Raw genomic sequence first — 144,179 nt, 5'->3', positions numbered from 1 at the left:
TTGCCCCCTAGTGATGGGTCATGCTAAGCAATCATGACAATAGTTCCCCTGATTTCCCTGAAGCTAGAATGGTTGTGAGTTTTGGCTCTGGCCAAGGAGACTTTTTTTAAAAATCTGCTGAAGGAGTTCATTGGAAAGCTTTTCCTTTCATGATAGAAAGGGACATTTGTATCTAGTCATTTCTCTTTTCCTTTCAGTTACTGTCCTAAATTATTTTGTGTTTAAGAAGGAATTGCATCAGATTTCCCAAAGAACTACAAAGCCACTGGTTCTTACATCACTGAGTTCCTGAACCAACTTTGGCTACCATCTACTTCCAGGAGTCCATTTGTGAAAAACGTAAACTAGGCATTTACCAGTGTGTTGTACTACCTGCAGCCAAATGCCTTCCTATTTAATATTCCAACTGTTCAGAATCACATCTCACTCTAACCATTCTTATTGGCAAACCAGGCTCTCTTGCCTAGATTAGCCATCTGACCGGTCTTACAGCCTCCAGTTTAATCCATTTGCTATCAGATAATTGTTCTATAATTCAAAATTCATCCTATTCCCTTTAAGGCGCTTTAGTGGTTCCCCATTTCTGTTAGGCTAAAATTCAAAAGTCATCATAACCTGAATGACTGGCACATAATGGCCTCTCTGGTTTCCTTAATTCATTTATTAATTTTAAGGTTATTTATCAATTTATCATATACTTATTAAGGATAAAATAAATATTGGGCCAACACAATCTTATCTCTATGTAGCTTCCTTTTTATCACAATTTTCCATTCTTTGAGAATGGCCACAAGTATGAAATTTGCCATTGGATAATCTTTCTGTAAATTACCTGGATCCCATGTTAGAAGACGTAACCAACTGGTTGTTCAGGATCTAGTCTTAACTCATATGTGTAGAAAATAATGCAAAATGAATTCCCGGTCTTCTATGCCATGGACTTAAAAATAATTTCAAAAATAATTTTAAAAACATATTTTATAACAAGGATACTGAGATCTAATAAAAATTACGTGTGAGCCATAAACCTTCATTCTCAGGTGGTTTTTTTTTTTTACTTGATTTTTCATGTCCCTTTGAGAAACCATTAGCTTGTATGTAGAATTATTCAGTTGTTCACTTACTTAAATAGTTATAAACAGAAGTCACTAAACTGTGTCAGTAAATACGGCTGCTTTTAGAATTGACATGAGTAGAGCAGCAGGACAAAAGTTCAAACCAACAACACATTCCATTGAAAGGAACCAATTACAAATTCATTTTGCTATTAATTGAAGTGAAACTCTCATATAAATGCACATTGGTAATGCCCTGGCTAGTATCGAGCAGTCACAAAATGATATACCCATTTAAAACAAACCAGCTTGGAAGATAAAATAAAGTAGCCAAAACTGACATTAGCTTGCATGTTTTCAGCAATTTAAAACCGCTTTATCTACATTCTTGTACTTCAGACAATGTACAGTGATAACATTCCACATCCTACAACTTGAAGGTTATTTTTCTCTCATATAGAGAGAAATCTTTCTAAAATAGATGCTCAATGCAAGAAATAAGTGCATATCAGGTATACAAATAGAAACAATTTTAAACCTACGCTGCCTGGTAGAAACATGCAGATTATTAAGCTAGCGTGCACTAAAACTCATTTTGCACACAAAGGGGTAGAATCCACCTTTGTTCAGCAATGTTATTCATGAACAAATATGCACTGAGCATCCACCGCAAGACCTATAAAAATCACACCAGGTCTTAGATTGCATGATGTTTTGCAGCTGTGAAAGCTTTGTTTGCAACATGCTTTTTCATTTTATCCTTGCAGCAAATCTGTCAATAGAGATATATTTCTCCTTTTAGAATGTGTTCCCTAAACATTTTAACAGAGATTCCAAATGAACTGGAAAAATAGCACCCCCACACTGTGGACTTATGTCTTTGATGTTTTTATTTAGCACTATAATGTAAAATCAACCTTTGGAGTCAAGCAGGCCCCTGTTTGAATTCTGCTTATAAATGTTTTAGCTGCATGATGTCATCTAACTTGCTTAAGTAAAAAGGGGTTTGCCAAGGTTTGTAGACATGGCTGACAAGATTAAGTGGGTTGTCTATCACAAGGCGGGAAATATAGCAACACCTCTCTATGCTTCCCCACAATCCCTTTCATTTCGTCTCTCCTTCCCTTTCTCCCTTAAAGACATGTCCATTGGTTTAAGAGGAAGGAAGGTGCCTGGCCGGGCGTGGCTCAGCAGTTGAGGGTCTACCTTGGATCCAGGCGATTGGGGTTTGATTCCCAGTCAGGGAACATGGCCCAGTTGTGGGCTCGATCAATGACTCTCTCATCATTGATGTTTCTATCCCTTTCTCTCCTCCTTCCTTTCCTCTCTCTGAAATCAATAAAGATATATTAAAAAAAAAAAAAAAAAGAGGAAGGAAGGCTGAAAAAATAAGGTAACTATTTTCTACTTTGTGGAAAAATGACAAATCTCTGTAAGTTCTTCTAAATTCACTCAGAATAAATTTCAGTTATTGAAAATTTATTGTGTTTAACTCCTGTGCTAGTTTCTAAAACCAGAAAACAAAATTGAATAATTTACAGATGTCTTAGTTATTTATTACCCTGTAACAAAATACCCTCAAAATTAGCAGCTTAAGTTAACAAACATGTATTATTTTAAGAGAGTTTATGAGGGTCAGGGATTCAGGTGGTTCTGGCTCAGAGTTTCTCATGAGGATGCAGTTAAGTAAGCCAGGGTTGCAGTCCTCTGAAGGAGCTGAAAAGCCATGTCCAGGTTCCCTTGTGACTACTGATGGAGGCTTTAATTCTTCACCTCATGGGCCCTCCACAGAGCTGCTCACACACCGGATGACCTTTCCTATAGCAAGTGGTTCAAGAGAAAGAGAGGTCCCAAGACAGAAGCTACAGTCTTTGACACGTACTATTGGAAATGGCTTACCATCACTTCTGCCAAATGCTGCTGATCACACAGCCAACCTGGTACAATGTGGCAGGAACTGCAAGGAGGTGCGACTACAAAGAGGTGAAATCATTGGAGGCTGGCTATCAAAGAATTAATGCTATTATCTACTGAGTGGAACTGAGCCCTACTTGTTCCAGTGGCCCAGACAAGGTGTGCAGAAAAGGCTGCAAGTTTAGAGGCATAGGTTTTATTTTAATCTAAGGTTATAATGCAAAACCAGCAGAGATATCTGAAAACTTCGCTGTTGCAAAGTTGAAAGAGCAGAACAGCACAAAATGTCAGTTTAGCACCATGCCTCTCACATGTTACTAATTAAGTAAATATTTAAGCAGACTTTTTACACTGTCTCATGTCCACTTGAGTCTAGATACTCTTGGGGGCTCTCCAGTTTAATCATATTTATCCTCTAGAAGAAACATCCTTTCCCTCCCTGCCCTTTTATATTCTGAGCTACAGAATTCATCTCAGTTGTACAGAAAAATTGTCAACCCATGTAATTTTCATTTCAATGATATAACTTGATGGAACTCTAGTTAATATTTTCAATAATGCTGTTATTCTGGTTCAGATAATTGAGAGTAATGATTACACAGTGATTGGCACATAATAGGCATTCTATGTATTTATTGGTTAAGTAAATGCACTTTATTTCTACTCCATTTAATGTAAAATGACAAAATAAAACATGGTGATATGTTCAATATTTTTGTTAATAATGCAAAGGAAAGTGGACCTTCTAAAAAAAAACTAAAAAAAATCCATAAATGTGTAAATACATTTAAAAAGATGCGCATTCACAAGAAGCAAAATGTTGCTGCCAGGCTAGAAACTCATATTTCCAAATAACTATGTTTCAAAACAGAAATGATAGATGTTGTATGTTTTTAAAAGGTCAAATAGTATTTATAAAAATAACAAAAAAAAACCAAAAAACCCTCTTTCCTCTATTATAGTAGTATATGTATCTAGTTTCGGTGAAAATTATATCAGGACTCAAAAGCTGAAATTAGGGTAATTTAAAACTAATTCAAAGATGCTATGAGCCACCTCTTTTAGTCTTGTCTCATAGGTACGTCTATACTATAATTTATAATTCATGATTCTGGAAGGAAAATGAAAGACTGACTTTGAGAAATCATTTTAAAGGCAATTTTAAACTGACAACTTGTTCAAAGATATGATTGAGGAATTTAAATATTCATAAATTTTCTCTAGGCTTTATTATTTTAGGTTATAATAACCTACACTTTAATAATATCTGAACTATTCAAACACAATGAATCAAAGGTGGTTAACAGACTTTTCAATATATTAATTTGTTAATATTATTGCATTTAAAAAAAGGAGTATGGGAGGTTTAAAAATAAATGTTGCTAGGTAATTGTTAAACAATGCTCTTCAAACTGCTGGGCATTTATTTCAAAAGTAAAGCATTTTCCTTAGAAAATAAATGCTAGGAACAAATTAAATGACCAGAACAATTAAGTTTCTCAAATCTTATAACATTATAAACATAAGACCAAGGCTCAACTTCTCGAAGCTTATTCATTCATTTACTCTGTGCTTCCCTGAGTTAGTCACATTCATAGCAGTTGTCACGACCTAACCTCTTACATACTTATTGGTGTATCGTCCATATCCACCCCCCAGAATACAAACTCCAGAAGAGGTGGCCTCTCTGTGTAGTTTACACTATTTAATACCCAGATGTTAGAAGAGTCCCAGGCTCGTGTTAGTTGCTTTATAAATATTTACTGAGTGAATGAATGAATGGTTATTGTGCCATGTGCTTACTTAAGTGCCAAAGATACAATAATGAACAATTCAGACATGGCCCTATCATGAAAGAGCTTATATTTTACTGAAGGTACAGATAAGTAGGCAGTGACAAGAACCAATATCACAGATACTGTGAGAGAGGAGAACAGATTGAAATTGAAAGAAGGCTTTCTGAAATCAAAACTCAGACCTAAAAGATGTTTGGAGATTAGCCAAGTTTGGGGAAAGTGGGCAGAAAAAACTGTTCAACATGGGGGAACGTTATGTGTAATGACCCAGACATGAGAAAGAATGACCTTAGAGAAATTCTATACAATTCTATTATTGTTTAAAGTGAGGACGAAGGAGAGGTATCAGTTAAGTGTTTTTCAGCAGGTGCTTTCAGCGCTAAGTAGCATAAAAATCACCTCTAAATCCTGAGCTGGACACACATACAGTTAGAATAGGACCCAGTTTGTTCTTCCCCTTTCTCTGTTCCAATTCCTCACCACTGATTTCATTCTCGGCACCCCAATAGCTGCATTGATAGTCTCAAAGTGACTATCAGCAGTTCCCAGACCTACTTGCTTCCCCCTCACACCCAGCAAAGAAAATAAAAGAAGGTCCTGAGGTTCACTTTGGTTGGGTCAAATTAAGTCACATGAAAGTAGATACTGGAATGGGCTCACTGGTTTCACCCAGGTCTCCTGCTCAATCCCTGGGGCCCGGATGAAACCAATAACCCTGAAGCCACAGGGAACCAGTAGAAACCAGGGGCTCTTGGTAATGGGAAAAAGCAAATTGAATGCATGGGCCGCCAGCCTGTTGTATTTGCCATGTAACTTCCCATTGTATCATAAAAGCAATGAAGAGCCATTGAATTGAGCAAAGGATGAACCCACTCAGATTTCTGTGCTAGAAGTATCACTCTGCAATGTGAAGAACTGTGGACAGAATCTAGCTGAGAAGCAGAAGCTAGCTAAGAGATAGTCAACAGAATAGACACCTTGGAGAAGATTTGGATTAAAGAAATGAAGGACAGAACAGAGTCAAGGATGATTCCCATGTGCTATGATTGGTCAAGAGGATGCGTATGGTGGTTCCACAGTAGCCGACAAGAAATACAATTTGTGATGGGAGACGATGAATTGGTTTCTGGATATAAGTTTGACTCTACAGGTCATAACCTTGAGGTTGTTTCAGTTCTTGGGGTCTTGCCATTTCAGGAGATGTTTGAGATGTTATGTAACTCTATAATAGACGTAAAAATGTAAAATTAGGTACAATATTTACTAATTACTAGCAAAGGACCCAGTTCTTTTTTGTGCTTATTTTTTTTCCATAATTGCTAAATCCTGATGCTTTTTGCCAAATCTGAAGATTAGGAAGAAAAATGAAGACACCAGAAGCATATAATAAGTAATTTGTGCTTTCTTCTTACAAAAACATAAGTGCATATTAAATACCACCTGCTATGATGCTATGGAAATAGAATGAGAATTATAAATACCTTGTTCAGTAAACAGAAGAGCAAGCACTGGATGAGATAACATCAAGGTCAAGTAGAAACACATGCAAAGAGAAAGCAGAGCAAGATTTTTTTAACTATAAAGATGAAAAGTGATTATTATTGTAACATGGACACCCTAGATGCTCGGGAAAAGGCGAGCAGTTTTGTGTGGGACCGTATCTACCTGAAATACCACTTGGAAGAAGAGGCCTGGGCTGAGATTAGCAGCTGCCGTGTGGAACTGATTCAGCAGCAGATGTGAGGCAAAGCTCCTTGTTTCCAAATTTGCTGGAGGGAGAGATGTAACCTTATTAGGGAGGAAGCCGAATGTAGGTTACAGGATAGTGAAGTAGATAAACAGCATAGCTAAATTGTACTGCATAATAAATCAGTGAGGATTTCAGGGCACAGGAGAGCAGGGGAGAGAAGGTGCAGGAGGGGCGTGGGGGGAGGGTATGAGCAGAGTGCTGCAAAGGGGGGGGGGGGGGGGGGAGGGGGGGGAATGAGAGAAAAAACAACAAAGTAACAAGGGAGAACTTTCTATGGCTAAGCGGAATGTTTTAGAACAGAGTGTGCTTGGTATGCAATTCCAAGGAGTTTTCATTCAGATGACATTAAACCCCGCATTTTCAGGAAAGCCCGATACACTGACAGGTCCTCCTGTGGTGGCACTGAGAGTAAGAGGAAGACTATTACTAAGAAATGCGGTCGTCCCTACAGTCATCTCTTCTACCAATTTGTGGACAGGTGAGCACCAGCTTCTCAAGAGGAAAGACTGACAGGGCCCAGATTCCAGGTGTCCTGGCAGGATCTCTTGGCATTAGGTTTTATTCTAAATGAATTCAAAGTGATATTATGTTTCCATAACATTATTTATGCATGTATTCAATGGATGCAGCCAGAGCAAACTGAATAGCTGTGTGGCACGAGTGAGTGGGTTGCAGTGAAGCAGCTACAGGGTACAACGGACCAGCCAGTGAGTAACAGAGACACAAATAGTAGATGAACTAAATTACATTGACGGCAAGTGAATTTAAATGAGACAAGCTCGACATTTTTCTTACACGAGAATGAATCTGTACAAAATATACAAATTTTTAAAGGCCATTTTTCTCAACATACATCAATATTATATATTTTTAAGGACCTGGGACCAGGGATCTAATCCTAGCTCTGATGTTATATGTGTGATTTTGAGCAAAGCACGTGTTAAAGTGAGAGCTCAGCCCCTCTCCCTTAATTTAAGGGCTTTGATGGGGTGGTTGTTCAGGTTTTCTCAGCCCAAATAGCCTGTGGTTCTGATGCCAATTATAGTATTGCCTTTCCTAATGAGTGGCATGCATTTTTACGACATTTATTTTTCTTAAGGGATTTCTGCTGCCTTTTTTAAAAAAAATAAGAGAAAATTGAATATAACCTGTGCCAACATATTAAGGACCTTTTTTTTAAAAGCTATGAAACTTTTTTCCAGAAAAGAAAGTTCAAATAAGCTCTACTGAAAATAATGATCTTTGCAGTCAGTTTTTGCTAGCATTCTTTTTTTCATGGGATTTTTATACCTTCTCAAATATGACTTTTCAGTTAGAAAAGTGAAAAAATACATTTCTTTCCAATTGCCATGATAGGTTCCATTGTGGTAAAGCTTCATTATAAAATCACTTTCAAGAAATGTATTAATTTACTTATTCAAAAAAATGCATAATAGTATATAATTATCAGGAATAAGAGCTGGTTTTAGCATGGTAGAAAACATAAACACACTCTCCCTAAGAAGCTTACAAATAAGATCTGAACATCCAAAGGCATTTTACAAGAAAATAGCAGGAGAGTATAGAAAAAATGGCAGGGTCTCCTCTGATTTAATCATAACATCTCTGTAAAATGAGTAGAATAATAATATCTAACGTAGAGGGTTGACATGGAGTCAAATAAGATAACTTTTGCTGCATCCTGCCCACAGAAGCATATATTCCAATTTTACAGATGAGGAAACTGAGGCCAAATCATCAGGCTAGTAAATGGTATAGATGATATTCAGTCTCATGCATATGCTACCAGAGGTGGTAGGCTTAACTCGTGTATGATGACACCTTCCCAACTTACTACTACCTCACCCAAAATTTATTGCACATGGCAACAGAGTTTTATTGACAGCTAACTATTAGATGAGACATTGAGAGACAGTACAACCTTTGAAGACGTACATGGCTAAGTAACTGGAGTAAACTAATTTGATCACTCCAATGAACATAGTCATCGACTGGTTATTTGGGTTTATACACAGATAGCAAACATTTTTGCAGCAGATGATGAATTTCCAGGACTCATGCCTTATTGCAGGTGTGGGAAGTAGGCATTGAGATGCCCCGGTCAGGTGAGGAATCAGACATACTCAGGGGAGCACACTTGATGCCATACACAGGCTGGCATAGTATTCAAATAATAGGTTAGGTGGCAATTCAGAAAGGTGATATCTACATAAGAGGTAATAACAGATGTCACAGAGGCAAGTATAGAAACAGAAGCAGGAATCCCAGTGGCAGGAAAAATGAAATAGTAACAAGAGCTAAAATATAGCAAGTACTGTGAAACTCCACCATAATACCATATGTGAGATCCAAAAAACATAACCTGTACCTTGTGAAGTTACAATATGTGAAGTTAATGAAATGACTGGGGTAAGACTGCTGCAGAGGATGATTGCCAATCACATTGTATCCAAAACTGCACCACTGCAAGGTTCATCATCGCAGTGTTCCACCGGCCAACCACATGCCCAGCAAAACTCAAAATGCTTTACCTGCAGTAACTCATTTACATTAACAACAGTATTGTAGCTAGTTTATTCCCCCTCTGCACAGATGACTAAACTGAAGTACAATGAGGTCAATAACTTGCCCAAGGTCAAACAGCCAATAAAAGACAGAGGTAGGCCCGGCCAGCCTAGCTCGGTGGTTGAGCACCCACCTACGATCCAGGAGATCGGGGTTTGATTTCCAGTTGGGGCACATGCCTGGGTTTCGGGCTCAATTCCCAGTAGGGGGAGTGCAGAAGGCAGTGATCAATGACTCTCATCATTGATGTTTCTATCTCTTCCTCTCTCTTCCTCCCTCTGAAATCAATAAAATCATATTTTTAAAAAATGTATTTTAATTTTTAAAAAGTTGACACCTTTTCGTGGATAGCTAGGACTACAGTGGGAATGCTCACACTCCTAAATTTATATCAGAAGATGGAAATGACAGCTGTCATCCTAATGCAGACACAAGTAAGGTGAGAAAAATAAGTAGACGTTTTAAGATACTGGTGGTGTGCCTTTATATGCTAATGACATTTTAAATACAAAAAAAGAGAAAAAAATTGAAGAGCACACATTTTTGTTATTGCAACCCCAAATTCAAATAAGATTATTTTGACTTTCTTTTATTGTCCTCCAGAATATGCCAAACCTCTGCAGAAATATTACTAGCTTCTAGCTCCCAAGGAATTATACATTTTTCTCGAAGAGTCATTGTTATTGGAAGAGAAAACACGCCAGAGAGTGAGGCTTTTATGTATGTATAAAAGAATAATTTTAGCCCTTACAGATTTTCCAAGGAAAGCTACAATATGAATGTCTCAGCATATTTTTTTATTAATATGAATTAGAGAGTCTTACGGATGAGTTAAATATCCGACATGTTTCTGCTTATTATACAGTATGCACAACTTAAAAATAAAAGAAAAACTAGCATTTTTCTACTTGCTTTAAAATTTAACTGCTTTCTATAATCTTTGGGCCTTTGAGAGTATCATTTTTAGGTGAATGGAAATGACCACAAGGAAATTAACCCCTCTAAAATCACTTCTTAGCTCTTCTAGCGAAAAGTCTCTAAAACTAAACCTAAACCCGGATTTTTTTCTCAGAATTTTCTAAGGCCTCTACACACTTAGGTCAAATAAAAATTTTTTAAAACCACACACACAAAACAGTCCCTGTCAAGCTCTAAAGCCAGGGCATTACTAATATAATCAATTAGTTTTATTTCCATAAAATCAACTGAATTCTACAAAAATTTATTAAGCACCTACTGTGTGTAGACACTAAAGTAAATATTGGTACCTGGAAACCCAGAAGTTCCATTCTTTTGGGGGGCAAAAGAAGGAGACAAAATCTACATATTCTCCTGCTGCCAGCCAGGGTAAGTAAAGATAACATGCACCATTTCTGAACTTATTTTTTTAAGTCATGGTACAGCAAGAAATCATGAATGAAATAATGAATTAAATCTCTACAAGCTGAAAAACTAAAAATCTTGGGTTTTTTATTTATAGTTTAACTAATTTATTCATCCATTTGTTCAACAAATATGTATTAAGTATACCTCTGTGCCAGATACTCTGCTAAGCACTTTACATAACTTATTACAATAATATTTTTAAAATTTTATGAGAAAGGTATTACGATATATACTTTACATTTAAGAAACTGGGACTCCAAGTTAAAATTTTGTCATGAACTAACTTAATCTTTCCTCTGTGTGTGCATGTGTGTGTGGCTATTAAATTCCAATCCATTCATTCTTCAAGAATTTATTTAGTATTTGGTCCTGCCCTGTTGCAGCCCTATGTTCATAGTAGTGCAATTCATAATAGCTAAGTTTTAGAAACAGCCCAAGTGCCCATCAGTAGATGAGTGGGTAAAAAAGCTGGGGCACATTTATACCATGGAGTACTATGCTGCTGTGAAGAGGAAGGACCTTTTGGCCTTTGGCACAGCATGGAGGGAACTAGAAAGTATGATGCTAAGTGAAATGAGCCAGTCACAGAAGGACAAGTACCAAATGATCTCACTTATATGTGGAATATAATAAACAAAATAAACTGATGAACAAAGTGGATCCAGAGATAATAGAAGCTTGGAACAAACTGAGGGATCTCAGAGGGAAGGTGGGGAGAGATTAATCAGGGAACTTGTATGTTTATGGGCCTGGCCCATGGATGTGGACATTGGTGTGGGGAGGGCCTGGGGGTGGGATAGATGTGGGGTAGAGGGGATCAGTGGGGTTAAAAGGAGGACATCTGTAATAGTCTCAACAATAAAGATAAAGAAACATTAAAAAAAATTAAAATAAAAAATAAAAATAAAAGAGAGAGTGCCATTTTAGAACAGTTTTAGATTTTCAGAAAATTTTCAAAAATACAGAGTTCCCATATATTCCAAACCCAGTTTCTCCTAATATGAACACTAGTATGTTTTATTTGTTATAACTGTTGAACCAGTATTGTAACATTATTATTAACTAACGTCTATGCTTCATTTAGATTTCCTTAGTTATTTCCTAATGCCGGTTTTCTGCTCCAAAGTCCTACCCAGTATAGCACATTCCCTTTAGTAATCATGTCTCCTTAGGCTCCTCTTGACTGGGACAGTTTCTCAGACTCTCTTTGTCAGGTTTGATGACCTTGACAGGCTTGAAGATTGCTGATCAAGTATTTTGTAGAATGGCCCTCCATTGGGATTTGTCTGTATATTTTTTCTCATAATTAGACTGTATTTATGGTGTTATGAGAATAAGACCAAAGGAGTAAAGTGTTACTTTTCATCATATCAAGGGTAGATACTATCACCATGACTTATCCCTGTTGATATTGACCTTGGTCACCTGGCTAAGGTAGTATTTGTCAGGTTTCTCCACTGCAAAATTACTTTCCTTCTACCCTTTTCCATCCTATATTCTTCAGAATGAAGTCACTGTATACAGCTCACACTTAGGGACAAGGGAGTCATGCTCACTCTCCTAAGGGCAGGTTCTTGACATAAATTATTTAGAATTATTCTACATGGGATATTTGTTTCTTCTCCCCCATTTGTGAATTTATGAATTTATTCAACCATTTATTTATGTCAGTATGGACTCATGTATATTTATTTTATACTACTAAATTGTGTTGTTTAAATTCTTTCATCTTTGGCAATTTGGAAAATTTTCAATTGGTTCTTGTGCCCCTTTGACATACCTCCTTCAATGTGGTTGCCCTTTCTTACTTTTGTCACAATACGATGCTACAGATTCACCTTATATGTTTTCCTGTCCCAGTCCTAGAGTTAGCCATTTCTCCAAGGAGACCTTGTTTCTTTTTTTTCTTTTTTTTAAGAATGGCATTAGAAAATAAGATCTGGGTGTTATGTGCGCTCACTGCTACTGGGTGCCATTGCTTCTAGGCCACTTAGCTAACAAAACACACACACACACACACACATACACACACTTTAAATATGACCATATGTATCTATATTAAGTTAAACATGAGTTCATATTGATGTCTTCAACTCTAATCATTGCCAAATAGAACATTCTGTCCACTTCCCCACTCTCATCTGTAAACTCACACTCCAACAGTGAGAAACCTGGCTCTAGAGATGGTGCTTTCTATAATCTCTGTGAAGATAAATGACACAGCTTCAAGCTCTGCATTGTGCACTATACACTACACACTAGTCTCTATAATTTACACAACTCTAGGCCCTCAGCTCACTATTCTATAGAATTTGCTGTGATGCTAGCGCAGGGACTATGCAAATTACATTTCCCAGACTCTTCATCAGCTCACATGCTGAATGGTTCTGCCATGGAGGGCAATAAAAAAGGAATTAAAAAGTGTGTGGAGGGGAGAAGTCTTACATCACATTTTATTCAGTTTTCATCAGTATTGCTCCAGTAGTAGCAAATTGTTGGCTCTAGCTTGTACCTTCTTCTGATGCCCACTCAGAGGTTTAGGTATAAACCTAGACCTGTTCCTTTTATGCAACAAGACATAAAGCTACGCCTCCTTTCCTTGTCTTTTGGGCTGCATGCCCCTTAGACATCCCAATATCCAGTAGTATCCTTAGTGGTCTGAGAAGCTGCCAGGTTATAACACTTTCACAGAGATCTAACACCAGCTGAGCAGAGACTTCCCAAAAAGTCCAAGCTTCCACCGTCTAGGGCGCCTTCCCTAATCTCCTATTGATACTGTTGTAATGACCTGGTTATTAATTAACAGAAAAGGAATAATGGGAAGGCCAGATAATATAAGTATGTGATTTGTGCCAGGAAGCTGCAGTTTCACGTTCCCCAGGTCTATTCCCGCAAATCGATGAAGGGAGGGCCTGGACAATAGATGCATGCCCAGGAAGGCCTGGGTGGCATGGGAAGGCGTTTGCCTGTCAGTCACACCTGGGTGCAGGGCATTGGCCAGAGTCGGCATGTAAGCATGGCCACTGCGAGTGTGGGAATATTTGCTATTTAAACTCCTAAACAAAGGGAGTTCTCTCTCTCGGTCCACTTGCTCTGAGACGCTTGTTGCAGCGGGTGTTCCCTCGCACTCTGCACTTGCCCCCACGCCCATGGCCATGTGGGTCCCCCACACAATGGACTCATGGACTTTAAGTAGCCTGACACGACATCGGACCCCGCTCCACACTGAACTGGAACTCTGGGCACTGGCTCTGCCTTTAGCTCTGCTGAACCCTCAGCTGCACCTTTTCCAGGCCTGGCTTAAGGGAAATGGGACTTTTAAAACTGAGAGAGACAATTTCACACAAATAAACCTTTCTACCACACCTCATTCTCCCACACGAGTCTTAGAAAATTCTTTTTCTCGAGGTATTGTAAGTACCCAAGCCCCAGCTCCCAATGAGGAAAGGGAAACCCCCCCACTATCTCATCGGAGATATCCCACCCATGCAATTAGCAGCACTGTGACCTCACAATACCGCCCCTTCTCTTTTATCGCCCCCTAGTCCCAGGAGCGGTAGCTGCTACCCACCACTATTAATCTTTGGATGTTCTCAGAAACTCCTTTTTGCTCTCTTCATCATTATTAAATTTGCCTTTCATCATTATTTCATCTTATCCTCCATGTTAAATTTACTCTATCTGAAATACATACTAATTTTTGTCAATGGATTGTGACACTCTCCCTCACGTTGTTATCTGTAACCTGCAGATTTTAATCGTGCCTGCCCCAAAATGTTTTTGTAAAGATTAAGTTAATTATTGTATGTAAATCACTTAAGACAATGACTGACACTTAAGAAGTGCTCAGTCCGTATTGGCTATTATTTTTCTTATCAACTACTCCAGCGGCATGGGATTTAAAGGTGACCTCCAGCCCGGCTGGGCGTGGCTCAGGGGTTGAGCGTGGACCTAGGATCCAAGTGATCGGGGTTCGATTCCCGGTCAAGGCACATGCCCTGCTTGCGGGCTCGATCAATGACTCTCTCATCATTGATGTTTCTATCCCTCTCTCCCTCTCCTTTCCTCTCTCTGAAATCAATAAAAAAGATAGATATATTAAAAAAAAAAAAAGGTAACCTCCATAGCAGAAGACCAGTGTTCCAATACGGAATGTTGAGCCTGGCTACATTCATAATTAGGCACTAGTTTCTCTCAGCAGCACTTTTTTTTTTTTTTTTTTTTGGCATATGCCCAAGTCTATATCAAACTATATACATACTAAATGGTATTTGAATGCTTATGCATTAATTGGCAAATAGCCCCAGCACTGAGTCCTCTGAGCTTCTTCTCACTGTCCTAGCAATATTTTTTCCTTTCTGGGACCCCTTGGACTTCCGCACTGTGCAGCAATAAAAAGCCCAGTGCCTCCAGGATCCTGCTACAGCATGAGCGTCAGTATTTGTCCTAATTGGTATATGTGCAAATCAAGCATATAAATATTTTCTCTATCATCCTGTGTAGGTGTATGTGTATTGTCCCTCCCCCAAGTAAGAATATTGCTGAAGGTAACATTTTTTTGAGGCGCTTACTATGTGCCATGTAGAGGTATTGACTTTTATTGGTCTCCCTTTTGTTTTCTAGCTGAGAAAACTTGGACACATGGAGATTTTATAACTTGCCTGAGGTCGCACAGCTATTAAGAGGTGGAATCAGGATTCATTTCAGGCAATTTGATGCCAGATCCTGGATTCTTGTTTGAGAGTTTAATACCAATCTGGGAACATGAGGTAAATTTAGCTGGAGCAGAAAAAAAGAGGGACGTAAGAAATTAAAGTTTTACTTGGAAATGAATTCAGAAGAAGAGACCGTATAAGGGATAAAAATACATTCAAGTAGATGAAGGATTAAAACTGAGGATAAGAGCTTCTGAATAAATAAGAGTAATAGATTATTTAAAATAAACTTGTTCCATTCATTGAAAATACTTATCAAAGTTTCCTGAATGAACATGGCTTTTTCAAGGCCACCTGAGCCCTATGATTGTGCACTGCTCTCTCTCTCATCCTATAAACTTACAACAAAATAGAATGTGCTTTTAGCAAAAGGATGATCTTTGGAATCAGACCTGGTTTCAAACGTCAGTTCTGCCTTTTATTAACTATGTGACATTGGACCAATCTTAACCTCAAGGTCTCCATTTTCTAAAGAAAGAAAAAATTGACTACAACTCCCCCCTACAACTACCTGTAAGATTATATGATATCACTCATTTAAAATATATAACCTCTATGATGGACTCTAGGATTGTAAATTCTTCATTCTTTTTTAACTTTCATGTTTTTCTCCATGCTCTTCTTAGGTTTCATAATTTAGGTTTTTAATGATGTTCCTGCTCTCCAACTTTATATGTTCACTAGGTAGGTGTATTTATGGGCTGACAGCATCAGTTACCAAATATGACTTACTAAATAAGCCTAGTATTTGGGAACTGAGAGCTGTTAGCTTAAATGACACCAAAAATAATTTCCAAATCTTTCAAAATTATTAATTATCCCTTCCTTTAGTTTCTACCTATCTAAAGAGCAGGTCTTCTATAATCCATTTTGTGTAATGTAAACATGATCCCAGATAATATAAATTGATCCAATATGACCCTTTTCCAATAATTTGTAATGAACGAGATAGTGTGTATGAAAGAGAGATAGGTGGGCTGGGGTGTCATCTATGTAATTCTATGACTTTTCTATAGCTAATCTGTCTGGTTTTCAATGAACCAATGCTGTATTCTGTCACTAAACCCCACTTTCCTGCATAAACTTCTTACATTCACATCAAAAATATTACTAATATCCTGGTCCCCATGGCCAATGCACCAGAGCCTGGCAAGCCAGGGAAGGGGGAGCCCTTTAAGCTCCAAGGAATTGTAGATGTTGAAAATATCACCATTTTACAGGAGGTGGACATCACACTTCAAGAAATCTCTCCTTGGTCTGAAAGGTATAAATTTGACATCCCTGTCTTTCATCTGAATGGCAAGTTTCTGATGATGTATCAAGTGAACATCTCAAAACTTAAAAAACAGCTCTAGAAACTTGAGCAGCAAGGTATGAAAGCTGATGAAAGCCCTCATGATTTTCCAACCTCACTGTCCAGAAGGCATCTTCTTGAGGAGGTGGCCATGGCCTCCCACTCCTTTTGTCACTGTCACACAGTCCTAATGAGGCTCTGAACTTAGTAGTACCAAATAAATGTTGACATTTCTCTTCTGATTGATGGAAGTAAAAGTGTGGGAACTGTTTACCTTTTGGCACTTTATAAAATAAGTATATTGGCAGGGAGGGGATGATGGAGGGTGGGAGAGAAATCATTGGTTTTATTTCTTTTTCTCTTTTGTATTAATATGGAAACATTTCACATTCATTGGACAGTGCATGTATAAGAAGAGGCTCTACATCCCTGCTGCTGCCCTAAGGGCTTAACTTTTTAATGAAAGAATAAATGTTCTTCCTCTCAGTAGATAAAGTGAAATGTGAATTGTTAACAACTGTGCACAGTCAATAATGGGGTGTTTTGAAAAATTAAAAAGAGAGAGGAGAGAAAAAAGAGATAAGAAAAATAAAATATTCCATGTGCACAAGACTTGGTATTATATCATTTATTAGGTTCTGTCATGGTTGGCCTTGGGCATTTTTTTGTTAACTAGTAGGATGAGAAGGTCATGTGATGTTGAAATAAGATAATTTTATCTTGGTGATTTTTGGATGCTGGTTCCATTGTAGGTATAATTATGCAAAGTTAAGAATCCAGGAAAGAATTGCCAGAGAAGGAATTAGAAATAAAATTTTATATGAAAGTACCCACCTTAATCTGAAAGAAAACAAACCAAAGGCAACAGCAGCAATTGAACAGTCTTGAGCATAGAAACCCAAATACAACTCACTGAAGTCAGCGTGAACAAAGTTGAGATCAACTATGTAAAACATCGTATGTATCATTAGGAAAGCTTTCAATCAAGAACCCTAGTACACTGCTGGTGGGAATGCAGACTGGTGCAACCACTATGGAAAACAGTGTTGAGTTTCCTCAAAAAATTCAAAATGGAACTGCCATTTGACCCAGTGATCCCACATTTAGGAATATACCCTAAGAAGCCTGAAACACCAATCAGAAAGAATATGTGCACCTCTATGTTATTATTTACAGTAACTCTACTATTCACAATAGCTAAGAACTGGAAACAGCCCAAGTGCCCATCAGTAGATGAGTGGACAAAAAACAAACCTGTGGTACATTTATACCATGGAATACTATGCAGCTATAAAAAAGAAGGATCTCTTACCCTTTGAGACAGCATGGAGGGACCTATAGAGATGATTATGCTAAGTGAAATAACCCAGTAAGAAAAAAAAAAATATCACATGATCTCACTTATATGTTGAATCTAATGAATACAATAAACTCATGAATAAAATAGATCCAGAAGAATGGAAACATGAAAGAGACTGATGAATCTCAAAGGGAAGTGAGGAGGGGGTAGGCAGGAAGAGATTAACCAAAGAACTTACATGCATATATGCATTGCCCATGATCACAGACAATAGAGTGGTGAAGGCCTGGGGTGGGGCAGGAAGCAGGTGGTGGGGGGCAAGGGGGAGAAAAAAAGGAGGGACATCTGTAATACTATCAACAATAAAAATAATTTTAAAAATAAAGCTTTCAATCAAGTAAATAAAGTATGCATAAGTTGTAAATATATATACCTATTACTAAATTTCTGACAAATAAAAACTTGTCTAATCTGGAATCTTGATAGAAACAAAAACAAAAAGTCTTCCACTAATAATTCCCAGTCTTGCCATCAAAAAGTTTAAGATATAAGTTTTTACTTTTTGTATACATACTTCTATAGGTGCCTGACCCAAGCAAATATATTCAATTGAGGCTTCATAAGATTCCCACATAATATACAAATATAATTTTAATGAAAATATAAACATAATGGTCCTTTTACTATTTTTAACATTTTTGGATACTTCAGCTCATTTAAGGTGTTAGTCTTCCTGACACTATTATTAAAATTTAAGTATCTAAAAATGTTTATATATATATATATATATATATATATATATATATATATACTTCAAAAAAATTTTTTTTCTTATGTTTTTATTGATTTTAGAGAGAGGGGAAAGGAGAGAGATAGAGGGAGAGAAACATCTATGAGAGAGGTGTTTCAATTGGCTCCCTCCTGCATGCTCCCTTCTGGGGATCAAGCCCCAAACCCAGGCATGTGCCCTGACTGGGAACAAAATTGGTAACCTCTTGGTTCATGGGTTGATGCTCAACCACTGAGCCACACCGGTTGGACTATTCTTTAAAAATTTGACCTCAAGGGAAATTTCATCTGTACTTTTTCATGCCTTATTTTGATCCATTGTACAGCTCAAATCTTATCAAGAAAATTCTAACTGTAATGTGCAAAATTGTCCCCCCAAAATTTCCATGCATTAATCCCTTCCCTTTTCATAAAAGAGGGACTTGGCAGACATAATTAGTTACAGACCTCAAAAAAGGGCAATTACCCATGATGATCCATGTGTACCCAAAGTAATCATATGAGCCCCTAAAAGCAGAAAATTTTCTCCATATGGAGTCAGAGATGTCACACAAAGAGAAATCAGACAGATTCAAAACGTGAGGGCATTTCTGCTTTACTGAAAGGAGCCACATGAAAAGAATGAGAAGTAACAAAGGTAGCCTGTAGGAGCAAAGACTACTCCCATTTTAAGAGCCATAAAGGAAATAGGGACCTTAGTCCTATAACCTCAAGGAAATAAACTTGGTCAACAACCTGAATGAGCTGAGAAATGGAATTTTCCTCAGAGACTCCAGATAAGACACAGCCAAGACAGCACAGTAATTTTGGCCTTGTGAAGCCTTGAGCAGAGAATTCAGCTTAGCCACACTGAGTCCAGATTCCTGACCCACAATTCTGTGAGATAATAAATGTGTGGTTGCAAGTCATGAATTATGTATTAATTTGTTATAGCAGCAATAGAAAACTCATACACTCACAACTATCTCAGAGAACCCTGTTTCCTGGAAGTGAGCCAATCTTTCCCCTTATGCTTTTGAAATTGGCTTCCACAATACCTAGGTTAATAGGTCATTATAAACCCAGCCTTTGGTAAATGGCTACACTAACTTCTAACATGGCATTGTTCCTTTTCCCCAAGGCTTTCCATCTCTTCTACTCCATCAATTCTTTTGAGGAGAAGACCAAAATTAGGATAGCAGTTTCTGTTCTTGCCTTTTGGGAGATGAAGTCATCAGTAAGGCAAGTCGAGAACTTATTTTACTCTGATTTTAGCCAACTGAGACTTCCAGCAGATGTCCAGAAAGTCCTTCACTTTGCCTCTGTGCCAGTTCTGCAATTTGTGTCAGGGATGCATTATCCATCCCTCCATCTGTTAGTCTGTCACCTTCAAAGGCAAGAATTAAAAAGAAGCAACATTTATGTATTTAGCTCAGAGATGATGATGATATTTCAGCACTTCTTTCCTTTTACCTTCTCAAAAATGCTCCCTAGTTTGAAGTTACTTTAACACTAAGTCATAGAGACTTAGATTCTGCTAGCTTGTTAATCCCACAAACCTGGCTCTAAGACCTCAGTCTATCTTATTTCAAGTTATATTTACTGCTGTCATCCAAAGGGCTCAATTCTCAATCACACTTACAAAGAATAAGTCTTATCCAGCACCAAGCTGGAGCCACAGTCAATGCTAAATCAAATCTGGGATGCACTAACCCTATCAGAATCACCTTCCTAAAATTATTTCCACTCTGGAGTATATTTGGAGTGACCAGCAACTAGCAATGACTATTACACACTTTACAGGGAAGCTACTTAGTTTGTGGTTCTTCAGATTTTATCCCTTACTCGCCATGGAGCTGCAAAGATTATGTGACTGCTTCTATTCTCCAGGACAGCTGTGTCTCATAGATCTACAGATTGTAGGTTTATTTATAATAACCAGTTCTAACAAGCCAGAAATTATCTGCTAAAAAGATACCTGGTTATTATACACCAGCTCCTGGAAGACCTTCATTTATCTTCCACCTGGTAAATTGCATCAGAATATTCACAAGGACATCTGGTCCAGTCAAAATTGCTTGCCTGGAGGGAAATGGAGAAACTGAGTTACAGTCTCAATTTTCTTCCAGCTCCCAATTAAACTCAAAACTACTGCTCTCCTTTGAGGCTCAGAATTTGTCTTTCCTTTAAAGAATCTTTTCTCTGGAGCCAAAGCTTTCATTTCCCCTCCCATTTCATTATAATTTGACCTCTGATCTATTAGGAGAGTACATGCATGTCTCTGTTATCAGTTATAGCCCCAATGCATTCTAGGGCCCAACATATATTAGAATATATTCTTCCTGATGTTGGTTCCTGCTAGCCCTTCTCTCATGTCTTGTATGTGTACTTTTACTAATTCCAATTGCTTCTTTCCTTTGTGAATGCATTCCAACAACTCTTTAGAACATCAGTGAGGTTAAATTTTACCACTGTAGGGAAAGTGAAAACACTTAGGCTTTCTCCCCACCTTCTCACGGCAGAAGGCCACAGTTATGTAAACATGATATAGCATAGTCATAACAGATGCTGGGTTAGTTGACTAATGTATGACCCATAGTTGGCTGAGAGCCACTATTGTCTTGTGTCCTATAAGACTGGCCAGGACTTTCAGAGGTGCGGGTTTGTGGATTGTTTCGCTGGGGCGTGGTTTGTCCCACTGGCCAGGTTTGTCCCCTGGGATGTAGTGTGTCCCCCGTGTATGCCCAGATAGCTGCCACCGGGAGAGAGAGTGGGTTTGTCTATCTTGTACATTTGGCCTGCCCTAGCCAAATAAAGTAAATACTTTACGCTCCTTCAGCTCCAGTCTTCTTCGGACTGTCCAGATCTAGAGCGAACCTCCCTGGCCCTGAGTGGCCACTACAGTTGGCGTAGCCCTTGGCACGACACTTGGTGTAGTCTCTGGCATTACAACCACCTTGTGCAATCATCTCACATTTAGTTTATTACCCATATGCTGAAAATTGATACATGATAGACTTATGAGGTCATAGATTTTATTCCTTAGCCTCTCCTAAATAGTTTATGACTACTAATAGATAGTATTCCAGTTATATAGTTTTCAGGCAAAAAACAAACACATTCTTCTTGGTTCTTGTGAAGTGAGCTAATTTCTTAGTTAAGGGTTCAGGCTTTTGATGTTATGACTCAGACTCCAAGTGCCCTTTTGCAATACCACTTGCAATATTTGAATTCACTTGAAAATACTACCTTTCAGTACTTCAGTTTTCTGTTCAAAACCACTTTGCTCAGTTCTCTAAGATTTTGGGGACCCCTCTTCTGGAAATATTTGCCTCCTTATAAATTAGCAGCAACTAACACCAGTAGATTAGGCTGGGTAAGGACAGATTGTCTGTTACATCCCATATTCAATGAGCACGCCTCTCAGTGGATCACATTAGATCTACAACACTCAGTAGGGAGTCCACAACCAACCATCACTTCTTTCCAGGAACACTATTGGATTCCTAGAATCATTGGAACTCAGGGAATATTATTACACTGTTACATTGTTTTTCCCAGAAATCTAGATTTCCTGTAACAGAACATGCTTATTGATTTTAGAACTGAGTAGAGCAGTTTGTTCCTCTACTCTCCCACTTACATCACTTTTCTAAATTATCTATCTGTGGGGCTTACTTTTGATTTCCAAATATTTTTTATCTTTATTTCACAGAGCACATATTCACCCAAGTGTCAACCTTGAAGCAACAAGTCTCACGTGTATTAATTAGGAAGCTACAGAGTTGTTCTCTTCAAGCCTCAGTCATGAGTCTCCATTCTCCGGATCCTTGATATAGATTTTTATAAATTCAATTCCCTTAGATTCTCATACTATTTCTTCTTTCTCTGGTGGTTACTCCATTATATGAGAAGGGTCGTGTTTAGCAAAATGAGCGCTTACCCTAGTATCAAAACTACATGCACCTGATACTTTCTATAAATGTGACCCTGAGCAGGTCAAGACTATTTTGAGCATCTAGTTCCCCTCTAAAAATGGGAATAATTATTTCTATACCTTAGAGTAGTTGCGAGCTAAAATAAGACAATAGGTGTGATTTTTAAACTACAAATCACTATCAAAGTGCTTGGTAGTCATAATTTAGTAAACTTTCACTCATTCATTCATGCCTATATTCATGTTTTCAAAAACTATATTAAACCCTGTATAATTTCCTTTTCTCTCCAGTCCAAGCATATTCAGAACCTTGACATTTCCTCAGCCTAGAGATTTTGTGCACCAAACTCAAAACTATTGGAAGAAGGTGCTTTTTCCTATTTTAATTAACAAACCATTTTATTAAAAATGTTATGTTTTCATGAAAATAAAAGACATTTCCCAAAGATTAAAGTAGATTTGAATCACAGAGGATAAATTACATCCTTATGTACTTTAGGGCAGTAGATGGGAATGTTGGTAAAACTCTGAAGAAATGCTTGTGTTATGCTTCCAAAGAGTCAGCACCCATTGTGTACTCACCGACGAATACTGTGATGGTTAATTTCATGCGTCAACTTGACTAGCCTAAGAGATGCCCAGATACCTGGTAAAACATTATTTCTATGTATGTCTATGAGGTTGTTTCCAGAAGAGATTAGCATTTGATTCATTAATAAACTGAGTAAAAAGTCCATCTTTACCAATGTACATGCATTATCCAATGCATTGGAGGCCCAAATGGGAAAGAAGGCAAAGGAAAGGTGAATTTTCTCTCTTCCTGATCTGGGACATCTGTCTTTTCCTGCCCTTGAACGTGGGGCCTCCTGGTTCTCAGAGCTTTGGACTAGGTCTGAACTGTACTTCTCAATTTCCTGGTTCTCCAGCTCGCAAATGGCAGATGGTGGGACTGCTCAGCTTCTATAACCACTTGAGCCAATTCCTATAGGAAATCTCCTCTTATATATACTTCTCTAAAGGTCTTATTTGTTCTTCACTGGAGAACTCTGACTAATAAAAAGTACCAATGTTTAAGAGTAATTTTTAATCATCAGAAGAGCCCCTGTAGGGTGAATCAGTGAGCATTATACCTTAATTAGCATTTAAAGGTAGAAAATATCTGAGTTGTTGACAAATTAATATATATAGTAAAAACATAGCATAAGATCTATAACACTAGATTTGTTTCTTTGGCTGCCTAGGCCCTCATTAGGCTCTGGTTAGCAAATAAAATTATATTATCTGACTGCTTTTGAGAATCACTCTCCCTGGATTCTACAATAAATTTCAGAATCAATAGCTTGTTTGATGGACTTTTTTGCTCCTGATTATTTCTTAAAACAACATATTCCACAACCATATGATAGAACACTGTAGTGCCATGAGAAAATAATCCTTTTGAAAACTAGAGATGAGAAATGCTGAGGATAGATTTCTAAATAGAAAAAAAATGAAATTCAGAGCTGGGAAAACAAAATGATGCCAAACATTTGTTAATAGAAGTGGTGGTGGCGGTGGCATGTATGTACAGATCAGTATATGTATGTATACATAGATGATATTCAAAACAGAAATTTACTAAAATTATGCCAATGAGTTTCTCTGAATAGAAGGATTATGCTTAAATTCTCATTTTTTCTTTACATTTTCCATATATTTTAAACATTGTACTATGAGCATGTATCATTTTTTATAATCAACTAAAACAATAAATGTTATTTTTTGCAATTTCCTTCTGACACTTTCTTATATTACCTCCCACCAATTCTCAGGGAACAGTTAGTTGCCAAATACCAGGAAATTAACAGCAATTATCACCAACTGGCGGGCTGCTCGGAGTAGCCACTGGACTGTAATTCACCCAGCATGAGATAGAAAACTTGAGGGAATAACGTCGATGATTAATCAAACTTGAAAAATTAACTTCCTGGTATAGCATATATCAAGATGGCTTAGTCACTGGGCCATGAACATCATTCCAGAAAGTCCCATTCTAATGATTTCAGCAGTATCAGCCCTTAAAAAAGACTGCTGATGGTCCACTCTACAGAGCAGGTACTTTATATGTTTGAGATAATGTCTAAAATTCCTTATACCAACCCAGAATTGAACAGAGTTACTAGCCTTGCTAGAGGTGACCCCAGTGCTGCCCCCCCCCCCCAGGGGGCAGAAGCTGCCACTATGTAACTATTAGCAGAACAGAATGGGCAGATTTATACCACAACAGCGGGTCTCAAAGTGAGGTTCCTAGACCAGCAGCAGCAGCACTTTCTCTTTCCAAGGTCTCTAATAAAATAACTCGCTCCACATTCATGGGGAGAATTGAGAGAAGAGGCGTATCAGAGAGGCTAAGATGTTACACTACTAGAACCCTCCACATCGAAGCAAGGGTCCCACTGTTTCTGGGCTGCCTAGCAAGAATGTGCCTGCCATGTGTGTGCAGCTCTTTCTCAACTACCTGCAAATTGCCTTTTTCATTTGAAGTCTCAACCCCTGTCCTCTTGCACTTTTGTCCACAATGATGTATAAACCTCAACTGCCCAGTGCATTTTGGGGTCTCCTATCTTAAGACACCCCCAGCATGTACACCCACAATAAACTTTGGACATTTTCTCCTATTTAAAAAAAAAAAAGAGTAGGGATGAGGCATTTCCTTACTAATCTTCTTTAGCTATTGGTTCTCTTAACTCATTCATTTTCAACATTAAGCTTATGTTCTCTTTGATGGTGATTACAGGAGAAAGAGGACAACTTGGTTTCTTTTTTCATGAGGTCACTTCTTCCCTTACCAGCTTTTGCTTCTTTCAGTACCTTCCTGGGATCATTGGTGAATAGTGAAGATTTTGTTTCTTAAAGTTTCTAAAATGATTTAAAGTATTAATTAATTGGTTGAGAAAATTTTAAAATGACTGACTCCTCCAAAATGAAAAGTGTAAAGCTAGTACTAATCATTATGAAATACACAGGCCTACTTACAGACTACTTTTGATAACAAGGAAGGAAAAAATCTTCATTCTTAGCTCCAGGAATTTTTTAAACTTAACTCAGAAGATTTATCTAAAAGTCCTCCAATCAAACTTGCAAATCAAACTTGAAAAATCTACTTGAAAATTTTCATATAATGGTCTACTTGCCTCACAACTACTCTTTTTTATTTAATCAGAGAAATGATCTGTGGTACAAAAGAATTTTAACAGTCCAGTAATTCATGTGATAAGTAAAACTGTAAAATTTGGAATTATTTATATAACTGTATAAATCTGCACACCGTCCAAATGGAAGGCACAGGACCATCTCAAGTTGAACCTGATGATTTTTCCTTGTGTACAAACTAATAACCATGGAGGATTGATCATTTCCCATTCCACTAAAAATTGATTCCAAGTCCATTTTATACCTAAACCCAACAGTGCACTCTAAGCTCTATTTCCCATCTCAGATTATATCCACTCATATTATGCAACATAAATTCTCTAAGATTCTGTAAAAAGATCAAATGTCAAATTGGGATAGCCTAATAGTAATAGTCAGCAAAGATTTCAAAATCTGAAATGAATTTCCTCCTATTTTTATATTCCATGGAAGAAATTAAAATACAAGGATTAAATCCTACTGTATATTAAAGACATCAAAATCCAAATGAGTAAAGCCTCAAATTGTACCATCTTGTCCTTTTTAAATAAAAAGCCTAAAGAAGTGAAATTCTCCCCAAATGTCTTATCATGCTGGGTCTTAGTTGGAGAGGGTTGTTGATGCTCTTACAGAATCTGGGCTCTTTTACAGTCACAGATTCAAGGTCTTCCAAGGAAGTGGTGTAGCCCCCTTAGGACTCAAAACATAAATTTGTCTATCTAACCATTTTTAAATTACCAAAGAAATAACAGGAGGAAATTATGCAATATGGCAGATAGATATCTGAGAGGCTCTCTACTGAAAAGCAAACACTTCTAGAAAAAACATACTTTAATACATTGTTAAATTTATGGGAATTGAGAGGAATCCTCAAGTTGCTACCTCTTTGTACAAACAAAACCAAACCAAACCCATGAGTTAAAACCTGAATAGGGAGTGGTTAATGACAAGTGAAGGTGAAAGGTAGGGTTGCCGGTATAATTGCCCAAACACAATACTAAACTTTGGGTGTATGGTGAGATGAGGGAGCGAAAATTGAGACACCTGCATTCAATTTGGGATTCATTCCAGTAGAACAAATAAAATTTCCCTTTCCCTTAAGGAGAATAGTTTCAATGCTGGTATTTAGGATTCACACCTGTTAAAAGCAACCAGCTATGAGGTCATTACCAAAGATGAGCAAAACATAAAAAAATCAGCAGGCATAACAACAAATTTAGACCTACAAAGATATCAGGGTTTTGTTTGTTTTCAAATACAGATTTATTTTAATCATCAATTGTTGCATAACAAGCCACCCCAAATGCTTTGGGCTTAAAATAAATCATTTTATTTTTTTCACAACTTTTCTACATCAAGAATTTGAGGGTCTTAGCTGGTGGCTCATTTCTGGCCTACTTGTGATCTGTTGGAATGGCTAGGGCTGGAGGAACTACCTTCAAGATGTCTTCTTTACTTATATGTTTGGTGCCTCAGTGCTCCTTGGTTTCTCTTTCTCTCCACATGGCATCTCATCCTCCAAGGCCTGCTCTCTCAGTTTGGGCTTCCCAAGCATGGTTAGTTTCAAGTGAATTGCATTTCTGGTACATCTGTTAGCTTCCAAGTAGGGATACCATATTCAGCAAATACAAATAGAGGACACCTATTTAAATCTGAATTTCAAGTAAACAAATACTTTTTCTTTGGTATAAGATACTCAAAATATTGCCTGCGACACATTTATATTAAAACATTACTAAGAATCTTAATTCCAAGAAGTTGTAAGTGGAACTCTTCCAGGATATTCAAGGGCCTTGCTCAGAACTGAAAGAGTGTCATTTCCACCATAAAATATTGGCCAAAGCAGTCACAGCATCCATCCTGATTTAAGAGGTGGAGAGACACACTCATTTCTTGATGAGGTAGTGGCAAGGTCACATTGCATAAGGGCATGGGGGATGAGATACATTGTGGTGGCCATCTTTGGAAAACACAGTCTGCCAAAAGAAAAAGAAAAATATGTGAGAAAAGATTAGGAAATTAAATGTGCTAATGCTGGCCTCGTAAAACCAGTTTGAAAATGATCCCTCCTCTTTAGTTTTTTGCAAGAATTTGAAAGGGATTAGTATTAATTCTTCTTTAAAACCTTTGGTTCACCAGTGAAGCCTTCAGGTCCTAGAATTTTGTTCATTGGGAGGTTTTTGGTTATTGATTCAGTCTGCTTACTCATTATTGGTCCATTCAGACTTTCAGTTTCTTAATGATTCAGTCTTGGTAGGTTGTATATTTCTAAGAATTTACCCATTTCTTCTAAGTTATCCATTTTGTTGGTTTATAATTGTTTATAGCACTCTATCATCTTTATATTTCTGTGGTATCAGTTGTAATGTTTCAATTTTCACTTCTGATATTATCTACTTGAGTCTTCTCTTGTTTTCAATTTTCTTTTTTCTAAAAATCAAATCTTAGTTTCATTGATTTTTTTTCTGTTCTCTATTTCACTTATTTCTGCTCTGATCTTTGTTGCTTCCTTCCTTCTGCTGGCCTTGGGCTTAGTTTGTTCTTTTTCTAATTCTTGAGGTGTAAATTAAGGTTGTTTACTTGGGAATTTTCCTTTTCCTTATCACAACAAAATTCTCTTTAGAACTTTTGATGCATCCCATAAGTTTTGGTATCTGTGTTTTTATTTCTGTTTGTTTCAAGATATCTTTTGATTTCTCTTTTGATTTCTTCTTTATTTAGGGAATTTCCACAAAACTTAAAATTGGATCAAGACATCATTTTTAAAACTATATTACAATATCACTGAAACACATATGGGAGGAAATATGTTTACATATACATATATACGTATGTGCTCTTAGAAAAGACTAGAGATGATACAAGGAAATACAAAAATGTGGTAATATAGAAAACGAAAAGTAAAATTGTGAAAAGAAGTGCAAAATTATCAACAATCACAATAAAATTAAATGGACTAAACTTGCCAAAGATTCTCAGATTGGAGGAGGGCAGTAAATCTACCTATAGTCTCTGTATAAGATACACACCTAAAATATAATAAAATGTAAAGTTTGACATAAAAGGTTAATAGAAGATATACCAGGAAAATACTAATGAAAAGAAAGGTGAGGTGATTCTCTTACTAACAGACCAAATGACTTTAAGCCAATGAACTTGGTTTGTGGATAGCCTGAGCTGCAGGAACAAGTGAAACTCCAAACAAAGCTGCTCTGTGACATGATAGTCCAAAGGCAAGAGATCAGGCAGTCCCAGGAAGGGAGCAGCAATGGACCATTCTTAAGGTAATTAAGAGCTCATAGTTCCTCAACCTTGTTGATCTGCCACCACCTGCAAGGTTGTGTGTTTTTTTAATACATAAAGCTAAGTCATCAACATGTCCATGTCTCACCCAAAGGAACAGGGTAAAAGAGGGAAAGAAGGCAATTTTCTTTCTTCTAATGTAGATGATAAGAAGTTATTTCACTTTTGCTCCCATCCCATTAGTAAGAGCTCAGGTACATGGATAGAAGGCCAGGAAAGGAAGTCTTTAGGTGGGAGGCTATGTGCCATCTAATTCAAGTAAACAGGAAGACATAACAATTATAAAACTGAAAGCCCTTAATAAAATGGTTACAACACATTAAGGCAAATAAATTGACTATTATAATGAAATATCTCAATACGCTTTTCTCAATAATTGATGGGACATGCCTCCCAAAAGTTAATAAGGATATAGTAAGTTTGAAAAGCAAAACTGACAATCTATATTTAATGGGTAAAAATATAGCCCTGCACCCATTAATCGGAGGTACAAATTCTCTTCCAGCATGAATGGTTTATTTACACAATACACCACACACAAAGTTATGAAACCATTCAACACATTTCAAAAATCACTATCTACATTTTACATTTTGTGACTATATGCTATTAAATTAGATATTAATATAAAAAAAAAGATGTATTTAGGATATTAAAAACATGCTTTTCAAAACTACATGAATCAAAGAATTACAACAAAAATTTCTAGGTTAGTTCATTTGGGGCCTAAGGAAAACCGTACAAAAAGGATTAAAAAAATGCATGAAAATATCTTCTCAAAAGAGATTTTTGTTGCTATTACACTAGACCAATCTCACGCATGTAGAGGAGTCTGAAGAAATGAAATTTCCAAATAGAAAGTGGAAATTCAGATATATTTAGTATGCAATGGATTAGGAAAACCAGGCAATTGGATGACTTATTTAATAAATTTAAGCCTTGTAAGGAGGAGGTAGCAGTAGCTTGAATTGTTCCCAAATATGTATTCCCACTTCCTGTAAGCAAATTATGAACACCATAATTTTCCATAAGCCATGCAGTGCCTCCAGCCACGGTGTTTACATATGTCACATTGATAATGGCATTTGCTCTGACCAATGGCATATGAGCAGAAGTGATATTCACCAGGTCTTCACAACACCTTTAGTAGACCTGCTGTTTTTGGTCATCTCTCTTACTCTTTTCCTCTGCTATGAGAAAAGCATGTTCTAAATAAGCAAAGATCCTTCAGCCTGGATCTTGGAATAAAAACAAATGTTGAACAGACCCACAGGTGACCTAAAGCAGCTAGCATGTTAAAAAAAAAAAAGTAAATAAACTACTGAGATTATGTGAAAGCTTGTTATAGCAGCAGACTCAGTAAGACTTTGTGCCTGACATACCACTCATCATGCATAAACAGGAAGCCTGACTATAGTTTTTCTAGGTGTGGTAATGAATGGTATGATCCCCAAATCCACATTCTAATGCGGGAATTCCCCTTATTGTGTTCAAATCCAGTCATGAATTCTGAACCTTTGATATGAACTAACGAGGATCCTAATGAGACTAAACTTTGAAAGTAGACTCCTTCCCTATTCTACTCTCCTTCACTCAAATTACCAAGTTTTTTCTAATACCTTTTGGCAATATAATTTTCCCTGAAATAACTTTTGTTGAATGAGGAATGGTTAGTTTTCTAAATTCAATAAGCTTGGGAGCAGAGCTAAGCCTGTGTGTTCTACAAAGTATTTAAAAAGTCACTTAAACTCTTGGCATTCAATTAGTTAACTTCTGAATTCTTCTGTTGAAAATGTCCCGAATCACCCCAAAGATAACTCCCCCCCCCCTCCCAGCTGAGATGCAAAAGAGAAAGAGAGGATAAACTGTAGATTTTAATTTATTTAAAATTTAACAACCAGGGACAAGAACATTTCAAATTAAACTTCAATTTCCTTATGTTTTATGCTTGGTAATTTAACCTGCAAAAGAATTTAATTTCCTTGAATATCGATTTCTTTCCAATGATTGATAATGTGAGGGGGTTCATGTTGAAATTTGGGGCCTCTCTATACTGACCCTTTATTACTTTCATATCTTAATGCTGTCTTTTGTGTTATCATGAACTCCTGACAGGCTATGTTGGAAATAAACATGGAAATGAATTTTCAGTGCCTACATAAGTGTGACTTAAATGTTAAATTAATATTGAATTTTTTGTGTGCAATTCCTGAGATTTGTGGCAACAAAATTATATTGCTCATCAGTGGTCCCAGAAAAATACCCAAAGGAACACTGGTGTGTATAGAAGTGGCTTTATGAAGGTAGATGCAGGACTGTCTAAGTAAGCTGATTACATCTTTTCTCAAGGGAACAGCCACAATACTGGTAATGCACAAGCTTTTACCTCAACTCAGTGGACTACAAGAACAGCTAGAATGTTAGGGGAGCTGAACTCTTCCTCACATCTGTGATATTTAATTATATGGGGCAGGAGCTTCACTGTCATTGTATCTCTTCACTCACTCCACCCTCACAGAGGATCTATGAACTGTTAAAAACATGTTGGGCACGTTTAGTCCAGCAGCTTGCTGGTGAACACTATTAATAAACTTATTTGCCCATAAGACATAAGCCACATTTACCTCCATCAACTTTATCAGTAATGAAGCTTACATTTTTTTATCCCGTTTGCCCCACTTGTCTTATTTTTTAATTGCTTCAGAATTCAAGTAGGGTAGAGGTGTGATTTTTATTGCCATCCCTACTAGTCTCAACAATGAGCACTAAATGATTAGTAGAGATAATACAAGATCGCAGAACAAAGACAAATTACTGTAAATCAGACAAAGATTTGGAGGGTAGGTAGGACTTGATCTCAGATTTGAAAGATAAATGAGATTTAGAGTTTTAAATTAGAATTATAAACATTTTGGGTATCTCTCTAGTCCCCTATATACAATCAGCAGAAATTTTCTGAAACTATATCTTCTTAATGAAATAAAGGCAAAAGAGATATGGAAAAAAATCAATGAACTAATCCCGGGGAGAGTGATAGTCTTGAAATGTAGGTCCTGAAAGGAAAGATTCCTCGCTTCCTTATAATACAAAACCATTATATTTCTTGATGGTTTAACAAGGATGTGTTGAATATGTGCCAGATCCATGCAAACACAGACATATTCCATTGGACAACGTGGCAGTGGAGAGGCATTGAATGACATCCAATAAGCCATTACTTGCTAACAACATTTCAAGACACTCAACCTGATTCATTGTAAGTCTTCCTCTAAGTAATTTTCCTTGCAAGTTCACGAAGAAAACTTAACTTTGTCAGTTACTATGAATGTCATGTTCTGCATTTACTGTCATAATAGTCAACATCCTAGTAGATATTTCATAAAACTTGAAAAATGTCAAGATTTCTTCTCTGAAAACTGTTACCAGATAATAACCTCACTCCCTTTGGCTTGTGTGAGTACATAAGTATGCCAAGTATGTTCCAATCATAAGTTCAAGCCTATGAAATTCCAAACTTGGTAATTTTATTCTTGTAAACATTAACCTGAAGTTTATGAAGAAATAAATGATTTTTTCTTCAGTGATTGATTTTCATCTAAACAAGAAGCTATAACTTACTGAAATTTCATTAATGACATTAAACTTCAATATGTGTATTACACAAAAGAGTGAATTCCTTTACTAAATGTTTATCACACGATTGTCTTTATGATAAGGAGAAATAAGTTCAAGATGCAAGATAAATGTTGTTGTACAATCAAGCAATGCTTAGGGTGAATTTTGTCCTACAAATAATTTGTGTAAAGGTTAAATATATGCAATATGTGTCACTATTTCATAGGACTAACCCAATATTACATTTTTTTTAAAAAATCATCTCAGGGCTCAGTACTATGTCTATTCTCCATTTGACCCAATTCAAATACTTTAAAATTATTATTGTAACTTCTTCATTAGGAAAGACATACATGTTGGTCAAATGGTAAGTGATGAAAAACCAATTAAAACAATCATAAATAAAATAAAGGAAGAGAGGAAAAGGAAGGGAGGGAAAAAAGGAAGAGAGAAAGAAGGAGGAAGGAAGGAGGAAGGACTGGAGAGAAGGAAATTAAAGACCCACTAACTAAATGGCCTAGGAGTGGATCTTGTTCCCTCTAGGCATAAATACATTCAGGTGTTCACATAGCAGACCTCTCTCCCTCCACTTCCTCCCTCCTTGCTTTCCTCCCCCCTTGCCTTAATCTCCCTCTTTCCCTCTCCTCCATTTCTGTTCCTACCTAGCTATCTGTGTATCTCTCCTCAGAAGATGGACAGTGATGGTGCAACACCTAAATTAGCTTTACAGCTTGAATATCAGTTTAAAAAATAATTTTCAGAAATAAATCCACAGGAGACTCCAATTGGTCCATTTTAGATCATATTTCAAACAAACCTATTTCTGCAACAGGAGAGATGAAGCACTCTGATTCTCCAGGGTCAGCATCACAGATTATCAGATTTAAAGGAGAAGTGGAAGGAAAGAATACGTAGCTAATAAGCCAGTGGGCAGATGTTATAAATAGGTTGCTCTGAACTGAGTTGTGTAGCTCTAACCCCCAATGTGATGAATCTAGAGGCAAGGTCTTTAGGAAGTAATTAAAGTTGGTTAAATGATGTTATAAAGCTGGGGCCCTGATCCAGACAGGACTGTGGCCTTAAAGGTAGAGGAAGAGAGCCCTGGCATGTGTGGCTCAGCTGGTTGAATATTACCCTGTGTGCTGAAGGTCACTGATTCCATTCCCAGTCAGGGCACGTGCCCAGGTTACAGGTTTGCTCCCTGGTCGGAGTGTGTGAGGGAGGCAACCGATCAATATTTCTCACATTTCTCTCTCGCTCGCTCCCTCCCTCTCCCTTCCTCTTTCTCTAAAATCAATAAAAACATGCTTTTTTAAAAAAAGAGGGAAAGAGCTCCTTCTCTCTCTCTATCATGTGAGGGCATTGTGAGGAGACAGCCATCTACAAGAGAAGAAGAGAGTTTTCATCAGAAACCAAATAGCTGGCATCTTGATCTGGGACTTCCCAGCCTCTGAAACTGTAAGAATATTTCTATGTTTTAAACCACCCAGTCTACAGTATTTTGTTATGACAGTTTAAGCAGACTAAGATATATATGAATGCATAAATCATACTAACAGCAATGGTCAACATTTATTTAATGGTTACCAAATGCCCAAGTGCTATTTAAAGCTAGATATAGGCAGAGTTTTATATACTTCCACAACAACTTTGTTATGTATCATTATATCAGTGTCATATATTATGTAATTGTTTATATGCACATAGCTGATATATGGTAGAGCCAGGATTTGAACTCACACAAGACAGGTAGATAAGTTCAAGTTTAACTAACAATGGGGGGGGGGGAGGGGCACAGAAATAATGGCTGTAAATAAACTATTCACCATAAAAATACTTTTTAAACTCTGAAAGAAATGTGTTTCAGAAATAATTAAAACATAGAAAAAAGATATTTTATGTCTATTTTTAAAATCAGCCATAGATGTCACCTTGCAAATTAAAATATGGTAGTTAGATAAATTTTTAAAGGGTAGGATTTTGTTTCCTTTGGAAAACTATTTCACTAACTTCTTACCAACCTCCTTCAGTGCTTTACTTAGAGGCATCTCGCTGCTTTTTTAAGTGCCTCCCATTTCAGTACAAGTGCAAGTGTTGAATATTAAATCAATGGAAAATATTATTCTGCTAAATATCATGGCTTCTATTTTTAGCATATAAACAGATTTCTTATGTGTAATGTTCAACTGAGCACAACTTTCTTATCATTTGCTTTTCTTATTTAAAAAACATAATTTTAGATTATCTGAGTTCTGTTTTTTCATTGTATAAAATACTACATTCTTTATTTGAATAGCTCCTCTTCAGTGGATTTTTTCACTTCAAATATACACACTTCAAATACACACACTTCAAATACACAGACGCACACACACACCACTCTCAGAGAATTTATATTGACAATCTATTTAACATTTATATTGTAGAAAAGTAATAATAATAATATAATACAGTATATTACATGTAAAAATTTCCAAAACATTGATTAGTCAGTCCCCAAATAGTTACACTGATAGTGGAATACATGGTTTAGTTAATTAAATATGCTGAACAAATTTCATGAGGTTTAAAATCCTGGATCTTTTTAATTTTATAAAATATGCCTAAAATTTGAATTCATATCTACTGGTTATCAAATGAGATCTGAAAAGGTTAAGAAAAAATAAAAGAAATTCACATATAAGGAACGGACATATTAATTTAAAACTAAAAATTAAAGTATTTTTGTTACTACAAAAAAACATATCAGCAAGGATTAATTTTAGATGCTTATGATGTAAACTCAGAGAAAAAGTGGCCTTTGAAAAAATGCACAAAAAACAATCATTATAAAATTGATAAACTGGACACCCAAAAAGATTTTAAAACTACTGCTCATTAAAGGTCATCATTAAGAAAATAAACAGGTAAATCACAGACTGGCAGAAAATATTCATAACACATTTATCTGAACAATGAATATAGAGACAGAGAGCCTGTTTTTAAAATAGGCAAAAGATTTAAGCAGACACTTTATAAAAGAACATACAAATTGCCAATAAGCACATGAAAAGTGTTCAACATAATTAAACATCAGGGATATATACAAGTCAAACCACAAGATATCAGTATACTTACACTGTAGTTAAAATATATATTATATACAGAGCCAAATGTTGGAGAAGATGTGCGAACACCAGAACCTCTAACATTGCTGGTGGAAATAGAAAATAGTGCAACCACTTTGGCAAACTAGCAGTTTCTTTAAAAATAGAACATATGTTTACCCTACTGGCCAGCACTTTCCAATCCTACATATTTGTCCAATGGGATGAAAATGTATGTCTACGTAAATCTTGAGATAAAAGTACCCATAGTAATTTTACACATGAGAGCCCAAAACTGGAAACAATGTCCATTAATAGGAATATGGTTAACTGGCTGTGATTAGATGGAATGATAACTCAGCAATAACAAGAAGCCTGGCGTTGATATGGATAGATCTGGAAAGCATTCATCTGAGTGAAAAAAGTCAGATACAAAAGAATACATAGTGCATGGCTCTTTTTATATTAAGTTCTACAATCAGTAAAGCTGATATATAGTGATAGAAATAAAATCAGTAGTTGCTTCTGGTGGAGGTAGGGAAAATGATTGAGAAGTGGCAAAAGGCAACTTTCTTGGCTGATGGAAAGGTTGATGGAAGTGTGGGTTACATGAGTGTAGGAATTAATCAAAACTTATCAAACTATACACCTATGACGTCCACATATAAATTATATGTCAATAAAAATTACTTAATGAAAATTTTTTTGCCCTCTCTCTTTTATACAAGGGAATCCAGAAGACACAAAATGTAGCAGTTTGCTTCCTCCAAAAAGCAAACTCTGAAACAGAGTTGAGTGCATACAGGATATTTATTTGGAAGTACCTGTGTGATCTATACCTGTGGAAAGGAAAAAGAGGAAGCAGGCTTGAGCAGTGGGAGAATTTAAATATACTACAAGCCCAGCAGTGTCAGCTGACCACACTAGGAACTTTCAAGTTGGTGTCCTATCAGAGCTGTCCCTGTTGGGTGTAAGTGGCCAGACTTTTATATATCTGCTCCAATCAGTCATGGAATGTGGGACATCCCCAGAGGGGTGTGACCTCAGATGAGCTGATGCTCTGAATCTGAGGCAACCTCTGACAACAGCTGAAGGCATCTGCCAACAGCATTCCCAGCACCTGGGACAAGTCCTCTGAAGAGAGATCTGGGAGGCCCATCAAGCCATGCCCCATGTCCACCACAGGTAGGTTACCATTTTCAGCAAGTAAAAAAATGGACACCTAATAATATTTGGTATAATTATTGCATAGAATGTGCTCGGATATAATTAAACTTTAAAAAGTTTGTTGTTTATCTGAAATTCAAATTTAACTGGGTGGTCTATATATTATGTGGCAACCTTAATCACAGCCAGCTCTTGGGTTTCTCATATCAACTAATATCTGTTTGGGAGCAGCTCTTCCAGGATTCCAGGTGGGCTCTCTTCCTGAGGGGGTCATAGCGGAGGATGGCAGAGGGAAGAACTACCGTTGGACTGCAGCTGGCATCACACAGCAACTGATGCTCATTTCCCATCAGCACCCACTCTAGTTTCCCTTCACCCTCATCTACCACTTTTGCTGGTCTTATTGGTTTACATGGTATCAGACCTGACCCTGATCCTGAAAGCTTAGTCACCCGGTCTTCACAGGTTATGGATGTTGAACTTGGCCATTTCCCATCACCACAGACAAGAGAATAACGAGAAGCACCTGATGAGATCACCCAAGTGCCAAACATGCTCTCCCTCCCCCCACTGCATAATGGCAGCCCTAACTCTTTGTGATAACCAGGGCCAATGACCCCTGCAAGATGGTAATCCCTTTTCTTGCCTACTGGTACCTGGACATAAAAATCCTGAAGTTTTCAAGTGACAGCCATAACATAGAGTTCAATGCTTTTCCTGATATGACACCTGGTGCAAGTGTTCCCTACATGGAGACTAGGACCTGTAACCATGCAGATCTCATAGATGTTGATACCGGCAGCAAAAATTCCTGAAATGGACCATTAGGAGTTAAAGTAAGCATGGCTGGTGCCATATAAAGATCTGTAATTCATGGCATGCTCTGTGCCCTAGAAGATGGTATCGCATTCTTGTAAGATATCAACTCGGAGCCTGTGCTTCCAGTGTGCCTCCAGCAAGCCATTCCAACGGTCTGAGAGGTGCTAATTGTTCAGTAAGTGATGCAGCTAGTGGACCCCATGGTCATGATCCTCCTTTGCAATAAATAAAATGGGTTCCTTGTTCTGATGCAATGTTATGTGGGATCCTATGCCAGAAATCAAGTACTCCATGGACCCTCAGATAGTGGTAATGGTTGAAACTCTGTAAGTAAGAAAGGCAAATCATTCTCAGAAAACGTATTAATTCCTGCCCGAACAAATTGCTGGCCTTTAGAGGAAGAAGAGGCCTCATGTAGAATGCTACCATATTGGAGGCTCAAGGTTGGACTCCTCTGCTATAAATCTGCACATTCAGCAGTTGTATTAACTAATTCAGCTTTAAGTCAGACCTCATGTTGTTGGGCTCAAAGATAGTTTTTAATATTGGCCAAAGTGACTTTTTTATTCATGTACTCATTGTACAGCACTGGAGTTAGCCAGTAACAGAGGCGGGCTCTCACCAACTGGCCGAGTCATTTTGTCTACTTAGTTTGGTCTGCTTGCTCTAATTGTTTAGTGCCTCATCAATGGTAGATGCTCTCTTGCAGGAATAGCATGTCATACAAAAATCTTCACACTTTTTCCATGCCCACATATCCATGAATATGCATCTACCCGATACCCTCTTCATTCAGGCCCTGGACCACTGGCCAGGCCTTTTGTCACTGCACATGAGCCTACCAATCTTTTGATCTTGAGCACTGTGCAAAGCTCTGCCTATTGGAAGAATTTTCCCTTGCCATGGTATTTTAAGGTCATCCCCAAATGAGAGTATTTTACTGCTATCTATTTTTCACTTTCCTCCAGATACCCAACCAACCCCGCTCAGGAATTTTTCTTCTCTATAAGCTGTTTATAAGGGACCTCCCAAATGGCTGTAGGTGTGAGCTGACAATTGGGATCAGAGGACAGTGGTGGATGATGTGGGTGTCTGAGCTATTTGCCCATGCAGCTTGCTTGTGCCATCAGGACCTGCTCGTATTCAATCTAGATTTAGCGCTTCCACCTTCTGATAGATTGGTACTGGTCTTGCCTAATCTTATGACTTGGTAAGTCTCATATGTCTCATGATGACAGTTCTAGATGAATGGTTTACTTGATGTCTCATGATCAGACACTATCTTTGTCAGGGCTTACATGAGTTTCTCAAACTATCTTTCACAAGACATATAATTATCCACCGTATATGACACTTTTCAGAACTCCAGGACCTTTCTTTGTGATTCTCCAACTGGGCTTTCCCATAGGCACAACAGAATATCTTTTCCTAACACCATTCCCTTAATATCAGAGGACTTGACTGTTACAAGTGTTTTTTACTGTTTTATTTTTTCCACATTGTTTCTTCTTGTTTAGGTTCTTAGTGTCAGACATTGTATTTGAAAAATTGTTGGTGGAAAGAATTTGGATGCTAAAATTATGTTTAGCATAATTTCCTAGAGGCACGGACACACTGATAGCCCCTGAACCCAATTTCAGAGATTAAGATCATTCAGAGCCAAACTGCAGTTCCCTGCAAGGACCTCTCTGCTTCTACTTTATCCTCATATCTATAGTGAAGCCCTTAGAAGTTCCAGTGTGTATATAGGTGGGCCTGGGACTCTAAGGCCCTTCTCCATATCCCTGTATGGCTGTTAAAAGCTCTAGTAGGCTCCTCTAGTGCCTGACACAAAATATACACTTAATATATATTTGTTAAATGACTGAGTGTATGAATGACTGAATGATGGACACTTAAGTACCAATAGTCCTCATTGTGATTGACAAGCAACACTGACACAAAGATAACAACTAATTCAAAATGTGTTTGGGTGTGTTTGTGTAAATGCGTGCATATATGTATGTGAGTGAATTACAATAACTGCAGCAATTTTCTCTGGGAGTATTCATTTTCTAATAACTCCAGTTGAGCCCTTACTACCTCCAAAGACACAATCCTCTCCTATGAGACCTAAATAGTAAAAGAATAAAAATAATACTCATTGCAATATTTATATAATTATCTATCAATATTGATTTTATTCATTTTATATATTCATTAAAAATACAATACTTCAAAAAAATAAATGGGACATCATATTTGTACCTATTAAAAGTATCAGAAAAACTTGAGTGGAAACTTACTGTGCTTCTACAGAATGATATGAATTCTTTTAAATCTCATTGACTTTGAATTTAGTGATGAATCATGAGAGTTGTAATTTAACATGTGCAACAACTTAAGTAGAAATCAATAATCAAAATAATAAAATTATCAATCTTTAAAAGTCACTATTACAAGATAAATTCTACTTATCTATGACACCCTTTTGTTTATAAACTTTAAATAGATCTAAAATTGATCAGTGCTGCCCAATAAAATGTAAATATTAAATAATTTTTTTCATCATAGTTTTATCAAGTATTGAGGCTAATGCTATAAAATGTTTTCATATTCTTCTCATTAAAATAGTTTGAAAATCATATAATTTATTCTCAAAATAGTTTGAAAATCATATAAACTGTCACATATTTCATTTAAATTCTGTATGGTTGAGAGTTACATGAAGTTATCTAAGGAGATCGCACCACAGCATATTAGACAAAACATCAGGCTGCCCCTGCCTGCCAAACAGACATGCTGAAATTAATGGAGTCCCTTCATCTCTCAGGGTCTCAGTTTCCCCAACTTTACATGTTATTAAGTAGACTAAATGGTTCTCAAAGGCCTATATACATGCCTGTTGCTGACTAGTGGACATATTTTATTAAAAATTCACATTCAAAGACCTACCCTAGACATGCTGAATCAGGATCTCAAAGGCTATGGTTTACGAAATTCTCTGGTTGATTTCTGTTGGGAGTCAAGTTTGAAAATCACTGGACTCTTCTTCTTTACAGCTGCGTAGTATCCCATGGTGTAAATGTCCCACAGCTTTTCTATCCATTCATCTGCTAATGGTCACTTGGGCTGTTTCCAGATCTTAGCTATTGTAAATTGTGCTGCTATGAACATTGAGGTGCATATATTCTTTCTGATTAGTGTTTCAGGATTCTTAGGATACATTCCTAGGAGTGGAATCACTGAATCAAAAGGCATCTCCATTTTTAATTTTTTGAGGAAGCTCCATACTGTTTTCCATAGTGGTTGCACCAGTCTGCTTTCCCACCAGCAGTGGACTAGAGTTCCCCTCTCTCCACACCCTCGCCAGCACATGCCATTTGTTGATTTGTTGAGGGCAGCCATTCTGACAGGTGTGAAGTGACACCTCATTGTGGTTTTAATTTGCATCTCTCTGATGATTAGCAACATTGAGCATTTTTTCATGTGTCTCTTGGCCATCCGTATGTCCTCTTTGGAGAAATGTCTATTCAGGTGCTTTGCCCATTTCTTAATTGGGTTGTTTGTCTTCCTCTTGCTGAGTAATATGAGTGCTTTGTACACTTTGGAAATTAGCCCCTTATCAGATTCATCCTTGACAAATATGTTTTCCCAGACCGTGGGCTTCCTTTGTATTTTGAGGCTGTTTTCTTTTGCTGTGCAGAAGCTTTTTAGTTTGATGTAGTCCCATATGTTGACTTTTTCTTTTGTTTCTCTTGCCCTAGGAGATGTGTCAGTGAAAATTCCACTATGTGGGATGTCTGTGACTTTACTCCCTATGTTTTCTTCCAGGATTTTTATGGTTTCGTGACTTACATTTAAATCTTTTATCCATTTTGAATTTATTTTTGTGTATGGTGAAAGTTGGTGGTCTAGTTTCATTTTTTTGCATGAGATGAAGAATCTCTTACCCTTTCGGACAGTATGGATGGACCTGGAGAAAATTATACTATGTGAAATAAGCCAGGCAGAGAAAGACAAACATCACATGATCTCTCTTATACATGGAATCTAAAGAACTTAATAAACTGATGAACAGAATAGATTCAATGACATGGAAGCATGGAAGAACGTCAGAGGAATGGAGGAGGGTGGGTGCGTGGAGGGGGAGAGAGTAACCAAAGAATTTATATGCATATATGCACAACCAAGGACATGGACAATGGTGGGGAGAGGGACTTGGGAGGGGGATGGGATGGGGTGGAATGGGTCATTGGGGAGAAAAGGGGACATCTGTAATATTTTAAACAAAAATAAAATTTAAAAATTAAAAACAGAAATCACTGGACTGCATGAGCTTTAAGGCCTCTCCCACAGCTCTAAATATCAGTGATTCTGTAGTCTACCTTAACTAGAGAATATTATATCAAATCAGTGTTCGTGCTTTCTGCAAGATAAAATATTTGCTTTATCTCCACGTGTACAATATGGTGTGAGCAAGTTCAATTATGTTAGAAAAGATTGAATTCACACAAGCAATGAGTTTAGAGTTTCAAGGAAGGCAGTTTATATTATTGCTATTCTCTCTCTCTCCACCCTTCCCTTATTGACTTCACATCAGCACAGTAATCTAGTGATTTAATTATAGCTTTTCAGTAAATATTTTCTTGCTAGATATAATTAACCTCCAGGTAAATTCTATACTGAGTGCAAACACAGCTTTACATATGCATAACTCAAATATCTCATAACTTACAGAAAATCCATAAAAATGAAACTTGGTGGTACAATCAGCCTTCTAATGTCCTCAGAGCTTCTTCTAAGCACCCTTATCTTTCCAGTCTGCTTCAGCACACTTACAGGTGTAAAATAAAATGTAAAGACTAGAAGGAAGAACACAGGGTTCTAATCCCAAATCTGTCACCTATTTGTCATGCGACCTACAGTGAGCTATTTTTTTCTCTGGGACTCACTTTCCTCATCTATAAAATTAGACAAATAATATTTTGTTACAGAATTTGTATGATCAATAAATAAGATGATATGTTAAAATGTTCAGGATAATGCCTGGCACATATATAATACTCAAAACTAGCTGTCTTACTTTCTTTACTGATTTTAATGAGAATCAAATAAGGTTGTACATTAAAATTATTTTAATCTATGGATCAATACCATTAACTTGATAAGAAAACTACCTTTTTCAGGTTTTTCCGATGAGAAAATGTAAAAAATAGATAATATTTATAATGTCAACTTATCATTTTCATTTTTTCCATTAAAATATGAGATGTATGGGCATTGGCTACTTTAGGGTGCAATACATCAAGACATTCCTATTTTGGAGAATCCTAAAATAAAAGGAAGATCACATGACTTCCTATGATCAGAATGGCCAGTGGTGGCAATTGGAGAAGATATACCTATTGTTGGGCCATGGCTGTGCTTTTGATTCTAGTCATAAGTGTCAGTATATCCTAGGGGTAAGACCCTGATCCAGACTTCTTGAGCTGAAATCCAGGCTTTGCCACTTATTAGCTATACTAACTTGAGCCAGATACCTAAATTGTTGGAGTCTAAACATGAGAATATCCAAAACCTATGCCAATGGTGATATTGGTGGTTTGAATTCTTTTATTCCTTGAGAAGTCAAGCTCATTCTGTATTTTATGCAGAGTTGGGGGAAATTTCACTCTCCCTAACACACTGGTGTAGTTTTCACACAAGCTACAAAGTACCTTTGCTTGTGCCTAGGGTCCCATTAATTATCTTAAGAAATCAGTTACCTAACTTTTCTCTATATAGAATCAATATCAAAACCAATCTACTAGGCAATACAAAGGAACCAAGTATGATACATGCTATAATGTGGATAAATCTCAAAACCATTATGCTTTTTGAAAGAAACCAGATATAAAAGACCAAATAGTGTATGATTCCATTTACATGAAATGTCCAGAAAAGGCAAGTTAGTGGTTACTTAAGCCTTGGGGTTGTAATGAGGAGTGACTATAAATGGGCATAAAGTTTCTTTTTGAAGTGATGGATGTATTCTAAAACCATATTGTAATGACAGTTGTACAATTCTGAAAATATAAAGATATCATTGAATTGTACACTTAAAATGGTTGAATGTTATTGTATGTAAGCTATATCTCACTAAAGCTGTTAAAAATAATAGAAAATAATCCAGGGAGTTCATACTGTCACAAACCCCCATGGAAAAATACAACAGTGGCAATAGTAAGTAACCGCTAATTACCTTTATAAATAGAGTTCAAAGATAAAGGAAAGTCTGAGTTGCAGAAGAAAAAAGACCAATTTATGAGCAGATGGGACACCCAGAAATAATTTTAGGTGCACACTGATGGAGCTATATGTGCTGAGCAAGAATATAGATGCGAGAACAGGAAATTGCAGTGACTCCTAACTCTGTGAAATTCAGTGGTTTTTTCAGCCTGTCTTCTTCTCTAATATATACATTTAAGGCTATAAAATTCTTTCTAAGAAGTGCTTAACAGTATACCACAAATACCAATATGTTGTACCTTCATTATTATTTAGTTCCAAATATTTTTTTCATTGCCATGTTACTTTCCAACATCCCATTGGCCAAAGCAAGTCATATGGCCATGTCTAAGATCTTTTTAGTAGGGAAGTGGACTCTTCCCATAGGATTAAAAGGCATAACTGAATATTTCCTAAATAAAATCTAACTGACTACATTTCTGAATGGCAAATATAGATAAGATTCCAGGTGGAAAGAAAGGAGTGTGTGCCAAACTATGGTATTTTTGGACATTATAATCAGTTCGGAATGGCTGAAATACCTTTCACAAAGTCCAGGTTCTCTGGTTTATGATCAGTTTTCCCCACCATATCTGGAGGTGGCTGCCTATGGTCCAATAAGGGACATTTTTAAAGGTTATTTACCTACATTTCTCACCCAGATAATTAATATACAGTGGTAGAGTTGGAACCAGACAACAATATTGAAAGAAGTTTGGAAAATATCAGCATTCACTGATCCACATTAGTTATCAATTTCTGCTCTTTAAAAATCACAGACTCCACAGCTAGCTATGGAGTAATTCCTTGGATAGTTCATTTGCCCCTCCCACCCTGGTTCCACTCAGAATAATTTCCTAGTTACTGTCTTCCATGGTCACTGGCTTTGTATTCAGGAAGTTCTTCCTTGTTTATTTTCTTCCACAGTAACTTCCATAATAGACTTAGGGAAGTGTATTCATCAAGTTATTCAACAGAAAATGTGTAGACTTCGATGAATTAATTACTAAGAATAAAGTCTACAGTAGGGAAAGTCAATACTTATTTTTTATAATATAAATGCTTTATTTTTTCATTTTTATTGAATTTATTGGGGTGACATTGGTTCAAAAAATTATATAGGTTTCAGGTATACAGTTCCATCATCTGTATATTGTATTATGTGTTCAGCACCCAAGTCAAGTTTAAAATAAAGTATACAAAGATAATAAGAATTAAGGCAGAATTAAGGAAATAAAAACAAAAAAATGTAGAAAGCATAAATTAAAATTAAAATCCAGAGTTTCTTGTTTTTGTTTTAGAAAAGACCAATGAAATAGACAAATCAAGTGTTAAAAATTGAGAGAGCAAAAATAGACAACTTTAGGAATAAAAAAGGAAACACACAGATAAAAAAGAGATAAAATTGTAAGTAAATACTACATAAAATATATGGCAACAAATTTCAAATTCAAATAGATCATTTTCTTGTGAAAAATTATACATACATACATCTCTATGTATATGTGTATATATCTATATATCTATGTGTGTGTGTGTATACATATATAAGCTGCTACTCAAGATGACAGTGTCCTGTCTAAAACACCACTCAACTCTATGCTCTTTCCCTGCTTTATTTTCTTTCATTATACTTATCATTCCCAGATATTATATTATACATATATGTATGTTTATGTTTATCAATTATTTATTGTCTTCCCATACACACAAATTTAAACTTCCTGAAGGCTGTCTTACTCTCCAGTTCATCTGTCTTGCTCACTTCATCTGTCTTGCTCACCAGTTTTTCTAGTAACTAGACCAGTGTCTAACACGGAGTAAACATACAGTGAGTTACTTATTAAATCAATAAAAGGGTGTACTTTGTTTGTGTTTTCTCATGCATTTTTTAAAAATCTATGTTCTTTCCCACCAAATGGCACATTGTAGGAAATACTGCATGCATAATTTAAAAGCCTTGGTTTTGCAAAGTCCACCTCCAAAGAGACAAGAAAGAAAATTAAGCATAGATTTCTTCTGTTTCCAAAGAGAAGTTAAAATTGCATCTTACTTGAAATTTTCTTCCCATATATTTTTTCTTCAACACAGGCTAAAGCAAACTGCTACTCACCCCAGATTGGAAAACTGAACTTAAGAGGAAATCCATTAAATGAGAAAATAAATATTGTAAGGTTCATTTCTTTCCAGATAAAAATAGAACTACTATTAAAGTCTCACAGAAAGTATATTCCCAATAAGAATCTCACAAACACTGCATTCCAAAAAAATTCAAAGAATTTACTAGACATGGTCTTCACTATGAAATAGAATCATTAATGTCAACCATTCAGCATTCAAATTAGTTGTTTGTAATACCTTCTTTCAAAGAATTATAGCATGTAACTTTCCGAAAAGGACATTACTTGAAAATAGGAGTTTTTCCCTCCTCTGTTGCAATGTGTAAAATTTTGTTTCTCTCACAACATCTGAAAATAGGATAAAGTAGGTAGACAACTTAGTAGAGAATATTCACTATTTACACACACACACACTCACACACACACACACAAACTGAAAACAGTCACTGTACTTTCTAACTGAAAGATAAGGAATATGGCTGTTTCAGGCTTCATTCACCAACTAGAATATCTCTACCTCTCTCAAACCAAGCATGTTCTAGTACCTAGAGGAGATGAAAAAGGCCATGAGTGCTTGGGATTCTGAAGGAGAGAGATGGTATAAAGAGTCAAGGTAAGATCAGCATAGAATTGAGCTGAGAATCAGAATCAACTCTTGATTCCGAAGAGAACCTGGCTTACACTTAGTCATGGTAATTTGGCTTTTCCCTTGGAGAACAAGTTAATATCCCTTCAAAAGAACTGAGGAGAAGCCAGATGTCCAAGATGAGCTCTCAAAGTTATTGTCTCTGACAGAATACCAGCTTTTGAGAAGGTGAAGGAATAGATAGTGAACAAACGAATTGTTTGCTAATGAACCATGAACCCATGAAAATACTAAACTCTGTGCCTCTCACCATAACAGATCGGTGAAGTTAAGGCACTCTGGCTATTAGACAAAAGGCCCACACACTGAAAAGGAACCCTGTATCCAGAGAGCAACAAACAAACTGATCCTTAAATAAATCAAATTTCTGGGGTGTGAAAGCACTATCTTAATTCCCTCTTCCTCACTCCCCCATTCTTCCCCCCCCCATCCCACACACAGATACTTTTGGAATTTCAAATTTAGCTCACAAAAATTGTTTGAAAAACAAAGCATATACAATTTCTGTTCCACATTATACTAGCAGTCATACACAGTGCACCAAGATAAGTAAATATAAGGCATATAGAATAGAAAAAAATTTAAAAAGGAACTTGAAAAATTAAAAAAATAACAAAACTTTATTTGCACATAATAGTGTTTTAGAAAATTCGTAAGAATCTACAGAAAAGATTTTTAAATACCTAAGTAAATTTAGCAAGATTGCTGTACATAAGATCATTTTAAAAGAATTGTATTTCTATGTACCATCATGAAACATTACAAAATAATTTTTTAAAGTAATACCAGTTACATCAGCATCAAAAATCAAATGCATCCATAGAATGTACAACATTAAGAGTGAATCCTCATATAAACTATGGACTTTGGATGGTAATGATGTGTCAATGTAGATTCATCAATGGTAACAAATGTGCCATTCTGGTGGGGCATATTGATCATGGAAAAGGCTACGTATGTGTGGGGGGAGGGGATAGATGAGAACTATTTGTACTTTCTGCACAGTTTTGCTGTAAACTTAAAACTACTCCAAAAATAAATTCTATTTTTAAAAATCAAATACATAGAAGAGTGTTTGTCCAACCAAGTATTTATATAAAAGACAGTACTTTATATTTTCCTTACCTCTCAGATATACAAAAATTAATTCCAAGTGGAGTATACTTGTAAAAGCTCAAACATGAGAAAATATATTTTAAAATCTAGGTAGGAAAAGGCTTCTTAAATAGGGGGGGAGAGCATTAACCATGAAGGAAAAGACAAGTGTGCCTTATAAATGACAAAAGACTTGCATCTAAAATATATTTTTAAAAACTTTACAAATCAATATAAAGTAAGATAATCCAAATATGAAAATAAGTAAAGAACTTGAAATACAATATACAATAGGCAATAAATACAAAGAAATAGATTTCAGGGAAATTCAAATTAAAACCTAAATGAAATACAACTGCACAAATGCCAGTATGAGTAAAATTTTACAGATTGACAATATGAAGTATTGGCAAGTGTAAAGCAATAGGAACTTTCATATTCTACTGGTGGAAATATAAATTGATAAAAGCATGTTGGAAAAGTTTGGCATTATATACTAAAGTTGAACATAAGCATGCCCTTTGACTGGTATTCCACTACTAAATATATATCCAGAACAAATTCACACATATGTGCATCAAAAGACACATATAAGTACATTCATAACAGTATTATTTGTAAGAGCCAAAAACTGTAAACAATTCAAACATTGATCAACAGTAGAAGAGATAAATAAATTTTAGTAAATTTACCCAGTTGAATACTAGAGAGCAATAAAGGAATTTATTAACAAATTTTAAAAGAAGTTAAAACCAACAGAATATGTTACATTATATTATATAATTAAAATATTATCTAATTACTCAGACATATATTATGTATAACATCTATTATTAAACAATATTATATGCTTATAGTTATTAAAATTATATCATTTCAAAGAGAGTCATGAAAATTTATCACATGAGAGTCTAGAATAGTGCTTCCATTTTGAGATAAGAAGGGAGTTATTGAAAACAATAGATGGGCTCTGAGAATCTGGTAATGTTTCACTTCCTGACATAGATCATGAAAAATAGTGTTAATTTTGTGGTAATTCATCAAGCTATACACTTTTTATTTCTGCACCTTTCTGTATTGTGTTATGCTTCAAGAGAATGTTTATTTAACAAGTACCATTATAATGCAGGATTTCAAAATATCTTGAATCAGAGAGATCATGTAGACAAAATTTGATCATAGATTTGCTCATGATATAATTTTAACATTTTAATATTACCATATATTTTTATATTTAGCTTAATATATTTCTATATTATATTAATAGATATTTTTTATATAGAAAGAGAAAGAAAGTAAAAGAGACAGAAAGACAGAGACAGAAAGAATGGGAGAGAGAGAGAGAGAAATGAAATATACAGCATTCACTACCAAATTCTATGGGGCATAGCCAAAAACAATGTTCAAGCATAGATTTATACACTTAAGTGCATTTGCTATTTAGAAGGCCAAAGAACATAAATGCATATATGCATAGCCCATGGACACAGACAATAATGTGGTGAAGGCTGGGGCAGAGAGTGGGCGCAGGGCAGAAGGGGTCAGTGGGGAGAAAAGGGACATCTGTAATATTTTCAACAATAAAAATAAATTAAATATATATATAATATATTGATTAAAGAGTTAAATGTAAAAAGAATAAAAATATTAGAAGAGCCTTGGCCAGCTGGCTTGGTTGGTTGGAGTGTCAATATGTACACCCAAAGGTTGCAGGTTCAATTTCCGGTCAGGGCACATGCCCAGGTTGCAGGTTCAATCCCCAGTTGGGGCTCATACAGGAGGTGACCAATGGATGATTCTCTCTCACATCAATCTCTCTCTCTCTCTCTCCATCTCTTCTTTCCCCTCTCTAAAAAAAATAAAAATTTAAAAAATCAATAAAAACATGTCCTCAGGTGAAGATTAAAATATACACATATTAGAAGAAACTTGCGACTGTATTTAAAATATAATGTTTGAAATGACTTTTATCATCTAGACAGGAAATGGAACTTTTGCAACTTGATACTAAGAAAGCTGATCCATCACTCCCAGCCAGCTGTGTATCACTGTGATAAATCCCAGGCATAGGATTTCATCCAATCACAAAAAGAACGCCTTAGCTTCCTTGATCATGCTCAGCTGGCTCAGATGGAGGATCACAGTGCACAAGTATGTAGCATGAGAAAAGATGTAGAAAAATGTACATAATGTAATCTTGTTTTTGTATCAGAAAGAAAAAAAATATTACATGTGTTTTTATCCTTGTTTATATACTTTAAATATATACATAGAAACTATTGAATTCTTGGTTTTTTAAAACATAAAGCATAATATGAGAAATCAAGTTGACGTTTTGGGGGTTTTTTGAAGTTCAAGAAAATGTGGTGTGTTTTTTTAAGTTCAATTTTAAATAAGAAAATTGAGCAGAAGTTTGATGATAAAATACTACCTAGATTCTTTAATCAGTTTTTGCCACTGAACCACCACTTATATTTGGCTATAAATATGTTATGTCCTAAGGTATCCATAATGGTCCTAATTCCATTAAATTGTGTTCCTTTAAAACAAAGGATATTTAACTACTGGGCGTATAACCACATTTAAAGTTACTTTTATAAATTCACTACTTAGGGAAAATATATTCTTTATCAATTCATGATCCCTAATTTTGAATCAGAAACAATGATTGCCTGAGATTACCTTAAATATTTGTCAAAGTTCTACAGGCACTTACTAAAGCACTTACTAACATTACCTGTGAACAAAAGATGTTTTTAAATTGAATGATTGCTAACATTGCCAACATCTTTACCATGCCTATATGTTCTGATATTCTCAGATAATCTCCAATTTCCTGCTGATAGAGTGGGGATTAATAAAGGTTAAATAACTTTTCCAAGAACACATGCTTAATAAGTAGAGAGATTGCAATTTTAACCTAGTCCTGTCTCATTCTAATGTATAAGTAATTTTATTAAATTAAACCTCAGGGCAGCAAGCTAGATTCTGTGTACTCACCCAGTAGGGATGGAGCAAGACCCAATAAAAAGGAGAGTTCCAAAAAGAGAGTTCCCAGAATCCTCAAGAACCACTCACTGTAGTGAATATTATCAGACTAACTTCCCAGCATTCATTCCTTTATTCCACCTTCCCCAAAGCCACTAATTTTATATTAGTTACCAACTCTTGCATTTTAAAAATGACCACAGGAGAAGTTCTTCCAGAATGTCAGAGAATCTTCCAAAATCCACTTCTCTTTAAAAGCAATGAGAACAGTGTCAGAAATTGTCAGAATCTAATTTTTCAACCTCTGGAAATTAAACAAAGCCTTGCAATAATCCAAGGACTATGGAAAGAAAGAAAGAAAGAAAGAAAGAAAGAAAGAAAGAAAGAAAGAAAGAAAGAAAGAAAGAAAGAAAGAAAGAAAGAAGGAAGGAAGGAAGGAAGGAAGGAAGGAAGGAAGGAAGGAAGGAAGGAAGGAAGGAAGGAAGGAAGGAAGGAAGGAAGGAAGGAAGGAAGGAAGGAAGGAAGGAAGGAAGGAAGGAAGGAAAGAAAGAAAGAAAGAAAGAAAGAAAGAAAGAAAGAAAGAAAGAAAGAAAGAAAGAAAGAAAGAAAGAAAGAAAGAAAGAAAGAAAGAAAGAAAGAAGGAAAGAGAGAAAGAGAGAGAGAAAGAGAGAGAGAAAGAGAGAGAGAAAGAAAGAGAGAAAGAAAAAGAGAGAAAGAGAGAGAAAGAGAAAGAAAGAAAGAAAGAAAGAAAGAAAGAAAGAGAGAGAGAGAGAGAGAGAGAGAGAGAAAGAAAGAAAGAAAGAAAGAAAGAAAGAAAGAAAGAAAGAAAGAAAGAAAGAAAGAGAGAAAGAAAGAGAGAAAGAAAGAGAGAAGGAAAGAGAGAAGGAGAGAGAGAAAGAGAGAGAGAAAGAGAGAGAGAAAGAAAGAGAGAAAGAGAGAGAAAGAGAGAGAGAAGAGAGAGAGAAAGAGAGAGAAAGAGAGAGAAAGGAAAGAAAGAAAGAAAGAAAGAAAGAAAGAAAGAAAGAAAGAAAGAAAGAAAGAAAGAAAGAAAGAAAGAGAGAGAAAGAGAGAGAAAGAGAAAGAAAGAAAGAAAGAAAGAAAGAAAGAAAGAAAGAAAGAAAGAAAGAAAGAAAGAAAGAAAGAAAGAAAGAAAGAAAGAGAAGAGAGAGAGAGAGAGAGAGAGAGAGAGAGAGAGAGAGAGAAAGAAAGAAAGAAAGAAAGAAAGAAAGAAAGAAAGAAAGAAAGAAAGAAAGAAAGAAAGAAAGAAAGAAAGAAAGAAAGAAAGAAAGAAAGAAAGAAAAGGGATTGACTGTCAGTAAGAACAGTGAGTTTTGTCACCTCTTAACTTGACCTATTCCTATGACTCTTTCCTCAGCTCAACAATAGCCTTGAAAATCAGTAGATTCAAACCATAGTAGATATAAAAACCAATAGACTAGCAGAGACTGGAGGGGAAGCCCTGTCCCCAAGGAATTAGTCAAAAACCATGAAATGACAATGAAGAGTAACCCAAATCCACATAAAGAAAGAAAGAACACCAGTAAAGGGAACTACACAAATAAATATAAAACATAAAAATGTGTTTTTCTTTGGAAATAGTTTCTTCTATTATCTGACTTAAAAGGTAACTGTATAAAGCCATATTTATAAAATTGTGTTGATGGTCTTAAAAAGTATAAAGAATTTGTATGACAAGAATAGCACAAAGAAGTGAGTAAGATGCTATTGCGGAGCAAAGTTTTTGTATGCTATTAAAATTAAGTTGGCATTAATGTGAAATAGATTGCTGTAAATTAAGATGCTAATTGCAAGCCCTGGGCAACCACTAAGAAAATGTAAAATAGAACACTAAGAATTATCTACTTAACAGAAAAGAATGCAATAATTTCTTAGATATGTTCTCTTCTATGAGTTTCACAGTTTTACATTTATATTTATGATTCATTTTGAGTTAATTTTTGTACAAAGTGTGAGGTGTAGGTCAAGGTTAATTTTTTTTCCTATTGTTATCTGATTGTTAAAGCATCATTTGCTGAAAAAACTATTCTTCATTGAATGCCTTTGCTCCTTTGTTAAATATAAGTTGGGCACGCTGATGGTTGCCAGATAGGAGGGGTGTTGGATGGCTGGGTAAAAAAGGTGAAGGGATTAAGAAGTACAAATTGTAGTCACAAAATAGTCACGGGATGTAAAGTACAGCATAGGGAATAGAGTCAATAATATTATAATAACTGTGTACGGTGCCAGGTGGGTACTGGAAATAGCAGGTAGAACAATTGTAAAGTATATGATTGTCTAACCACTATGCTGAACACCTGAAACTAATACAAAGTAATAATGAATGCAAACTATAATTGAAAAAAACAAAAAATAAAATAAAATAGAAAGAGAATATTAAAAAAAGAATAAATGCAAAAAAAAAGAAAAAGGAAAGGAAATGAGGAAAACCAGTTAAAGACACCAGTTCTGACTCACTGTGTTACAACATACTACAGTGAGATAGTTTGGATTTGTTGTTGGAAACTGAACTCCACTTGCAGGAGGCACTGTCTCAGCATGGCCATTGCAGGAGAAATAATAACAGAAGCTTTGCATTCTAGTTTTACAATGTACTAAATGGAATGGGGCTCAAATAAATGACCAAAAATCTCCTCATTTCACTATAATATGATGTTTTGTAAATTCAAGAGCTTGTGTTTGGGAGTCAGCTATTGTAGAATATTTTGCCAGTCGCTTAATATTGGTAAAATTTCCCAAAGAAGATTAATTGCTGCCCAAATGTTTACAGTATGCCCTATATGATGGGTCCAACTTTTCACCAAATTATTTTTATTAACTTTATATCCTCTGAGTATGACCAGTTTTAAGAGGAAACTATTTAGCTATATCCACATAAAAAGCAGCTCCATTTCTATCCCACTGCAGTAGAGTGTTACACTAACCACCCCCAATGACTCACATTTTCCACTAATCATAAACTTGGGTGGTGCCACAATGACTCTGGGCTTGGCCACAGGATATCGGCCAAGGTGACACAAGCCGTGTATGTAAACACAAGTACTTCTGTGTGGAGCTTCACCTTTTGAAATGCTGTATTTACTGCGGAAGAGGGGACCAGCCTCCAGCCAGTCTTCACGGTGGGTGCACCTACTTGAGTGAGTCCACAAGAAACCAGCAGAACCACACAAAAAAGCCAAAGAATCGTGAAAAATAGTAAACTGTTACCTTAAGCCACCAAATTATGGAGTTATTTGTTTGCAGCAATGGATTACTGATGCAGATATTGGTTCTGGAAGTGGGTACGAAACTTGAACCGTGCCTCATTTTGACATGGGCCGGGGTAGAGGCCACAGAGGCGGCAGGGAGCTGTGGTAGCTGAATGAGCCAAGAGGAGCCAGTGCGAGAGGCTGACAGCCTGGCGACCTGCATTTTGCTGTGGCCGAACAATTGCAAATTGGTTGTCTACAGTAACCAAGATAGAAAGTGTTCCTAATGAGCTTGAGGATTTAGGCTGATAGATTTCCAAGCAGAATGTTGGAATTGTCCACTGGCTTCTTTTAGCTGCATATGATGAGGTAAGAGAGAGAAGCAGCTAAGAAAAAAATGCTCAGTGCACAAGCAGAATCTGATGCACCACTGCAACTGAATTTTAAGCAGGGGGTTAAATGAACGAATTTAATTCTGGACCCAGGTTCTCCTGAGGCCAGACTTATGGTTAGGAATTCTTATGGGGTACATCTTTATACCCCTCAAAACAAATGCAAAACAGGCAATGATCATCAATGCACTTTTATGTGGCTTATATTTCTGGTTTACCTAATGAAGGGATCATCTGTAGGGAACTTGGCTATAAAAAGGGCTTTTCCTGTCTGACTCCTGACCAAGGAATACCTGTGTTTCTCTCCCCACTAAGGCCACAGAGAATGGATAGATGTTTTCCAGGATGAATTTTGTTTCAGAGATACTTTACCTTTCTAGACTCATAGCTTATCCTTGTATATTATCTTTGAGACGTTTATTTCCTCATTCATTCATCTATTAATTGATACAGGGAGGGATCAATTTGTGGGACCAAAACATTATATAATTTGGGGGAGACTCATTAAGAAAAAGAATACAAGAGAATAATTACAAATTTGCTAGGGCCTTGGATGGAGCTTTGAAACTTATATTTTAATAAACTTCATGGTAATAAACTCCCAGTTATAAAATAAAGCATGGTGATATAATGTACAGCATTGGGAATATAATAAATAATATTGTAATAACTTTGCATGGTGGCAGATGGTGACTAGACTTATTGTGGTGATCACTTTGTAAGGTATATAAATGTTGAATCACTATCTATAAATGTTGAATACACCTGAAACTAATATATGTCAACTATAATTTTAATAATTAATTAATTACAATAAATAAATAAACGTCATGGTAAATCTCCCTCTGGTTTACATTTTTATAAATATTTTATTCATAGATTTTAGGTTATAGGTGAAGATTGTTTCTCTAGGCATTTGCAGTCTATTGTTGGAAATTAAACTATAGTTACTATTCAGTGTGTATATTTCCTGTTTGATTATAGATAGAATAGCATGGCACCTAGGGATATCTGGTTCACTATCATGTCCCTAATACTGGATACTTAGCAAATGTCTGATTAATGAATGAGTGAGTTGACAATGAGTTGAAATTATCTTATTGATACCTCTAGACAAAAAAATAAAGTGGAAAATAGGGGAGGAAATTTGTTAACCAGTATAGGATTATATGAGCAAAGATACAAATCAATCCATTCCAAAATGTGAAGATAAATTATAAAAGCCAGAAAGTTGGAAGATTTGGGTCCAGAGGCAACTCTTTTAAAAATTAGATTGTTCTAAATGGGCCACCCTAAAGTTCTTGGAACCATGAAGTCAGTCAATAGTATACTTCCTTAGTGCTGCCAGTCCAAGTTCTTTCTTCCATGTTATAAGATGGAGTTCTTGAGAGTCAATGAGAATATGCAAAGCTCTTTTGTAGAGGAAAATAAGGGCTCTGTAGACATGCCTCCTACCCATATTCAGGACAAAGTGAGTTGGCCCTTTGTTTGGGTAGGAATATAAATTAGGGTTTTAAAATTGTAGAAGAAAAACAACTTTGCTCCTTTATATCTGATGGTTAAAGTTGTCAAGAGCACTTGTTAAGGTCTACCTTAAAATATGGATATATGAGAATGACAGTTTTGTAAGATGGTAAGAATCTATTTATCTGGATTAGGTAAATCCTATCTCTGCAATAAATTAGACACAGGTCACATGAAATACCTGAACCGTAATAGGTCAGGGCCAGACAGAAATGCCTTGACTGAATTATTTGCTATAACCTCCTCTGATTTAATGATCTGCCCTCAATCTTTATAAGAGGTCAAATAAAAACTCTTTATTTGAGCAGTGTTTTTATTTCTTTGGTATAAAAAAAACGAAGATATTATCAACTGTGAAGACTGCCCTTTATACATAGCTCTCCATGATATAGGCCTCACTAAATTTATTCCCAAGAAATAATTCCCTTCTGCAGAGAAATTGTTATGCCCATTATATTAGACATGAATAATACTTATCTCTGTATGTTTCTTTTTTTGCCTTAGCTGCAAGGAAACTAAGCCAAATTGTGTGCCCAGCAGTAGTAATGAGGTCATCTGAGAAATCTGGTGACACAAACTCCTTATGCTTCCCAAAGCTTGCCTATCTTCTGTTTTTATTCTATTATTGAATTTAACATAATTTAAAACTATCTATTTCATGTCTAAATCATTTGAAAGTAGGTAAGGTTGAAATAAGAAAATAAATAATATAACATATTGAAAAACTATATGAGAAATAGTGTCTTTCCATAACAATAGCTGCAGATGGAATGTGATCTATCAGTTAAAAATTTCCTAATGTAATTCAATTACATATTTCATATATTTATATAAATATTATTTATCTATCCATTAAGTATCTTTCAAAACTATTTAATGAATACCTACAACATGCCTGTTTAAAGAAGACAGTGCTACATCCTATGGTAGGAAAATAGACTCTAAAGATACTATTCAGTTCCTTAAACTAAAAATCTAGTTGAAGAGATGGTAACCTAAACTGTCAGCCAAAGGTCCAAGGTATTCCAGGAAATGAGACCATTAATTCCCAGCTCTATATAAGGTCATTTTTATAGCCTAGCCCCCGTGGAGATGTATACCTACACTGGATTTGTCCTCTAATCAACAGACTATGGTTTCACTGGCTTGTGGCTTTATTTTTCAGTACATTTTAGAATTATTCTAATGGTAAAGCCCATTAGGCCTTGATCACTAGCCTTATTAACCCAAATTGAATTAAAAGCTTGTTTGAAAGAAAATAAGATATTAGTTGTAAAAAGCAAGACCACAGCAAAATAAATCAACCAAATGGAGGAGACCTTAGCAACATAAATAAAACTCAATGAGGGGCCGTACAGATAGCAGGGTGTTCACTCTACTATATAGCGCTTTGAGCAAGGTTATAACAATTCAGCCCAATACCAAACAGCATAGGATGCAATATGCCTACTTATTACAGCATGTGATAATATTTTATTATGTTTTATTAGCTTGCATCCCTGTCTCTCACCCCCAGAAAACATAAGGAGGGTAGAAGTTTCCCTAGTCTTGCTCATTTTAGTATCCTAGATGACTGAAAGACACATAGTTGATAAATGCTGTTTGTGGAAAGAATCATGTGCCAAATGGTTGGTACAGAGTAAATGATGCAGGCGTCTGGAAAGAGATGGAAGCCAATCAGGTATTTATTTGACTAGTGAATCTTATGTTAGTTTCCTCCAATGTAGATGAGGATTGGAAAGCACATAGTTTCTTTAGGAGATGATCACAAGAAGCACAGATAAGGGGGTAGAAAAATAAGACGGGAAAGAGAGGGAAACCTATAGGGCTGTTATCTGGCAAGTTCCCATAGCAGGTTGGCACTGTGAGCAACTAGGGAACTCTGAGAAAGGCTAGCCTATAACCCAAAATTATTCCCCCTGAAGGTGAGAAAGATGGTGGGTTTATTCTTCAAATGTCACCTACCACTGTCTAGAGGTGAGTGCTGGGAATTTTAGCCACCACCCCCTTTGGGGTCTCTTTCCTGCCTATTTGACTAAGGGGGAGGCGTCTGGCAGACAATTAAAAGTTGTTGAATTAGGATGTCCTAGGCGTGAGCTCAAATAATGAGTGCAAAGGAGATATGGATAGGGCATAGAGAGTGGCCACTAAAAATGTGAATGAAATAGACGATTTGAAAATTACAACTCAAATTAATTATCTGATGAGTCTAATTGAAAAATGAATATGCTTCACATAAAGAAAAGACGAGAAAAGCAAGAGACATAGTACAAGTAAGACACATTTAGAATACCAGGGAGAAAGCCCAACCTAATGGGATGGAGGATTGGTGAGAAAGGAGATTTAAAGATAGTTTGGTTCCAAATCATGGGGGTCTTAAAGATCACCAAGGTCTTTGGACTTTCTCCTGTAAACAGTGGGGACCCTGGAAGATTTTTTTAGTATAAAAATAATAGGAAGAAATAGTATAATGAAGATTAATTTGTCAGTGATAATAGAAAGAAATGGAATCTCTGATCTTAGAGTGCTGATCAAATGATATAACTCAGGCTTGAGGAGCCTGGACTAGAGTGGTGGAATTAGGGCAGGAAACAACAAAAAGGTCAATAGGGCACTGTGGATTATATAAACAAAGAAAAATTAATTAAATGCCAACACTGTCAAGCTCTTTGTTAAGCTGTAGGGTCACAAATATGAGTAATAAGTGCCCACGATGAACACATAGACTGGTAGGGGATAGCACATGTTCTGGTTATCTACTGTAACATGACAGTAGATACCCCCAAACTTACTGGCTCGAAACAATATTTATTTGACTCATGAACCTGCAGTTTGGGCAGGATTTTTCTAAGTTTGGCTGCATGTGATGTCATCTAGGCAGCTCAAAAATTAGAAGCTAGACTACCTGAAGGCTCCATTACTTAAATGACAGTGGTTAACATTCAGTGATGTAACATTAGTGGTTTGAAATTAGCTTTGGTGGGAGTTTGGAAAGCAGAAAACCCTACAAATTAGGGTTAGCTATTGATTACTTGATTGGTTGAATGATTGGTTGGAGAGCTTGTTGTTAAATATTTAAAAACATCACTGAATAATGGGAACCAACTATTTAGAAATCTCAATGAAAAATTCTCATATGCAAAACTATGAATGGCAAATGCACTACTGAATTTTTCAAATGTTATTTGGAATTGAGCAAGCCAAGATGTTCTGGCTTTCCAAAATGCTCTAAAAGAAACACCTGTTGTATGTCTCTGTCCTCTAATGTGTATGTTTGTACATTTCATATCTAAATATATGTACATGAAATATTTGTTCACATTTATACAAAGTACATATTATCATTCCCCCCCTTTTCCTAGGTGTGCCAAGAGGTAAAGCTAATAGCTTTTGTACATTTATTTCATCTACTTCGGGATCTCTAGAGACTGTCATTTGGCAATGGTTTTTGTTTTCAGTGTTATTGTAAATTTTTATTTTTTACTTCTATCTTTTTAAGTTTCTATGGAGAAGTGGAGAGAAGTTGCATTGGGTGCTTCTATCCAGATGCCATTTCAAATGTCATATACCCAGCAAGGTCTTTTGCATCTCTTTTAAATTTAAGAAAAATTTTTGAATAAAGCAAGCATATTAGATTTTAAGTCAGGTTCATATTTGTTATTACTGAGTTTATCTTGTGTGTAAAAAGAATAATTTGGTGCCAATCTACTGTATCATATAAATGAATATTATAGGGCACATAAATGATTATGTTGGTAAATCCCTTTACATGGTGAAGGTAAGTGATTAAATGATCCTACTGTACTACATTATTAAGTCATAGACTGTAGCTAGCAGCCCAAACTATAGCATTTAGGCAAGGTAATATTCTGCCTGCATGCAGGCTATAGAGCTGACACATGAATACCTATCCCTTGACTCTACTAAGTAGTTTTTCAGGTAGTATCAGAGAGCATGTCTCCTATGCTTCATATGTATTAGCACATTTTATCCTCAAAATAACCCTATCAGGAAGGTGCTATTATCCTCATTTTATAGATAAGAAAACTGAGACAAAGAAATGATAATAAGTTTGCCCATGGTCACACAAATAGAAAATGGCAGAATTTAAAAGTAAATTACAAGCAGCCTCTCTCCAGGGCCACACTCTCAACCCTTCTTCCTCTCTGTCTGACCAAATGAGATCTAACCCAGAGAATAGCATTGGGTGAAACTCATTTTGGATGTCTAACTATGGCTGACTCCTCCATCTATAATGGGAAGCATGATGAGATTTGTGGATTCCGTAAGACTGTTATTGAGAAAGAAGTAAATATTACAATTTTAATCCCTCTTTCTTATAAATAATTTTGAGCTTTGTCAGATTTACATTGTTTAAAAATTCCTGGAGTTCATTTCTTTTTCATCTTTCATCTTTGAGTCGTCTAAAATACAGTCACATATTTGACAAATTCAAGATTTAATTAGTCTGAGGGCGGGAGTCACCCCTGTAATTTCCTCTAGTTTATACATTTTGAAATCTCCATAAAAACGAACTGAGATCTTTTCCCATTCCCTGAGATCTACAGGGGTAAGATTGTTGAACCTGGCAGAGTGACAAAGGAGGAGATTCTTAAAGGCCATAGCAAGTAATTTTTAAATATAAAATCCATTTTCTTAATCACTTTTTCTCCTCTTTAAAGGTTAAGAAGTTGCTTTTGTTGGATTACCTTTTTAGTAGTTATAATAAGCTATGCATGTATTGATTTTCTTTCTAAAATGATATATTATGGAATACTTCCCAGAGTTTGTATCATTTAATTTACATTCATCTACTTTATAAATTTAAACTTTTTTTAAAAAAAGCAGTGGAAGTGAAACTAGAATAAAGTCACACTTATTACAAAATTACATATATCTATCACCATTGGCAAATCTTATTCTGCCTTTTACTTATTTACTTATTTTATATTTCTTTTCTTTTTTTAAAAAAAATATATATCTTTATTGATTTCAGAGAGAGAGACAGAGAGGTCAGTGATGAGAGAGAGTCATTGATCAGCTGCCTCCTGCACGCCCCCGACTGGGGATCAAGCCCGCAACCCAGGCATGTGCCCTGACTGGGAATTGAACCTCCATCTCCTGGATCCCAGGTCTATGCTCAACCGCTGAGCCACGCCCAGCCTGGCCATCTTTTACACTTCTTTGCAAAGTAAAACTTCATGTTACTCAGCAAACCATTCACTGACAAATACTATGTATCAGATACTGTGCTTAGGACAGAGATGAGAATATAAATAGGACCCATACTCTATATTCTCACAGAAGATATGGATGAATAAATATATGATTACAATACCCAACTGTGGTAGGCAGAAAAATGGCTTCCCAAGACATCCATGTCCTAATCCCCAAAAACTTTGAATGTATTAGGTCACAAGGCAAAGAGGAGTTATGGTTGCAAATGAATTAAGGTTGCTAATAAATTGACCATAAAATAGGGAGATTATCCTGGATTATCCAGATGGGCCCAATGTAATCACAAGGGCCTTTGAAAGTGGGAGAGGAGGGTCAATCAGGAGTGACTGCTAGTCTCAAACTGGACTACTCTAAACTGCCTCTCATTCCTTTGGATAAATTGATCTGGTTCCTTTTTTCTACAATGTGATGACTATGTGAGCAAAGGACACATAGGCCCAGAATAGGTCCTGCTTGACTCTGTTGGGGCACATGGAGAAAATTATGTATTTGTTGATCAATTGCATGGTCTTTGAAAAGGCTTTCCTGGAAGTGCCTAGCTCAAATATGGGCTGTAACAGATTAGGTTTGTCTTTGATTTGCTTTTGCCTAAAAAAGAATTAATGCATCTCAGCATGTTCCTGAGATGGAAGACAAATTTTTGTGACCTCTCCTTTGACCCTTTTACTTTCCAGTGAACAGATAGTGTGTTGGTCATAGCACTTGTGTAAGTCCAGCAACCCTTTGTCGAATGGCTTGCCTTTTGTACTAGGGCTAGTCTATGGCTATGGGATAGAAGGGAATCTCGGTGAGCCTGGGCTATGTGGGCTTCTGGCTTCTGAAGAAAACTCTCTACCAGAGAGTTGAGCTGCTGAATATGCAAGAAAAAGTGATGTCAAATTGCTCAAAATAGGTGTCCCTCTTGCTTTATATGTGATGTGGGCCTCAATAGCAGTAGTCTGAAATATATATATATATATGAAATATGACAAAAGAGGAGACAATATAAAAAAACAGAAGATAATTTAACAAACAAGACCCAATATTCCCAGAGAGATCATAGAAAATAGTACACCCTTTAAGAGAGACCAAGATATTATGATGAAGAAATAAAGTCCAGAAAAAAATTCTATTAAATAAATAATTCTGTGTATTTATCTGAGATTTTTAAAATCAAAACAATACTAAGAATCATACTAAGAATATTTCCCCAAAAGCAAAGTTAAGGAAAACAGAAGAGTAAAGATTAGAAAATTAAAGAATCATAGTGGTTCAATATCTGAAAGAAGCAGCACCAGATCACAGAATGCTATGCGAAAATGCATCACTATAATGTTTCAGAACATCAGGGATTCAAAAAAATTCTAAAAACTCTTTAAAAGTTAAAACAGCTCAAGAAGACATAAAATAAATTTTTCATTAAACTTTCATGAACTGGAAAGATATTGTAGCAATGCCCTACAAATACTTCTTTTTTCAACTACAGTTGGCATTCAATATTATTTTATATTAGTTTAAAGCATACAACTTAGTGGTCAGACAATTATATAACTTACAAAGTGATCTCCTCTGATGATTCTAGTACCCACCTGGCACCATATGTGGTTATTACAATATTATCGATTATATTACCTATGCTGTACTATACATTTCCATGACTATTTTGTAACACCAATTTGTACTTCTTAATCCTTTCAGCTTTTTCATCCAGCCCCCCAACCTCCCTCCTATTAGGCAACCTCAGTTTGATTTCTGTATCTATGAGTATGTTTCTGTTTGTACATTTTGTTCTTTAGATTCCACATATAAATGAAATCATATGGTGTTCGTCTTTCTCTTACTTACTTATTTCACTTAGCATAGTACCCTCTAGGTCCATTCATGTTGTTACAAATGGTAAGATTTTATTCTTTTTATGGCTGAGTAATATTTCATTGTATATATGTACCACCGCTTTTCACCCTCTGATCTACTGATGGGTACTTGGGATGCTTCCCTATCTTGGCTATTGTAAATAACTGTGCAATGAACATAGGGGTACATATATCTTTTTGAATTAGTGCTTTGGATTTCTTCAAATATATACCCAGAAATGGAATTGCTGAGTCACAAGTTACTTCTATTTTATTTATTTTTTAAATATATCTTTATTGATTTCAGAGAGAGGAATGGAGAGGGAGAGAGAGAGACAGAAACATCGATGGCTGTTCATATTGCATTCTCTTTTAATACTGAAGCAGTTTGCTCTAAGCTGTCTTTTTTGCTTTCATTTTCAGGCATTTCAGTAGTTTGGGTGTGTTTTTCTTGTTTCTTCCTTATTGTTTCCACATATTTCCTCACATATGAAACTGCCATCTCTAGAGGCCTAATCGAACTGGTTAGTGTGGTCATGAAAATCCCTTTATATTCTTCCTTTATGAATCAGTCTGCTTCTCTCTAATGCTATTTTTAATGGCCCAGATTCAGTTCACCATGCACTAATAGAGAGATTGTTTACCTAATGGACTGAAACATAATAAAAAATTTTCTTCTCAAGTAAGCTTTCATTTTCAACTTCCACTTACACGTATTGCTTTTTTGAAACCTTGCTTGTAATAATACAAACCCGGCTATGACTAGCTGGTGTGTCAAACCCTATTAAAATAAACTATTGCAGCTCATATCATATGCTTTTAGATAATTAACCAGTAGGAAACATTTACCAAATGTCATGTAACATTGCTCAATAAAATAGTGTTTGAATGATAAAAAAATATATAACCCAGTTAGGGGTGGGGAACATTACTAAAAACTATGTTCAATTAAGAACCAAGTGTCATTTAAAATGTAATAAATGTATTTTGACAATTCACTGATGCATATTTTCTGAGAGATACATGCAACATCATATAAAAATGTAACATTCCTGAAAAGGCTGAGTGAGATGGTATAAAATGAGCGTGGCAGCCTCTATTGTTATCCGTGTGGAGCAGCTGTGTGATCAAAACCCACCTGCCTTTTGGGAATAAATCCAGCTCGGCCCGGGCACACCAGGTGATAATCTAACAGATGCAGCACGATTCCAACCTACTCAGTGCACCGAAACACAGCATCGCCTAACCCCAAATGAAATGGCAGCCTACGTGAGGAGAAAAGCATTCAATAAGCAAAATAGGAGTGGTCATCAGGTACCTTTTAGGAAGAGAGTCTTCCATAGCCTACCAAGTAAAGAGAAATATCAAACATTTTTTCTTTTTGGTTTCATTGAAGTAGCTGCTTCCCTTCTATTCCATTAGTAACTCAATCAGATGTGTATTAAGCAACTGATGTGCATAATGCCACAAGCAGATGACATTTGCTTTCCTATGTTAGATTTTATTTGAGAGGAAATGAAAGGGTTTGAGGAAAGGGAAATACAAATAACATGAACAGTGAAATCTAAGATAGACTACTAAAAACCTCAAATAGGCAAGCTAAGTTTGTGACTACCTCATTCTCAGGAGCCAGAATCCAAAGTTTTGTTGGTTTTTTTCCTGCTCAGACATTGACTCTCAAAATGGCCCATCACATGTAGTAACCTTTCTACTTTAGTATCCTTATGCACAAAATTGGGATCACATATTTTATTACTTTGAGTTCATCACTAAAGTAGTGAGAAGAGTACCTAATTTATTCATTCATATTAAAGACATTTTGTAAAAGTCCTTTTGAAATTCTGCCAAGAACCAGCCTCCTTATCTTTGATAATCAGTTTTCAAATGGTTGTAGAATATTTTTTAATTTCTTTTTTTTTCCCCATTGGTAAACAGAACTTCTGTAGGAAGATCTTGAATGCAACTTGATGAAATCGGTGCTAATTTCTACAAACAACAAATTTACTTAAATGCCTATTTTTATTTTTACTACAATATTATGTAAATTTTGGCAACTGCAAGTCAAGTATTCTGGAAATTAGGTCTGATAGATTCATTACATTAACGGGTTTAATGCATTGTTCAGCATATTTCTACAGAAGGCTAATCTTTTCCTGGTCTCCCACACAGTCACACAGCTAATGCTAAAATAAATGTGCAATTTTCTCAGGCTTTCCCACTGGGGCAATGCGTATCATATAGCAACATCTGCCACAGAGAAAACTACACAGCCAGCTTCAGTTTTTCCCTCTTATAAAGATGACTTCATTCAATTTCAGAAAATGTATGCAACATCAATACCATTTTAAACATACTTTACTGTGCAAGTCTGTGGCTATTTTATTGGGTTCAATAACCATTATCACACCTTAAATTTTGCATTTCCAAAGAATTTTCACACTCATTTAATAACCTGATAGGGGCAGGTATGATTATCCCCGTTTTACATATGGAGAAGCTGGTATTTAAAGGAGGTGGGTGTCTTCCTCAATGTCTTCAGGCTGGCCTTATACAGAACCAGGATCAGATTCCCTACTCAGTTCTCTTTTTATGCTACCTGACCATAGCTCATATGCAGTGAACAAAAATAAAGAATAATATAAGTGCACCACTGTGCAGTAACATGCTATTTTATAATCTGCTGGGTAGTATGTATTGGGGAGGGAAGCACTATGTCTATTGATTGCTCTAATTTCTATGGAATCATAGTGTAATTTGGGTTTTTGTCTTATAAATGATGGTGGTTTGGAATTGCTGCAAATTGCTAATGTTCCTGGATTCATTTGGCAGCAGCCTGAGGCAAGCAAACCCACAACAAGCAAATTAAATCCTTACAGTAGTTTATCTCTAAGAGCTTGGAGTATGAATAACAAAGGGATTATGGACCCCAAGCAATTTAAATAGAAATATGTTATTATATATATATTTACATGAAGGAACCACACACTTTAGAGAATATAGTACAAAGGACAGTAATCAGAAGAGCCCACTTCTTGCTATAGTTGAAACACATGAGGTTTGAAGTAAAACACAAACAACAACCACAAAAACACACCTAAATTTGAAGTATTTTAAATGTTATTTGATATGAAGGCAAAAAATGCTTGATAATCCAGCCAGAAGGGTGTTCCAGACAGAGAGCATGGTGTGGGAGACCAAACAGAGGCAGATGGAGGATTAATGGATCAAGGAATTTTGTTAACTCAAGAGCTGTACCCCTTGTGTTAAAAGAAATATACACGCTGGCAAATAGAAGATACCACTCTTCTCTAATGGGCAGTGCTGGAGCAGTTAGCGGCTTTGTACTTCACTTTCCCCTCATTCTTCTCGGTCTGTGTCATGCCTAGCCCCTACTCAAGGCCAGCTTTACCTACACATTTGGCAATTTATAACTCATGGATTTAAGCTATTGGTGATGAGCTGTGCATAAGGTAGGTCACTGGGGAAATAGCACAAAAAGAAATATATAAACTGTTAAAGAAAAATTACTCATGAAGCTTGTTAAAGATAGTAAGGCAGACTTTATTCAGGGGGCCTATCATGATAGGTATATGGACAATGACATAGAGTTATGCAGCAGAGAAAAGTACTGTGCTCAACTCTGAATGGGACAGAACAAAACAAAACGGGGATTTGTAGCAGAAAAACAGAGGGGGTGGTGTCAGTGGGTAGAAAATTACTAAGAGGAAACATCAGAAATTGTGGGTGATTCTGGCTAGACCAACCTAACAGGACTCTTGCTGAAGGCAAGCCAGGGTGGTCAGGCATCACCTGGGGGATGGTGGAGGATGGTGAACCCAGTTAGATATCCAGGTTGGGAGATTCTGGCTAAACTGACTTAGCTAGATTCTTGTTAAAATTGGACAATGCAGCGATGAATACAGAAGCCCAAAAGTTAGGGTCTAGTTGAGAAGAGAGTTCAGAGGAACCTGATAGAGTTTGGTGAGAAAAAGAATCTATGTCAATACACACACACACTCACACACTCACACCAGGCCTCTGTTCATTCAGTTCACAGAAACTTTCTGATGTCATCAAGTGCCAAGGCCTCTATCTTGTCACATCCACTGTCACCATCCCACCCCTACGCCTGCATGCACCTTTGCCTGCTTTCATATTGTTCTAGGGAGCTTTCTCTGGCCCTCCCAGACTAGATGACAATGCCCTGCTTAATGCTTTCATCATGCCCATATTTGTCTCTCACAGCATTCTATAATTGTGCAGTTGTAGACAGTAATTATATGCCAATGCAATTCTTTAATAAGTATCTGCAAACAGTTCAATAAAATTCCTGAGTTTTCATAGTCTATACGCTCCATGAGAGACAATGAACGGTATTTTTTTTTGCCCAACACTGAGTTCCTTGCACAGAATGAATCAATAAATAGTTGTTGAATAATTGAGCCCTTTTCAAGATGATTCTCAAATTGAGATAGGAGTGGGGGTATGCAGAGGGAGTAGGAGCAATTAAAACAAATAAACTAAAAAACCAGATTCGTGCACCCGTTCATATATGTAAAACTCTCAATACAATGGCTAGTATACTGTTTTCAAATCTAGAAAACTTTAATAATGAACCCTTTTTACCTCTTTTGCCATGTATTTAAGTTTATTTACATGGCTTGGAGCTATTCCCCTACTTGCTTGATTACAAACATTTACGGTTGCTGTATCATAATGGTTTTACTTGTTATATATGTTGTTTAGCCCTTGTTCAGACATGAAACCCACATTATGACCTTGCTTCTCTGGAAAATGTGACCTGAGATCTTCACAACTGTAACCCATATGAAAATGTGGTCCCCGAGTATTCTCCATGAAGAACATCAAGGACTCAGCTATAGGTAAGAATGAAGTTTATCAACATGAAGTACGAAGCCCTTCAGAAGCCTAAACAAAAGGACAACCAAGGGAAAGAGGTAGAGAAGATAACTCAGGAAATTTTAAGGGAGAGGTAACTTGGGTAACATAGCTCAGAAATGTGGGTTGAGAAAGTTGTACAATGAGTTTAAGCTCAAAAACATTAGGATAATAAAAGTATAAGTAAGAACTAACCCAAAGTATTAGGCTATTTTATATGCCTGCTCAATTGGAACCTTCCTAACCTAAAATGTTAGTGCATATTTGTTTAATACATGTAAGGCTTTTCCTCTGAAGAGGATCCAAATATTCTTCCTCCAAATATACCACTTTGGCATAACAATTATTTTGAGCTGAAGGCAATCAAGAAACAGCAGATATAAGAGGAACTCTCTGCCCTCTTACTTTAGTGACTGTGATCTCCTTTCCCCTCCCATACCAAGAAGAGGAGAATGACTCTTTAACACTGAAGACTATTCACTCGTATCACTAACGAGGGCACCCACTTGAGTCTGCCTAACAAACCTTACTAAACAAACTTTATCTTCCATTAACTTTCTTCTATATTTGTCTCTCCACAACTTACTGCGCCTATAAGTCCAAACCCCTTTTCCTTTGTCTTCCCACCTCTCCACAATTTGTTGCCCTTTGTTAAAACAGTATATAAGCTTTCAAAGAGCCTAACCACTTCTATGGATTACCAGCCCTTTTCCGTGAGACCCTGAGTATATGCATAATAAACTTTTCTCCTGTTAATCTATCTTCTATTTTAATGATCACATCCCAGCTGCTCAACCTATGAGAGTAGGGGAAAAATTTTTTTCCAGCCCTGTACCTCTCATCTCTAGTTTTCACCAAAAGAAATAAGTACCTTGTAAATTGCCATCAAGCAGGGGGGACCCTTAAATTTAAGACAATGTTGTTTAGAAAGCATTCTGATAAGTGTATGTCATTCGATCTCTAATTTATGCATTGAAAACATTTATTATGTACCCACTATATACTTAATGTTTAGATATAAAGGTTTGACTAAGATAGACACAGTAATTGTCTTTATAGATCTTATACTCTATCAGGGAGAGATCTTATATTCTAGCAGGGAGAGGCAGAAATTAAGCAAAGAATTACACAATTAATCATTTTATAATATAGCATTAATGTTATGGAAGATAAGTAGAGAGTATTATGAAAATATATTGCAAAGAAACTTGACCTGGATGAGCAGGAGGGGGTGATCCTTAGAAAGAGACACCTTTAGAAAGTTATAATTTAGCTGAATGCTGACGAATGAGTAGGATTTAACATTATTTGGCTAGACAGCAGCTAAAAAACCCTTTTCTTTATTTGATAAATTCACCATTTAATGAGTTTTGGTAGGGAAAGTGTCTATCCCAGTGTAAAGAAGTTAAAAATAACACATACTCATTTGCCCAGCATCCCTTGCAGTTAAAATAAGGCCACATTTGTGTAGGCTCTACCTTAAAAAAAGACTGAATTAGGAACAAGTGCTTCAAAATGAACAGGGAATGGAGGAGATGTTTTCTGTAGGTGTCAGCTGATGCAGCAATAATGAGTTGCTTGGGCAACAGGCTTGGCAGGATAAATAGCCGCATATGGGGCTTGGCATTGAGGACCATGATGTCTGCATTGGAGTGACTTGGGACATGGTTCCTGGCTTTATGGCCACATGTTTTGCTCTCTAGAGCCCTCCCAATAATTCTGTGAGCATCCTAACATCTTTTAATATTTTTTTCTCCTTAAATTAGTTCAAGTTGTGGTTTGTCACTTACAACCAAGCAAAGGATTGGAAGAGAGTGAACAGAGATCCCTGGTGGAGGTGCGAGTGAATGTGAGTTGCTGAGAGGAATAATGTGACAGATAAAGGCTAGCGAGGCGAACAGGGATTGCAGAGAGAGGCCATGGAGGCCATGAAAAGGATTCTCTACTTTATCCTAACAGCAATGAGAAGTCAGTAAAGAGTTTGAAGCAGGCAGGAGACATGATAAAATTTGCATTTTTAAAGGTCACTCAGTGATTGGAAACTTTATGTCAGAAATTACTGTAGCTAAAGAGTAGGGCTGTAGAAATGCACAGGAAATGCTGGCTTTTTGAAAAGTTGTGAAGTAAAATAAATGGGTTTTGGCAAGAGGTCATATTAGAGCATTTTACTTACACAAGTTGTTACTTGTTCAACAAAAGTGGATGACAGACGGAGTAATTTTAATATCCATGCATTCCCTGGCAGGTCTGATTTGCCTGTGTTTTACTATACCAGATACAGTGAGTAGAAGCACATGGTTAGCACACAAAGCTAGTATTTCCCCTTTTCTCTTAACCTAAATGATTAAGTTATTCTGCCCTTCACATAGTTGTTCTTCAGTAGTTTATAACGTCATGTCACCTCTTCAGTATCAATTTAATCTTCTTTTCATGTATTTTGAAAGGAAATGAAAGCATAAATTTGTTCTAGAAATGTACAAAAGAAATTCCAAAGCTAGAAAAACTGAAGGATTGGGAATTAGTTTGGTTGATACTTGATGTGTCTCTAAACAATAAAATCCAACTATTACTAATAAAAGAAGACAGAAATTATTTATTTCTGCTATTAAGTAAAAATAAGCAAAAATTCTAATAGTTGAAAGTTCTTTCATTGTCTTCTATTTATAAAGCTTCAGAACTCATCGTTTCTTGGTTCCCTGGGTATTTGTGACTGTCAGTGGAATCCAATGCTTCATTATCCTGTCACTGAGACTGATTAAGAAAAAAAAAATTTTTTAATTGAACTATGTATCCTCCTCTTTGTTTCCACAGAACCCTGAGCACAACTCTAACATACACTTGCATAGGGCATGGTGTTGTTGGCTTAATTCCTTGAGTGCAAGAATTATGAATCCTTTAAAATGAGATGTACCTTTTCCCACACTCATGAGTTCAACAGCCTTAATCATTGCAATGAGTGACTCAGGTCTGTTCACTTGGCCCACACACTATTCTGATGGGAATGTAAATTGGTAGAGCCACTAGGGAAAACAGTATGGAGATTTCTCAAAAAATTAAGAATAGGGCTGCTATATGACTGGGTATCTATCTGAAAAAATTGAAAACATTTATTTGGAAAGATACATGTAATCTCTATGTTCATTGCAGCATTATTATTATTATTATTATTATTATTATTATTATTATTTTGCATTCAACAAATATTTATTTAGGAATTGCTATATGCAAGTCACAATAACCCATGGAGATTATAAACACAACTAGGCTAACCAAACTCACCAATCTTATGACTGAATGAGTTACTTTTCCCAGAGAGAGACAGGGGACTATAGGATAAAGTCTCTTAAACAATCTGAAATACTAATGAGGTAGATACTCTATAGTGAAGCATTTCAGCAATGTTTACAAGAAAGTAGAAACCAATTCGTTTTTAACATGGAAACAAGTCAGAGTAGTAACTTATCTCCAGTTTTTGCCCCTTTGTGGTGACTGACCCTTCACATGTATTTTCTCAAGTAGCTCAAGTGGCAGTTTCTTACCTAATGTGTCATACCTGCACATTACAATACTGATGTTCACACTTTTTAGTTCACTCTTTTTTTTTTTAATATATCTTTATTGATTTCAGAGAGAGGAGAGAGAGATGGAAACATCAATGATGAGAGAGTCATTATTGATCGGCTGCCTCCTGCCCACCCCCAACTGGGGATCGAGCCTGCAACCCGGGCATGTGCTCTGACCAGGAATCGAACCGTGATCTCCTGGATCCTAGGTCAATACTCAACTGCTGAGCCACGCCCGGCCAGGCTAGATCATTCATTTTATCACAGCATTTTTCCTTAAGGACCCACTCATGGATGGCAGCCCACAGTGACAGGTAAGTGTAATTCAACTACATCTATTATTGCAGCATTATTCACAGTGGTCAAGACATGGAAACAACCAAAGTGTCCTTCAATAAATGATTGGATAAAGATGTGTTACATATATACAATGGAACACTACTCAGCCATAAGAAAAGATGAAATACTGTCATTTGCAACAACATGGATGGATTTTGAGAATATCATGCAAAGCAAAATAAGACGAAAAAATTAAAGAATCATATGATGTCGCTCACATGTGGGATATAAAACTGAAAGCAACAAATGAACAAACAAGACAGACAAAAACTCATAGACACAGACAACAGCATGGTGGTTACCAGAGGGAAGGGGGTGGGAGGGCAGCAAGGGGTAAAGGGGTCAAATATATGGCGATGGAAGATTTGATTTTGGGAGGTAAACACAATGCAATACACAGATGCTATATTATAGAATTGTACTCTTGAAATCTATATAATTGTGTTAACCAATGTCACCCCAATAAATTTAACTTTAAAAATATTTTTAATTTAAAAAAGAAACATTTTGAATAATTGCAGAATGTTCATGGTTTAAGCTAGTTAGTTTTATCATAATCACCGGTGAATACATCACATAGATCTCAAGTTTCATGACAGCAGCACTTTGGGATTTCCTAAATTTATATCAAATGTATTTGCTAAATACATACAAATAAAAGTATAAAATCCAAATATAGTTGGAAGCTGTTTATCATTGAAGTTAATTGCCAGCTTGGGGTAGGTACAGAGATGAAATCCAAAATACAAATGACTTCCATTTACTGTGGCAAGCAGTGTCATGAGGCATGTGTGTATATTATTTCTAATATTCATGACAGCTCAGCAAGGTAGGCATTATTATCTCCATTTTAGAGATGATGATACGATGCTCAAGGAGGTAAAGTGATCTGCCTAAGAACATAACCACTAAACTAGGCTTCAGAAAAAATGATTTGTCTGATACCACAATACTGTGCTACGCACATAGTGTCCTAATTAAGACCATTCGTCTAATACTCCAACTACCTAGATATTCATAAAAATGTTTGCTAAGTTGAAGTGAGGGAGGATAGATCCTCGATTCTATGAGGCAAGTCAGCAAAAGCAGCTGCTTGCCTCTGTTTCAAACTTTCCCCTATGGCAGGGATACTCTACGAGTATCAAGCTGTGACCAATTTTGTTTTGATTTTGTATTAAATTTGTCTGTTTGTTTTGGTAAGAAATATAAAAACTTACTAGATCTTCAGAACCCATACCATAAAGGCTCCTGCATTTGCCAACTTCTTAACCCAGACATTCTGCCTAATATGGATAGTTCTGCAACCCAGCGCAGAATTATGATTTTCCAGGCCCAATCCCTTTAGACAATTAGGCAACTTCCTCATGGGTTTTTTCCCCCCTCACATTACATGCTGCCATATGGCAACAAGAATCTACCCAGCAGAGCATAAGGAAAACTTGCCGTGCATGGGAAAACATTAAAGAAAAAATATGGAAACAAGAGATGCTGCCATTGCTCATACCACTGCATAAGAAAGTTAGTTGCCACTCGTGCCAAAACTTAAGTAGTTGAACATATCTCTAATGTGTGATTTCTATTTTACATTTAAGTCTGGCTTATCAAGCAATATTCCGCCAGTGTTAGGCCCTGTTTCAGTGCCAGTTGGATAAAAATGGTTTATTCTCTCTAAGCAGTGGTCTAGCGTGGCTAATTCAGAATGTTCTCTGCCTCCCACCTTGAAAAGCCTCTTCTGTTCTTAATTTTCATTTACATCACCATTGAACTAGCTTGTCAGAGTAAATACTTCCTAACCCTTCTCAATTACCCCTCCTCCCCCACCTCCCATATCCAACTACGCACAAATTCCCATGAATTTACTTAAGAAATACCTCAGAATCTGGTTTCTCTTTTCCATCCTCACTGCTCTTACATTCAAGAATTTATCTCTTGCCCAGCTGGGTATGGCTCAGTGGTTGAGTGTCGACCTAGGATCCACGCAATCGGGGTTCGATTCCCAGTCAGGCCACCTGCAGGGTGTGGGCTCGGTCCCCAGTGGGGGGCTTGCAGGCGGCAGCCGATCAATGACTCTCTCATCATTGATGTTTCTCTCTCTCTCTCTCTCTCTCTCTCTCTCGTCTCCCTTCCCTTCTCTGAAATCAATAAAGATATTTTAAAAAAAGAAAAAAACTTATCTCTTTCTTGTAAAACTGCAACAGCTATCTCTGTTTTCTCCCAACTAAACCTAGACTTTCCTCCCACCAATCTAACTTCCAACTGCTGCTGACGTTAACATTCTAGAATACAATTCAGATTGAGTTCTGTAGTTCAAAACACCAGTTGGTTTGACAGATAGGAAAGAATGAGACCCAAACTTCCTAGCTTTACATCTCAGAGGCTTCAGAATCGGACGCCAAGGCGTCTCATCTTCGTGAATGCTATGCTCCGACCACACCATATTTCTCTCCCTTTTCCTCAAATACATCAAGGCTTTTCTATCTCCATGTCTCTTTAAATTAATCATCTTTACCCCCCATCTTTACCTCTCAAACTCCAACCCAAATGCCAAGTGTCCCCCAGGAAGGGTTAGCTGCTTCCCTGCTTCCAGAGCTCTCAGGATGTTCTATTATCTGTTTCTAAGTTTGAGTGTCCCTCTCTGTGAACAAGTCGAGGGCACGGGCAAGTTTTATAATGCCTGACATTTAACAGATTCTTAATAAGTGATTGCTGATTAATAAGTGAGTGAATCATTCTGTGTACTCTTTTAGGGTGATCCAATTTTCAACATACAGAGTTCTTAAAAGAAGACTTTGGAAACTCTAAGAGAAACTAGTTTGGGAAGAAAAACACATCAGAGATATAGAGGAAAGTTTTATATATGCAATATTACATAATAATTTGTCATAAACTTAATTTATTAAAAGGATTCCCAAAATTGTTTAATATCAAACCATTCTCAGAAGACCTAGGTCTAGGTAGTTGTGACTGGAAACAAATTCTCTTTCTTTCTTTTTTTTTAAAACAGGTTTTTATTGATTTCAGATAGAGGAAGGGAGAGGGAGAGAGAGAAACATCAATGATGAGAGAATCACTGACTAGCTGCCTTCTGTGTTCCCCCTGTTGGAGATCGAACCTGCCACCTGGACATGTGCCCTGACCGGGAATCGAACCGTGACCTCCTGGTTCACGGGTTGACGCTCAACCATTGAGCCACACTGGCTGGGCCAAATTCTCTTTCAAATTCTCTTTCTAGAACCTCTAATACTATCATGTATTTTCTCATTGTCCTTTTATTTAATACAACAGTAGTCCTTGCAAGTTGGCTGCTACAGATTGCTAGAATCCCTCTCAATTTCAGATTCAACTTCAAAATTATGTGTTGAAAGCTTACTATGTATCCTACACTGTGCTTACTACCTTTACACATACATTTATCTTTAAGGGGCTAATTTTTTCATTTCTAGTCCTTACTACTAAAACTTTTTCTTTTTTTTCTCTCTTATTTTGTTGCTTTTGATACCATTGTGATTAACACTATTATTAATTAATAACAGGAAAATATCAAAGGGAAGCTGCAATTTAGATGCATGCCTAGTAAAGTTTAACTGACATATAGACAGTGCTTGCCTGTCAGTCATACCTGGGAACAGGGCATTGGCCAGAGTAGGCGTATAGGCCTGGCCACTGCAAGCGCAGGAAGACTTGATAATTAAACTCCTAAACAAAGGGAGTTCTCTCTCTTGGCTCTCATGCTTGTGAGCTTGCTGCTTGTGCCTGACTCCTGGCCTGCCAGGCTTTCAAGCTCTGCACTTGCCCACATGGCTCCCTGCCACGTGGACCCCACACAATGGACTAATGGACTGTGACTGGCCTGATGCGTTGCTGGACCCAGCTCCACCATGGAACGGAAACTCTGGACACTGGCATTGCTTTTAGCTCTGCTGAATCCCCAGCTGCTCTGCTGAATCCCCAGCTGCACCTTTTCCAGAACTGGTTTAAGGGAAACAAAACTTTTGAAACTGAGGATATAATTCCATGCAAATAAAACTTTCTATCGCATCTCATCCTCCCGTGGGGGTCTCCGGAAATTCTTATTCCAGTGGTGCCCCAAGAACCCCACTCCCACTAACAATCGAGAAATTGCACCTGTGCAATTCTCTCATAATACTTCTACTGTGTTGCTCCTGCAATACTGCCTTGTTTTCCCGACTCACACTCATGTGTGACACTACCTTATACTGAAAATAGTTTCCCTCAAACTCCCACCTTTCTGTTTTTCTCCACAAGAACTTTCAAGGCTAAATCTTTTTGGGGGGGGCCACGCCCCACCCCCCAATATTAGTCTTAACCCTCTGAATCTTCTAGAAACTCAGGCATGGCCACATCCCCACATGGCTCATGATTATTTCACTTTCCTATCTTGCTAACAACTCTGGTTACACTGGCTCAACTTGTTCCTCACCAGTAGTCTAGCTCACATTACTTATGCCCCAAGCCTACCATCTGCTCTGAGAGCAGCCCCCTCTCAAACATCAAAGCCTTACTAAAATTATTAAAGCCCTGAAGCCCTTTTTAAATCCTTTAAATTCCTCCTTAATTTATACTAATCTTCTTTAATACATAAATTGCACATGTATCTACCAAGTTTCTAATTTTCTTAGCCCATTTTCAGATAATCAACATTATTATCAGTTTTCAATAATTGATGAAAGTAATTGTCCTAAAGGAAGAAATTATAAACACTTCCTACATGTATTATTCATTTTTTATAGTTCTGTGTGAGTCTCAAGAAAGAGAAATATATTGAGTCGTACATAGAGGAAAGAGAGAAAAACACCAGCGCTACATCAACCTTGAGGCGGCTAAAACAGTTATCACAATAAATAAATGTCATTGTCTTCTTTATCTACTCAATACAAGTCTCTGGCAGAGCTGAAAAGAGATGCTCATGGTTTAGATTTAGACATCCTACTACTGTTGAAGGTATATTTTTTATTCTGAGCAAAATACCATACGAGTAAGTTTTATCAAAACCCAACATTTTTTGACAAATAAATTCAGCCCACCACTTGTGAATATAAATATTTTCCTAAAGTTTGCTTATAACATGATTATTCGGAACTTCATCTCCCTAGAGAATTAATGTTGTAAATTTGTCTCCACCTGACAAAAGTCAATTTCACTACAATGGGTCTAAAACTAATACTAGTAGCTTTGGTTCGACACCATAAAGCCCTCATTCATTTTTTTTTTTTTTTTTTTTTATGGCAGCATATATTTCATGTTAAGATCCAGGTGACAGAAATATATCTCCCCCTACTAAAGTACTAGCAGGAGTTAATGTGAGGGAAGACAGGCAGCAAATAGGTGGTCCTGGGCTCCACAACATATGATCTCTCAGCATATGCAGAACAGAAAGGAACCCTATAGATTAAGCACCCCCAGGAGTTATAAATTAAACAACAAATGCTTGGAGGCAAAGGCTTTCCTGATATTGCCATCACTCTACCAAAGATGGATCACACACTCATATGTGTAAGGAGAGATAAGAGAAGCTTGCCTATTTGTCATTTCAAACCAGTATATTTTTTAAATATTTATAAAATCAAACTGAAGCTCCTAATCCATGCAATCCAATTTTGGAAATTAGATAGATTAAGTAGATAGACAGATGATGTTGGATAGATTAGATGGATAGATGATAGATAGATATAAATATAGATAGATAGAGATATAGATAGATAGATGATGATGATGATAGATAGATATAGATAGATAGATGATAGATAGATATAGATAGATGATAGATTAAATAGATAGATGATGATAGATGATAGGTGATAGATAGATGATAGATAGGTGATACATAGATAATAATAGATGATTGATACAGCAATAGATAAGAAAAAGAGAACCACAAATCAAGTAAATGTCTTCTGTCTTTATGCTTTTTAGGCTTCTAGGTCTTAACTTGATTTTCAAAGCTCAACTCAACTGCTATCTCTCAACAAATTGTAAGGGAAATAATTCTATCTGTCTATGTGATATTTGCTTATGTGCTCGACATATGGCCCTCATGTATAATTTTTTTGAAGACAGGGTTTATGTACGATTAACTTTCACACCAATCAATCAATAAATATTTGTGAAAAGAATAAACATCTGGAAAATATGAGCAAATCAACTTTTATTTTGTTTTTAAACACTGGTGCATAACAAAAACATGGTAATAAGGATTTTCCATCCCTGTAGGACTCCTTTCAGAATACAGACAAATCACTGTTACAGTTGAAGTTTTAAAAAATAAAATTCTACTCTCTAAGGAAAAATAAGTTCTCAGGTAGCAATTTAAATCTCCAAAGATATTTTGATAAATAGCTTGTTAAGATTTCTCTAAGAACTATAGAGTTTATGTTTGCTTTTACTTTGCAATTATAAAAATGACACCTTTGGGGATGATAATAAATCTCCAACAATTTTAAAGAGAATTGGAAAAAGTTAAATAAGAATTTTTCTCAACCAGTATGTGTGGAAACTGAATTTATTACTTATTTGCTATGTCTAGCATTAAATGTAAAATCAGAAATACAGGAGGTAATAACTCAATGTTAAGCCCCCAACTCATAGAGAAACCAGACTGTAACTATTGGAACCATAACAGAACATGAGACATGAGCTTAGTAGCAAAATGCAATATAAAGTCACAATTCTATTTGTTGTTTGATAAAATAAAAACATCAGGGATATTTCACCCCCGGAAAAACGAAAGAGCAAAGAAATTCTATAAGCATTAGGCCATTATGAGTTGTAGCATTACCAAATTAAACACTAACCACCTCACTTAGACACACGCGCGTGCACACACACACACACACCAAGCTGGTGAGCACAAAATGTGTAATACAAAGAACAGAGTTCATGATGAGAAAATATATTAATAAAATAAAATTTGAATGTCTTTTTGGTGTAGAAAATGTGCTTGACTTGTTCTCAACCCAGGCCATTCAGAAATTGATCACCCAATTTGGGAATTATCCAGACAGCTTCCTCCTTATTTGCTTTGGCACCTCTATCGGAAACCAGAAAAGGGAAGGAGTGACAATGGGTAGAGGAAGTAATCCCACTTAGTTTCTTTGCAGCAAATTTGTTAAATACTGTTGGGAGGGGAAATTGAAATTTGTAATTAAATTAGTGTTTTTGATTGCCAGTGGATTTCATTTTTTCTGACTCTGAACTCAATTATCGTGGGTAATTGAGATCCATCTTCACGGCATTAAGAAAAATGCTTCTCATCAGCCAGAGTCAATTTGGAGGAGGAAAGAAAACTGAGGAAATTGGAAGTCAGACAATCTATCTGAAGTCCTCCCACTCCCACTTGGGGCCCATGCCCATCGTCTTTACTCTTAGGGGGCTGCATGGAGCTTCCTCCTGTACGCGAAGTGAGAGAAGGAGCCTGACGAATATCATCCATACAGTGCAGAATTGTGAGTTACCATAGAAGCAAAGCACTTCAGGTGTGTCGATGTAATGTGCTTGGAATTGGAATTAACCTAATGCTGTTTCTTTCAGATAAAAAAAAAAAAAAAAAGAAAGAAAGAAAAAAAGCTTGCAAGCTTGCCAATAAATATATAGCTGTGGGGCTTAGGTTAAAATGAAAGTTTTTAGATTGTCTGCCATGAAAATAATTGACAGGAAAACCTATGCACTTATAACACCCCCACTAAAAGATCTAGGAGCATTACGTTAGTTGAAGAAAATCTAAAACTGTCAAGAAAGCAACTTTATGGCCATAATCCCTGTCTTGCTGAGAAATCCTGTAATGCTTTCATCAAGGACATCGTTTCCTCAGATGTTCTGTGAACCATCCCACTCTGGTAATTATCTGCTGCTGAGTAAGTTCTTTGCATTTTATTCAAGGATATCCCCATAAAACCCAACCAAGATGACTAAAACAAATTACTTCTCATCAGTATGTTTTGAAAGTAATACACAACAAATTCCATTTACCCCCTAAATTTTTTTTCTAAGAAGAGTATACCTAAATCTAGAAGTTACTGTGGCATCTCCAAGGTCAAATGACATTTTGTAGAATAAGAAGTTAATTTTCCAAAAAAAGGATACAGCAGGTTTTGGTTTCGCTGGCACTTATTTTTAAAAGTTTCTCTAGTTGGTGACATTACCCTGAAAGATATTTATTATAATAATGTGACTCACTTTAAGAATTTCAAAGTTGTCTTTATTGTAAAACAATTGAAATTATTTTAAAGATCATTTTATTCTAGTGCTTAAAATTAAAAGGATTATGTGGTTTATAACATAACCAGAATAATTGACTAGCCAATGCATTTAATTTCTAACCATGCTAGATAATACACTGAAATTGATTGTAATTACCCTTCTGGAGTAGTCATTGGTGAGTTGATTAATAGCTAAATTTGTAACCATATGCTTCAGATCTCTGAAAATTTATGAAATGCCTTTAATATGTCTGCTCTAATATAGTAGGCAGCTAACTTTTATGTACTGGATATTATGTTGGGTTGTCTACTGGATAAGTTAGAGTTCTGTTAAGGATATATTCTTTTCTTCTATTTTTCCTTCTTCCCTTCCTTTGTCCCTCCCTCCTTTACTTCCTTCCTGTCTTTCTTTATTCTGCCTTTCATTCACATGTTCAAATTTTAAAATTTGGTGAAAAATCTATTGGCCCAGCTCTGGTAAAGTTAGAATACAAAAAAACAAACAAAAAATCAAAGAAGAAATCTGCCCTTAGAGGTGCAATGCCCTTATCCTCGGGACCTTAGGGCTCAGGGATCCTTCCAGACCTACTAAATCAAAAAATCTGGGATGGAACTTGCAATTCGTGTTTTAACAAGCCCTCCTGCTCTGAAGTATGTTAAAGTTTAATAATCACTGCTCCAATACCTCCCCCATTCCTACTCCTTGAGGACACCTCAAGTAGATCCCTTAGGTTTCTCGTATCATTCAACTTCACTCTTTTTAGATATTAAAGCATCTCATGGAGTTTAAAATAGGAAAGTTGATTTCACAATCAATTCAAGGCCTAAACCATGAATTAGGTAGTGGGGAAGGAGAAGACTGTCTATTCTATCACTCTGTTGCTTTTGGATCTCTCTTTCTTCTCCAAAATCCTAAGACCTGGGAGTAGAGTTGAAAAAAAAGGAGAAACCATTTCTTAAATGATTAGTTCATTGTAATCCAGTCATTAGGGTCTCTAGAGAGGCAGGCACTCACATCTGTGACTACGTCAAAATTGCTTAGACCCTCAGTAACTGTTTCTTCATCTCAAAAAATTGAGGATAATAACACCATTTCCTTCATAGGGTTGTTTGAATGAGAAAACAAGTTAATAACTGCAAAGGCCATAGAAAATGTGTGGCATGTAGAAACTAGTGCTCTCTAACATTCCTTACTAGTAATCTAATAGAAGATGGAGCCGATTGTGAAAATCTCAGAATGAAATTATAAAAATTATTTGTACTGAGGAATGCTATGGAACTAACTGGAGAAAAAAGAGAAGAGGTTAGTGATCTAGACATCAGTGACAAGGACAGTAAGAAGCAAAAGAAGCGATCATTGGAAACATGAAATTGTAGTTTCCGTAGCTCAAATATTGATCATTTCTTATGGATCTACTATGTAGAAAAAAATATGCAGATAAGGAGGCAACAGCTGAGTGAGAAGGATTATTCAGAGAAAGAATAAATTAAAAGAATTTTTAGACACCTTAAATCCAATACACCCAATGGGAAAAAAGAGGGAATGTTGAATTGAACTCAGGTCTTAATATTATATTTTATTAAGTATATGGAAGTTCTTTGCGAGACTGCAATGCAAATCACATAAGATTAAAATTATCTTCACTGGGAAGATGTTGGCAGTTCAACACTGTGATAAACTAGAACTTGTAATGCACAATAAGCTTTCAGGGAAAGCTCTCTTTACTAAAATTATATGATTGCTACAACCAATTAAAACTTGGAAGAGATCATGATAATCACTATTATTTTCATGTTCAAAATAAATTCTTGGTGTGGAATGAATATTCAAGGTGTACAGTAAATGCAATTTTAGCTCAATTTCCTGTACCTTATATATTTAAGAGAAATAACCTTTTCCTAGTCTCTATTGTAGAATCCAAACTCCTGATCTTCACCTGCATTCAATGTCCTTCATAGCTTGACTCCTACGTCCCTCTTTAGCTTTATTTCCTACCACTTCCCTTTTATTCACTCCATTAGTAGGAGAGACCCACTACTGTCCAAAATGAAATAACTCTAAGAGTGAATAAAGGTCTCTAAAATAATTAAACTAATATAAATTTTTGAAATATTATTTGCTTGCTGAAAATTTGGTTTTAATATCCTGGTAAAAATTATATTTAAAAACTATATTTAAAATTAAAATTCTACTTAGTAAAGATAACATACACAAGAGTACAATAACAGGGGGAACTACTGTATTTTGATTATGAGAATATTTTAAAACAATATAAACTGCATAAATATTACAGGCACATTATGCAAATACTTTTAATCAGTTTCTTAGTTGTATCAGCCCCAACACATTACCACTGGTATTCTACTAAAGCATGTATTTTTAATTGTCTTATTATTTAATATTTTCATAAAATTATCTGCAATCTTCTTAAAAACTAAATAGAACATTAATAAATTTGAAATTGCTATCTACAATAGAATCTTTTCTGTAATCATAATACTTTTCACTAAGAAAATATTCTCCCTACAGAACTCAGGTAACTGATTAGCTCAAAGCAAATTCTGTCAATAAAAGACACTCTCAATTCTAATATTTTGTATTTAAACAAGTAAATATTTCATCATAAATATTTTTGTAAGTACATCTTTTTACTTGCAGTCAGTAAATTTATCTTTGATAAATATTTTTACATGAAAAACTTATCAAGTAAGTCATCCTTATTTAAAATTGTTTTAGATAGTCCACCAAATTTAGGTCTTATAAAATTATAGGCCTTCTCAGCATCATTTCATTCTTATACAGAATCTAAATTAGCCAATGCAAAACGGAAGCTCCATCAAAATCAACTTATTTTGAATGCCATTCTAGAATTTCAAACTAAACCTTAAAAATTGTTTGAACTCCCAACATTTAACTTGTTCACATTGTACTTTATTTTTGTATGGATGAATTTTCAAGCCTTTCTGTCTGTAAGTTTCGCCTTCAATAATTACAGTGCTCTAAAGCTTCATAAGATGGAGGCTCTTTCCAAAACATAAGAGGTATATGATTAATAAACTATATTTCACAGAAAATATGTATCTATAGGTATTGGAATAATAGGACAATCCAAAGCAGTAATAAGGGAAAGTGAATTTTTAAAAATTTCAAACTCAGAAAAATAAGGTAATGAAACAACATCATGTAAAACTAGGTATATATTGCAGTTAAGAATGATGATAATTGATAGCTGAGACAGATGAGACCATGACTAGGTACACAGTGAAATACGTACATTAATGAGCCTTGCCTTTTTCCTGTTCCTATTTATAAATAAAATTGAAAGACTAAACGACCAATTCATTCAAAATGAAGGGGAGAAAACCATGGAGACTCTTGTTATTCCATTGGTTGAATATTTGGTTAAGGATTTCTCAGTGATTTTCAGTGAAGTACAACCAAAATTTAGAGAAGTCACTTATTTAAAAGTTCAGTATCAGGTAAGACACTTAAGTTGAATTACAGGTAGTTCTTCAAAAGCTCAAACATTTCTAAACTCTGAATGACTCTCAGTAGCAAAGAGAAAAGTACTCACTGCCATGCTGGAAGTATTTAGTTATACTAAACATTAATTTTGTCATGAACATTTAGTTGTTCAGTTATTCTGTGTACACATAAAAATATTCATAAATTTTGACATTTGTGTGTACCATAACAAATCCCAAGTACATTTTCACTTTGTATGTTTCTTAATTTAGTTAAATAACAATCTTTTTATAGCAACACTGTACTAAAAAATTTTTAGTTGCATAATCACCTCAACAACAATTTTAAATTTAGTTCTGAACTTTTAAATAAATTTACAATAACAAGCTAATATATCACCTTTTCCAGAATTAGCTTCCAAAAGGTTTACTTTGATTCCATGAGGTTTTTTTTTCAAAGGAAGCCATTATATAAATTGATTTAACTCTTTTTCTATTTTAAGCATCTAATGACCTTTATGTGAAACTGGCATAATTTAACTGTTTGCTAAGTTATTCTGCTGCTAATAGAGCCAATTCTTTAATACCTAACATTTCACTTTTGTACATGAAAAATAAAATTTAGAATTAAGAAGGAACAAAATTAACTTGAAGAGCAATCATTCAATCCAAATTTGCTTTTTAAAGCCTCAATTATCTAATAAATTTTGAAGCAGATAATGATTGCTTTTCTTAGCAGATTTAGGTTTTCTGGTTTCTGGTCAGATTTATCATTATGGCCTCCATAGTGGATAATAAATGTTGGCCAACATGGTTCAAAGATTGACAGAAGAGCCAGACAATATGAATAAGAAGTTCATGAGTCTGGAAATATGATGATTTCAAACAAAACAGCCTTAGATACAATATTGGTTTCTTGATATTGTAGATATGTCATTTTAGGGGGGAAATTGTACTTTCATCCCTACATACTTTTATGAGGCCTTGAATATTACTCAGAAGATCTGACAAACCAATGAAGAAATATGTAATTAACTGATTTGGCTAATATCCCTATATCTGGTTCTGCAGGCTGTGCAGATTGGGGATGGGATTTAGTCTCTCAGTTTAACTTAGGTACCCTAGGATGGAAGTCTAGAAGCTCTGATTATAATTATTCTTTTAGTATTTGTTTCAGTGGCATGGTTGAAATATGTGATCACCAGCATCTTCAATGCTGATGTACAGTATCTGTCTCCTACCAAGTGATCCAAAAAAGTTGATCATCTTACAAACAGAACAAGAAAACCTGATAGACGTAGTAGTCGAAATAACTGCCATAAGCACCTTGCAATGCAATCGTGACTTTCCAAGAGGTGATAAAGATCTGGACTGACTGGTTCCCCAGATGATAATGCTCTATCCTCCAGCCTGGGCTGGAGAATAGCAAGTAGGGGGTGAAATTTGAGGACGTCTGTGTCACTATGACTTAGAAAAGAGTGTAGATCACCTATGTCAACGTGACTTGTTTGTCTGGTCAAGAAATGTTGCCCCCCCAAAAAATTAAGCTGTAAACCAATAAATAGCTTTGTTTGCTTCTGGAAATTCCTACAGATCAATTTATTAGAGGCTATTCATTGCCTATCTGAGAAAACAGCTTCCTTATCAACCATAGTTCATCTATTAAGACTTCACTGCCTGACCCGTGTCTCTCTATGTCTGCCTGTCCTAAACCATTATATCCCTAACTTTGTTCAAACCTAATTAGCTCTCCATCTTTAAAGACCCACCTTAAGCAACTTGAGCTTACACAACAAAGAATTCTGTTTCACTTCTGACCTTTCCTTTCTGCAGCATTGCCAGGCCTCTGTCAAGGTGGTATACTCCCTCACTGGAGAAAGTTCTAGTAAACTTACCCTTTCTCTGTCAATAAGTTGTCTGATGATGTTTTATAGAATTCAACATATCCTACTTTATTTCCTTGGCTATCAATCTCCCATCTCCAATGTTATTGATCTCCTCAGTCCTAAAACTTCCAATACTTCCCTACCTATCCTCTTTTTTCCTAAAGATGACCTTCTTATTTTACTTTTTAAAAAACTATAATCAATTAAAATATAACTTCCACAGTCTCCTACCACCAAATCTATCAGCTTACTTGAATCTACCTGAACCCCAATTTGTTTGTCTTTCTCAGCTTTCTACTTATTAAGCAGACATTCTCCACACTCTTCCTAGGCCTCTATCACCCATTTGACTTAGGGAGTTGAGTTCATGGCTCTTACAACAGTGAGGAGAGACATTAGTCTGAACTTAACTCCCTGAAACAAAGGGTGGTCGAGTTTTGAAAAGCTGAGGTAAGGCCCTCCGGTTTGCTAACTGGCCTTATCCAAAGGAAAAGTCAACTTATCTTCATAACAGGAGGTAATTTTACAACTCAGAGGAGGAAGCCCATTGGAGTTAAGTCCCACTCTCCCATAGAAACAGGAAGGTAGGGGCACTATCTTTCTTGATTACAGTTCAAAAGGATATCTGCCAAGGCCTTGAGAAAGATATTCCTGGGTTGTAAAAATGGCCAAAGACTTTTATACAGATTTACATCTCAATGAGGCAGAGAGAGTTTACAGTCACATGTTTTCTAAAGTAAATGCTCTATGAAAAGAGAGGCAAGGGGCCTAGACTCAGGAAGAAGTCTAAATTTAGTCAAGCTGGGGGGAACATTATAACCATCTTGGTCATAAGGCAAGATATTTTGCATTATTAAAAACTCTTTCTAAAATCTTTATTATGCTCCTGTGTCTCCAGCTACTTTAGAGAGAAATTCCTCCTGCCTATATTCAGTGTCTCCACATTTTCTTTTCTCATTTGCTCTTTAATATCTTCCCTTTTGAAATATTTCAAACATATAGAATAATGTATAATATATATATATGAATATATAAAGAGCAATAAAACCCTTTGTACACACCATGAATTTTAAGAAATAGAACACTGCAAAAGGGGTGGGACACTCCCTTTGAAGTGTCCCACCCCACCATGTCTCACCTCCTACCTTAATTGGGGTACCCATTACAATGAATCAGGTTTTTCACAATTTCCTTGTTTTGCCACAAGTGTGTACATCACTAAATAATACATTGTACATTTTTATAGTTTTTTTAAACTTTATTAACATATCAGCCATATATTTTTCCTATGCCTTGTTTGTTTAGATTCATAATTATTACTTTCATATTCACCCATGAAGATGTATGCATAACAGTCACTAACACTAATTTTTGCTATCGATTTAGAGACATATCTATTAGTGAGCATTGGAGTTATTTAGAGTTTTTATTGTTGTTATTGCAATGAACATTCTTATACTTTGGAACTTGTGCAACATTTTTCTCTAAAATGGACTTGCTGGTTCCCAGAGAATCATCATTTTTAATAATATTAAATAGTGCCAGATTATTTTGACAAAGTGTCATCAGCCTCAAGATTGTTATTCTCACAGATTAAATTATTCCACACCCTTGCCATCAGTTGCTATTACTTAATTAAAAATTTTTTGCAGACCTATGAATAAAACTGCAATTAGATCCTACTTTTAATTTGCATCCATAGTTATTAATGAGGTTGAGGACCTCTTCCAGTATATGTTGGATGTTTGTGTCTCCTTGGCAATGCCTGTTCATGCCATTTGTCCATTCCTCTACCAAAATGCTTATGTTCTCATCTTCATTTTCAGGTCATATTTATAGAGTTTGGAATCTAATGTTTGACAGATTCGTGTGTTACAAAAATCTCACACTTTGTGACTTATCTTCTCACAAATTTAGGGTGTCCGTGGTGAATTTTTCTTAGGGCCATTTAGCTAGTAAGTGGCAGAGCCAAGATTTTAACACAGGGTGAAACTGAAAGTCCAGAGGCTTCCCATGATTTCATGCTCTACCACTTTTTGAGCACATTTTCTTACAACTGTCTCACTCATTGCCCCAGTTTCTCCTCAAACACACCAACAAGCTTCTGCCTTAGGGTTTTATTCTTCCTTTTGCCTCAGCCTAGAACCTTCTTCCTCATAATGATGAGAACTTGCTTTCTCCCATTTTTAACTTGTTTGCTCAGATGTTACTTTACCACAGAGATCCTTTCTGACTATTCTATTTTAAAAATGGCACTTCTGCCCTCACCAGGTGGCACAGTTGGTTGGCATGTCATCCCGTACACCAACAGGTGGCTGGTTTGATCCCCGGTTGGGGTGCATATGGGAGGCAACTGATGAATGTTTCTCTCTTATATCGACTTTTTTCTCTCTCTCTTCCTTCCTCTCTTTCTAAAAAAAATCAATGGAAACATGTTCCAGGCTGAGGATTTTTTTTTAAAAATGGCACTTTCCTGCTGTCATTCTATATATACTGAACATGTTTTATTTTTATTCATAGCATTAATCACCACTGGACATTTTGTACACTTATTTTTCTTATTGTTATCTTTCTCCTTCCTTGAAAATATGGCTCCATAAGAGCAAAGATTTTGTCTATTAGTTACTTCTGTAACCCTTGTGTCTAGAACTGTGCTTGGCACATAAAAGATGAACAGTAAACGAGTAGATGAATCGTGCCTTTTAGCCATATTTTTCATGATAATTCTCACTTCCGTTATGTATTTTTATGGACAATATCTCTGATCATTCATTTTAAAAGTATCAGAGCAGAAAAAAATTGTTACAATTATAATAATAATTTTTCCCATTCATTTCATAATAGTTCCATTACTTTTTCAAAAACAATCCATTCTCTGAAAAAATGCATTATAACAAAGAATATATTTATTAAACTTTGAAAAAACAGTTTTCATCTGACTAATAATATTTATCTAAATAAAATTATGTCCTATCCACAATGATCATTATATAATGAATTACCAACCATTCATTTACTAACAGAGATACAGAATTATTTTCTGTTTTCTATCTATCTCAGAAAAGGAAGATAGAGAGAAATGATGTTTTAATTATCTTATAAAGAGTCTGAGATTTTAACTGTTACTGGCCTGAGATTTATCCTACTTGCAAACTAACAAGTTTGACTGCCAGTTTCATAGATGCTGACAGAAGGCACAAGACTCCTGATCAGTGACAAAGAACTTCATTACTCACAGAAATGGCAATAGTGAGAGTAATAGCACTTGAGCTCATTCTCTGAGCCTGGGCTCCCAAAGGGGTATGTGAACACAGCCACATGATGCCTACCCATCTAGTGGAAGGCAGTACAGAAGAGAGACCCTGAGTTTAGGAGCCTCAAATTTTTTTATAATGAGCAGTAAGTCAGCCTGACTTTTGTTCAGAGTGAGACATTACCGCACTGAACAATGAACAAACCTGTCCTTTTCTCCAGAAGAAGGCACTGTCTCCACCTAGCAAAGCTCTTAGCTGTATATACATCCTTGAAAAGAGAGTTTGGGAAAATAGCAGTCAGTGCATTTGCTCACAAGATGTACAGAGAGCGTTGTGAGAGACCCATGGCGACTTACCTCTCCACCGGAACAATTTGACATTAATTCCAAATCATGTGGAAATAAAGTTTTAATGCACCCTGAAAGTTCTTTGCCGAAGTCCTTCCCTTTTCCAAAACTCTTCCACCAACACCATTTGCTTTTCTTCTAATTAGAAATCAGATTATAAATTTCCACCTCTAAGAAACCTCCCATGATCCACTGAGGTTGAAATTGGTGCCCCCAGCTTCCACAGAATCCTGAACATCCCCAACTACCATATCACACATCAGTCTGTATGTTAATGGCCCACTGAATTGTGGTTTTCCCCTTAACTCATAAGTCTCTTGAGGTCAGGCACTGTGGTGAATTAATCAATGAGCTTCTGAAAATTTAAAACAGGAGTTGACTCATTGTTAATTCTCAGTAAATATTTGATCCTGAGAGTTTGGAATATTTAAAAGAGTTTTATTTATTTTTACTTTTTTTCTTAGCAATATAATATTTTTTTAATTTTATTTTTGTTTAAAATATTACAGATGTCCCTTTTTCTCCCCAATGACCCATTCCACTCCATCCCCTCCCCCTCCCCAGTCCTCCTCCCCACCATTGTCCCTGTCTTTGGGTTGTGCATATATGCATATAAATTCTTTGGTTACTCTCTCCCCCTCCATCCACCCGCCCTCCTCCATCCCTCTGACATTCATCAGTTTGATCTATGTTACAGGATATTTTCTGAGATACATCTTTATGAATCAACATTTTAGTTAATTCAGTAAGAAAAGGTAAAATTTCCAATTGAAAAGTATGGAAGAACCCTGATAAAAACTTGATGCCACTAAAATTAATTCTTCAGGTAAGCTTAAGAAAATACTTCTTTAATAGTCTGTCACAGTGTCCCATTCATTATCTAGGAATTCTGGACAAGCAGATACAGGTATTGAGCAAACCCTACCTTCAAGACTGGAAAAAAATTGGTGACTATTATTGAACTAAAGAATGATCTGCTCTGGAATCAATAGTCTAGGGCAGTCTTACATTTTCTGGGAAATATAAGGAGAGAAAAAAAACATTTTGTCTCATATGCTCTGATATTTTTAGTTAAATCTAGACAAATCTTTTATTCTGGTTTCTTGTCTGCAAATAGTAATCTCATGGGAGTGTTCTCTAGAAATACAGAATTAAGTCTATTTTATTAAAAACAGGTACATTGCATCCTAAGCATGGTGGAAATCAAAATTTTCATAATAAAAGTAAACTTAAAACTTACAACACATCCTATTATCTCTATTTTTAAAACTTGGGTTACCATGACAACAAGGCCTGATAAATCCAATAGTTTATTATTTCAATTAGGTTTATTTTATTCCCAAAGGAAACAAAAAAATGTTGTCCTCCTTCAACAATTTATAATGTACTGGCCAAAATCTGCTATAAAATAATTAAAATGGATATCTTCAAGTAAAACATGCATCTATAGGAATAACATCTGCTAGAATTTTAGAATCTTACTGAGTCTTGAAATTGTTCATTCCTCTACTTAATCCCCAAGCATCCTGAATTTCAATACTTTTAAACAATTTCTCTGACAATGCCAAGTAGAACTAAGGGAGAAATGGCAACAATTAGCTATGAGTTGGTATTATGTAGAACAATGTGAAAGCTCAACATTAGTTGGGATTCAGCCAAAAGATTATAGAATAGAGAAGTGATATATTTTTCTTATTAATTAGGTAATTCTAATAATACACTACTTTAAAAATCAAAATAATTATTGTTATTACAATGTTGCAGACTCTGGTTTCCAAAGAGTTTCCCCAACAATATTGTTTCAATGGCAAGATCATTCTAAAATACCACAGTGCTAAAAATTACATTAAAATACTTTAAAATATAATATATTTTAGTCCACTCATTTGTATTCTCACCACCAAAGAGAATGTGGTCATTCAATCATGACAACTAAGAGAATTTTAAGAAAAATAATATTTTAGACATTTGTATAACTCTCATTTATTTGGCCAAATATACTAAGGTTTACATAATTTTAGCTAAATAAACTTGGTATATGCCCAGGATTTTTCTAATTGGTTCCCTTCATAATCTTTTTGGAAATTATATATATATATATATATATATATATATATTTTTTTTTTTTTTTTTTAAAGATCAATAATTATAACCCCAGTAGGAAAAATTTAAAATGAGCCCAATTTACTACCATTCCACACCTAATTAGAATTAAGAGTTTCTTACCAAATTAATAGTTATCAGTGTAATAAAGAAGCCATTAGGATATAAACAAAAAATAAAATAGACAATTCTAATAATTTTGTTTGTTTTTAAATATAAATATGAAATTTTATGTAGATAGATAAATATTCACTGACCATATCTGAGAGAATATTATGAAGACAGCAACTGTTAAAACATAATTAAATATTAACTATTAATAGTTAAATCAGCCTGACCTGTGTGTCTCAGTTGGTTGAGGGTGTCCCATAAACCAGGAGGTCACTGGTTGTGTTCCCAGTCAGGGCACATGCCCAGGTTTCGGGCCAGATCCCCAGTAGGGGGCGTGCAGGGGGCAGCAGATCAATGTTTCTCCATCATGGATGTTTCTATCTCTCTCTCCCTCTCTCTTTCTCTCTCTGAAATCAGTAAAAACATATTTAAAAATCGTTAAATCAATCCCTGTTTTTACATAGATGTGATTTTAAATCTGATGGCTAAGCAGAAATAGGTAATGTGCAGGCAGCATTAAAGTTACCCTTCTGACTGTGCAGAACACATTGTTGTTCTGAGTTTCTGTCCCAAAGTAGAGCTTATGCAAAGTTGTTACTTGAAAGTAGTCATCGGGTAGCAGTCAATGGTACACAATGTGCCAGGCACTGTCCTATTAGCATTTTATAGACATAACTATAGTTAATCCTCACAAAAATACTAAAAGGAATTATTATCATCTCCATTTTACATGATAATAAAGTGAAATCTCTCGAAGAGACAGGGGCATGACTAGGGATACACAGATAGTGGAATTCTGAGCAGGGATTCTGATTCAGGTCTGACCGGCTCCAGGGCCTGGGCTCTAAGCCATGTATTATAACACAATGCCTTAGTCTTCTCTCTGAAATTTTTCCTCAGTTAGCATTTTAACTGTATGTCAATCTAGGTTGAAAACGGACCTTATGGTCATAGCTTGACATTAGCAGATCTGGGGTGTCCTAGGATACATAAGTTATCAGATCTGACGCAGCACTGGTAGAATGACAAAAAAGAGACAGGTTGTTGACACTCTATCAGATTTAGCAAATAAGAAGACAGAACCAGTTTCATTTGAATTTCAAATATTGCCTAGAACATATTTACACTAAAAAAGTATTTGTTATTTGAAATTCAAATTTAACTTGGTGTCCTGTATTTTACATGACAACTTACTCCCATTCACCCTACACATGGCTGTGAATAGTAAGTATTGCTCAAACTCCAAATGAGATTTTTGAAAATACATTAGCATTAATTTTTTAAAGCCATAATAGAAGATTTCATAATTGAGGAACCCAAGGCTTATGGAGAAAAATATTAAAAGGAAAAAGACTGTGAGTAAACTTATAAAAGACATGAACTCATATTATGTGTTTAGAACAAAAGTGTACAAAAATATTTAAGAAAATATCAATGGAATATTGAATGTTTTCACTTTGTAATAATGCATATTGGAAATTTGCTATCCATTCATCTTTGACCTTGAGATTTCATGAGAGAGAAAAAATATTATTATAATAGTTTTTATAAGAGAGTAGACTTGTATCAGTTAGATTTGAAAAGTTCATTTTAATGTTTGTGGCTTTATCAGTCTTCTAAATATTGAATTTTTTAAGTTAATATACAATGGTCCAAGTTATTCAGGAAACATATCCCTACATTCCACTCTTTCATCTATATTGCTTTATCTTTGAGAAAACATGAAATTTGAGTTAAGTATCTTTTCCATTGCAAAGCTATAGCAAGATAGTCAAGCCACTTTTGTGTGTTTGCTGTTGAAATGTGATTGCACATATGCTGAAGATAAAAACTTTTTGTACTAAATCTTTTTTTAATTGATTTCAAAAACAGGCCTTGCTTCCCTTTTTATGGTCTCCAAAACCATATGTGGCTTCTTTTGTAAAGCTGCAGCCCACTGATTCTTTAATCTGAAATACTCTATGTCTGTATTTTGGGGCGGGGGGAGAGCTGAATTCCACCTGTCATTACCAGCATTGTGCATACTTTAGCAATGGTAGGGAGGGTTTTTTTTAATATTTTACCATAATGAGTCACATCCTACTTGGTATCCAAGAAAATATTATCTGAACCTGTGATACTTCCTTTCTAACACCATTAACCTCCTGTAGTAACAGTTCATTTATATTACTAATTATTCATTTAATGTCCAACAGCACATGGACCACATAGACACTAATTATTCATCAGGACCTTTAATTTAATCCATTCACTCTTCAATTCCATTATCTATTACCTCTTTCTCTCTTTCTTTTATTCCTTACTAAGCTTATATTCCATGGCCATGATTACAATCCCTCCTTGAAGACACCCTCTCCTACTCATCCTTCCTTCCCACTGATACACACATCTAGCAAAACTCCAAGGTTGACTGAACCCAGATACCTGCCTTCCCCAAATCTGCGCTCAAGAAGCTGATTGTTGCTTGAGAATGGCACAGGCCTGAGCTGACTAGTTTCAGTTTAAATTCACAATCCTAACCTCAAGTAAACAGTCAACTCTGCCCAGTCACCCCACTCTTTCTTCCTAGTAAGTTTGCTTCCTTACTCTAGAAACAGCAGTTGTACACTTAACCTTCTCCTCAGATCTCCTACATCCTTTCATTATTACCCCACTTCCAGGCAACAAACACACTTCATGCTTCTTTCAGAAAATAGCCTTCAGCCAAGAACTACCTCTTCCCTCTATGCGATCTACAGAGGTCTCTCCTTTTATCAAAGGGCAGTGCTTCGCCCTCGGCTTTTTGATACATAGCCTTTATCTGTCTCAAGATTTTGCCCCCTGGGTTATCTCCCCTTCCTCTCCTGTAACGCCAATTTCTCTTTCCACGAGTCATCGCCTTCAGTATATATGCTGTACTATCTCCTATCTTCATCCCTTGACATATTTCCACCTCCAGCTATCACCTCACTTTTTAGGACCACTGTCACAAGAAATGTCTGAAAATATATTCACCTTCATTTTTCCCACTTCTTCACCCTCTGTTCACCCTTAAACCTCTTTCGGCCAAGTCGAAATTGCAAGGTCACAACAAACCTCCACGTTGAAAACAGAATGAACACCCTCTTACACAATTTCATAATCAATTTAATGAACCATTTCTCTTTCTCAAATTTTTTTTTGTTCCTGTGTTAGTCTGCTTTGCCTAAATTATACTACATAAAATATTGCACAGTCATATTGACCTCAGAAAACTAATAGCTATTTCTGATTCTAGTTACATATCAGCTTCTGTGCTTTGCCTGCCATGGCTCTGCTTCAAGTTATACCCTGGGATCATACCTCCAATTCGTGTCCTCTCAATCTGACACCCAAGTCAGAGGAGCAGCTTCTCCCTGGGATGTACCCTTCTCCTGGCAGAGGGCTCAAGAAAAAAAGGCCTGGCAGAAACTTGCAAATGCTTTCAAATCTTCTGCGGGAACATCGAGTCTGCTCATATTCCGTTTGCTAATGCAAGTCACATGGCAGAGCCCAGTGTCACTATAGTACAAAATTATCCTTCTCTAAGACTTATATGGCAACAGGCAGGGATGAATAACCCTTTTATAAGACAGGGAATGGTAACTATACAATCTACCACAGTTTCTCAGTTACCACACCCTTCTGATCTTGCTCCCATTTCATTAACTCTTCCTTCTTGGTCTTTTTCTTTCTTTCTTTCTTTCTTTCTTTCTTTCTTTCTTTCTTTCTTTCTTTCTTTCTTTCTTTCTTTCTTTCTTTCTTTCTTTCTTTCTTTCTTTCTTTCTTTCTCTTCTCTCTCTCTCTCTCTCTCTCTCTCTCTCTCTCTCTCTCTCTCTCTCTCTCTCTCTCTCTCTCTCTCTTTCTTTTTCTTTCTTCTTTCTTAATATTGAAGAATGCCTAAGATTATTTCTGGGAAAACTTTTCTTCTTTATGTATATTCTCTTCTACTTTATTTTTACTATTCTAAACACATTTAAATATTAACTGTAATTTAATGACTCTCAAATGAGCATGTCATCCCTGATTAACTGCTCCCTTAATATCTATAAAACAGAGCTGTTGATTCACACACACACACAGACACACACACACACACACATACACACAGAGTACCCCGTATGCTGATGAGGGATATACCCATATACAGTATCCCACATCTCACTAAGTAGTTCCAGTTGTCCAAGACAGAAGCACAGGATTTACCTTGATGATCTATTTTTCTCATCTGTTGCATCTATATCAAATCCATCAGCAATTTCCAAAAATTTGCCTTTAACATGTATTTGAAATTCTTTACTTATCTTCATTTTTTTCTATTACCACTACCCCATTTTATCTCCAAGGACAGAAATCATAGTAGGCTTGGGGGCTATATTTAAGAAAAAAAAAAAGGAAGATATAACTTCATTTCTCAGAGTGCTCTCAATTTAGTGACATGGACCAACATATACATTTTTAAAACTGTAAGGTTACATGTACCTGCTAAATTTAAGAAATGTACTTTAGTGTTAAGAAACATAGATAAGAAATAAATTAATTCTGTTTTGGGTAGTAAGAAAACTTAACCATAAGAAACATATCCCTTAGCCTTTTCTTTCAGGATTAGTAGAATTTTACCAGGTATACTCTGATAATGGGCATATATGTGTTAGTAGAGAAGATTTAGGGGGAGGTTTTCCCAGAAATGATCTTAGGAATTCTTCAACACTAAAAAGGAGGAGGAAGGGGGACCCAAAATAATGCCTAAGAAGGAGGAGTTAATGAAAGAAAAGAAAAATATAAGAAACTGCGTAACCAGTTAGAAAGCAGGTGAGCAATTTTGACGGGCAGAACTTCGGCATTGAATGAGATTGAGATGAAGATAAAAATTCTATAGATAGGAATTTAATTCTTTCACATAAGTCAGTTTTAATAGTGGGAGGAGCTAGATGCCTTTACACCAAGACATAACAAAAGAGAGATCCCTCAAGATATTTATAAATCTTGGTAGCTTCCTCTATACAGTGTATTTCAATATGTTATTAGCTAGGTCTATAACACCAAAAAAAAAGGTGGGAAAATGAAAATCAGAATTAAAAAATTAAGCATAAATAGAATTATTACTATTCTATAGTTATTGTTCCCTGGGCACACATTTAGAATGCATCAAAAATTTCAGAAAATGGAAAGATATCACTAGGTATCACAACTATTTACTGACATAAGCATTACCTTCATCTTTAAAACTCTTAGGTTTGTTTCAAGTTGAAAACCATTGAAAACATTATGGATTAACATCTAAATATGAAATGTTGTATTTTTATCCAAGCTATAAATTCAGAACTCAGATTATGACTGCCCTATTAGCCCAACACAAAAGGCTGTTGAAGGAATCTGAAAATAATATCTAAGATAGAGTAGCATCAGGATGTGACTTATTTATGTTTTTATATTTTTACTGTCAGTAGTGAAGCTGAAATTTTTACTATTTTATGTTGGATTTATCTTGAATGGATACATTCAAATGAAATAAAATAAAGCATCAAGAATGAAGTGACAGATCCCATTAGTTATTTCAAGACTTTAATCTATAATATGCCCTGTGAGGTTCCACATATGTTCATAGTAATGAACAGTAATAAAGACAATAATGTGTTCTCATAAATATATATAACACATGATTTCCTATTGTCTTCTGCCAGTCCACTAAACAGATGCATCCCTGTTCTCAAGGGGCACCTGTGAGGTGGCATATTTATGTATGCCTAGAATCCCTGCTTACCAATCCATCCTCAATACCTCCTAAGCCCAGGATAAGCCAAGCAAGTGGAATGAATAAAACTGTGCTAAGATAAAAGTAAATATAAATAAATCCCATAAAAATTCTGATTAAATCCAGTTTCTTTTCCTATATCTCCATTGCATTCCTGAAACTTTGCTTAAATGCTACCCATTCTAAGAACAGAGGCCAAGGGTTTTTCTCTGATCTCTATAATGAATAATTATAGAGCCCTTACCATATGCTAAGCACTGTGCTAAGTGGTTTACATGGATTATCCCTTTTAATTTAACACTTCCAAACACTGATGAAATTAACACTGTTATTATCCCCATTTTGCTTATAAAGAAATTGAGATTTAAAAAGCTAAGTAACTTACAGAAGATTATAAAACTATAATACAGGTTCTTTGGTCAAGACTGCTTTTTCCAGAATAATTTTTAAATCACAAGGTTCATTGAAGCATATATTAAGGCATTCCTTTTCTTCCAAAGCTTCCAAAATTTGAGATTTATTTATTTTCCAAGAAAATGAGATGGGTGAAAAGGGTATGTGGGAATTTTATTTTTTTTAATTTGAGCATAAGGTTGTTGCTGTATTTTCCTTTTTTAAAAATTTTATTTTTTAATTTTATTTTTTTAATTTTTGTTTAAAATATTACAGATGTCCCTTTATCTCCCCAATGGCCCATTCCACCCTGCCTCACCACCTCCCCAGTCGCTCTCCCCACCATTATCCATGTCCTTAGGTTGTGCGTATATATATATAAATTCTTTGGTTACTCTCTCCCACTCCACCCACCCACCCTCCTCCATCCCTCTGACATTTGTCAGTCTGATCTATGCTTCCATGTCATTGAATCTATTCCGTTCATCAGTTTATTAAGTTGTTTAGATTCTACATATAAGCAAGATCGTGTGATGTTTGCCTTTCTCTGCCTGGATTATTTCGCATAGCATAATTTTCTCCAGGACTATCCATACTGTCCCAAAGAACCTTCTTCTTTACAGCTGCATAGTATTCCATGGTGTAAATGTCTCACAGCTTTTTTATCCACTCATCTACTGATGGGCACTTGGGCTGTTTCCAGTTCTTAGCTATTGTAAATTGTGCTGCTATGAACGTAGCGGTGCATGAGTTCTTTCTAACTGCTGTTTCTGGTTTCTTAGGATATATTCCTAGAAGTGGGATCACTGGGTCAAATGGCAGTTCAATATTTAATTTTTTGAGGAAACTCCATACTGCTTTCCATAGTGGCTGCTCCAGTCTTGCATTCCCACCAGCAGTGTACTAGGGTGTCCTTTCCTCCACACCCTAGCCAGCAATTGTCGTTCATCGATTTGTTGATGGAGCCATTCTGACAGGTGTGAAGTGACACCTCATTGTGGTTTTAATTTTCATTTCTCTGATGATTAGCGACGTTGAGCATTTTCTCATGTGTCTCTTGGCCATCCGTATGTCCTCTTTGGAGAAGTGTCTATTCAAGTCCTTTGCCCATTTCTTAATTGGATTGTTTGTCTCCCTCTTGCTGAGTAATGTGAGTTCTTTGTACACTTTGGAAATTAGCCCCTTATCAGATTCATCCTTGGCAAATATGTTTTCCCAGACTGTGGGGTTCCTTTGTATTTTGAGGCTGTTTTCTTTTGCTGTGCAGAAGCTTTTTAGTTTGATGTAGTCCCATATGTTTATTTTTTCTTTTGTTTCTCTTGCCCTGGGAGATGTATCAGTGAAAATTCCACTCTGTGGGATGTCTGTGACTTTACTGCCTATGTTTTCTTCCAGGGTTTTTATGGTTTTGTGACTTACATTTAAGTCTTTTATCCATTTTGAGTTTATTTTTGTGTATGGTGAAAGTTGGTGGTCTAGTTTCATTCTTTTGCATGTATCTGTCCGATTTTCCCAGCAACACTTATTGAAGAGACTGTCTTTACTTCATTGGATGCTCTTGCCTCCTTTGCCAAATATTAACTGACCATAGTGTCGTGGGTCTATTTCTGGGGTCTCTGTTCTGTTCCATTGATCTATAAGCCTGTTGTACCAATACCAGGCCGTTTTGATTACAGTGGCTTTGTAATACAGTGTGAAGTCTGGTAATGTGATCCCTCCCACTCTGTTCTTTTTTCTCAAGATGGCTGCAGCTATTCTGGGTCTTTTTTGGTTCCATATAAATTTTTGAAATCTTTGTTCTAGGTCTGTGAAATGTGCTGTTGGTATTTTAATAGGAATTGCATTGAATTTATAAATTGCTCTGGGTAGTGTGGACATTCTAATGATATTAATTCTTCTAATCCATGAGCATGGTATATTCTTCCACTTGTTTATATCTTCCTTTATTTATTTATTTTTTTAGTGTCCCATAGTTTTCCAAGTACAGGTCGTTTACATCCTTGGTTAAGTTTATATCGAGGTATCTTATTTTTTTAGTTGCAATGGTAAATGGTATTGTTTTTTTAGCTTCTCTCTCTGAAAGTTCATTGTTGGTGTATAAGAATGCCATTGATTTCTGGATGTTGATTTTGTATCCAGCTACCTTGCCAAATTCATTTATCAAATCTAGTAGTACTTTGATGGAGTCTTTAGGGTTTTCTATGTACAATATCATGTCATCTGCAAATAATGACAGTTTTACTTCCTTCTTTCAAATTTGGATACCTTTCATGTTTTCTTCCTGTCTGAGGGCTATGGGGAGGACTTCCAGTACTATGCTGAATAAGAGTGGTGAAAGTGGACATCCCTGTCTTGTTCCTGTTTTTAAGGGAAATGGTTTTAGTTTTTGCTCATTGTGTATGATGTTCGCTGAAGGTTTGTCATATATGGCCTTTATTATGTTGAGGTATGATCCTTCTATTCCCACTTTGCTGAGAGTTTTTATCATAAATGGGTGCTGGATTTTGTCGAATGCTTTTTCTGCATCTATTGATATGATCATATGATTTTTGTCCTTCATTTTGTTTATGTGATGTATCACATTTATTGATTTGCAGATGTTGTACCAGCCTTGCATCCCCAGAATAAATCTCACTTGGTCGTGGTGTATGATCTTTTGAATGTATTGCTGGATCCAGTTTGCTAGTATTTTAGTGAGGATTTTAGCATCTATGTTCATCAGGGATATTGGCCTGTAATTTTCTTTCTTTGTAGTATCTTTATCTGGTTTGGGGATTAGGATGATCTGGCCTCATAAAAAGAGTTTGGGAGTTTTCCTTCCTCTTGAGTTTTCTGGAATAGAGTGAATAAAATAGGTGTTAATTCCTCTTTGAATGTTTGGTAAAACTTGCCTATAAATCCATCTGGTCCAGGACTTTTGTTTGCTGGGAGTTTTTTGATTACTGCTTCAATTTCATTAGTTGTTATTGGCCTATTCAGGTTTTCTGCCTCTTCTTGATTCAACTTTCGAACACTGTATGCTTCTAGGAATTTGCCCATTTCATCCATGTTGTCCCGTTTGTTGGCATATAATTGCTCATAGTATTTTCTTATAATCCTTTGTATTTCTGTTGGGTCAATTGTTATATCACCTCTCTCATTTCTGATTTTATTTATTTGGGTCCTCTTTCTTTGTTTCTTAGTGAGTCTGGCTAAAGGTGCATCAATCTTATTTATCTTTTCAAAGAACCAGTTCTTGGTTTCATTGATTTTTTTGTATTTTTTTTTAGTTTCTATGTCATTAATTTCTGCTCTGATCTTTATTATTTCCTTCCTTCTACTTCCTCGGGGCTTTTCTTACTGTTCTTGTTTTAGTTCTTAGTTGTTGTGTTAGATGGTTCATTAGATCTTTTTCTTGTTTCTTGAGATAGGCCTGTAATGTTATAAATTTTTCTCTCAAGACGACTTTCGCCGTGTCCCATAAATTTTGGGTTGTTGTCCGGTCATTTTTGTTTTTTTCCATGAAGTGTTTGATTTCTTCCTTGATCTCCTTGGTAACCGACTCATTGTTTAATAGCATGCTATTTAGCTTCCATGTGTTTGAATATTTTTGAGTTTTTTTATAGTGGTTGACTTCTAGTTTCACAGGATTGTGATCCAAGAAGATGCCTGATATGGTTTCAGTCTTCTTGTATTTGTAGAGACTTGCCTTGTGCCTTAACATGTGATCTATTTTTGAGAATGTTCCATGTGCACCTGAGAAGAATGTGTATTCTGCTGCTTTGGGGTGAATTGTTCTGTAAATGTCAATTAAATCCATTAGGTCTACTGAGTCATTTAAGGTCTGCGTTTCCCTTTTGATTTTTTGTCTTGATGATCTGCCCAATGCTGACAGTGGGGTGTTAAAGTCCCCCACTATGATTGTGTGCTGTCAATCTCCCCCTTAAAGTCCATCAAGAATTTTTTTATAGGTTTAGGTGCTGCTATATTGGGTGCATAAATGTTTATAAAGTTTATTTCCTCCTGTTGGATTGATCCATTTAGTATTACGTAGTGACCATCTTTGTCTCTTGTTATCGTCTTTATTTTGAAGTCTATTTTGTCAGAAATAAGAATTGCTACTCCAGCTTTCTTTTCCTTTCCATTTGCATGAAATATTTTATTCCATCCCTTCACTTTTGCTCTCAGGTGGGTCCCTTGTAGACAGCATATATTTGGGCCCTGTTTTCTTATTCATTCAGCTACTCTTTGTCTCTTGATTGAACATTTTATTCTGTTTACATTTAAGGTTACTATTGATATCAACTTATTTAATGCCATTTTTCCCCTTTATGCTGATGTACCTTTCTCTCACTATTCCTTCTTTTTCTTAAAGCAGTCCCTTTAGCATTTCTTGCAATGCTGGTTTGGTGGTACTGAATTCCTTTATCCTTTTTTTTTTTTTTTTTTTGTCTGGGAAGCTCTTTATTTCACCTTTAATTTTAAATGATAGCCTTGCTGGATAAAGCAATCTTGGTTGCATGTTTTGCTTTTCATTACTTGAAGAACTTCATGCCACTCCCTTCTGGCCTGAAGAGTTTCTGCTGAGAAGTTAGCTGTCAGCCTTATGGGGGTTCCCTTGTAGGCCACTGATTGTTTCTCTCTTGCAGCCCTTAATATTCTCTCTTTGTCCTTGACATTTGCCATTTTAATTATGATGTGTCTTTGAGTGGGTCTCTTTGGGTCCCTCTTGTTTGGAACCCTCTGTACTCCCTGAACTTGTGTGGCTTTCTCCCTCGCCAGCATAGGGAAGTTTTCTGTCATCATTTCCTTCACCAAGTTCTCTATCCCTTGCTCTCTTTCCTCCCCCTCTGGCACTCCTATAATACGAATGTTTCATTTCATGTTGTCCCAAAGCTCCCTTAGACTGTCCTCATGCTTTTTAAGTGTTTTTTCTTTTTGCTGCTCTCATTGAGTGATTTTTTTCTACCTTGTCTTCTAAGTCACTTATTCTATCCTTGCTTCATTGAGCCTGCTTTTAATTCCTTCCAGTTCATTCTTGATATCAGATACTGCATTCTTTATTTCTGTCTGAGTTTTGTTTATGTTATGTATCTTTTTTTCATATTTTCACTAAGGTCCTCGATCTTATCATCTAGTGTCTTCTTAAGTTCCTTGAACACCTTCATAATCAATATTCTGAACTCTGTTTCTGATAACTTGCTTAACTCCATCTCATCAAAGTCTTTTTCTGGCAATTTTTCCTTTTCTTTAATTTGGGAGTTGTTTCTTTATCTCTCCATTTTGGCAGGTCTTAGTGTTTGTATCCATATATTAGGTATATTTGTTGTCTCCCAGTCTTGTGGGGAGGGATTTTGTATTGTGAAAGCAGTGGAGCCCAGAGGTGTATTTTCCTTATACTTCTGAGCTCCTTGCTCTAGGTGTGTCCCTTTTGTGGGTGTACCTTTTGTGGGTTCTTTGGGCTCTCCTGTTGTGATTGGGTCTAGAGTGTTGTTGACCAGTCCTTGGGAGGACTTTCCTCTCAGATTGTCTAACTGTGTGTCTTAGCCCCAACCTTGTTGTGTAAGCTGTTGTACGGGTGCTGGCAAGGCAGGACAATACCCAAGTAAACTTCCAGGAAACAATGGGTATCTTACAAAATATCTTGACAGTGACAATGAAGACAACCCAAGTGAAAATAGAACTGGGAGTGTGAAGTGAGAACACAAGTTCTAGAGAAGAAAAAAATTGCTTAAAAAAGGAAAGAGAAAGAAAGGTAAAGCTTAGAGAGATAGAGGTATATTGTTGTTAATAGTGACTAAAATTTAGAAATTAATAATAAACTAAAATGTAAAAAATAGAGAAGCGACTGGGAGATAATAGAGGCAGAGAAAAGATTCTGAAAGAAGGGCCAGCAAACAATTAAGGGAGAGAATAGGAATAGGATAATAGTTGAAAATGAAAAATTAAAATTACATTAAAGAGAATAAGAGAAATTAACAATCTAACAAAAAGACAGGAAGACAGAAGGGAGGAAAACAAAAGAAAGAAAGAAAAGAAGAAAGAAAAAAAAAAGTTATGCCAGTGGGTCAAGAGGAGAAAGAGAGATAAAACCCAGGCAGGGAGGGAGTCCAATAAGAGATTTGGGGGAAACTATAGAGAAAAGCAGTAAACTTGTTGGTTATAATGATAAAGTCCCAGCCATTAAGCAGGAATATCAAGAAAGTTTTGATATTAGAAGCAGAGATAAAACAAAACAAAGCAAAGAAACAAAACAAAATAGAGGAAAAAAACAAAAGCAAGCTAAGCTTTTTCGTATTATGAAAAATTAATTAAAAATCTAAAAAAAAATTTTTTTTAATTATTATAAAATTTTAAAAGAATAAAAAAAAAATGATTTTTCCCCATTCTTTTCTTCCTAAGGGAAAAAGAGAAGGGGAGAAAAAGAAAAGAAAAAATAACAGTCAATCAGGTGGGTTCCTTCTGGGCAGCTTGTGTTGTCTGCGGGTCACTGTTCTGTGTGCTGATTTCAGTTCTCCTGGGAGGTACTTGTGTATCACCCAATGTGAGGAACCGTCTAGGTTTGGCTCTGGTGTCCTTAGGTAGATCATTGGTCTCAGGGTCTCCGTGGACCACCTCCTCTTGTCAGCTATTTTGCAACTTTGTAGTTGCCTGGTCTTACTCCAGAGCCTACTGTAGAGTCTTCAGGATGCAAGGTGGTCTGTGTAGCTCAGGGTATCACTTCTTTTAGAGGTGTTGCTGTCAGGTGCTCACTCTGAGGAAGTTAGTCTCTGCTCCACAGCCAGCTCCTCAGTCCCTACCCTGTCCTCTGATTCTAGCTCCCCAGGCTCTGGCCTGCTGCAGCTTCAGATTGATTTCAGCCTGTTGCCTTTTCTGTATGGGCCGTTTCAGCAGCTTGGGCTCAGAGGGTTCAATTAAAGAACATTCCAGTGAGCTCTTTGCCAGCCCAGCCTCCTGCAGGGGTTTCAGCATTTCCTCCAGTTCCCAAACCACAGTCCCTAAGAGTCTTATTCTTGTAAAGTCCTCCTGTGAGCTGCTCTCCCTTCCCCCTCAGGACTGTGCCCTGAGGGTGTGTCTGGGGCCTCAGTGAGCGGGACCCGCCCCTTTCCTGTTGGGGGCTGTGCTCCCAGCTGCAGGAGAGGCCGGCGGGCCCCGCCCCTCCCTGCTCAGCTCTGGTTGGCTGGTCGCACCAGGCCCGCCCCTCAGAGCGTCTACTGCGCAGACCCTAATCCCAGCCTTGGCTGGTCTGTCCGTGCAGTGCACACTGGGAAGGTGGGAGCCAGTTACGGGATCAGACTCACAAACGCACAAAGCAACACACAGGCAGAGAGTCCGCCCTGCAAGGTCCCGCTGCCCGCGGGGCCAAGGCACCCAGCGGGAGGGGACCCAAAGTCAGCTCCACGCATCTCCCTGCACCGCTGGTCTCAGCAAAGCTGGGGCCGCTTCACACACCACCACGGCGCCCCTCAGGGCTGGTCACAGATCCCAGCCTCTCGGCACCGGGAGCTCAGGGCGGGAGGGCTCCTCCCCTCCCCCGCACCACACAGATTTAGCGCTTTCTGGGGCTCCCCACAGGGAGGCAGAGGGTCCCTGTGTGTGGCTGCTCAGTCCCAACATCTGGTCCCTTACCACCCGGGTGGCACAACACACTTTGGGACAGCCCTTCCTATGGTCAGTGCCCCGAGCATTAGATGCCTGGTTGTGTCCACCACTAGAAGCTTTGTTCCCTAGGAAGGCGCCATCCACCATTAGAGGCTTTGTTCCCTAGGAAGGCGCCATCCACCATTAGAGGCTTTGTTCCCTAGGAAGGCTCCGTCCCCCCTCAGGGACTCACCGCTTCCCTGGGTCCCTCTGGCCTCCGTGCGGGGCGCTCCTTCCCCTCTCATTGCTCCGGGTGTGGGATCCCCGCTTTTGGATGGGGGTCGCACTCCCGAGGGGAGGGAGCTTTGCAGCCTCCAAGCCTCGGGCTTGGCGCCCAGCACAGGCTTCAGGGGGACCCCCCCCTTCCTACGCCCCCTCTCTTACCGGACTCCGTGATGTGTCTTCAGTGCTCCCCACTCGCACTCCGTCCACTCAGGTATGTTTCTCTGGGTTTTCCAAGCTGGTTACATAGGATTTTAGGAGGAAATTGAGTCTGTGGCTGGGAGCGGGGGCCTCTGCTGCTTCTCACAGCGCCGCCATCTTCCCTCTGTATTTCCCTTTTATAGAAATAAAACACAATCCTCTAAAATTGATGCATTTCTGAAATATAATTGACAATGAAGCAGAATACAGAACCTAGAAATAAACCATGATATATGGCCAATTAATTTACCACGAAGGAGCCAAGAATATACAATGAGGAAAGACAGTCCCTTCAATAAATGGTTTTGGGGAAATGAGACAGTTATATGCAAAAGAAGGAAACTAGACTACTATTTTACATCACACACAAAAAATAACTCAACAATGAATAAATATTTGAATGTGAGAACTAAAACCATAAAATTCCAAAAGTAGACATGGGTGGTAAGCTCCTTGACTACAGTCTTGTTCATGATTTTTTGGATCTAACTCCCAAAGCAAAGGCAACAAAAGCAAAAATGAACAAGTGGGACTACATCAAAGTAAAAAGCTTCTGCACAGCAAAAGAAATAATCAACAAAATTAAAATATTGCAAATCGTATCTGTGAAGAGTTAATATCAAAAATATATAAAGAACGCATACAACTTAGTAGCAAAAATTTTTATTTATAAATGGGCAAAGGGCCTGAATAGACATTTTTCCAATTAATACATAGATAAATACAGATAGCCAACAGTTACACAAAAATGCTCAACATCACTAATCATCCTGGGTATGCAAATCAAACTTGCAATCAGCCCAGGCCCATGTGGCTCAGTGGTTAAAGTGTCAGGCCATGCACTGAAGGATCTCTGGTTCTATTCCCAGTCAAGGGCCGTACCTGGGCTGCAGGTTCAATCCTGCCCTGGTTGGGGCACATGAGGGAGGCAACCAATCGATTTCTCTCTCACACATCAACATTTCTCTCTCTCTCCCTCCTCTCTTTCTCTCTCCTCCCTCTACTCCCCATCCCTCCCTTCCACTCTCTCTAAAAATCAATGGAAAAAATATCCTTGGGTGAAGGTTAACAACAACAACAATGACACAATCAGATATCACCTCACACTTGTTAGGATGGCTCTTGCCAAAGACAAGAACTAAAATGGCCTGGCGAGAATGTGGAGAAAAGGGAGCCCTTGTGCACTCTTTGTGAGAATGTAAATTGGTGCAGCCACTATGAAAAGCAGTACGATGTTTCCTCAAAAAATTAAACTACCGTATGACCCAGGAATTCCACTTCTGGTTATTTATCCAAGGAAAATGAAAACACTAGTTCAAAAAGATATCTGCACCCCCATATTCACTGCAACATTATTTACAATAGCCGAGATACGGAAACCACCCAAATGTCTATCAATGAATGAATGGATAAAGAATATGTCAGCCCTGGCCAGTGTTGCTCAGTGGTTAGAGTGTTGGCCTGTGCACCAGGATCATGGGTTCGATTCCCAGTCAAGGACATGTACCTGGGTTGCAGGTTTACTCCTCAGACCCAGCAGGGGTGAGTGCAGGAGGCAACCAATTGATATGTCTCTCTCACATTGATGTTTCTCTCTCTCTCACCGCCTTCCACTCTCCATGGAAAAAATATCCTTGGGTGAAGATTAACAACAACAACAAAAATAATATGTCATGCACACACACACACACACACAATGGAATACTATTCAGCCATAAATTAATGGGGTTTTGCCGTTTGTGACAACATGGATGGACCTTGAGGGTATTATGGTAAGTGAAATAAGTCAGACCGAGAAAAACATACCATATGATCTCACTTATATATGGAATCTAAAACACAAAACAACCAACCAAACAAAACAAAACAACCTCATAGATAGAGATTTGTGGTATCGCATAGATACATAAATAAAGAGATTGGTGGTTGCCAAAAGGGAGAGGGCTTGGAGGATGGGCAAAATGGGTGAAGGGGGTCAAAAAGAACAAACTTCCAGTTCTAAAATAAGTAAGTCATGGGAATGTAATGTAGAGCATGGTAACTATAGTTAACAATACTGTATTGCATATTTGAAATTTGTTAAGAGAATCTTAAAAGTCCTCATCACAAGAAAAAAAAAAGATTTTTATAAGTATGTATGGATGACATGGTAACTACACTTACTGTGGCGATCATTTCATAATATACATAATATATACAAATATGTACACCCTAAACTCAAACAATGTTAGATGTCAGTTATACCTCAATAAAAATAAAATTGATTCACAATGTAAATTAACAAATACTGTATAGTAATTTCATACTCTATTTACTATTGTATTTATGTATTTTGGACCTATCTTTTCCCACATAGAGATGAAGTATTCATACAATATTAATTATGAAATCAAACTAGGTCCCTCCTCATATAACCAAGGACTTTTAAGATTCAAAGATACCTGGAAGACTATCTATGTCAACTACACCTAAACTATTTCTTTTCTTTTTTTGTCATTAAAATTGTGTGCTGCTTTTTTTTATGGTTCAAAATATCACCTAAATTATTTCAATCTTCTATTATATCCTATTTAGGTTTAAACATCTGGAGTGAGGAGAAACTCAGCATGGTTAGAGGCAGACATTTCAGTTAGCTAGCAATTCACCCATATATTAAGCCAAATTCTGTCTTCCTATACCTTTTATTTATTTATCCTAATTTTATCTCTTTGGGCCATTCTTTGTTTTAACAACTATATTGAGAGTCATATAACATATGATTCACCCATTTAAAATGTACAACTCAACCGTTTCAAGTATATTCACAGAGTTGTGTGACCAATACCACAATTCATTTAAGAATATATTAATCATCACACACACACACACACACACACACACACACACACAGAAAACAAACAAAAAAACAAAACAAAAACACCTGTACCCTTTAGTAATCACTCCCCATCTCTTCAATTCCATCTCCTGAGTCCAGGCACCCAACAATCTCTTTTCTCCTACCTGGACATTTCATGAATATGGAATCATACAATCAGTGTTTTGTTTTTTTGTAAACTGGCTTCTTTTCCTTAGCACAGTGCTTTCAAGATTTATACACTTATAGCAATATTAGTCCTTCATTCCTTTTTATTGCTAAATATGATCTGTTGTATGAATATACCACCTTTTATTTATCCATTCATCAGTTAATTGATATTTTGGTTGTTTTTACTTTTTAGCTATTTTGAGTAATACAACTATAAATATTTTTGTGCAAGTTATTTTTGTAGGCATGTGTTTTCATTTCTCTTGGGTATATTGCTAGTAGTGAAATTTCTGGGTAATAAGCTAACTCTACATTTAACATTTTGAGGAATTGCCTGTTTTCTAAAGTGGCTCCCTCATTTTAGGTTCCCGCCAGCAGTTGGCATGATTCCAAATTTTCTGCACTTTCATCAGCACTAGTGATTATCTGTTCTTCTTGCTGTAGTCATTTTTGTGGGTGTGAAGTACTGTCTCATTGTGGTTTTTATTTGTATTTCCCTTATGGCTGATCATGTTGACTTTTTCTTGTGCTCTGGTCATTTGCATATCTTCCTTGGAGAAATGTCTATTCAAATTTTTGCCTGCTTTTAAAAATTAGGTTTCTTATCTTTTGATTATCAACTTACAAGAGTTCTGTATATAATCTAGGTACAAATCTTTTATTACATATATGATTTGAAAATAGTTTTTTTAGTTTCGTGGGTTGTCTTTTCACTTTCTTGCTGGTATCATTTGCAGTACAAGAGATTTTAATTTTGATGAAGTCCAATTTATCTATTTGTTTTCTTTGTGCTTTTGATATCCTTAGGCCAATATTGATAGGGTTAATTATTACTCCCCATAAAGGCCCTTCAGATATTTGAAAACAGCTCTTATGTCTATGTTAAATCTGCACTGCTCTTGATCCATATTTCTTCATCAAATATTCTAATGAAAACACCTTTCAATACACTCATTACTTTACTTGAACATAGCCATTTTTAAATATGAACAGGATAATTCAGGTATTATCTAGCTAGTTCAGGGAAGATTAGGAATTCTAACTCCTTTGTATTAATTTTTATAGCAATAGGAAAAATTTCTAAGTTTTGCTGCTTTCTATATTTGTGCACAAAGGTCCATGATGAGCATTATTTATAAGGTATAATTCTCGATTTTACATTTTGTGTGCATGTATATAGAATTTCATCTTAGTATTTTTATAAATAAAACTACATCCTCTAAATGTAAAAAATATCATTTAAGGGATTAAAATACATTTTAAATATATTGTTCATTGAAATATTCAGGTTAAATATATATGTCATTTAATGAATTTTATACACACACACATAAGCACACACACAAGACTGGTAAGATATATATCAATAAACTAACAGTGGTTCTGTATAAATGGATATGTTAAAAATCACTTTGAATTTGTTCCTTTTCTAAACATAGTACTTTGGGATATATTTTTTATTTAAAATTTTATAAAATATACGTTTAAGGCATGCTTATAAAACAGATGCCTAATTTAAGCAGGTGAAGAAATAGGTCATTGGCCACATCCTGGGAAGCCTGGAATTATGCCTTCCTTTATCACAACCTTTTCCCTCCTGCCTGGAAATACCCAATATTCTTATTTTAATAAAAATTGTTATTTGTTTATAATAATGTAGTTTTCTTGTTTTTGAAGTTTTACTAATATTTTACATATTATTAAATTCTCATATATTTGTCATATTAATTCATTTACTATTAAATCTAAATAGACTGAATTTCAACTACCACAATTTTTAATTCATTTTCTTGTTGATGAACATTATTGTTGCTCTCAATCTGGAGTTATTTTAAAAACCTGAGAGCATAAAATTTTTTATAGCTATCTCCTGGTACACACATGTAGGGAATTCTCTAGAGAATATATTAGGAAAAGAATAACTATTTTGCATATTTTCTACTTACTAGATAATGCTATACTGTTTTCCAAAATATTTACCAAAAAACCCCTCCACTCCTCATTCTTACCACACAATATTTTTTTAATTTCATCTTCTCTGGGAAGGGGTGGTATTGAGCTATGACTGTAATTTGCATTTCTTTAATACTAAATGAAATAAATCACCTTCTAATTTGTCCATTGACCACTTAGATTGCTATTGTGTGAAGTCTCTGCACAAGCTTTTCACTCACTTTTCTATTGATATGTCTGATTTTTCTCATTAATTTATAAGAACCTACATATTATGCATATGATCATTTTATTGCTTATATGTGCCACAACTTTTACTCTATATCTTTATTTTAATGTAAAGAAATGTTTAATTTTAATGTAATAGAACTGATCAGTCTTTTCCTTTATGGTTATAGGTTTTCATTTCTTAATGAAAAAAACATTTTTATATATCAAGTACATAAATACATTCTCTTATTGGATATTTTAATATCTTAACTTTGAGTCACCTGTATTTGACTTTTGTGCATAGTATGAAAAACCATTTACAATGTCTGTTCATTTCTTGATAAATACTCAGTTTCCTCAGGACCATAAATTGAAAAGTCTACATATTGTTACCTAACTGTTATTTTAAACTGTTATATATGCCTGGATCTGGTTTAGGACTCTGCTCTATTCCTTTGGTCTATTTGCCCAAACCAACTTCAATCCAATACTTTACATTATAGCTTTGTAAGGAGTCTTAGTATCTGTTAGAACAAGTTCACCAACAATCATGCTCTTTTCCTTTAAGAAAGTCTTGGTTCTTTGCATTGTCATAAAAATTTTAGAATCAACTCCTCAAATTAATCCAAGAATTTATAAGCATATATGCACAGCCCATGGACACAGACAATAAACAGGTGAAGGCCTGGGGTGGGAGATGGGTGGAGGAGGGAAAAGGAGAGAAAATAGGGGCCATCTGTAATACTCTCAACAATAAAATAAATTTTAAAAAATCAATAGCAGTAGTAATAACAAATCTATAGTGATCTTAGTGAGAATCACATCAAATCTATAGTGCAATTTGCAGAGAACTGACATCATTATATTATTGTTTTTAAATCTATGTTCACAATATATCTGTTTATTTACATATTTAATGCACTTCAAAAATGTCATAATTTTATCTAGAGATTGTGCACTCTTTTGTTAAACTTGTTCCTAAGTGCTTGATATTTTTGTTGCTATTGTGAACGTTATATTCTAAAACTACATGTTTTGTTTGTGCTGATGTAGCATTGTATATTAATTTATTGTTGGGTATTAATTTTGTATACAGAAATTTTGCTCATATTCTAAAATTAATTTGCATCATTTGTGTGTATAATAGAAATTGAATTAGTATTATTGGGCACCCAGTTTCCAGATCTCAAGAGAAAGATTTGATATCTCGTGAAAAACTGGTATATTTTGGTTATAAAATATCATGAGTTTATCAAGTGAACTAGAATGTTTCCTCCTAATCTATCCTCTGGAGAGGTCTGCATAAGACAAGAATTAATTCTTGTTGATCATTTGGTAAAAGTCACTAGAAAAGCGATCTGGGTCTACAGCTTTTGTTGTTAAGAGATCTTTGGTTACTCAATTCACTTTATTTATATCGAACTATTCCTATTTTCTACTTTACCTTGACTCATTTGGGGAAAGTTGTATTTTTCCTAAGAATTTTTTCATATTTTCCAATTTATTGACATAATCATAATACCATCTATTTGTTTACTGTTCTCATTACCTATTGTTCTGTTCCCTTTTGCATTCTTTATATAGATTATTTATATCTTTTCCCCTTTTATTTGTGATTAAGCTCTCCAGGAGTTAGTCAATTTTATTGATCTTTATCATCCAAAACAGCCAATTTCTGTCTTTGTTGATACTTTTTCTTATATATTTGTTTTCTAGATCATTAACCTGTTCTCTTATTTATTATATTACTTCTTATATAACTTTGAATTTATTTTGCTGTACTTTTCTCACTTTTACAAAGATATGATTGACAATGATTTTTAGCCTTATTTTCTAAAATGAACATATAAGGCTACACATTTCTAATATTGAATTAGCTATATTCACTTGATAGTCTATTTAATACTATTATTATTGAGTTAAATGTCCTCTAATTTTCTCTAATTTCTAATCATAATTATCATTCATAATTTTTTCTTTGAACCATGAATTATAGATTATAAAGCTGTGTTTTTTAATTTCCTATTATATGAAGATTTTATTAACTTTTTTTTTTTTTGCTTTCTATAGTTAAATGCACTTTGGTAACAGGACATGTTGTGCATCATTTCAGTCCTTTTAAATTTTTTGAAATTTTCTTTATGGAACACAGTCAATTTTTTTTATATATTTTTTATTTTTTTAATTCTCACCTGAGAATATCTTTTCCATTGCTTTTCAGAGACAGTGGAAGGAGGGGGAGAGAGAGAGAGAAACATCAATGTGAAAGAGACACATGGACTGGTTGCCTCCCACAGGTGCCCTACCGAGGCCAGGGATCGAACCTGCGACATGGGTACATGACCTTGGCCAAAATTGAACCCAGGACCCTTCAGTCCCTGGGCTGACACTCTAATCACTAAGCCAAACCAGTTGAGATGGAACACAGTCAATTTTTTTAAAAAATTTTCCATTTATGCTTTAAAAGCATATGTATTCTTGAGTTTGGGAGTCTAATAGGTCAAGAATGCTACTGTTTATATCATGCTTATTCTTTGGTCTGCTAAAATCTACCACTGTGACTGGAGATTTATTTATTGCAATAGTCCTAAAAATTTTTCTTTTGTATATTTTGAGACTATGCTGTCTGATATCCATATATAATTTCTGTATCTTCCTTGAGCATTGAATTTTTATCTCTGTGAAGTGACTGGCTCTATCTCTAGCAATTCTTTTATACACTAAAGTCAATTTTGTCTGCTAGCAATGGAACTGCAACTGTTTTCTTTTGACTAGTATTTGCATGGTAAACTATTTATGGCTGGAAGATTATTTTGTTGTTGTTTTTATTCTCCAAGCAATAAAGACTTAATTCAAAATCCCCACACATGGGGGGATTTTCTAAAGGACTTTATTTCTTTTCTCTTGCTTTGCTAAGTTGCAGAGAAACTTTTCTTGTAAGATGCTGGGAATGAGAGAGTGGGTAGAGGCAGGTTTAACTTCTAGTTCTCAGTTACCTTGAAGTTGTAGTCCTTCGGGGTGACAGAATCCCTGAGTTAACCTCCCCCCCCCCCATTTTTTATTAAATCCTAAGCTTTGACTTCACACATAGTTCCTCACATAGTCATCAGATCTCAAACTCAAGATTGCCTAGTTCAGCAAAATGCCCTCAGGACAAAATCTGCTTCAACAGCCTATTTTTCACAGTTCTTAGGATCTGAATTTGCCATTCAACACATTTCTAGCCTTCTAAAAACTTTATAATTATTCTTTCATATCTTAACTGGAAAGACTGTGTGCTGTAATAGCTAAAGTCAAGCCTGCTTAAGCATATATCTCAACTCTGCAGTTTACTAGCAGTAAGATTTGTGAAAATCACTTCACCTTTCTGAGCCTCAGTTTACTTCTCTGTGAATTGAAGATACATAGTGTCATTGAGACGAGTCAATGGGATTGTGGGCTTAAGACATGTAGCACAGCACAAGAATCATTCATTCAAATGTTTTATGTCGCAAGGTACAGATAAGATAAACCCTGTCTCAGCTGTCACAGTAGGTAAGTTTTACTTCACATGTGTGTCTGAAGGTTAGTTTATTCCGTGGTTCAAGGTCATTATCAATGACTGGGGTCTTTCTATCTTTCTCCCACGCTATACTTAGGCATGTTGGCTTTTTACCTCCACGGCCTCTACATGACATTAGCATCTTCGGCCATTTTTTCTTTGTGATAAGGTCCAAAGGCCTTAAAAAACATTACCTTTCTCTTGTTTCTTAGAATCTTTCCCAGCCAACATTCTTTACAGGTCAAAATGTTCTCTCGCGCCCATTTCCAAACCAATCATTGACAAAATGTTATAGGGGCACAATGATTGTTAAATCAGTCATGATTCTGGGATGTGGATGCTCTTTCCCCTAATGCACATGACTGCTATAAAAACAGTTAATAGCGAAAGAAAATTGGACTTTTATTAGACAGAAAAAGAAGAGGTTGACTGTAGGTAAAAATAAAGTTCTCTAATGTTTTTATTAATATTCATTATTATTGATATTATTATTATTATTCAATACATTAATAAAATGCATTCCACAGGGGACAGCCAAGGCCAGGGCCTGATACAAACTGTTAAAAATGTTCTGTTATGTTTACATTAATTCATTAATCTGGACCTTTGGCCAGAGTTATAAGATTAATTATTATTCTAATTAACTCTTCAAGCATCTGTCTTTTTTCCTATCTTGTCACAAGATGAAAGAGCTTGTCTACTTATTAAAGTTCAGAAGCACTATCAAATACCTAGTGATATTTGGAGGGTGAGATTATCAGTCTACTATTTCTCTAATAAGGAATTTGTTTATAGTGACATGATTGTTCAAAATGAATCTGTTTTGGCTCCTGGTGGTCACTTTCTTTTCTAGCTACTCACAACAAACCACTAATTTAAATAATTTATCTTTTTTTCTTTTTTTGGTCAAAAATAAGCATCAAGTACTAAGGTCTCAAGACTATAGCTATGGATTCTATCTTCTTCATCTCTTTGAATATTATTATAATTTTCTTAAGACTTCCACATCTACATAATTCTTCACAGATTATAAATATCATAATTTATAAATATCATAAATATTAATAGTGGTAGCAGTAGTAGCAGGGCAGATAACACCACACCTCAGAGCAATTTGCTATATGCTTGGTTGGTTCTAAGATCTATAAATATATTGCCATCTAATCTCTCTTGCAACCCTGTAAATGTGATACTAAGCATAGAGAAGACAAGTTACTTGCCCCAGAAAAAAGCATCGTGAATCTGAATCCCATACTGTGGGCTACTGTACAATGATATAATAATATAGCAGCTGGGCTGTTCAGTTATATGCAAGTCCCATAGACAATGATTCAAAATAGTTATTTTTTAAAAATATATCTTTATTGATTTCAGAGCGAGGAAAGGAGAGGAAGAGAGAGAGATAGAACATCAATGATGAGAGAGTCATTGATTGAGCCCACAACCAGGGCATGTGCCTTGGCCAGGAATCTAACCCCGATCACCTGGATCCTAGGTCAACACTCAACCCATGAGCCATGCCCTGCTGGGCCAAAATAGTTATTTTAGTCTCAGTTCTAATCAAGAGTATACCAGGTTTCCACCATATGAAATCTAATTACATTGATCACCTTTTTTTTTTTTTTTTACCTGCCTAACATCTCAATCTTATTTAGATTGGTAAATAAATTCTTAGTAAATATCATAATTTTTTATATTGATGTCATAATTTTATGTTTGAGATCTCCTGAGAGCTATAACTTATACTACCCCCATTTCTTTCTACTCCTAAACCAGTGTTGGACCTTGTTTTCAAAAAAAATTCATAAATATTCATATATAAAATACTGTCAAATGTCAACAAAATATGTCTGAAGACTTACAATAACTACACTGTAAAGAGCCAAAAATGTTATAGCAACTGAAGTGAACATTTTCAGCCTTATTTTTAGGATATGTTTGTATGCAAAACAGGAAATATTTAATTACCTTTCCCTAATTAATATCTGGATGTTTGTTGGCTTTAAGAGAAAAAAATTTTAATAAAAACAAATAAAATTTTCTGTTAAATTTACACATATTTTATAGACAGAACAATTTTGTAGAAATCACAAGTATAGCTCTAGACAATCAATTGAAATTATCCAATGACTTTTTTCTAAATTTTAAAACATCTTCTATGTACAATGTGTTGTACCACTGTAGTCAATTTTCAGTACAGCTGTGGTTTTCATCACAAATTAGTAGTCAGTAAGCTACATCACATGTCCAATTTCATTTGTATTCTGTCTCTAGCTATTTCTAAACACAGAGCATTTTTCTATTCCCACCTGGATGTCAGTACACAATTGTACTTACTCCTTATTTTCTCAGTTTATATAACTGTTTCTTGGTTCATCATAATAAAATATACTGTATCAATATTCAAATATAACAACATGAGCAAATCCAGACTGAATCTCAGATTTCACAGACAATCATGCAAATTCCTTTAGAAGATGAATAACATACTACACAGGACTCTTGGGTTGTCTGTCTTTCCAATTATTCTCTTTCTTTATCTTTCTCCTCTTTTACTGAATTTTCTTCATTTTGTAACCCTGACTATTTAGATAAGGTCATGTCTGGTTCTTAAGATGGTACTGAGTGTATAAGCTATGTACCATTTCAGTAAAAATAATGCCCACGTGTGTATATGTACACACACAGAGGAAACCTAAATGAAACAAATCACCTATGTTCTTGATATTGTGCATGCACAAGTATTCTTTTCTTACCTGTTATTGATAAATTTGAATTAGATGATCTTCAGTCTGGTAAGCTATGGGGGGGAAAATTTCTTATTACGTAAGTTTCCCACACTTGGAGGTATGAAGCCTGGTAATCATCTCTCATCTCTCCTTTATCAAAGACTTTGAGGAAATTGATAAAGAAAATAAGTATTTACATCTGAGGGAATAATAATGGATGCCAATGATAATTAAACCATTAACACTTAATTTTCCTAATTCTCACTATTTTCCCCGATAAAAGCACAACGAGCCTCTCATGGGTGTCATTTTGGTTTCAGATGGTGTCCTTATTACTAAACCAAGAAAAAAATATATTAATTATGGAGAAGTATTTCCTACTTATACACCTATATACAGTAAATTCAGTGTGAAAGTCAATGTCACATGCACAGTCCAAAATGTGGCTTGCAAGCTTTCAAATGCTCTGGTTTTCTTAGTTTGGAGCGGGATCTTCTACTACATTCATTTTCTTTTCTTCTGATGAGTTGAACTAAGACAGTTCATGAAAATCTACAGCCCTTTGCATGTATTGCTACCAAGTTCCTTTCAAATGCCACCTCACTTTTCTTGGTTATGGGATATTTCTGAGGTATATCTCAAATCTCTGGCTTTATGTAGAAGGGGAGGAACTGGTGTGGCTATAATCTGACAGTACTATGGGAATCTCAGAAGTCAGTATCAAAAAATAAGCAGGATTAGTGAAGGGGTAAGAAATGGAATTGAGTCAGAGGGAAAATATTAGAGCTTTGACTACAATATTAGCCAAGATCCAATACAGTTCCTGCCCCCATATAGCTTGCAGTCATGATTGGTAAACACATTAATCAAATAATCATACGACAAAGGAAATGTATAGGGTGCCTTAAGAGTTTGTAACTGGGGAGGTGAACTGGCCTGAGAGGCCAGAGAAGGCTTCCCTGAGGAAATGACACTTAAAATCTGATGGATGAGTGGGAGTTAAGTGGGCAAGAGAACCAGAGTCTTCTGTTTCCAAACAGCAGGAAGGGATTGTAGCTGGAAGAGACATAGCTCCTTTTTGTCAAATAAAATAATTTCAGTGTTACTGTAACAGAGAGGGAGAGAGCAATTGAGATAGAGCCTGAAAAAGAAGGTGGGGTAAGATCAGGATAAACATTTTGGTCCTGTCTGAAAAGAATATGAAGAGATAAAGAGTTTTATTCCAAGTAGTGACATCAACAGATTTATATTTTCAAAGATAATTCTGGTTGCAGTTTGGAGTTCTACTCTGCTGACTTGTGGTCAGTATGCTCTTTCTGGAGCCCAGAATTGTCTATGCAAAGTATAAAAGCAAATTACTCTTCTATCAAACTAAATACATCAGAGTACATGGTGATTTGTTTTCACATCTGTTTTGGATTTAAGTTACTTATTTCCACCACTCATGCCCAAAGCTGTTTAAATTATCATGGAGATGATTTGTCTATAGTCACACCATCAGAGTAACTAGTCTCAACTGGGAAGCTACTCTAGGTGGTACTTGCCTCTAGAATTTGTTAAATAAAATTTACATTTTCATTCCACAAATTAATGCAAACACATGCCTTAAAAGTTGGGGTGCCTGATGCCACATTCAAACCATTTTACTCCTTGGGGAAAAGTTCTGAGTTTTCAATTCCCTCCTGGTTGTGGGTTGCAGCAAGGAGGGTGGGTGAGGTTTATGGCAAGATTGTGCCCCATCTTCTCTTACCCACTTCTAGGTGGGGTTTTTTTCTCATTTTCCCTGTGTGTAGTCATTACTCAGTCAGTCTTCAGGGTTTTTAAAGAGGAAATTGTTCCTTATGTAGTTCTAGACTCATTGTGTCTCTGAGAGGAGTTGAGTTTAGGATATTTCTGTGTCACCATTTTGAACTGCAACCCCTGAAGTGGTCAATATTTTTTCTGATGCAATTTCAAACTTCTCTTTTATCTTCTGCAAGTTTTGGAGCTGTTCAACATAGTCAGAACATTTGACCTCTAATTTCTGTATCAGTTCATTCCTTCTCAAAAGCTAGGATAAAAGATCTCTGAAGACGCTTCCATCAGAAGAAAATTATCTCCTGAGTCAGCTCCTTCTGAGGCAAGTGATTCCTTGCTCACTGACTATGGGATTCTAGTAGCCACTCCTCTCCTCTGAGTGACAGCAGTTTCCTTTGAAGTTTTCTTTACTTTTGTAATGTTGTTTTGTCTTGTTTTGTTTTTTCTATATGGCTATCCTACAGATATCTAGCTTTTGAACCAGCACAGGAGTCCTTAGGCAATCAGGAATTCAGATACAAGTGTCTACAAAGTTCCAAGCCAGTATCTCCCAGAAAAGTTCACCTCCCTGGAACTCTGATTATTAAGGCTACCATCCAGTGGACACCTACGGATCACCTGCCTCCGGTAGCCAGTGGAGCTTACACTTGTGGTCCCACATGACAGTATATATTGCATACTTTTAAAGGCTGCTGCCTGAGGGTTTGGCTTGCAGTCAGCCTAAATCTAAGTGATGAAATCCTCCCCTTTGGAACACTGACAGATCTTGGCACATCCTAAACTACTAGGAGCTATTAAAAATTTAATAGGCTGCTTGAACAACCACAAAGTGTTGAGAGACAACCAAGGGTAGGACAGGATTAAATAACAAGGTTCATCCCCTACACTCCTTAAGACTAGGGAGAGGTGGTTGTTTCATCTACTATATAGAAACCAACACAGAGAATCAAGCAAAATGAAGAAACAAAGAAATATATCCCAAATAAAAGAACAAGATAAACTTTGGGGGAAAACTTTAATGAAACATAAATAAGTAATTTATTTGATTAAGAGATTGAAGTAATGGTCATAAAAATGCTAATCAAACTGGGAAGGATGGATGAACAAAGTGAGAACTTCTACAAAGAGATGGAAAACATAAGGAAGTAGCAAATAGAAGTGAGAGAGCCAAAGAATAGAATAACTGAAATGAAAAATACACTACAGGAGTTCAACAGTAGGCTAGATGAAGCAGAATAAAAAATTAGTCAACTCAAAGACAGAGCATCAATGGATATATCATCCAGACAGAAAATGAATAAGCAAACATTGGCCTTAAACAACATGTTAGATCAAGTAAAGATAACAGATATATATAGAACATTCCATTCAGAAACAACAGACTATGCATTATTTTCAAGTGCACATAGAACATTTTCCAAGATCATATGTTAGGCCACAAAACAAGAATTAATAAATTTAAGAGGACTGAAATCGTACCAAGCATATTTACATCTAGCTTGAAACTAGAAATTAATTATATGAAGAAAAGTGGAAAATTTATGAATACGTGGAGATTATACAACATACTACTGAACAAACAATGAGTGAAAGAAGAAATCAAAAGTGAAATCAAAAGTACCTTGAGACAAAAATCAAAATGTAATACACAAAAATTTATGGAATTCAGCAAAAGCAGTTCTAAGATGGAAGTTCATAACAATAAATGTCTACCCCAAGAAATAAGGAAAATCTCAAATAAAAGATCTAATATTACACCTCAAATAACTATAAAAAGAACAAACAAATCTCAAAGTTAGTAGAAGGAATAAAATAACAAAGATTAGAGCAGAAATAGATAAAATAGAGACAAAAAAATAGAAAAGATTAATGAAACTAAACTCTGGATCCTAAAAAGGTAAAAAAACTTGACAAACCTTTGGCTAGACTCACCAAAGACAAAAAGAAAAAAAGGGAGACATAACTCAAATAAATCATAAATGACAGAGGCGTTACAACTGGCACCCTAGGAATACAAAGGATCATAAGAGACTACGACGAACAACTATATGCCAACAAACTGGACAACCCATATGTTTATTCTCACACCTTCCTGATTATTCCATAATTGCAGTTCAACTCTCTCTGCCAAGATCAAAGAGGACCTGGCATCCTATGGCTTCACCAAGTTCACAATTAAAAATGTCCACAACACTTCCATGGGCCTGATTGAGCAAATGGAGAAACAGACTTCAGTCTCCAACTTGCTGGCCTCCTTCACTGACTAGAGCACCTGGGACTACCTGGTTGTCTACCTGCAGCTGCTCACCTCAGACTAACTGCTGCATGACAGTGCGTTCTTCAAAAACTTCCTCAAGGGTGGATTGACTGTCAGGAGTTCTGCCATTAGGAAGTGGAGCCCACGTACAAGGAGAGTGATCATATCCACATTGTCATGCTGGCCCAGGCCTTCAGCATCTCCGTCCAGATGGAGAACAGAGGCCATGGCAAGGGGGCACCACCAACCCACACATCTTCTCTGAAGGCTCTGAGCCCAAGGTCTTGCCTCTCTACAAGCTTGAGCACTACAACATCCTCTACAAATAGGCTGACACCAGCGTGTCACTACCTTGTCTGCCTTCCCCTCTGCCACGCTCTAGACATGTACAGAGATGTTTTGTGATTTTAAATGGTCATAATTTACTCCCGACCCCCTTTCCTTGTCACAGAACTTTCCACATTTTATTAAAGGGGATGTTGGTGGTAGGAAAAAAATTATGCAAAGGTCACAGTCAGTAGACAGACATTTATATATATATATATAATACTTTTAAAGATTATTGCTATGACATTTGCACTGTTTTTGGAAATGCACCTTAATACATGAAAATAAGAAATAACTAAATATTATTCCATGCTCAGCAACACACAAGATTTTTTCTGAAATAAATGTGATTGTCTGCTAAAGGCACCAATTCAAAGCCATGTATCATACTTTTAATAAGAGCATTACCCAGTTTCTAACTACTCTGAGCTACCTTATTTCATTAATCCATTATCACTTTTTCACAAATCTTGAGAAAGAAAAAGCTAAAATTATATAATTTATGTGATTAAGAAATTAAGAAATAAGCTAAAGAAATATGTCATTAAAGCAGTTAATTCTAAAGCACTTCCTCCACTGGTCCTCTTCTTATAAGTTGAACATATTTAAAATAAAGTTTCAACTGTCCTGTCTGGACATGTCTTGCCAATCTGTCACATATCTACATGCCATTTGTCATTCCTCCTCTCAATTTGTAGAAATTCTAAAAATACAAAGGAAAAAAAAATGTTTTCTAAGAATAGTAGCATTAATATCTTGAAACAGCAACATTATTTTTGTGTTGTTTTCTATTGCTCTTTCCTGCTAAAACTAACTCCATACTTCCACCCAGCGGGATTTTTTCACACAAAAATTAAAGACAAAAGAGGAGAGAGGAGAGAGAAAGAGAAAAACAACAGGACAAGGGGTGGGGGGAGAGTACAAGAGGGTGGAGGAGGTTGAGGAAGACACGGAGGAATGTGAAGAAGAAAAGGAAAATGTGCTTTTGGCTGGAAAACCTGGGGGTCTAACTTTACCTTTGACCCAAAGGCTATTTTCCCAGGGAGAGCCACTGCTGAGCTATGCTCAAAAGTGCCTGGCCTCTATTTAACCAAATGCAGCCTCTCTGTGGTCATGAAGCATAGGATAGTAATACAAATGTACGATTAACACTGCTAATCTATTGCATGTGACAATATTTCATTCTGTTTCAGCAATCTAGAAAAACATACTTTTGAACCTCCAATTTAGTGCTGCTTGAAAATACATTCAAAATGAGGCCATTTTAATGCCTTTATATTTTAAAATTCCTTTCAGAGGCATTCATTATTTTAAATGAATACAGTATTTTATGCAGGAAGATATGTAAAGAAAATTTGTATCATTTTCCCCATTGGAAGCACCTTAAATGAATTTCCAGAATTGGTAAATCTTTAAATACACTGAATCATTTATTCAACAAATATTTATTGAGCCTCTTCCAGGTGTTGGGAGCTGGGATTTATAAAGATGATTAAGACACTGTCTTGCCCTCACAGACTTTTCTTTCTTGTGAGGAGAATCTGTAACACACAAATAAACATAGACTATAACATCAAATAGTAACCAACAGTTAAATAAATCAAAGCTTAGTTAAATTAAATTATGTTAAGGGACTATAAATAATTTAGCCATGAAATGTCTGTCTGAGGAAGTGATATTTGAGCAAGAAACAAAATGACATAAGGAAAAGACAATGACGAAGAATATTTCAGAATGAGGGACACAGTGCAAAGGGTTGAGTGTGAGGTGGGCATGTATTCAAATAACATCACAACAGAAAGTTGAACTTTTTTCAGGTAAGCATATAAGACCTGAAAATGATTAAATATTTTTAAGGCAGTCATTGATTTCTTATAAAACACAGCTGGCTCAATTTAACCAAAGACTTTGATAACCATCTATAGTCTCCTGGTAAAAGTAAAGAGCAACTTAGTTTTATTTCAATTACTTTGAAGTGGTTGTAAATTTTCAAGATTAGGTCCCTGGATACGTAAATTAAATTTTTGTTTCTCTATCACTCATCTTTATCTCCATTTTGAATCAGCATTTTACCTGATGGAAAAAATACAATATAAAATTCCAAGTCACATATGTTATTTCAGACCATCCCCTCCCCCCCAATGACATAAACTCAAGTAGGCTTACACAGCACCATGGCATGGGGGTAGGAGGGTGGAGGTAGAGGTAGGATATGCAATCTGTTTTATTTTTTCATCTATTATAGTTTAAAATCCTTCCAGGTCTTTGATATGTTTTGTTGGTTTTTTCACTACGTTGGCAACTGCTGAGGGACTTTTGCCTTCTCTCTGTCAGTGATTTTCAACCTTTTTTTATCTCACAGCATACATAAACTAATTACTAAAATTCTGTGGCACACCAAAATATATACTTTTTGCCAATCTGACAAAAAAATAGATATAATTTTGATTCGTTCACACTGTATAGCTATTGTTGTGTTAACTGCTGTCATTTTTTATTTGACAATCTAAGGGAAAAGAAGTCAGTGCCCCTGACTAAATAGTCAGGTATTACACGTTTTAGAAATCCTGGCAGCACACCAGTGTGCCTCTTGTGGCACACCAGTTGAAAATAGCTGCTCTAAGTCAGCAACCACATAGCCCATGGTTTCCCGCTCTGTACCACTGTCATCACCACAAGATCCTTTAGGTCCTCATCATTCTCGGCAACAAAAGAAAACAGTGGCTGCTTCTCATATCCCATGATAGCATTTGTACACCAAGATGCGTTCTAAATCTCCTTTCAAAAAAGGGCTTGGGGCCCAGATGTAGGGAGTGTGGTCAGGAGACAGTCTCTACCTGTCAGCGTCAGCCCCTTCTTAGTCTACCTCAGGTGCAGTGAGCTGTCTTGACTGGGGTCACACACAATGCTGGGTGGTCCAAACCCAATGACAGAACATAGTAGAGGGATAAAGACGCAGTCATTTGGCCAACACAGGATACTCTAAATAGCAATTGTTATTCAAAACTTCCCATGATGTTGGCCAAAGCTGTATCACAGTTAAGCTTCTTCTGTCCTGTCCTGTTTCTCCCTATCTTTCAAAGATATTAAACCCCTCACAAACACCTTGCACTCCAAACTCTGTCTTGGCATCTGCTTCTGAAGGTCCTCACTTGTAAAGGGCCTTACATCAATTTAATAAGCTTATTGCACACTCTTCTGCTCAGGTATCTGATGCAATTGTTCCAGTTCCATTCCCCTACACCATGGTTATCAGAGCAATATTTAATTCTGCTACCAGGCAACCAGGTGGAAGGTAAATCACAAGTGCACTCTAATTTCACACCCCCAAACTCAGAGCGTTTTAATTTTTTTTTTACCACCCACCTTGGAACTAACCCTAGAATAGGAGTCATGAGGGTCCTTCTCAGTGGTCTATAATTCTACTGTATTATTTTCTTTACCAATTCTTCTCTCACCTCTGAATTGCAACTATAAAAACTGATTTAGCAAATTTCTCTCACACATGTAGTCTGACCATGGCTTTTGTCTAAGTTTAAAAGTAAAATGTCATACCTTTTTTTCTGTTCAAGGGACAACTTACCCCACCTACTGACCCATAGATGGATGAATCATGTTTAGCAGCCTGGAGTAAAAGGAAGGGGGAAGATTGCAGCATAAAAGTAAGTTCAAAATAAGAGAAAACATATGTTTCAAATGAAATCTGCCCCCCATTTCTTTGAGGCAGGCATATGACTCACACCTGTCCAATTCAAGCCCTTCCCTGGGATTTTTAATAACTGGAACAGAAAGTGGGGCAAAGAGTTTTTACTACCTAATAACTAAGTTGCAAGAAATCTGGAAACTGCTAGGTGTCATCTACACTCCTCTTGGTCCCTCTACAAGGAAAGCTTATCTGCACGCAAAATGCAGAGAAAGGCCAAGATAATAGATTTAGAAGATCAAACAAAACCATTCTGATGGCATTCGAGCCACTGAATCAGTAACTGTGGACCCCAGAATTGTTCTTATTCCCACCTTCCTGAAGCTGATGTTTTGCTCTTTTTTGAATTCTGAAAACTATTCCAGAATCCCTGCAATGTTTATTTTTCCATAAGTTGGTATAACTTGGGGTTCATTATATGCAAGCAAAATAGTACATCTTACAAAAATACCTTGGAACACTTGAATGCGTATCGATCTTTTATCTATAAATACCACTCGCAATTTTCCAAGGGTTGTCCCTACTCCACCACACACATACATTCACATACACACAGGCTTTTAGACCAAGAAATTATCTTGTCTCTGAATAACTTAATCAACTTAATATACTCACATATTCCCAACTCAAAAAAAAATTTCAGCTTCTCTACCCTGAGACATTTGTGTCATATCATTTGTATATATAATTTGAGCAAGATGTGCTCTAATGTCATAGTGTTGAGTGTCATATCTACTCCCTGAAGGAAGTCCAAACATTCCTGAGAAAAATGAGTGATATAGTAATCTCTGGTTCTTATTGGTCCTATTTCCTAATCCTTGACATCACCCAGTCCTTTTCATACATCTTCTAAAAAAGAATCCATCATTTCATAGCATAATATATTCTCCAGAGTCTGTAATTCAAATTTCACTTTGGAAACTTTCTCAGCTGCTTGTGATTGAAATCAATGGACCTAAATGATTATGGCTACAATGGAGGCCCAGAAGAACTCTAAATTTTTACTCTCCTTCCTCTATGTGTAATTCTTAAAGGAGCTCAGTTCAACAGAACACAATCTATACACTCTGTGTGGATAATGAAACCATAAGAACCACATTTAAAGTGGGATGTCTTTACTACAAGGGTGGAGATATGTCACAATGTAATACATGCAACCAACTGCCACAGCTTAAAACAACTCTGTATAATTATGTGGTTAAGTGGTGACAGAGGTGGTTTTGGCTGTTCTTTGTGTATCTCAACTCCAAGATTATAAACAAGCCTACAAATCTAACCTAAAAACTAGATATCTAAGACAGGTATCTATCCTAAAAGCAAAAATATTTTACTGTGCTGAAAATGTTAATCCCTAAAAATAGTCTCCACCTTATTTTTAAATAAGAAATTCAACATAACTCAGCCTATTTTAAGCCTCATTTCTCTTATCTGGAAGCAACACAGACAGGTCTAGTTACCCGCTGATTTGCTGATATTCATATTAACTCCTATTTGTACCCATAAGCATGTTCCATTAGTATTCTTCTGTATGTGTAGTTCTGCCTATATGTCCTTTCCACAAAGGCACATGGACACCTACTCTGGTTTTGCCACAGCCTTACTTGGAACCATCACACGCTGGATAATATTTGTCTAGACTTTCTCACCTTTATTTACCATCTGGTAATTCAATGGGTCCTAAGTGTGATGTCCATGCCTAGAGAAAACACTACCCTGAAAACCTCCAAGGCTTTTCCTACTCTTTATGCCAACATACATGGCACACCATAAGGGAACATATTAGTAACCTTAATAGTCTTTGTGCCAGACTCATCATCATAGGCTCTTTCAACAAAATGGTCCATTTGATATCCTGCTTGAAAGTAGCCACGATAGTCAAATGTTCTCTATTTGCTATGCTAGATCTGAATACACAGCTTCACAGAATAGATAGTTATGGTTACAGGACATTTTCTATTTGTGAAACACTCTTATAAATAATCTCAAAGTAAAGTTTCCCTATAACACAAAAATCCCTATAAATTCTACCCAGTATCATGTACATAAATGATAATAACTGTTGGAAATGATAATAACAATAGCAAATATAGTTTGAAATATTTAGCAAATATTTACTAATTGCCTACAAGGATATCAAGCAAGAATATAAAGAATGAATAGTGAGGGGTTAATTTGGGTGTCTATTACCATGGAATTTAGAGACTAGCAAAAATGACCAATAAATTATCAAGTACCAATAAATGTGATTTTAGTGACAGAACAGAGTAAACAGAAAGTACAGAATGCTGTAGGAGTATGCGATGGGAATACATGGGAGTTGGGGAGTTGGAGGATGATTAAGAGAAACTCCCTGAAAGGACTGATGCTTAAACCGAATCTTAAAGAATGGGACAATTATCAAAGGAGCTGGAGTGAAGCGGTAAGATGGAAAAGAATTTGTGTTCCAGGCAGAGAGATCAGAATAGTAAAAAGGCTGGAGTTGGTTAACAAAATGACAAACTTAGAGAACTTAAGGAAATTCATTCTAGCTGCACACACAAAAAACAACAACACATAAGAAGAAAGGGAAAACTAAACAGGCATGTAGGGGTAAGTAAAAATAATTCAAAGAAATTTTTTTGGGGTGTGAGTGAAGAGTAATTCAAACATGAAGAGAAAACTGGAATCCAGAACTATGAACACCAAGTTGGTGGTATGCATGGTGGAATGTACAGCTGCTCTTACCAAGAACCTTATACACTATTTGCACTAATTATGAACTACTTGCCTTAAGCCCTTGCCCCTCCCCATAAAACTAGGACCCTCAAAGAGAGCACCTTCACGTGAAATGGTATGCTATAAAAAACACAGCCCATCTCCCACCAGAGGAAAATGGAAAATTAGCATAGCTCATGATGAAGAGGAAAGAGATATCTCTACCAAGAATTCATAACCAAAGATCTGACCTCACTCAAGTTTGGTGTTCTAATTCCCACCAGTTTCTGGATCCAAATTTCCAAAGCCTAGAAATTAATATAAAATGTGACCAGAAGCTGGTAAGTCTTTAAGACTCTTAGTAGAAAAAAATGCCAAAAAAAAATTACTCTTAAAAGATACACCTTAAATCCAGGCAACAGGAGACTGCCTACTAAGGATGAGAAATCTAAAATTAAAAAGCACATAAGGAAACCATCCACTGAGAGCAAGAACAGGCAGATACTATAAACAGCAGGTAATACCCCTAAGACTTCAGATAATAGAATAATCTTATGCAAAATACTAAGTATATTTAAATGATTTCGTTATAAAGAAGGAAGTGGAAACTCTGAGTAAAAAATGTATATACAATCAGAAAAATCCAGGCAGATTTGAAAAAGAATCAAATGAATTCCTATAAGTTGAAATTTTAATAGAGAGTAAAAACAGAAAATTAAATGAGCTAAAAACATAATTAGTAAATTGTTAAATGGTGCTGCAAAAGTTACCAAGAAAGCAATGACTGTAAACAAGAATGATGATTAAGTTAAGGGATATAAAATCAAGGAGGAACTAAGAACATTTGATTACAATGCTGGGAGTTATTAAAGAGAAAACATTCTAAGTCAGTTATGTTTTTTAGAGAGAAAGCAAAAATTCTGAATTCTTTAAACTTTGCTAAATATATATGTTAAAAATTTAAAGGTAACACCTAAAGAAAAATAGATAATTTCCTTTAAGCAGAAATACATAATTTCCCAATGAATAGAAAGATTAAAAACATAAAGTAAATTTTATAATTCAATATAATACATAAGAAGGAAAATGTAAGCATAGGAAAAAATAGCATAAAATAAAATGGTGACAATAAATAAAAATTAACAGTAATTATAATAAACATAAATATAATTTTAAGTACCTAATATATATGGACACCAAACAATTGCATGTGAAAGAAGGGGGAAAAACGCAGCAAGTACTATCAAATACTAATAGCAAATATTAATCAAAAGAAAGCTGGTAGGCCTGGCCAGTGTGGCTCAATAGTTAGAGCGTTGGCCTTTGCACAGAAAGGTAGTGGGTTTGTTTCTCTTCAAGTGCACATACCTGGGTTGCAGGGTCAATTCCAGGCCCCACAGTCAGGGCAAGTGCAGAAGACAACCAATTTACGTGTCTCTCATATCAATATTTCTCTCTCTCTGTCTCACCCCTCCCTACCTTTCACTCTTTCTAAAAAATTAATGGGGAAAAAATACCCTCAGATGAGCATTAAAAAAAAAAAAAAAAAGAAAGCTGGCAGAAGCAAAATAAGACGTTATGAATGAAAAAATATATATATGTATGAGTATTATTAGGCATAGTCTTCAGTTCATTATTCACGATGTTCTTTCTATATTTTAGTTGTAATTCCAGTTTGGTACTGGGAGAGTGTCATTGTAGCTTCCACTCAATCCATTGCCATCTTGGAAAATGTCAATTCTATATTTTCATGACCTTTCAATTTTTGAGTGACTGTGGTATGAAGGGGCATGTCCCAACTCTTTCATGTACTAAATGTGTGATTACAACAAAATTACCTTTTGGGTCCAAGTTTTTCTATTTGTAAAATGTACATAATAACAGTACCTAATTTATAAGTTTGTTGTGACAATTAGAATGGTTTACAGTTTTGTTATTATGTACACATTAGTTTATCACTATAATGTTCCTGAGAACATTCTCATAACCAAGGATGAAAAGTGGAGACCGCATAGAAACTGCAGTTTTGCCTAAGGGGGAAGCAATAACCCCACCCTGCTGGAAAACCTCTTGCCCCATGCTGTGGAGTTTCTACGGCTTGAAGTTCATTAAGAGACTGAGTAACAGCCTCTGGGTACTTTGAGTCTTTGCCTGATTTGCTTCTGGACCCAGGGTTTAGAAAAGGAGAGCTTGGTGTGTATCTTGGTTCTGTCCAAACACACCCAACCTCAGCAGAGGGAGTCAGAACCTGTGGAGTACAGAAAACTTTAAACAGGGTACTCAAGGCCAGTCACAAGCAGCACCTGACATTGGCCTGCATCAGAGACCATCCAAAAAACTGGGAGTCTTAGCAGATCTGCCTAATACATAGAAACAAATCCAAACAGGCAGTCAAAATGGGGAGACAAAAGAAATAAGCCCCAAATGAAAGAACAAAAGAAGGCTCCAGAAAAAGAGATAAATGAAATGGAGATAAGCAATCTATCAAATATAGAGCTCAGAATACCAATCATAAGGATGCTCAACAGCATGAGAAAAGAAATGGAAACTATGAAGTAAATTAAGAATGATATAGTAAAATTTAAAAAACATTATAAGGAATAAACAGCACATTAGGGGAAGCTAAGAATCACATCAGCAAATTAGAAGACAGGGTAGAAAAAAATCACAATCACAGAACCAAAAAGAAAAAAACAATTAAAAAACAGGAGGACAGTCTAAGGTAGCTGTGGGTCAGCATGAAACATAACAATATTCTCATCAAAGGAGTGCCAGAGGAGGTCAAAAGTAAGCAAAGTTAGAGAAACTGTTTGAAGAAATAATGGCAGAAAACTTTCTTAACTTGATGAAGGAAAAAGTCACACAAGTTCAGGGGGAACAGAAAGTCCAAGCAAGAAGAACCCAAAGAGGTCCATGCCCAGACACATCATAATTAAAATGCCAAAAATTCAAGAAAAAGAGGGAATCTTAAAGGCAGCAAGAGAAATGCAATCTGTGACCTACAAAGGAGCTCCCATAAGGCTGTCAGCTGACTTCTCAGCAGAAACTCTACAGGCCGGAAGGAAATGGCATGAAGTATTCAAGGTAATGTAAAACAAGAATCTGAAACCAAGACTACTCTATCAAGGCTATCATTCAAAAAAGATAGTGAAATAAAGAGGTTTCCAGACAAAAAAAGGCTAAAGGAATTTATCACCACCAAACCATCATTGCAAGAAATGTTAAAAGGACTGATATAATAATAAGTTGAAATAGAGAGAAAGAGAAACATAGGGATAAAGAAATACAATCGCAATAGATAAGTATCTATCAATAATAACCTTAAATAAAAATGGATTAAATGTTCCAATCAAAAGACATAGGGTAGCTGAATGGATAAGAAAACAAGACCCAAATATATGCTGTCTACAAGGGACCCAGCTCAGAACAAAAGACTCACACAGGCTGGAAATAAATAAATAAATAAATAAATAAATAAATAAATAAATAAATAAATAATCAAATAACTTCTGGAGGATGTTAAAGGAGAGATCAACAGCAATACAGTCATAGTAGGGAACTTTAACACCCCATTGACTTTACTGGACAGATCTTCCAGACAAAAAATCAACAAGGAAACAGTGACTCTAAATTACACATTAGATCAAATGGGTTTAATTGACATTTACAGAACAGTCCACTCCACAGCTGCAGATAGGCATTGTCCTCAAGTGCACATGGGACATTCTCAAAGATAGACCACACATTAAGACACAAAACAAGCCTCTACAAATTCAAGAAGATTGAAACCATATCAAGCATCTTCTCAGACATTTACACAGTGGATTATGCAGCTGTAAAAAAAAAAGATCCCTCACCCTTTAAGATAGCATGGTGGGACCTGGAGAGTATTATGCTAAGTTAAATAAGCCAGTCATAGAAGACAAGTGTCACATGATCTTACTCATATGTGGAATCTGATGAACAAAATAAACTAATGAACAAAAGAGATCCATAGACACAGAATCATGGATCAGACTGAGGGATCTTAGAGGGAAGGTGTGGGTTGGGGGATGGGTGGGGAGTGATTGACATAAGAATTTATATGCATATATACATAACCAATGAACACAGACAATAGTGTGGTAAAGGCATGGGGGAGGGGTACAGGGTAGAGGGGATCAATGAGGGGGGAAGAGTGACATTTATAATACTTTCAACAATCAAGATAAATTTAAAATATATAGAGAGAATTGACCTGAGAGAATTATCAGCTCTTCCTATCAGCTCTTACAGCAATCATCTCTACTTCTTGGATACTTTAATGTTGTCTCTTACAATTATTCTCCTTAAATACATTACAAGGTCTTTGAGTTCAGAAGTCATAGAATTGTTTATTGTATACAGCGAACCTTATAGAATATACTACACATGAAATATATATAAATCTTTCATCCGGTATCTGACAATAGTAGGTAGTCAATAAACGTTAGCTCCCTGAACATCAGAGTGGGGTGGTAGGAATGAGTTTAGGAGTCAGTTAGGTTTGAATAACACATCTTCTGCTTCTTAGCTATGTGACATGTCAGTTTTCTTAATTTCTTGGATATATGGTTATCTCATCAGTTAACAGTCATACAGTAATGCCCACCTTATTGCTGTATGCATTGACAGTAGTTTGTAATAGACAATGAAAGATAGTAGGTGGTCAATAAATATCAGTTATGCTTTCCCTCCATTATATGATTGATTTTTATATTATCTTTTTGTTGTTGCTATTGTTAATCCTCACTAGAGGATTTTTTTTTCATTGATTTTTTTAGAGAGAGTGAAAGGGAGGGGGAGAGACAGAGAGAGAGAAACATCAATTGATTGTCTCCTGCACGTGCCCCGACAGGGGTTGTGATTGAGCCTGCAACCAATGTACATGCCCTTGACCAGGAATCAAACCTGAGACCCTTCAGTCCACAGGCTGACTCTCCTACCACTGAGCAAATAGCTAGGGTTGATTTTCATACGATCTCCATCCTAGAGTTTTATACTTTTCAGGGTTTTCCAGAAAAACAGAACCAATGGAGGCTGAGAAGTGCTACAATCTTCCTTGTTCTATCTGGAAACCCAGGAAGGCCAACGGTGTGGTTCAAAGGCCTGAGAACCTCAGAGTATGAGGGAATGAGAACCAAGAACACCAAGGGTAGGAGAAGATTGATGTTCCAGTTCAAGCAGCCATGCAGAGAAAGACTGAATTCATCCTTCCTCTGCCTTTTGTTCAATCCAGGCCCTCACGGATTGGTTGAGGCCCATCCATACTGGGAAAGGCCACCTGCTTTACACAGTTCACCACTTCAAATGCTCATCTCTTCCAGAAACACCCCCACAGACACACCCAGAAATGTCTATCCAGCTACCTGTGCATCCCATGGCGCAATCACGCTGTCACATAAAATTAACCGTCACAAGTTTATTGCAGACATCAGATCCAGAGCCAATAAAGCATTGCTCTTGAATCTGAAAAATGTAAAACATTGCCCAGCCGGCGTGGCTCAGTGGTTGAGCATCGACCTAGGATCCAGGCGATCGGGGTTCAATTTCCTGTCAGGGCACATGCCCAGGTTGCGGGCTCGATCCCCAGTCAGGGGTGTGCAGGAGGCAGCCGATCAATGACTCTCTCATCATTGATGTTTCTATCTCTCTCTCTCCCCCTCTCCTTTCCTCTCTCTGAAATCGATAAAGATATATATTTTTTAAAAATATAAAACATAGACTGCATCTATAGTGCAGTCTCAGACATTAATAGTAGTCCATTAATACCAATACAATTTCTGAAATACAATTTTCATGGACAAGATCTAAATTCAGAATGGATGAAAATCATTATTGTGGCCAGTAATTTTTAGCAAATTGAAGTTACTTAGGCTGACAAAAATAAGCAGCTCAGACAGAAAACAGGTGCTTTAAAAATATTAGCTGCACATAACATCAATGTTTCTCTCTCCCTTCCACTCTCTCTGAAAAGCAGTGGAAAAAATATCCTCGGGTGAGGATTAAAATATATATATTAGGTGAATAAGATACTAGAGAATAACTCTAAAATAATACAGTGCAACCAGGGGAAAAGTATGCACCAGAAAACACTCACTAGTATGCTACAGTCAGGAGTAGGGAATTTCCTGCATGCACATATATTTTAATTAGGTACATAAGCAGATAGTTGATAGAAATGTTGGATAGTTCAAACTACAAATTCTACAAATAGAAACCTGCTGAATAAAAAGAAAAAAGGTGCATCTTTTCAACCTGTATTCCTCCAGGTCAGACCTCCCACAGCAAAACTAATTCTATTCTAAAAGAGTAAACTGTTCTTGGAATGAAAGAGTGGGTTCTTCAGGCACTGATCCTTCTGACCTCTGTACCTTTAGTCAGATGCAAAGCCTAAACCAAAATCCAGGAAAGAATATCAACTGTTATAAAATACAGAACTTGATCTATTTTATGAAATTTCTTAGCACTGGTGTTTGTGTCTGATACGCCTCTACCTCCAGCACCTGGCATCATAGGAAGTAGGACTGTTGTTTCAATGAAACTCATGTTTCAACAAGGGACAAAAATCTTTGAATCCATCACAGCAGTTGTTTTGTCAACCTGTCTAAACATTTCTCATTGGTGTCTAATCATTCTATTTGTCTCTGATTAATCACAGATTCCAATTGTCCCTCTTTAGATGTACTTCCACCAAAGTATAAGGGAAAAATATTTACTTATGGAACTCCTAGCTCAACAATACTTGAAAAGCTCTTTCCTAGCACCCAATAACAAGTCATTTTGTTGTTCACAATTTGCAGAAGTTGCTATGCAACCATAGTAGAAGAAAGGGGATTTTCAAGCCAGAGAATATACGCATATGAATTAAAGTGTTGGAATAAAATTAGTTGAATGTGTATGTGTATGTGTAGGCAAATACTGTATAAAGTTTCAGACAGTAATAAGCTGAAAATATAAAGCAAATTTTCTACGAGGAAAAAAAAAAAAGAGCCAGAAAAAGCAGATTTTCCACTTAGAAGCTGACAAAATTCTTACAGTTAATTAGGCCTATTGTTTAATTTGATCACTCAAATTGCAGCATAGGCATAAGGTGCAAAGAAAAGAACAGTGGGTGGACAGTTAGCAACTAAATTGGGCAGGCAGCAAACACCAGTATAAAAATCTTTTTTCTTTTTCCATTGTGAGTAGGAAGAATATAAGAATATATAAAACTAGAGCTTTGCACTAAACCATGTGTGACAGTCATTGTAACAAGATGGAATATATGATATTCAAAACCTCACACTTTTATGCAAGCAAAAATTAAAGATACACTAGAAATACGTGTGAAGAGAGCCTATGTGAGCAAGGCAAAAATGAAACAGAGGTTTCAAATGGAAAAATTTTTTCTCTCCCACAGAAATAGCCTAAACTTTAGATGGTCTTTCTCCCAAAAAAACTCAAAGCTTTATATACTACAAATACATTTTTAAGTCTTACTCACTTAGGAAAAAAGTAGCATAAATGTAATTGTTTCTCTGAAATCTGGTTGGGCAGTTACATAACTTTATCAATGCCCTTCACCTAAAGACCACCAGAAACACACCTGCAGTTGAACAAATTGGGTTTATTACTCGCCAAAGTGAGGGAAAAGACTTATGCGGAATTGTGGGCCATCTCTGTAGAGTGTTAGAGTCTATTAAAAGATTGACTCTTTGGTTCGGTGCTTTTGAGGAGAAACTATGAAAGCAGGGGTTCACTCTAGATGCTGCTAGAAAGCAGGGACAATTCTGTGTTGGGTATCTCAACAAACCTTATCTATATAGATCAGCAGTTTTTAACCAATGTGCCATGGCACACTGATGTGCTGCAAGAACACTGATGCCGCAAGAATGTTTAAAACATGCAATACCTGACTATTTAGTCAGGGCACTGACCTCTTTTCCCTTAGGCTGTCAAATTAAAAAAATGACAATAGCTAACACAACAATAGCCATCTGGTGTGAATGAATCAAAATTATACCTATTTTCTTTATCAGATCAAAAAAATATGTATTTTTTGGTGTGCTGTAGAAGTTTAGTAGTTAATTTATGTGTGCCATGAGATGAAAAAGGTTGAAATTTTCTGATCCAGATAGCTGACAAGAGTAACGCTGAAGCTGTAAAGGGTAATGAAGTTGTTGTTGTTTATGTCAGCCAGGATAGGACACATTATTTTTGTAGCAGGCACTGTGACCTTGTTTTTTGTATGTGCTCAAAAAGCTATGAAGGCCCTGGCCAGGTAGTTCAGTTGATTAGAGCATTGTCCTGATACACCAAGGTTGTGGGTTCAACCTAGTCAGAGCACATACAAGAATCAACCAATAAATTCATAAATAAGTGGAACAACAAACCGATGTTTCTCTTTCACTCCTCTTCCTCCCCCCCCCCAAATCAATAAATAAAATATTAAAAAATAAATTAATGCAAAAGCTATGAAGTGTGGGCTATGGTCAAGATGGCTGTGTAGGTAAATGTGGTACTCACATCTTCCCACAGCCACATTAAAATTACACCTGAACTACAGAACAACTATCATTCAGAACTGCCTGAAATCTAGCCAAACAAAAGTTCTACAACTAAAGATATAAAAAAGAAGCCACATCAAAACTGGTAGGAGGGGCAGAGACACAGAACAAGCTGGCCTTATGCCCACATGTGGTAGATAAAAATTGGGAGAAACATCTTGGCTGCAAACCCCCCCCTAAGAAGCAACTGGTCCCAGCCCCACAGCAAGGCCCCCAGTCCAGGCTTCCAGTGCCAGAAAGAGAAGCCCCCATAACATCTGGCTGTAAAAACCAGCAGGGATTGTGGCTGAGTGAGACAAAGGGCTGCTGGAGTCCCAGACAGTTACTCTTAAATGGTGTTTGCATGGACGTAATCAGATCCAATACCCTCTGAGCTCTAGCACTGGGGCAGCAGCTCAAAAGGTATCAAAGACATTATAAGGAGAGAATAAATTGTCTGGCATCAGGATGAGAGTTGGAGGGGTAGCTTTTTGCTAGCAAAGGCCAATGTTCCTTTTCTAAGCCCTACCTCACAGAGCCAGCAGGCAGGCATCATATCTGAGTCTCCATCAACTTAGCTATCACTGCTTGCCTTGCCCCAGTGCCTCCCTGAGACCTCACCCCACCCAATTTGTTGGCTCACCCAAGCTGTTTACAATGGCTTTCCATACAAACTGCTTGTCTTGGCTCATGCTTCTACTTTCCTAAAAATCTCTCAAACAGGCAGCACCTGGCCTCAGCATGCCCTGTACCTCTCACTAAGTGGCACCAGGCCAGAGACTAGTGGCAGCCAGACTTAGTTCACAGCTTGACCTCTTCTGTGCACCTCCAAGTACAGCACAAGTAGCAGCCATCTGAAGATCACTTTGTAGCTCATGCCAGGTGGCCCCAGGGAGTGGCTGACTTTAAACTGCATTTCCTGGGAGGACCTGGAGCCAGCACGTTCAGTGGATAGCTTCAGAACATGTCGAAGCATCACTCAACCACCTCCACAAGTGACACACTCAAGTAGCAGACTCAACAGGAAATAGACCCCCACTGAAATAAGTCTTGCTCTATGGGGTAAGCCTCTGCACAGATGATCCTCCATGGTGGTTGCAACAAGTCCTTGCAGCCCATTGACCTGGGGGAAATCCCTCTCATTGACATGCCAACAGCAATCAAGGCACAACTACAACAGGACTGTGCACACAGCCCACACAGGGGATGCACCCAGATTGCCCAGCTCAGGTGACTGAGGAGGCTGTACCACTGGACCCTACAGAACACCTACTACATTAGTACACTATACCAAGCCTGGGAGATGTAGCACCTCTTCCTAATACATAGAAATAAACACAGGGAGGCTGCCAAAATGAGGAGACAAAAAAAAAAAAAAAAAAAAAAATCCCAAATGAAAGAACAGAATAAAACTCCAGAAAAAAAATAATCAAAATAGAGACAAGCAATCTACTAGATGCAGAGTTCAGAACAATGGTTATAAGGGTATTCAATGAACTTAAGGGAAGAATAGATGAACTCAGTGAGAACTTCAGCAGCATAAAAAAAGTACATGGAGCTCTGGCCAGTATGGCTCAGTTGGTTGGAGCATCATCCCATACATAGGAAGGTGGTGGGTTTGATTCCAAGTCAGGGCAAATACCCAGGTTGGGAGTCCAATCTCTGGTAGGGGCATGTGTGAGAGGCAACACATTGATTTTCTCACACATGGATGTTTTTCTCTCTCTTTCCTTCCTTTCTCTCTCTCTCCCTTTTTCTTCTCTCTCCCTTTCTCCCTCTCTCTCTAAAGTCAATAAAAAGCATATCCTTGGGTGAGAGGGAAAAAATGACATGGAAACCATTAAAAAAAAGTCAGAAATGAAGGATACACTAACAGAAATAAAGAATACTTTACAGGAATCAACAGTGTAGATGAAGCTGAGAATCAAATCAGTGATTTGGAATATAAGGAAGCAAAAAAAAAAAATCAGAACAGCAAAAAGAAAAAAGAATTTTCAAAAATGAGGATAGTATAAGGAGCCTCTGGGACAACTTCAGGCATACCAGCATTTGTATCATGAGGATGCCAGAAGAAGAGATAGAGCAAGAAATTAAAAACCCATGTTAAAAAAAAAAAAAAAAAATGACAGAAAACTTCCCTAACCTGGTAAAGTAAATAGACATACAAGTCCAGGAAACAGAGAGTCCCAAAGAACATGAATCCAAAAAGGCCCACACCAAGACACATCACAATTAAAATACAAAAGGTTAAAGACAAAGAGAGAATCTTAAAAGCAGCAAGAGAAAAGCAGTTAGTTACCTACAAGGGAGTACCTGTACAAATGTCAGCTGATTTCTCAACAGAAACTTTGCAGGCCGGAAGGGAGTGGCAAGAATTATTCAAAGTGGTGAAAAGCAAGGACCTACAACCAAGATTACCTTATCCAGCAAAGTTATCTTTTAGAATCAAACGAGAGATAAAGAGCTTCCTAGATAAGAAAAAACTAAAGGAGTTCATCACCACCAAACCAGTATTACATGAAATGCCAAAGGGTTTTCTTTAAGAAGAAGAAGAAGAAAAAGATCAAAATATGAACAGTAAAATGTCAATAACTGCATATCTATCAACAATTGAATCTAAAAAACAAAATAAATGAACAAGCAGAGCAGAAATAGACTCATAGATACAGAGAATATTTTGATGGTTGCCAGATGGGAGGGGTTTGGAGGGATGGATGAAAAAGGTGAGGGGATTTAGACATACAAGTTGGTAGTTACAGAATAGTCATTGTGATGTAAAGTACAGCATAGAGAATATAGTTAGTAATATTATAATATTATTATATTATGTATGGTGTGAGCTGAGTATAAGATTTATCAGGATGATAACTTTGTAAGTTATATAATGTCTAATCACTGGGGTGTACACCTGAAACAAATATAATATTGTATGTCAGCTGTAATTGAAAAATTAAAAAATGATTTTTAAAAAAGCTATGCTGTGGCCTTGATTTTTCTCACTCGGTCATGGTCATAGACTGATCTTGTCTGATGTTGATATTTGATGAGATTGTTTATGTCCAAGGAGGGAACCACTAGCTATAAGTACCAGGCCAGCTTCAAATAACTCTGAAGCCTAGAGTTGATTTTTTTTTTCTCATCTCTGAATGTTTTAGTAATAATAAATCTTTCACTTGATTGTGAAGTTAGAGTGTATGCATTGACTAGGCTTGAGATCTTTTGGTACCACTTTGGATTTACTACAAGAGCCAAGAGGGTTACTGCCACACTGCATGATGTTCTCTCATCCACACTGTCATGGATCTCTTTTCCCTGGAAATTAACACAGTCTTGCCTCAACTCAGTAGCTGGGATGCCCATAAATATATGTGACAAACACACCCCTACAGATTAAATTACTACAGCAGTTGACATTTATGTAGTTCTTCTTATTTGCAAAAGAGCTTTACATCATCTTGTCAGTTATTCCTCAAAAAAAGAAGACTGTGGATGACTTAAAGAGATAAAATGGCTTTCTGAAAGGCATGGAGTAGTAGAGCCAAAACATGAAGACTTCTGAACTGAGACTTTGTTCTTAATATGTTCAGCCTAAAATTTATATAAACTAGCATTAAACAGCATGGTGGCTGAAAGAGCATCTCTGAGACCAGGCCACCTCCATTTGTTCATACTCTGCCACTTACTACCTTTGTGACTTTGAGAAAGTTGTTTCACCTCTCTGTACTTCAGTTTTCAGATCTGTAAAATTGAATTTTTAATTGTGTCTAGCTCATAGGTTTGTTTCACAAATTAAACAAGCCAGAACATGAAAAGAGTTTAGAATAGTGCAGACTCATCATTAGCATTTATTAAATGTTAGCTACTGGTATGGGCTGAATTGTGTTTTCAACTCCCCAAATTCCTATTTTGAAGCCTAATCCCCATTTACACAGAATGTGACTATATTGGAGATAGAGCCATTAAAAAATTAATGAAGTTAAAATGAAGCCATTAGAGTGGGCCCTAATTCAATTTGAATAGGTCCTTATAAGAGGAAGTTTGCACACACAGATAAACATCAGAAATGCATGTGCCCAGAGAAAAAGCCATGTGAGGACACAGTGAGAAGGTGGCCACCTACAAGGCAAGGAGAAAGGCCTTAGGAAAAAGCAAACCCGCTGACACATTGATCTTGGACTTCCAGCCTCTAAAACTAGAGAAAATAAATTTCTGTTGTTTAAGCCACCTAGTCTGTGGTGTTTTGTTATGGTAGCCCCAGCAAACTAGTGCAGATATATTTATAAACAGTAACCATTACTAGCAGCAGAACAACCCAACAAATTTCAGTTGCCATTTCTTGAAATGGGTAAATTAAAGATATTAAGATAATAAAAGAGAACACAAAATAACTTTTTCCATTTTTTAATATAGTTGACTACTCAGATTTAACTGTTGATATTTTTCAAAGCTTCTCATATAGGTGTCTTTCTTTCTGTCCTCGCTGATACCACCTTATCTACCACTATATATAAAAATATACATTTATTACTTCATGCATTCTAATTAGAATGTGATAAATATCACATAAAGAGAATATAGGAAGATCAGTCAAGGAGGAACAAAAAGACGACAAAGCCATAAATAAGTCTGTGACCAAGCAGGAAATGAGAGCCAGATGATGGCCAGTCATCATGAAAAGATTCCTTATGTTAATGCTTTCATTTTGAAAATTAACAAGACACAGTAAAGAGATTCTTAATAGTGTTGAGAGAGACTGTGCTAGAGTAGAGCCTCCAACCACACATCACCACAAAAAGCTGCCCGGCCAAGACCAGGACCCTGATGTCTACTCTGGACATAGATAATTTGTTCACACAGATCATGAGGAGCTCTCAAACTGTCTGGCAACAAAAGTGTTCTTCTGGTATTGGGATACCTGAGAACCATCACTTCTAATGAAGCCTCTCAACCATGTGCCACCGTAAATCACCTAAAACCAGGTCAGCTTCCCCACATTCCTGCAAATCTCTCTTTATCCCTTACTTTTCTTTGCTATTCTTCTGTGCCCTTTCTTTCCCCAAGCTCTTGACTGTACTTCTATTTCCACGGTATGTTCTGGCACTTTATCCATTATTATTTAGAAAACAAAAACAAAAATGAACTTGGAGTCAGAGGAACCAAGTTTGAGAACTGTTTCCTCTAGCTAGCAGCTGTGTGAAATCCATTCTATCTCCCAGCTTATTCCTCTGTAAAACAAGGAGGCATTGACTAGGAGGTAAACTAGAAAGAAAAAATATTTCATTAAAAATATAAAAATGATAAATATTGCATAGAAAAATATATAATATATTGTATACAAAAAAGATATATAGTATAAAATATATATTTAGAAAAATATAAATTTCATACATTGCATTTTTAAAGTTATTAATTTTTTATTTTCATTGGAATCTATGTAAATCATCTATGTAAATTTAAGAAGAGAGAAAACAGGTAAACTATGGAATATTTTTTATTCTTTTCATCATAAGAGTAAGAGTAGTAAGGATAAGGGTAGCCAAGAACACAAAAGGAAGTTGATCAGGTTGAGTTAAATCTCTCTAACAAAATTGTAATGTATATATATGCTGCTCCTGGTTGTCTTGGCAAGGTACCAACCCTGCTCCTATTTATATTAGTAACATTATAATAAGAAAAATCACAATAGAGCAAGCATTAATAATAAGTGAGCCACATATGGTCTAAATGATGAAATAACTGGGGAGGAGTGTGAGAAAGATTGTATCACCAGAATTGATGCTATTACAGAGAAGAGTATGACCCAGGTAGAAATTAACTAACTTGAACCTGTAAACTTGAGAAAGCATCTGGACCTATTCTTTCTCTCACTCAATCTGGTCAAATCACTGTGCATCACTTAGGTGAGGCTGCTGTAATAAAGAGAATTAACAGTAACTGGGTAGCTTAAAGAAGACAAAGATGTATTTCTCTGTCATCTGATAGTTTGAAGTGAACAGTCCAGGTCAAAAGACATTCTGTTTCATGCCATCATTCAAAAACCCAGGTTCCTTCCTTCTGTTCTTCCATCATGCCTTAGCACCTTATCTTGATCATATGATTAAAGTCAGGTCACCACCCTACTTAAGAGTGCATCTGGTTAATAGGCAGAAGAGAGTATGGTGATGCATACTCAGAACTAGGTCCATAAGTGATACACATCCCTTCCATTTACATATTTTTACAGATATTTTAGTCATCTAACTTGGAAACAGAACTAGCTGGAAGGTGGAGAATGGAGCAGGCCTCAATATCAAGGCTACAAAATCATGCTAAAATAACTAAAAAGAAAGATAAATGGGAAGTAAAGATGTATATCTATCTACATTGAATTACTTAAAAATTCTGTCAGTGCTTCTTTTCTCACTGAATAAAAGTGGATATAATATAAAAAATGTTTACCAATAGGTAATCCATACAAAAATTTGCAGAATTCCCTAAAAATAGTATGGAGCATATTTAATTTTCTAGCAGAAAATGTGTAATAAAGTATAAATTATCAGCATATGTTGTTTGGTAAATTTAACTGGAATAAAATTTGCAATTATTTTATCTTCTCTAATCATGTAAAAATGTAATTTAAAACTCTCTTTTACACAATTCCAAAGTACTTTAAATTATGTGCTTATATTACATATTGCAATAGCAGTAACCCCCCAAAAAACCTTTCATTTCATAAATTCAACTCAAAATTATATAATTTTTCTGGTTACGTAGGTAACCGTTGCCATAGATCTAGAGTACATAATCAGTTTAACATTATATTCATAAGTGGTGCTACACAATAGCTTCAGAACACTATTTTATTTTATTTTATTTTTTTATTGTTCAAAGTATTACAAATGTCCCCTTTTTCCCCCCATTGATCCCCTGAACCCTGCATCCACCCACTCCCAGGCTTTCCCCATACCAATGCCTGTGTCCATGGGTTATGCTTATGAACATATGTTATTTGATTAATCTCTCACCGCCCACTCCCCATCCCCACCTTCCCTCTGAGATCCCTCAGTCTGTTCTATGCTTCCCTATTTCTACATCTATTTGATTCATCAGTTTATTTTGTTTATTGCATTCCATACATGAGTGAAATCATGCAGTACTTGTCTTTCTCTGACTGGCTTGTCACTTAGCATAATACTCTCCAGTTCCCTCCATGCTGTCCCAAAAATAAGACATCCTTCTTTTTTACAGCTGCATAGTATCCCATGGTGTAAATGTCCCACAGCTTTTTTATCCACTCATCTACTGATGGGCACTTGGGCTGTTTCCAGCTCTTAGCTATTGTAAATTGTGCTGCTATGAACATAGGGGTGCATAAGTTCTTTCTAACTGATGTTTTGGGTTTCTTAGGATATATTCCTAGAAGTGGGATCACTTGGTCAAATGGCACTTCAATATTTAATTTTTTGAGGAAACTCCATACTGCTTTCCATAGTGGCTGCACCAATCTTGCATTCCTACCAGCAGTGTACTAGGTGCCCTTTTCTCCATACCAGCAATTGCCGTTCGTTGATTTGTTGATGGCAGCCATTCTGACAGGTGTGAAGTGACACCTCATTCTGGTTTTAATTTGCATCTCTCTGATGGTTAGTGATGTTGAGCATTTTTTAATATGTCTCTAGGTCATCTGGATGTGCTCTTTGAAAAAGTGTCTACTTAGGTCGTTTGCCCATTTTTAAATTGGATTGTTTGTCTTCCTTTTGTTTAGTTGTATGAGTTCCTTATATATTTTGGATATTAACCCTTTATCAGATGTGTCATTGGCAAATATGTTCTCCCATACAGTGGGCTCCCTTTTCTTTTTGTTGATGGTTTCTTTTGCTGTGCAGAAGCTTTTTATTTTCATGCAGTCCCATTTGTTTATTTTCTCCTTTGTTTCTCTTGCCCTAGGAGATGTATCGGCAAACATATTGTGCTACAAGAGATGTCTGAGATTTTGCTGCCTACATTTTCTTCTAAGATTTTTATGGTTTCATATCTTACATTTAAGTCTTTTACCCATTTTGAGTTTATTTTTGTGAATAGTATAAGCTTGTGGTCTAGTTTCATTTTTTTACAT

The 144,179-nt window shown here is 36.2% G+C and overlaps 2 pseudogenes; both read left to right on the top strand.

The window, feature by feature from the left end:
- Positions 1–16,308: 16,308 nt before the first annotated feature.
- On the top strand, positions 16,309–17,353 carry LOC148093797 (cytochrome c oxidase assembly protein COX20, mitochondrial-like; annotated as a pseudogene).
- A 50,482-nt stretch (positions 17,354–67,835) lies between these two features.
- LOC107526855 (ubiquitin thioesterase OTUB1-like) lies at positions 67,836–121,143 on the top strand (annotated as a pseudogene).
- The last annotated feature ends 23,036 nt before the right edge of the window (positions 121,144–144,179 follow it).

This window comes from Miniopterus natalensis, chromosome 2, assembly GCF_054644295.1.
Source record: "Miniopterus natalensis isolate mMinNat1 chromosome 2, mMinNat1.hap1, whole genome shotgun sequence".
Taxonomy (NCBI): Eukaryota; Metazoa; Chordata; class Mammalia; order Chiroptera; family Miniopteridae; genus Miniopterus; species Miniopterus natalensis.
This window is presented reverse-complemented; position numbering and strand designations above follow the sequence as displayed.